The 144,179-nt window shown below is 36.2% G+C and overlaps 9 protein-coding genes and 1 long non-coding RNA gene across 15 annotated transcripts in view; 5 read left to right on the top strand and 5 right to left on the bottom strand.

Annotated features, from left to right (window-relative positions):
• LOC121729031 overlaps positions 1 to 38,658 on the bottom strand; it is a 43,371-nt gene extending 4,713 nt beyond the window's left edge. Inside the window, exons 1-6 of one of the 2 annotated variants that reach the window (XM_042117415.1) lie at positions 38,261 to 38,658; positions 7,542 to 7,754; positions 5,797 to 5,954; positions 5,463 to 5,627; positions 4,391 to 4,508; positions 3,755 to 3,877 (exon numbers count right to left, since the gene is read on the bottom strand). In XM_042117415.1, the coding sequence (XP_041973349.1) occupies positions 3,755 to 3,877; positions 4,391 to 4,508; positions 5,463 to 5,627; positions 5,797 to 5,954; positions 7,542 to 7,754; positions 38,261 to 38,268 (785 nt within the window). In that variant the 5' untranslated portion in view covers positions 38,269 to 38,658. The remainder of the gene's footprint in view (positions 1 to 3,754; positions 3,878 to 4,390; positions 4,509 to 5,462; positions 5,628 to 5,796; positions 5,955 to 7,541; positions 7,755 to 38,260) is intronic. The other variant, XM_042117416.1, reaches the window with a different exon arrangement.
• Positions 38,659 to 40,763: 2,105 nt separating this feature from the next.
• LOC121729032 (transmembrane reductase CYB561D2-like) lies at positions 40,764 to 42,839 on the top strand. 2 transcript variants are annotated; one of them, XM_042117419.1, is made up of 3 exons: positions 40,764 to 41,059; positions 41,934 to 42,479; positions 42,565 to 42,838. In XM_042117419.1, exons 1-2 carry the CDS (start codon positions 40,874 to 40,876, stop codon positions 42,453 to 42,455), a joined length of 708 nt encoding a protein of 235 aa, XP_041973353.1. In that variant the 5' UTR covers positions 40,764 to 40,873; the 3' UTR covers positions 42,456 to 42,479; positions 42,565 to 42,838. The 2 variants fall into 2 exon arrangements, with proteins under 2 accessions (XP_041973353.1, XP_041973352.1); XM_042117418.1 differs by having other exon boundaries at positions 41,934 to 42,839.
• An 11,233-nt stretch (positions 42,840 to 54,072) lies between these two features.
• Positions 54,073 to 54,891, top strand: LOC121728713 (S-phase kinase-associated protein 1). Its single transcript, XM_042116953.1, has 2 exons — positions 54,073 to 54,237; positions 54,332 to 54,891. The coding sequence occupies exon 2, from the start codon at positions 54,332 to 54,334 to the stop codon at positions 54,818 to 54,820; it is 489 nt and encodes a 162-aa protein (XP_041972887.1). The 5' UTR covers positions 54,073 to 54,237; the 3' UTR covers positions 54,821 to 54,891.
• A 3,370-nt stretch (positions 54,892 to 58,261) lies between these two features.
• LOC121728712 lies at positions 58,262 to 60,073 on the top strand. Its single transcript, XM_042116952.1, has 2 exons — positions 58,262 to 58,565; positions 59,683 to 60,073. The coding sequence occupies exons 1-2, from the start codon at positions 58,279 to 58,281 to the stop codon at positions 59,909 to 59,911; spliced, it is 516 nt and encodes a 171-aa protein (XP_041972886.1). The 5' UTR covers positions 58,262 to 58,278; the 3' UTR covers positions 59,912 to 60,073.
• Positions 60,074 to 60,534: 461 nt separating this feature from the next.
• On the bottom strand, positions 60,535 to 79,421 carry LOC121728711 (mitochondrial ornithine transporter 1). 2 transcript variants are annotated; one of them, XM_042116950.1, is made up of 7 exons: positions 79,260 to 79,421; positions 78,937 to 79,015; positions 77,337 to 77,581; positions 75,772 to 75,918; positions 73,264 to 73,396; positions 71,927 to 72,124; positions 60,535 to 60,687 (listed from the first exon to the last, which is right to left on the bottom strand). In XM_042116950.1, the coding sequence occupies exons 2-7, from the start codon at positions 79,004 to 79,006 to the stop codon at positions 60,566 to 60,568; spliced, it is 915 nt and encodes a 304-aa protein (XP_041972884.1). In that variant the 5' UTR covers positions 79,007 to 79,015; positions 79,260 to 79,421; the 3' UTR covers positions 60,535 to 60,565. The 2 variants fall into 2 exon arrangements, with proteins under 2 accessions (XP_041972884.1, XP_041972885.1); XM_042116951.1 differs by having other exon boundaries at positions 79,256 to 79,274.
• Positions 79,422 to 82,642: 3,221 nt separating this feature from the next.
• On the top strand, positions 82,643 to 85,922 carry LOC121728613 (histone-lysine N-methyltransferase Suv4-20). Its single transcript, XM_042116793.1, has 3 exons — positions 82,643 to 82,878; positions 83,196 to 83,525; positions 83,601 to 85,922. Exons 2-3 carry the CDS (start codon positions 83,205 to 83,207, stop codon positions 85,368 to 85,370), a joined length of 2,091 nt encoding a protein of 696 aa, XP_041972727.1. The 5' UTR covers positions 82,643 to 82,878; positions 83,196 to 83,204; the 3' UTR covers positions 85,371 to 85,922.
• Positions 85,923 to 87,436: 1,514 nt separating this feature from the next.
• Positions 87,437 to 108,318, top strand: LOC121728617. The gene is made up of 3 exons (XR_006035848.1): positions 87,437 to 87,449; positions 92,138 to 92,140; positions 108,225 to 108,318. It is a non-coding gene; the product is annotated as an uncharacterized LOC121728617 (long non-coding RNA).
• On the bottom strand, positions 92,486 to 93,361 carry LOC121728616 (RING-box protein 1A). The gene is made up of 5 exons (XM_042116795.1): positions 93,174 to 93,361; positions 93,053 to 93,080; positions 92,821 to 92,942; positions 92,659 to 92,744; positions 92,486 to 92,515 (listed from the first exon to the last, which is right to left on the bottom strand). Exons 1-5 carry the CDS (start codon positions 93,264 to 93,266, stop codon positions 92,503 to 92,505), a joined length of 342 nt encoding a protein of 113 aa, XP_041972729.1. The 5' UTR covers positions 93,267 to 93,361; the 3' UTR covers positions 92,486 to 92,502.
• Positions 94,895 to 102,427, bottom strand: LOC121728615 (proton channel OtopLc-like). Its single transcript, XM_042116794.1, has 10 exons — positions 102,290 to 102,427; positions 101,468 to 101,581; positions 100,769 to 100,886; positions 100,165 to 100,252; positions 99,806 to 100,014; positions 98,482 to 98,907; positions 97,996 to 98,202; positions 97,013 to 97,236; positions 96,397 to 96,595; positions 94,895 to 95,075 (listed from the first exon to the last, which is right to left on the bottom strand). Exons 1-10 carry the CDS (start codon positions 102,370 to 102,372, stop codon positions 94,920 to 94,922), a joined length of 1,824 nt encoding a protein of 607 aa, XP_041972728.1. The 5' UTR covers positions 102,373 to 102,427; the 3' UTR covers positions 94,895 to 94,919.
• A 9,507-nt stretch (positions 108,319 to 117,825) lies between the features above and the next one.
• LOC121728812 (proton channel OtopLc-like) lies at positions 117,826 to 135,401 on the bottom strand. 3 transcript variants are annotated; one of them, XM_042117110.1, is made up of 14 exons: positions 135,334 to 135,401; positions 130,536 to 130,639; positions 128,472 to 128,633; positions 127,934 to 128,098; positions 126,675 to 126,789; positions 126,304 to 126,406; positions 125,885 to 126,007; positions 125,362 to 125,810; positions 125,185 to 125,287; positions 124,783 to 124,955; positions 122,016 to 122,130; positions 121,277 to 121,431; positions 118,977 to 119,123; positions 117,826 to 118,057 (listed from the first exon to the last, which is right to left on the bottom strand). In XM_042117110.1, the coding sequence occupies exons 2-14, from the start codon at positions 130,637 to 130,639 to the stop codon at positions 117,884 to 117,886; spliced, it is 2,088 nt and encodes a 695-aa protein (XP_041973044.1). In that variant the 5' UTR covers positions 135,334 to 135,401; the 3' UTR covers positions 117,826 to 117,883. The 3 variants fall into 3 exon arrangements, with proteins under 3 accessions (XP_041973044.1, XP_041973045.1, XP_041973043.1); XM_042117111.1 differs by lacking the exon at positions 135,334 to 135,401 and adding an exon at positions 132,352 to 132,440; XM_042117109.1 differs by lacking the exon at positions 135,334 to 135,401 and adding an exon at positions 131,444 to 131,628.
• Positions 135,402 to 144,179: the final 8,778 nt, after the last annotated feature.

Here is a 144,179-nt window from a genome sequence, read left to right as displayed (position 1 = left end):
GTCACATTTTCCATCTTTGATAATCAAATTAATACTTTTTGCCTTATACACTAGTAATACTTTATGATAATGTTTATTTATTGAAATCGAATAGGCTCTGAGCCTCTGACACTACTGGATCGATTCTGCTGTAGTTGTTACAAAAATATTATAACTTTATTTAATATAATCTACAGTCTGTCAATAAAGTGAAGAAATTAAAAAGCCACTTTTTAATCATCATGAAATCGAATAGGCTCTGAGCCTCTGACACTACTGGATCGATTCTGCTGTAGTTGTTACAAAAAGATTATAACTTTATTTAATATAATCTACAGTCTGTCAATAAAGTGAAGAAATTAAAAAGCCACTTTTTAATCATCGTAGTGTCATCCCTTTTTTCTTAGATTGATTTGAAAGAGATGACACTACGATGTTGCCACTTTTTAATTTCTTCACTTTCTTGACAGACTATACTAGCCACGTCTTCGTCCACGTCCGAATTTGGTTAGTTTTTGTGTGTGTGGTGATACCCACAATTCGCCTAACATTCCTGCATCGCGCTATCGAAGTTTTCTGAGCGCGTCGGTATATATACGACAGCTGAAATGTATCTCGTGGGCTTCGGCCTGACTGGGCATACCACCTCGCTCGGTCGGAAGATCTTCCTTTGACCACTACTCATTCCTACATGTGTATTTGCGTAAAATATATTAGCATTTGTCAGATTAAAATATACTAAATTCTCATGTTACAATGTTTGTAAGCGATCAACCGATTCAATGAAATTTTGCATACATACATTCGTTAGGCTTGAGGATAATTTTTTATCTGCTTTTTGATATAAGTAACATATTATTGATACTAAAAATAATTTATATGGCAGTTTGCCATATAAATTATTATACGTTTGCCGGGTCATCTAGTCAAATATGTACATAAAATTCTCGGGTCACAGTGTTTGTGCCCGAACTCATCCAAAACGGTTCAACCGATTATAATGCTATGTATATTCGTTAGGCCTGACAATAGGTTTTTATTTACTTTTTATATTGATACTATAAAAAAAATTTGGCAAAACAATGTTTTCCGGGTCAGCTAGTTTCCTCCGTTTAGCTCCCCTCGATTTCTCATGAATTGCACCATCAGATCACCACTTTTGTTAACATGTTACGAAATTCGGACTACATCTTATACAATAACAAAAGAATTTTGCAAATCCGTTAACTAACGGCGGAGTTATCTGCCATGGTATCACTAAAATCGTCTCTGATGCTGGTGCTGATAAAAAATCCAGGTCAAATTTCATCTCGATATACTAAAATCATGTGTTCGGGAATGTCAAAGATTTTGTGTAGTCTGCCGTCCAGCTGATATTTTCAAGAAGGGCATCCATACACTGCCACTGCGTTGGCAAAGGTGCATTGATTGAACGGGTGATTACTTTGAATAACAGAAATAAGTAAGTTCGAAATAATCAGCCAAGTGTGAGTCAGACTCGCGCACGAAGGGTTCCGTACCGTTAGGATATTGTAAAAATTTCAAGTGCCTAGCAATAGTAATTATTGATATCAAGCAAAAAATAGCAAAAAATCAGGTTTGTTATATTATTGTCCCCCTTAAATATTTATTTTATTTTGTTTTTAGTATTTGTTGTTAAAGCGGCAACAGATATTATACTTACACATTCTGTGAAAATTTCAGAAGTCTAGCAGACAGACGGACAGACAGACATTGAAGTCTTAGTAATACGTTTTTACCCTTTGGGTACGGAACCCTAAAAAGAACACTTTTCAAACAAAACGGCAATATCATAGGTATAAAAGGCCTTATAATATATTATGTAGTATATTATGTACTCTTCTAAATCCTTACATAAATGTGTCACCTTTGTTCATACTCTTATTATTATTTATTATGAAGCGAATGGCCGAAGTAGTGAATTTTGCATATAATATTATAATGTTATCACTGTTTGACAATTTCATCTTATCATTTCAAGACCGTAGCGTTGTTCCGAAGAATTTATAATATTTCCAGAGTATCGAGTACGACATTCATTGAAACCAAATCGATTTTCAAATCACTGTCATACACTAGTTGTTTTAAAGCCGATTTATTTTTTCAATCTCTATTGCCGCGGCCTATCGTCTATCGTGTCTATCGTCACGAAGCTTCGTGCTATGAGACGATACCATTGGACGATACCAATGAATAAGGAAACAGATGGAAGCGACATAAGTACCAAAAAGCGTGGCCGGCGCCATATTGCCAAGAACTAAACATGGCGGTCTATAGTGATGGGACACTCGGTTGATATTTGTCGAGGATATCGATAAGTAAGATGTTATAAGTGAGCTATTAAGGTTAAAATCTTTTAAATAAATGATCAGATTCTTCACCTTATATTTTTTAAATTCGATAAAAAAGTACATCACTAAACGTCAAATCTACTAATTTCTATGTTGATTAAATAATATCGAAAATCAAGCCATGTTATATTACTATTCTATCACAAATCTTATTTATTGTCTAATTATTAACTAAATTAGCACATACGAAGTCAAGCCGTCGGTAAAATAACAAACATTTTAGTAAAAATATAAACGTAACGATCCAAGGACAAACTTTTTTCAATTTCTTCACTTTTTTGACGGACTATAAATTAATTTAAAAAAAAGCAAATTGGTCGAAAATTTGATCGATATATGGATATTTTTTTCGCAATATATCGAGACCGATATTGATATTTTTTCAAATATCGATGTATCGATATATCGATATTTTCTTTCAATTTCGACATCCCTATAATACGACACTTTGACAGTTTATGGGTACATAAACTGTCAATCGGAGAACCGGAACATAAAATGGCGGACCGGCCACAGTATTTTGATTTGGTAGAGACCATTATGCCGCGTCCACTTATAAAAGTCAATGGACGATACACGCAGATCGTCCAATGGTATCATCTCAAGCACGATGCACTACGCATGTGCGGCCGCATATGGGTTTGACAAATTATTTGTCATGATAATATTATCATATTTGTAAACAAATAAACATATTTTATATTAAATTAAAAAGCCTTATACAATTGTTCATCGGCTCCCGTTTTCTACTGTAAAGGTTGCTTTTAGTGTGTCTATTTAATTTAATTCAAAAAATATAAAATTTGTTCCCCATGGTTTCGACTAAATATTTTCTCAATCCGGAGTACAGGAAAAAGAAGTACATCCTCTCCTCAGGCGCGCGCGAACGCGACTGTTGGCGACTGAGAGGTGAGACAAATCTAGCGGTGAAGCTCCAATGTGGGTTTTTCTTAAATATCTTAAAAAATATAAAGAATATTAAAAATCCGCTAGGTCGAACCCTCGGTGATAGAATTTTATATGATGTGTAAAAATATTAACTCAGTTTAATGCATGGTTTTGGCAATATATATAAAAAATCGTCAAAGTTAGATGCATTTTTGTGATTTTTTTCTATCGAGAAAATTTTACGATATCGTGTTTTCGCTCAGATCGAATTCTTAGAAATATAATGTAGTGTCTATGTTTAGAAAATTAAACAATTCGGGGCTTATTATCAAGTACAAAAATGATTTATAAAATCGACAATTTTGGATTAGTCGCCTTCTTAAAGCGTATCCGTCGCAAATGAACTGGTATTCCCTTTAAGAAAATAAATATATGGATGAAATCCCTAAAAACAGTTCACGCTGATTTGCGACGGGTCGAAAGTGGGCTACCGTCCTTAGGCCTCCGCTACTTACTTCCCGTTGGAGTCCCTGGTATCTCTGGAGTCCCTGATGTCTGTGGAGTCCCTCAGGTCCTCGGAATAGCTGAAGGTGGGAGTCTCAGTCAGGTCGCGCGCCGGTGACTCCTCGTGCTCATAGCTGAAATAAAAACTTTATGAGAATATGTATACTTGAAAATACTATGTGTCGCAATAGGACAATAAGTATATTAGAAAATGTATAGCGGGAAACAATATTTCGTAAGCGACCTTAGTAGTTAGCACCCAAGGATCAAAACTAATAGTCTCTAGGAAGGGATTCCCCTTGGATTTTGTGAGAGAAGAGATCACAACATTCTTGATTAATCCTCGATCATCACTATATCAATGTTGAACGCGCCAACATCCATCACAAAGGTGATAGATGTTGGCGCCAGCGAGTGCTTAGTCAAAATTCAAAATGCATACGCCACTTCTATAGCGAATTTTGATGTCAAAAATATACGGGTTTCGACGCATCGCTAAGTGTAATGGCGCTTGCGATGAGTTATGACTTATGTCAAATCACATACATTTTTGACATCTAATTTCGCTATCAAAACTGGCGAATGCATTTTGACTAGGGGCTCAGATTTTCAAACGATCATTACGTCATTAAAAACTAACAAGTTACCTGGGCGGGCGAACGTAGCTGGGGTAACCGTAGGGCCGCGCCGCCTGGTTGTCGTCCGACTCGCGAGCTCCGGTCGCGCGACCTTTCGTATCGCGGCTTATGAACGGGTGGATAGAATCTGCAACAAAAAATACGATACATATTAGATGCATGTGAAAGAAATCTTTTCATTTTCTAGTCAATAATGTTTTTGCCAAATTCACAGAATGCCAAAAAGCACACACAAACTGTATGAGACTATATTAAACACTAGCTCCGTGAAATTCCGTGAATTTCACGGAAACTGTACATTTTTCCGCAAAAATAGTCTATGTCCCTTCACGTGGTGTATTTTTCATGTGTGCCACATAACATAAAAATTGCTCCAGTAGTTCTTAAGATAATAAGCGATTTCAAATAATTTCCCCTGTTTTTTCCACATTTTCCCCTATTTCTTCGCTCCTATTAGTCTTAGCGAGATAAAATATAGCCTATAGCCTTCCTCGATAAATGGGCTAACTAACATTGAAAGAACTTTTTAAATCGGACCAGTAGTTCCTGAGATTAGCGTGTTCACACAAACAAACAACTCTTCCGCTTTATAATATTAGTATGTCTAAAGATAATGAATAATAATACAAAACATTGAAGTCCTTTTATTTCCGAGTGTTGTGCACTGTATAGTAGTGTATAGTGTATATTGTGCGGCATGACGCGCAATATGAAATACCGAAGGTCGACAAGATGTGTCATTGTATTTTGTTTCTTTTCTGCGTTAGTGGGTGGAGGTTAATTAGCTTCCATGTTGTACTTAAATAAAGCATTCGTGAAAACCGCGACCTTTATATAAATCAGAAATTCTAAGCAGCACCTAAAGTTAATGACGTAATCTCTCATTGAGCGTGTTATGAAGTTTATTTTTTTGTATTACCGTTATTTTGTGGTTTTATTTTTTTAAACATAAATAAAAACATAGAAAGTGCATGAAAAGATGTTAATAAATTTTCATGCCAAAATCGGTACCTATTAGGTGTATAGGAATAATTAATCAACTTTTTTATAAGCTGCAAATAAAAATGAACAGTGGAAATACCATCTTGCGGCACGTATGTCCCGGAGCTAGGCTGGGAGTCAGGGGCGTAGTCATCCCAGGGCCGCGGGGCGTACGGCGGTGGGAGCTCCTGCGGCGCCGACGCCGCGAACTGCTGGGGCTGCTGCACCGACGCGCTCGCGACTGGACACACATTCAGATATTCACCTAATGGCAACGGAATTGTGTTAGTCTCTAACCTAATTTAACAACTGCCCGGACCAATATTTTCGCCTGCTGGAACTGTCTCGAAAGATGTACTTTGATTGGTAAAGTTAAGTACACCCTGAAAACCGTAATACGGCAAAAATATGTTAATAAAAAAAATGCAACTTACACGCTCTAATCTTAAAATCGCCGAGATTGCGCACGGCGTACACGACGATGAACACGATGAGTGCGAGCAGCAGCAGCGCCACGAACACGGCGCCCCACACATAAGCGGGCGTCGCGCCCCCGGCAGCGGTGCCCATGCACTCGGGACTAACGTCGCCCCTGAAACAATATGGAAATGTTCATAACATAACGATTTTTTATTGAATTGACTTTTTCCGAAAAGTTTAAGGGCCTTCCCTACGGAGATTCCGTAATTTACCGTATTTAAAGCCTTATAAACTCATAATTTGAAAGCTACAAAGTTATAATAAAAATACAGTTATTATTGAATTTTAATATAAACAAAAATAGAAAATTTAAAACGGGGAAAGGAATGTTGATATACTGAAGATTATTGCTGTATTTTTATTATAACTTTGTAGCTTTCAAACTCATGATATCAGCTTCCAAAGTAAAACCAATTTATTAAAATTCAAGCATACATTCAGCATCTCCTTAGCATTTACAAATTACTTTTATTTGAAACACACGCCAATAAATTGACAATATCATAAACTACATTTATTATTCCCGTTTTAATTTTTTTAGGACAATTTTGAACTAAGATAAGTAAAATAATAGGATTTTGGTGCGACTCGGCAACGCGGCAAATGTATGGTCAAGGACGTTTGCTCGGGGGACGGCCTTAAGGTAAGTATCGGTACTGTATGGTCTCTAACAATTTAAATCTCAATATTGCCTATGATAAACCAACAGGGAAAAGCTCTGTACAAATCAGCAACGATACGTCCTATAACAAAACTAAAGTTTTTTTATTTGAGTATAGATAAGATGTGTCTCAATTCTCAAATAACAATGACATGTCACATGACCTATCTGATAAGAGATTTAAGGTTAAAACTGTAATTAAGTATTGTATGTAGCATATTTTCTTAGTAAAATGATGGCATGACGTTTATCAATTCGACGATCTTACTGCGACATACTCTAAAATTATGTGTTTTGTACATTTTTGTGAGTACCGTACATATTGTTTCCGAGAATTATTTATCTCTCGAGTATTACTCATCTCCCTGATTCTTATAAGCCATTTTATATAGCATAACATTTTCTATTTTGCTTTATTTCAAATATTGGTGACAGGAAGTTCCTCTTCAACATTTACTCCTTAATTTGCTATTTTTAACACATAGACCGGGAGATGGTGACACAAAATCCTATTTTTCTAAGAGTTCAGAGCTGCTACTGCCACACTCCACAGTGATATTCACGGAGACATACACGCCCTATATATATATATATATATATATATATACAAGAACTGCTCGTTTAAAGATATATATATATATATATATATATATATATATATATATATTAGGGCGATAAATCGATCTAGCTAGGAATCATTTCTAGAAAATGTCATTTTTATCGGATACCGAGCGAAGCTCGGTCAAACAGCTAGTAATAATATAATATTATTATCACTAAGTTTTGTTACACCCTGTTTATGTCGACCACGACCTCAGCATCATAAAGGTGCCGGTTGGCAGCAGACGACATGAAGCAACCGCAGACGACGTGTCTCGACGTTAATTTCTATGAATTTGTATAAGAACTTCATTTTATCTTTTATTCCCTCTGGATTTAGTCCAGAGGGAATTTCATACGACTCCATAGAAACCTGTAGTTTCGCTGCGACACGTCGCCTGAGGTTGCTTGTTGCATCTTCCGCCATTTGATACTCACTCCTCGACACAGGGTCCGCACTCGGTGATGGATCTGATGCAGGCGGTGGCTGCCTCGGGCGGCTTGCGGCGGTGCTCCTCGCAGACCAGGCACTTGGTGCACAGGTGCGCTTCCGTATCGCAGTACGAGCCCTCCGGGCAGTGCACGACGTCGCTGCACAGCGGCTGCGGCTGCGTCGACGACACCAGCACGCACGCCAGACAAACCAGCACACTGCAACGAGGATATGAGTAGTTTAGAGCACTGGTTCCCAACTAGTGATCCGTGGACCACCAGTGTTCCGCAGGAGCCAAAATATATTTTTTTAATTAAATAAGGGGGCAAACGTTCTCACAGAAAACCGGCGTGAAACAGCGCTAGCGCTGTGTTTCGCCGAGTGAGTGAGTTTACCGGAGGCCCAATCCCCTACCCTATTCTCTTCCCTACCCTCCCTAATTCCCTTCCCATCCCTACCCTCCCCTATTACCCTATGCCCTCTTACAAGGCCGGCAACGCACCTGCAGCTCTTCTGATGCTGCGAGTGTCCATTCACGCCGGTTTTCTTTGAGAACGTGGTATTTCTCCGGCCTAGCCGGCCCATTCGTGACGAAGCATGGCTATCCCACGTATAAATTATATATTGAGGATTATAAATTATAATTTAATAGTTAAAAATTTTAAGAAGAAATTTATTTTCTTCTTTTTAGACTAACCTTTTTTTTTAAGTTTTTTGTTGATAATTTATTTGTTATGTACTTAAGTATTTCCTATTGAGGTTTTATTCCCGCCGTAGTGGTCGCTGTTAACGAGAAAAATATAAAGGTGGTCCCTGAACAAGAAAAGGTTGGAAAACCCGGTTCAGAGGGAAGAACTTTAAGAAAACTAAAACAGACATACATTTCATTACATGCGAGAAGTAATCCTTATGCAAAATGCAGATAAATGAAGATAAAATTGGCTTCTTTTCCTCAATATATTTTTGAAATTATTGATCTTTCCCTGAAACGAGTTGTCTCAGCTCCGATAGAAAACAGCGCGTCGAGGCGTCAGTTACATTACCAAACAAGTTGATGACTCACCAAAAGATTCAAGGTTAATTTAAACATACAACTCAGTTTCTCATGTCAATAAAATATCGAAAAATAGCATACTGTGCCTAAACGGCCTAAACTTTTGTTTGCCTGTAGATATCTTAATCTACTAACTGTAGATATTAGAAGATTGAGAATGCAGACAAAGAAGATCATCAGCATAAACTTGTCATATATTTGCACCTGTCGAAGATGTAAACTAAAAAGTTACTAGTTTGCTTTAATGTAACAATTTACGTGTATGATTTACATTACTATATTTATTGTTATTTTTCTTTCTGATCACATAATAATAAATACTAATATTATGGTATACATTCGCAATCTCTATACTTATTCAAGACAGTTTCAAGGTGATTTCGCAGCTATTAAATTAGACAAAGCCGTTTTATTTTTAACCATATTTCGCGAATTTGAACCCCGCATTGAAAGAACAGACAGTTTCAAGGTTAGAATAATAAAGATGAGTGTGCCAAATGTTTATCCCAAAAACTGAATGTAGGTAATTTCCCATATTATTACACAATATGTATTTGATAACTACTAAGTTATCTATAAAAAAGTAATACGCCATTCCTCAGCCGGCCAAAAATAAAAGATTTGAGCTTAACTGGCTGGTGGCTGGCAGCTTTATGACGCAATAGTGTGCAACTCCCACATTATGTTGTTTTTAAGTGAAAATAAAATTACAAAGCTTTAGATCAGCTTGGTTCTCATTTTCTCATATTACAATTTATTAAATTTGTCATGTTTTGTTTCCACATAATTATTACTAAACAGAAAATATGGGGTTTTTTTGCATTGAATAGGCTTCTAAGGCCAAAACTTTTCTTTGAATTCTAGGCGCATGTGTAGAATCTACACCTGTTTTTATAAAATACTTAGGTAAATTTGATTCCCAAGGTCAATAGAAACATCAAGTACCTAGTTAGCAGTAGCACGCTTTCCTTCGGAAGAAATCCTTAGGCTCCAATATTATAGTAGATAGTTACTTGGATGATGCTTTCCAAAATGTAAGACCTAAATTGCATCACCTACCAAATACCAATAGATAGACAAATTACAATGCTATGGGCCTGTAACCTGTTTCACCACTATCTGATGAAGTGCCGAATAGACTATTCACAACTTTTTGACAGATTCTCCATACTTCATCTGTCAAGTTAAGTGGTGAATAGCCTATTCGGTACTTATCAGGAAGTGGTGAAACAGGCCCTAAGCGTTACGTATTGTAACTACCTCGATCGTGGGAATCGAAGACATAATAGATTTTCAATTGTTATGCGACAGCCGGGAGCCGCTTGGGGATTGATGGGTTACGTGATCACGTCTGGCAATTGTCATATCGCATGGTACGATATTAAAAACAAGAAATTTGCGGTATTTACGTAATTAGTCAATGAGTGTTTACATGACGTGTCGAGCACCTTGCTAGAAGGCTCGCGAGTGGCTAGCCAGCTAAACGATTACAATACAATATGGTATGATCTTCAATACCGGTCGCCTTATCTGTAAATTACACACGATCCACATGTGCGTAGTATGTAATTATTATTGTACTTAATGCATGTTGCGGTTCTTATTGTACTTACATTGTAATGTTGCTGCTGTAGTGTTGAAATGTGATACGTAGTGACTAGTGACATACGTTATAGCCGATATCTACAGACAGACTGTACCTATCTGACTGTAATTTATTGCAATCCTTACAAACGCTGATTGCCTGATATATGATGATTTAAATCTCAAAAACAAACGGCCAAACTTTCTAGCTAGAGAGCGAAATCGGTTTTTCTTTAGGCAGATTTGGTCTAGGACCTAGGTGAACATAGGTCACTCACTGGAGTCACTGGTCTTACTTTTTACGGATGAATGTTAGTGATTTCGCCAGATATCGAATTCAACTGAGCTCTTCTAAAATGACAGAGCTTCCATTTATTCAAAACTACAAGGATACATTAAGGATATTCAAGTATTAACTACATAATATTATAAATAAATTAAATTGACCGAACTTTACCACTTACAAAATATCATAATTTATTTCATACAGAGCACAGACGTCAATAAAAATAGTCATTTAGATGTTAAGAGGGCGACTAACTCCAAAAATCAAACATCGTCCTTCTCTCTTCACACTCACGCCCGTCTTTCATATGCCAGGTGAAAAAGAACGACTGGGATTTATCGCCAAATTAGTTTTTTCTCAATAACTCGATAAATATACAACATTTTAAAAATCCGCTAGGTCGATCTCTCAATGATAGAATTTTATACAATGTGTTAAAATATTAACTTAGTTCAATGCACGGGTTATGGCAATAAATGAAAAATTCGTGAAAATTAGATGCATCTTTGTGACTTTTTTCTATCGAGAAAATTTTAAGATCGTGTTTTTGCTCAGATCGAATTCTCGGAAATATAATGTAGTATCAAAATCAAAAATATTTTTATTCGGAGTAATTTTTTACAAAAACTTTACCGAACGTCGATACTACGGTGCCTACCACCGGTTCGGGAACTAACCCGGCGAGAAGAACCGGCGTAAGAAACTCGCACGGGGCCATCTTTTACTAAAAAGATGGAAAATTACAATTTAAAACATATAACAGTACAACACGGTCACATTCATGTACATTACATCCCGGGATGTATATCTTTACATTATATTAACCTGACGCACCACTGGAATGTACATGCAAGCATCGTAATGACGTCATCACCATGCGTCTAGTTAATTTGACTGTGTTATATAACAATATTATGACTTAGAGCTATTTACAATAGGAATTACTTATAAAAATATACTAGTAGCCTGTAAGAACCACCCTATTCCCAAGGTGTGTTGTCGTCGATGAAATCATTGATTTTATAATAAGCTTTAGTACACAAACGTTCTTTTACTAAGGACCCTGAGCCATGTAAGGCCATGTTCCTTTGAAGGCCAACTGTTAAAAATTCGTAGTTATCGTCATGTTAGCACATATTCTTTCTACTACACACTTAGATCCATCAAACTTATGGCCATAAACGGGGCGGCAACTCGATCGCGCCGCAATTGTGGCAGTGAGATCTCACTGTTTGTAGACTTTGGTTGTCGAGGTTACAATTGTAATTTCCGCACCCTGAAAAACTTTATTTTTTAGCTACATAACCTATATCTATCTCAAATTTAATTACAGAGCATTGTCGTATAGGTATATATGTATAGTACTAATAAAAGAAAATCTACTAATGCCTTGATTTAAGTTAAAATATTGGTAATGTTCCTAGGAAGGCCGGTGGTTCCTTATAAGGCCCAACCAAAGATTTGATAGTTGGCCTTGCTAGGGAACATGAACTTTACAAGGAACATCTAAAAATCATTAACATATAAACAGTTAGTTTTAGTTATAAAATATGCGTACCGTAAGAATTAAAATAATACTGTTTTTTATAACATCTTTACTTATTAAGATTATTAAACTTATACACGCATATTGAACATTTTGGCCTTATTAAGAACGGGCCCATAAGAAGGCCATTTAAGATTTAAAAAAAAATTGATTGCATTATAAAACGCATTGGTAATTAGTTATAAGATGTCAATGTGATACTCATTAATACTATTTTTTAAGAATTTCCATTAATATACTCTTAGTTAAAAGATGATGTTCAAGCAATGATGTGCCTGAAGTTCCGAACGTTCAAGTGAACGAATTAGTTACAAAACAAAAACAAATTATCTTGAGTATCAAAATATAATATGTATCATAGTGAGATAAGTGGACACTTTTAGAGGGTGCAAATGTTATTTCTAATTCAAAAAATAGTCACCCCTAAAACCCACCCTTATAATTCCAAGTCGATTTTCTTCCACCCCACAGTGATTGAAAATTCTAAAAAAATTCATGCTAGTATACTTATAGATCCTACATACGATGGTAATATTTTCAACTTGCGGACTCACCCCTAAAACTTACCCTTAAAATTCAAAGTCGATTTTCTCCCACACCACAGTGATTGAAAATTCTAAAAAAAATCATGCTAGTATACTTATAGATCCTACATACGATGGTAATATTTTCAACTTGCGGACTCACCCCTAAAACTTACCCTTAAAATTCAAAGTCGATTTTCTCCCACACCACAGTGATTGAAAATTCTGAAAAAATTCATGCTAGTATACTTATAGATCCTACATACGATGGTAATATTTTCAACTTGCGGACTCACCCCTGAAACTTACCCTTAAAATTCAAAGTCGATTTTCTCCCACACCACAGTGATTGAAAATTCTAAAAAAATTCATGCTAGTATACTTATAGATCCTACATACGATGGTAATATTTTCAACTTGCGGACTCACCCCTAAAACCCACCCTTAAAATTCAAAGTCGAATTTCTCCCACACCACAGTGATTGAAAATTCTAAGAAAATTCATGCTAGTATACTTATAGATCCTACATACGATGGTAATATTTTCAACTTGCGGACTCACCCCTAAAACTTACCCTTAAAATTCAAAGTCGATTTTCTCCCACACCACAGTGATTGAAAATTCTAAAAAAAATCATGCTAGTATACTTATAGATCCTACATACGATGGTAATATTTTCAACTTGCGGACTCACCCCTAAAACCCACCCTTAAAATTCAAAGTCGAATTTCTCCCACACCACAGTGATTGAAAATTCTAAAAAAATTAATGCTAGTATACTTATAGATCCTACATACGATGGTAATATTTTCAACTTGCGGACTCACCCCTAAAACCCACCCTTAAAATTCAAAGTCGAATTTCTCCCACACCACAGTGATTGAAAATTCTAAAAAAATTCATGCTAGTATACTTATAGATCCTACATACGATGGTAATATTTTCAACTTGCGGACTCACCCCTAAAACTTACCCTTAAAATTCAAAGTCGATTTTCTCCCACACCACAGTGATTGAAAATTCTAAAAAAAATCATGCTAGTATACTTATAGATTCTACATACGATGGTAATATTTTCAACTTGCGGACTCACCCCCAAAACTTACCCTTAAAATTCAAAGTCGATTTTCTCCCACACCACAGTGATTGAAAATTCTAAAAAAATTCATGCTAGTATACTTATAGATCCTACATACGATGGTAATATTTTCAACTTGCGGACTCACCCCTAAAACTTACCCTTAAAATTCAAAGTCGATTTTCTCCCACACCACAGTGATTGAAAATTCTAAAAAAAATCATGCTAGTATACTTATAGATCCTACATACGATGGTAATATTTTCAACTTGCGGACTCACCCCTAAAACTTACCCTTAAAATTCAAAGTTGATTTTCTCCCACACCACAGTGATTGAAAATTCTGAAAAAATTCATGCTAGTATACTTATAGATCCTACATACGATGGTAATATTTTCAACTTGCGGACTCACCCCTAAAACTTACCCTTAAAATTCAAAGTCGATTTTCTCCCACACCACAGTGATTGAAAATTCTAAAAAAAATCATGCTAGTATACTTATAGATCCTACATACGATGTTAATATTTTCAACTTGCGGACTCACCCCTAAAACCCACCCTTAAAATTCAAAGTCGAATTTCTCCCACACCACAGTGATTGAAAATTCTAAAAAAATTCATGCTAGTATACTTATAGATCCTACATACGATGGTAATATTTTCAACTTGCGGACTCACCCCTAAAACTTACCCTTAAAATTCAAAGTCGATTTTCTCCCACACCACAGTGATTTAAAATTCTAAAAAAAATCATGCTAGTATACTTATAGATTCTACATACGATGGTAATATTTTCAACTTGCGGACTCACCCCCAAAACTTACCCTTAAAATTCAAAGTCGATTTTCTCCCACACCACAGTGATTGAAAATTCTAAAAAAATTCATGCTAGTATACTTATAGATCCTACATACGATGGTAATATTTTCAACTTGCGGACTCACCCCCAAAACTTACCCTTAAAATTCAAAGTCGATTTTCTCCCACACCACAGTGATTGAAAATGCTAAAAAAATTCATGCTAGTTTACTTATAGATTCTACATACGATGGTAATATTTTCAACTTGCGGACTCACCCCTAAAACTTACCCTTAAAATTCAAAGTCGATTTTCTCCCACACCACAGTGATTGAAAATTCTAAAAAAAATCATGCTAGTATACTTATAGATCCTACATACGATGGTAATATTTTCAACTTGCGGACTCACCCCTAAAACTTACCCTTAAAATTCAAAGTTGATTTTCTCCCACACCACAGTGATTGAAAATTCTGAAAAAATTCATGCTAGTATACTTATAGATCCTACATACGATGGTAATATTTTCAACTTGCGGACTCACCCCTAAAACTTACCCTTAAAATTCAAAGCCGATTTTCTCCCACACCACAGTGATTGAAAATTCTAAAAAAATTCATGCTAGTATACTTATAGATCCTACATACGATGGTAATATTTTCAACTTGCGGACTCACCCCTAAAACCCACCCTTAAAATTCAAAGTCGAATTTCTCCCACACCACAGTGATTGAAAATTCTAAAAAAATTCATGCTAGTATACTTATAGATCCTACATACGATGGTAATATTTTCAACTTGCGGACTCACCCCTAAAACTCACCCTTAAAATTCAAAGTCGATTTTCTCCCACACCACAGTGATTGAAAATTCTATAAAAATTCATGCTAGTAAACTTATAGATCCTACATACTATGGTAATATTTTCAACTTGCGGACTCACCTCTAAAACTTAACCTCAAAATTCAAAATCGATTTTCTCCCATACCACAGTGATTGATAATTCTAAAAAAATTCATGCTAGTATATTTTAAGATCCTACACACGATGGTAATATTTTAAACCTGCGGACTCACCCCTAAAACCCACCCTTAAAATTCAAAGTCGATTTTCTCCCACAACACAGTGGTTGAAAATTCTATAAAAATTCATGCTAGTATACTTATAGATCCTACATACGGTACGGTAACTAGTGTATTACTTCTGCGAGAGACATTTTTTTTGCTGTGGGTTTATCCATTTTAAATAAATTAAACCAAGTAAAACACCACAATGTCTCGAAATATCTCAAAGCGTTACGTCACAGATGGTCGAGCTTGAATGTAGTCGTGGAAAGTTCCATAAATTTTGAATACAAATCATAAATTCGAAATTCAAAAATTCGATAACGGCCCGAACCAAGCGGCACGGCCTGTTAGTTCGATGGCACTTCCTAATAGTTTTCATGATATAGGTACAAGGGGCCGACGGCCGTCGGCCGTCCTTCAATCATATTGTGATGTTTTTGACATTTTTAGGGTTCCGTACCCAAAGTGTAAAAACGGAACCTATTACTAAGACTTCGATGTCTGTCTGTCTGTTCTTCCGTCCGTCTGTCTGTCTGTCTCCAGGCTGTAACTTAAGAACCGCTATAGGTAGACTTCTAAAATGTTCACAGATTATGTAATTCGATTGCCGCTATAACAACAAATACTAAAAATAAAATAACATTAATATTTAATGGTTGCCCCCATACAACAAACGTGATTTATTCGGCCTTTTTTGCTTTATATCAGTAATGGCAACAGGTAGGCACATTATATTTTCACAAAGGCCTTGATTGTGTGTCTACTTCAGTAATTAATAATAATAATATTGGAATAAAATTAAAATTTATGGGGGGGCTCCCATACAAAAAACACAATTTTTGGCCTTGTTGGACGTGGAGGCCACAAAGGAAGATCTTTCGACCGAGCTAGGTGGTATGCTCGGTCAGTCCGAAGCCCACTGACGTCATTTCAGACGTTGTATAATATATCTTGCCAGTTGTCGTTCTCCGAAACTTCAATAGCGCGATGTAGGATTGTTAGGCGAATTGTGGGAAGCGCCACAGCCTATTTTTGCTATTTGGCGAAATGGCTAAAAGGTTAAGAACCACTGCTTTAGACATTCTGTGTAAAAAATTTCAATACAATCGGTTCATAAGTTTTGACGTGTAAGCGAGACAAACAGACAGATAGACAGACAAAGTAAATTTCGCATTTATATATATAATAACAAAAAGTATATATTTTTTTTAAATAAGGGGGCAAACGAGCAAACGGGTCACCTGATGGAAAGCAACTTCCGTCGCCCATGGACACTCGCAGCATCAGAAGAGCTGCAAGTGAGTTACCGGCTTTTTAAGGAAGGGAAGGGAATAGGGGAGGGTAGGGAAGGGAATAGGGTAGGGGATTGGGCCTCCGGTAAACTCACTCACTCGGCGAAACACAGCACAAGCGCTGTTTCACGCCGGTTTTCTGTGAGAACGTGGTATTTCTCCGGTCGAGCCGGCCCATCCGTGCCGAAGCATGACTCTCCCACGTATAAAATTACAGATAGCTGTTACCCACGACTTTGTCTGCAGCTAATTCATTAATGCATTGCACATGTTACCATCCTATGTAGAATCTACAAGACGTATACTAGCATGATTTTTTTTAGAATTTTCAATCACTATGTTGTGGGAGAAAATTGACTTTGAATTTTAAGGGTGGGTTTTAGGGGTGAGTCCGCAAGTTTAAAATATTACCATCGTGTGTAGGATCTTTTAAAATATACTAGCATGAATTTTTTTAGAATTTTCAATCACTGTGGTATGGGAGAAAATCGACTTTGAATTTTAAGGGTAAGTTTTAGGGGTGAGTCCGCAAGTTGAAAATAATACCATCGTATGTAGGATCTATAAGTATACTAGCATTTTTTTTTTAGAATTTTCAATCACTGTGGTGTGGGAGAAAATCGACTTTGAATTTTAAGGGTAAGTTTTAGGGGTGAGCCCGCAAGTTGAAAATATTACCATCGTATGTAGGATCTATAAGTATACTAGCATGAATTTTTTTAGAATTTTCAATCACTGTGGTGTGGGAGAAAATCGACTTTGAATTTTAAGGGTAAGTTTTAGGGGTGAGTCCGCAAGTTGAAAATATTACCATCGTATGTAGGATCTATAAGTATACTAGCATGAATTTTTTCAGAATTTTCAATCACTGTGGTGTGGGAGAAAATCGACTTTGAATTTTAAGGGTAAGTTTTGGGGGTGAGTCCGCAAGTTGAAAGTATTACCATCGTATATAGGATCTATAAGTATACTAGCATGAATTTTTTTAGAATTTTCAATCACTGTGGTGTGGGAGAAAATCGACTTTGAATTTTAAGGGTAAGTTTTGGGGGTGAGTCCGCAAGTTGAAAATATTACCATCGTATGTAGAATCTATAAGTATACTAGCATGATTTTTTTTAGAATTTTCAATCACTGTGGTGTGGGAGATAAAATCGACTTTGAATTTTAAGGGTAAGTTTTAGGGGTGAGTCCGCAAGTTGAAAATATTACCATCGTATGTAGGATCTATAAGTATACTAGCATGAATTTTTTTAGAATTTTCAATCACTGTGGTGTGGGAGAAATTCGACTTTGAATTTTAAGGGTGGGTTTTAGGGGTGAGTCCGCAAGTTGAAAATATTACCATCGTATGTAGGATCTATAAGTATACTAGCATGAATTTTTTTAGAATTTTCAATCACTGTGGTGTGGGAGAAATTCGACTTTGAATTTTAAGGGTGGGTTTTAGGGGTGAGTCCGCAAGTTGAAAATATTACCATCGTATGTAGGATCTATAAGTATACTAGCATGAATTTTTTTAGAATTTTCAATCACTGTGGTGTGGGAGAAATTCGACTTTGAATTTTAAGGGTAAGTTTTAGGGGTGAGTCCGCAAGTTGAAAATATTACCATCGTATGTAGGATCTATAAGTATACTAGCATGAATTTTTTTAGAATTTTCAATCACTGTGGTGTGGGAGAAAATCGACTTTGAATTTTAAGGGTAAGTTTTAGGGGTGAGTCCGCAAGTTGAAAATATTACCATCGTATGTAGGATCTATAAGTATACTAGCATGAATTTTTTTAGAATTTTCAATCACTGTGGTGTGGGAGAAATTCGACTTTGAATTTTAAGGGTGGGTTTTAGGGGTGAGTCCGCAAGTTGAAAATATTACCATCGTATGTAGGATCTATAAGTATACTAGCATGAATTTTTTTAGAATTTTCAATCACTGTGGTGTGGGAGAAAATCGACTTTGAATTTTAAGGGTGGGTTTTAGGGGTGAGTCCGCAAGTTGAAAATATTACCATCGTATGTAGGATCTATAAGTATACTAGCATGAATTTTTTCAGAATTTTCAATCACTGTGGTGTGGGAGAAATTCGACTTTGAATTTTAAGGGTAAGTTTTAGGGGTGAGTCCGCAAGTTGAAAATATTACCATCGTATGTAGGATCTATAAGTATACTAGCATGAATTTTTTTAGAATTTTCAATCACTGTGGTGTGGGAGAAAATCGACTTTGAATTTTAAGGGTAAGTTTTAGGGGTGAGTCCGCAAGTTGAAAATATTACCATCGTATGTAGGATCTATAAGTATACTAGCATGAATTTTTTCAGAATTTTCAATCACTGTGGTGTGGGAGAAAATCGACTTTGAATTTTAAGGGTAAGTTTTAGGGGTGAGTCCGCAAGTTGAAAATATTACCATCGTATGTAGGATCTATAAGTATACTAGCATGATTTTTTTTAGAATTTTCAATCACTGTGGTGTGGTAGAAAATCGACTTTGAATTTTAAGGGTAAGTTTTAGGGGTGAGTCCGCAAGTTGAAAATATTACCATCGTATGTAGGATCTATAAGTATACTAGCATGAATTTTTTCAGAATTTTCAATCACTGTGGTGTGGGAGAAAATCAACTTTGAATTTTAAGGGTAAGTTTTAGGGGTGAGTCCGCAAGTTGAAAATATTACCATCGTATGTAGGATCTATAAGTATACTAGCATGAATTTTTTTAGAATTTTCAATCACTGTGGTGTGGGAGAAAATCGACTTTGAATTTTAAGGGTAAGTTTTAGGGGTGAGTCCGCAAGTTGAAAATATTACCATCGTATGTAGGATCTATAAGTATACTAGCATGAATTTTTTTAGAATTTTCAATCACTGTGGTGTGGGAGAAAATCGACTTTGAATTTTAAGGGTAAGTTTTAGGGGTGAGTCCGCAAGTTGAAAATATTACCATCGTATGTAGGATCTATAAGTATACTAGCATGAATTTTTTTAGAATTTTCAATCACTGTGGTGTGGGAGAAATTCGACTTTGAATTTTAAGGGTGGGTTTTAGGGGTGAGTCCGCAAGTTGAAAATATTAACATCGTATGTAGGATCTATAAGTATACTAGCATGATTTTTTTTAGAATTTTCAATCACTGTGGTGTGGGAGAAAATCGACTTTGAATTTTAAGGGTAAGTTTTAGGGGTGAGTCCGCAAGTTGAAAATATTACCATCGTATGTAGGATCTATAAGTATACTAGCATGAATTTTTTTAGAATTTTCAATCACTGTGGTGTGGGAGAAAATCAACTTTGAATTTTAAGGGTAAGTTTTAGGGGTGAGTCCGCAAGTTGAAAATATTACCATCGTATGTAGGATCTATAAGTATACTAGCATGATTTTTTTTAGAATTTTCAATCACTGTGGTGTGGGAGAAAATCGACTTTGAATTTTAAGGGTAAGTTTTAGGGGTGAGTCCGCAAGTTGAAAATATTACCATCGTATGTAGGATCTATAAGTATACTAGCATGAATTTTTTTAGAATTTTCAATCACTGTGGTGTGGGAGAAAATCGACTTTGAATTTTAAGGGTAAGTTTTGGGGGTGAGTCCGCAAGTTGAAAATATTACCATCGTATGTAGAATCTATAAGTATACTAGCATGATTTTTTTTAGAATTTTCAATCACTGTGGTGTGGGAGATAAAATCGACTTTGAATTTTAAGGGTAAGTTTTAGGGGTGAGTCCGCAAGTTGAAAATATTACCATCGTATGTAGGATCTATAAGTATACTAGCATGAATTTTTTTAGAATTTTCAATCACTGTGGTGTGGGAGAAATTCGACTTTGAATTTTAAGGGTGGGTTTTAGGGGTGAGTCCGCAAGTTGAAAATATTACCATCGTATGTAGGATCTATAAGTATACTAGCATGAATTTTTTTAGAATTTTCAATCACTGTGGTGTGGGAGAAATTCGACTTTGAATTTTAAGGGTGGGTTTTAGGGGTGAGTCCGCAAGTTGAAAATATTACCATCGTATGTAGGATCTATAAGTATACTAGCATGAATTTTTTTAGAATTTTCAATCACTGTGGTGTGGGAGAAATTCGACTTTGAATTTTAAGGGTAAGTTTTAGGGGTGAGTCCGCAAGTTGAAAATATTACCATCGTATGTAGGATCTATAAGTATACTAGCATGAATTTTTTTAGAATTTTCAATCACTGTGGTGTGGGAGAAAATCGACTTTGAATTTTAAGGGTAAGTTTTAGGGGTGAGTCCGCAAGTTGAAAATATTACCATCGTATGTAGGATCTATAAGTATACTAGCATGAATTTTTTCAGAATTTTCAATCACTGTGGTGTGGGAGAAAATCGACTTTGAATTTTAAGGGTAAGTTTTAGGGGTGAGTCCGCAAGTTGAAAATATTACCATCGTATGTAGGATCTATAAGTATACTAGCATGATTTTTTTCAGAATTTTCAATCACTGTGGTGTGGTAGAAAATCGACTTTGAATTTTAAGGGTAAGTTTTAGGGGTGAGTCCGCAAGTTGAAAATATTACCATCGTATGTAGGATCTATAAGTATACTAGCATGAATTTTTTCAGAATTTTCAATCACTGTGGTGTGGGAGAAAATCAACTTTGAATTTTAAGGGTAAGTTTTAGGGGTGAGTCCGCAAGTTGAAAATATTACCATCGTATGTAGGATCTATAAGTATACTAGCATGATTTTTTTTAGAATTTTCAATCACTGTGGTGTGGGAGAAAATCGACTTTGAATTTTAAGGGTAAGTTTTAGGGGTGAGTCCGCAAGTTGAAAATATTACCATCGTATGTAGGATCTATAAGTATACTAGCATGAATTTTTTTAGAATTTTCAATCACTGTGGTGTGGGAGAAAATCGACTTTGAATTTTAAGGGTAAGTTTTAGGGGTGAGTCCGCAAGTTGAAAATATTACCATCGTATGTAGGATCTATAAGTATACTAGCATGAATTTTTTTAGAATTTTCAATCACTGTGGTGTGGGAGAAATTCGACTTTGAATTTTAAGGGTGGGTTTTAGGGGTGAGTCCGCAAGTTGAAAATATTACCATCGTATGTAGGATCTATAAGTATACTAGCATGAATTTTTTTAGAATTTTCAATCACTGTGGTGTGGGAGAAAATCGACTTTGAATTTTAAGGGTAAGTTTCAGGGGTGAGTCCGCAAGTTGAAAATATTACCATCGTATGTAGGATCTATAAGTATACTAGCATGAATTTTTTCAGAATTTTCAATCACTGTGGTGTGGGAGAAAATCGACTTTGAATTTTAAGGGTAAGTTTTAGGGGTGAGTCCGCAAGTTGAAAATATTACCATCGTATGTAGGATCTATAAGTATACTAGCATGATTTTTTTTAGAATTTTCAATCACTGTGGTGTGGTAGAAAATCGACTTTGAATTTTAAGGGTAAGTTTTAGGGGTGAGTCCGCAAGTTGAAAATATTACCATCGTATGTAGGATCTATAAGTATACTAGCATGAATTTTTTCAGAATTTTCAATCACTGTGGTGTGGGAGAAAATCAACTTTGAATTTTAAGGGTAAGTTTTAGGGGTGAGTCCGCAAGTTGAAAATATTACCATCGTATGTAGGATCTATAAGTATACTAGCATGATTTTTTTTAGAATTTTCAATCACTGTGGTGTGGGAGAAAATCGACTTTGAATTTTAAGGGTAAGTTTTAGGGGTGAGTCCGCAAGTTGAAAATATTACCATCGTATGTAGGATCTATAAGTATACTAGCATGAATTTTTTTAGAATTTTCAATCACTGTGGTGTGGGAGAAAATCGACTTTGAATTTTAAGGGTAAGTTTTAGGGGTGAGTCCGCAAGTTGAAAATATTACCATCGTATGTAGGATCTATAAGTATACTAGCATGAATTTTTTTAGAATTTTCAATCACTGTGGTGTGGGAGAAATTCGACTTTGAATTTTAAGGGTGGGTTTTAGGGGTGAGTCCGCAAGTTGAAAATATTAACATCGTATGTAGGATCTATAAGTATACTAGCATGATTTTTTTTAGAATTTTCAATCACTGTGGTGTGGGAGAAAATCGACTTTGAATTTTAAGGGTAAGTTTTAGGGGTGAGTCCGCAAGTTGAAAATATTACCATCGTATGTAGGATCTATAAGTATACTAGCATGAATTTTTTCAGAATTTTCAATCACTGTGGTGTGGGAGAAAATCAACTTTGAATTTTAAGGGTAAGTTTTAGGGGTGAGTCCGCAAGTTGAAAATATTACCATCGTATGTAGGATCTATAAGTATACTAGCATGATTTTTTTTAGAATTTTCAATCACTGTGGTGTGGGAGAAAATCGACTTTGAATTTTAAGGGTAAGTTTTAGGGGTGAGTCCGCAAGTTGAAAATATTATCATCGTATCTAGGATCTATAAGTATACTAGCATGAATTTTTTTAGAATTTTCAATCACTGTGGTGTGGGAGAAAATCGACTTTGAATTTTAAGGGTAAGTTTTGGGGGTGAGTCCGCAAGTTGAAAATATTACCATCGTATGTAGAATCTATAAGTATACTAGCATGATTTTTTTTAGAATTTTCAATCACTGTGGTGTGGGAGAAAATCGACTTTGAATTTTAAGGGTAAGTTTTAGGGGTGAGTCCGCAAGTTGAAAATATTACCATCGTATGTAGGATCTATAAGTATACTAGCATGAATTTTTTTAGAATTTTCAATCACTGTGGTGTGGGAGAAATTCGACTTTGAATTTTAAGGGTGGGTTTTAGGGGTGAGTCCGCAAGTTGAAAATATTACCATCGTATGTAGGATCTATAAGTATACTAGCATTAATTTTTTTAGAATTTTCAATCACTGTGGTGTGGGAGAAATTCGACTTTGAATTTTAAGGGTGGGTTTTAGGGGTGAGTCCGCAAGTTGAAAATATTACCATCGTATGTAGGATCTATAAGTATACTAGCATGATTTTTTTTAGAATTTTCAATCACTGTGGTGTGGGAGAAAATCGACTTTGAATTTTAAGGGTAAGTTTTAGGGGTGAGTCCGCAAGTTGAAAATATTACCATCGTATGTAGGATCTATAAGTATACTAGCATGAATTTTCTTAGAATTTTCAATCACTGTGGTGTGGGAGAAATTCGACTTTGAATTTTAAGGGTGGGTTTTAGGGGTGAGTCCGCAAGTTGAAAATATTACCATCGTATGTAGGATCTATAAGTATACTAGCATGAATTTTTTTAGAATTTTCAATCACTGTGGTGTGGGAGAAAATCGACTTTGAATTTTAAGGGTAAGTTTCAGGGGTGAGTCCGCAAGTTGAAAATATTACCATCGTATGTAGGATCTATAAGTATACTAGCATGAATTTTTTTAGAATTTTCAATCACTGTGGGGTGGAAGAAAATCGACTTGGAATTATAAGGGTGGGTTTTAGGGGTGACTATTTTTTGAATTAGAAATAACATTTGCACCCTCTAAAAGTGTCCACTTATCTCACTATGATACATATTATATTTTGATACTCAAGATAATTTGTTTTTGTTTTGTAACTAATTCGTTCACTTGAACGTTCGGAACTTCAGGCACATAAGCAATGTTTGTTATAGTTTTTTTAAATGATACAAATATGTTGAACATTTAATGTGTTGCTTAATTGAAAGAAATTATAATGTCGTTTTAGTAAAAGCAAATAAATAAATACTTGTAACTCTATTTTCAAGTTAAACGACTGATGTATAATATTGGCCTTGTTTGGAGCTGTGTTCCTTGCAAGGCCATTTGGAAGAGCTTTACAAAACTTAAGTTTATTAAATGGCTATTGAAGCTAGGTTAAAAAGAGATTTATAACATGATACCTTATTAAACAGAGCATTACTTGATAATTTGTTTTCTTAATTTATTTAGTTAATAAACTTATAACAATCATTTTCCCGTTAGAGTGGCCTTACATGGCTCAGGGTCCTTACATTTTTAAATTTATTGATAGAGAGATTTTGAACGTTTTCTGGGATTCTATTGTACAGGCGTATACACTGGCCTTTAAAAGATTTGCTGACTTTGCTAAGTCTGATCACTGGTATTTCTAATTTGTTCTTATTCCTAGTGTTAAAACAATGATTGTCGCCTTTCTTTTTGAAACTATTTAAGTTCTTTCTGACATACAGTACGTTATCCAAAACATATTGAGATGCGACGGTCAGAATATTTATTTCCTTAAACTTTTCTCTTAAGGCTTCACACGATGACATCTTATAAATAGAACGTATGGCTCGCTTCTGCAGCACGAATATTGAATTAATGTCCGCTGCATTTCCCCATAGAAGGATTCCATAGGACATAATGCTGTGGAAGTAACTAAAGTAAACAAGTCGCGCTGTTTCTACATCAGTTATTTCACTGATTTTTTTAACAGCATATGCTGCAGAACTGAGCCTATCCGCCAGATTTGCAATATGCGGACCCCACTGTAATTTACTGTCTAAAGTTATACCTAGGAAAACAGTGGTGTGGTGTGGTGGTATCTAATTTTAGAAAACGAAACAATTCGGGGCCTATTTTCAAGTATAAAAATAAATTATAAAATCGACACTTTAGGGTTAGTCGCCCCCTTAATTAGATACTAATGCGAACACTTCAAGCCTAAATATGATATTTTTGTGCAAAATTAAATTTACTACATAATATTTTAATGGATATACTCCAATGCTAAGTAGCTAGTGCCGCGTGAGTATGTTAAATTCAGATAAAACAAGACAAACGAACCAAATATAGGCAAGCGGTTGGCAAAACATGACTAACAGAAGCAGGCAAGAAGTGCACAAAAAGACGAAAGGATAATAGAGCAAGGAATATATCGGTACGTTCTGCCCGTTCAAAGTTATTTCACCCCTGACAGAGCCTTAGTGTCCACAACATAAGAGCTACGCTCGCAGTAACTACAAGGGTAACTGAACGGTGCCGCGGTGTGCAAGTGAGGAGCTGCGCCAACCGATCTGCTTATTCACTGGACTATTTTAATTTACACTAAATCCACACGTGTCCTTTATTCGAGAATCGAGTTGGGCCAAAACGGGCGGTGATGCAACACATAACGGGGAAAGTTAATCGACTTGCATCTCAATATTTCTTAGAACTCAGGATCTGAGATAAAACCACTTATATAAAAGTGCTTAGGGGTTTTACCATAGAATATTATTTTTAGGACCCGGAACCGGCGAGCTTGTATGAATAAGAATGGATTAAGGAACTAACGAGGCAGGTGGACAGGACAATTTGGACGAAGCTCAGTATTCCGTATCATCGAGGCAAACCCACAGTCTGCGTAGGCGCGGTCCCGGAATGAAGTTTAGGGGATGAATACGAGATTTGGGGGAGGGGGATAATATAACATCGAAATAAAAGACTTACGTAGTTAGTAATTACCGAGCTTTTGGGGAGGTTCTTGTCCCCTGTGCTGTGGTCTGTGACCACTGAACTGTGATCCCTGTCCATTGGTTAGCGCATGAATGTAAAGGACTCATAGTTTGATGTCTCAATTTTCAGAGATTTTGCCCATTTTACGATTTATTAATGAAACGTTTTTACTGCAACAGAAATTTAGAGAATTTGCTGTAGATTACTACAGAGTACAGAGTCGGCACCGGCACTGTCTATAATATTCTATATTATAATATTCTTATCAAATACATAGCTTATCAAATAGTAAATTAGTACTAAATACTAATGCGACAACTATGAATGTTAGGTTTCTTATAAAAATATAACGATTAATTTTATAAGGTAAGTAAATATCTACAAAAACTAGCAAGCGTTAGTTGAAGTTAATTTTACTACGGTGTTTAGTGATCCGTTTTTAGGGTTCCGTAGTCAACAAGGAACCGATAGTTTCCGCCTGTCCGTCCGTCTGTCTGTCCGCGGTTTTGCTCAAAGACTATAGACCTACAAAGCTGTAATTTGGCATGAATGCACGTATTAATGATGCCGACTAAAGGTTACATGAAATCTTTAAAAAAATATGTTTTTATTGTACCTTCCCTACACATCAAGCGGGGATGATTTGCCCGTACCTCGCTACGCCCATGTAGTAGTGTAAAACACGTTATAAATGTACATAATGTACATTCATTGCCCATACAAAAAATATCAAAAACTAGCGGTACTACGGAACCCAATATTGCGCGACACGCACTTTACCGGTTTTTATGGTAGAGGAGCGGGCAGCGGCCATCATGGGCGATAGTGTGACTCACCCTGTACCGGCAGCTCGACATTCTAGTGCCTGGCACCAGAATACACCACGCAAAAAGTAAAAAACATTCTCTTTCAACAAACATAATATTATTAACCGACAACAGATTAGCCGCGTTAAGAGCGCGTATTAAGAGGAGTCCACACCGCCGTTTTTCCATACAAACGTCGTCCCCTGTTTCCTCCCTGGATAATGCCGGTAGAGTTATGATTTTTTCCTGAATATCTATGGCTACTATTAGCATGTCCCTATATTTTCTTTTTTTTCATAATTTTATTATTAAAAATGATAAGAACGTCCAAAAACCCAAAAAAATGGGCAGATTTTCCTCTGTGTTCAAACACCCAGAAAACAAAACTGGCTAAAATATACAAAAAAATAAAACATAGGAACACAGCTCAAGCCTTGCTTTAATTCTTAATGAAAAAAAGTACTTAAATCGGTTAAGTTTTGGAGACGGAATCAGCGGATAAAATATAGCCTTATAGCCTTCCTCGATAAATGGGCTATCTAACACTGAAATAATTTTTCAAATCGGACCAGTAGTTCCTGAGATTAGCGCGTTCAAACAAACAAACAAACAAACTCTTCCCAATTATAATATTAGTATAGATTTTGTATCTTAAGATACCGAGCGATATGGAAATATATATTTCGTATCTTAATAGTTTATCTTAAGATACGAAATCTACGAATAATAAACGAAATATATATTTCGTATCTTAATATGTTATCTTAAGATGCGAAATATATTCATCTTTTAAATAAATACAGGGTGTTTTTGTATCGGGCAGCGGGCTCATCGGTGATAGGACGCACTAGTGGATGCATTGTTGCCAGTGCTGTATGTTCGAAAGTTACATACTGTCATTCGAAAAGTAACATTTTGAGGGAAAAAGGAACTTTTCGGATAATTTTAAATAAAATTGACTTATAATTTATGGCTAGCTTAAAAAGCTCATGAATCATAATGAATGTTTCTCTTGAATTTCTAAAATACTCCTGAAACTTCTTCGTTGACAGATCTTGATAAAGGTTAAATTCGCCGCATGTTTTTCTCTTTTTTATGTAAGGCTCTATCCAAATGTTTCTCCTTTTGAAATGTACTACTGCAATCTGCATTTCACATTCTATATCAGAATAATAGTCTGAGGAGCTCTCTAACAAATCAAGAAGTAAGGCAGTATCACTCATAGTCCATCACCCTGTATATAGAACTCTAACAAGGAATACGTGTGGCACCAACGCACACTCGTAAGGAAATGAACAGATTTTTAATAATATCGTATCTTAGCCGTGTGTGATAGTTTAAAATCTTTAAGATACTATAATATTTTATATTTGGGCATCTTAAGATAAAATATTATAGTATCTTCACCGTCTGTGATGCGCTTTATAAAGGTATGGGTGTGGGAGGTAGACGGGTGGATTTTCTTTGGCTACTTTTGCTATTTATTGTCACGTAAACGTTATTTTAACGCAAATAAAAAGATAAAAATTTAAAAAAAACTTTTGATTTTATACCTTTTTTTTTACTTTGTCCCGCTTTTGGCTGAAGAATCCCGCTTTTTTACTCAAAAAGTTCCAAAGTCCCGACTTGGCACAAAAAAAAACTGGCAACACTGTTAATGTGACATCACTCTAAATCCAATATGGCCGACCATCCATGATGGCGAAATAGTTATTTTCTATGCAGTCCTACAATATGGATATTAAATGAAAGGGCTTTTTGAGAGTAACTCGAAAACGAATGTAATGTCATTCTACATACAAAATGGCGGCGCATTCAAGATAGAGGAATAGTTATTTTTAATGCACTTCTGAAATATGAGTATCAAATGAAAGGACTCATTGAGAGTAACTTGGAAACGAATGTAATGTCTTTCTACATACAAAATGGACGCTCATCCAAGATAGGAGAATAGTTGTTCTTAAAGCACTTCTGCAATAATATGGGTATCAAATAAAAGGGCTCATTGAGCGCCGTTGTGTCGTGCCGTGACGTGACGTGACGTGTCGTGTCGTGTCTTGTCGAGTTGTGTCGTGTCGTGACGTGACGTGACCTGACGTGGGGTGACGTGACTTGTCGTGACGTGACGTGTCGTATCGTGTCATGACTGATGTCATGTTATGTCAAGTCAAATCCAGACTCTGGTTTTAGACAATTTTGTTAGGTGAAATTTTAATTTTTAGTGATGTAGAAATAAACGGAATATTTAACCCGGCAAGAATGTAGCAGGGTATTTTACACCCTGCCTATCACTTAAACGCGCGTAGTTTTTTATTTCGCGCTTAGTAACAACGGGACTTTCAGTAGCTGCAGACAAGGGAGTGTGGAGGGTATTAGTGTAAAAAACTGTAAAAAACCAATATTGTAAGGAACATGCAACATTTTTTGGCTAAATTGTAGCACAATCTTCAAGACTAAAAATAAATAAATTAAGACTGATTAATATTATTTTATTAATCAGATTTAATTATTTTTATAAGAAGACTTCATTAATCATTACTTATACGTGAAAAGCGATATTACCTAAAATCTATACTAATATTATAAATGCGAAAGTATATCTGTCTGTCTGTCTGTCTCGCTTTCACGCCAAAACTACTATACCGATTGTAATGAAATTTTGTACACAGATAGTCTAAATCCTGAGAAAGGACATAGGCTACTTTTTAACTGGAAAAGGGGGTTGTAAGGGGGTGAAAATGCGTAAAATTGGTCAAATTAAGTTAGTTCCAAAAACTCAAAATAGATGGCGCCAAGAGTCCCCTAGATCGCGCTATTGCTTGCTCATGCGTATTTCTATAAGAGGTGGTACCATGTTAAGCTTAATTTTTCGATTCTTTCGATTGTTATACACATTCTATACTAATATATTATTATTATAAATGCGAAAGTATCTCTGTCTGTCTGTCTGTCTCGCTTTCACGCCAAAACTACTGAACCGATTGTAATGAAATTTTGTACACAGATAGTCTAAAGCCTGAGAAAGGACATAGGCTACTTCTTACTGGAAAAAAGGGTTGTAAGGGGGTGTTTATGCGTAAATTTGTTCAAATTAAGTTAGTTCCAAAAACTGGAACAGATGGCGCCAAGAGTCGCCTAGATCGCGCTATCGCTTGCTCATATGTATTGCTATAAGAGGTGGTACCATGTTGAGTTAATATTTCGATTCTTTCGATTGTTATACATGTTATTAAATAACTCACGCACCAACATAGAAATCAGAAACAACAGTCTACCAATAATAAATACTAAATAGTTTATGGCCTATGGGTATTGGCTATTGGGCAAAGCTAAAGTTGTGTAATGCATTATGCAGCTAAGTTGTGTACCGCTAAATAAGCTTTAAAAGGTACTTATAAAAAAGTTTAATTTAAAAAAAATCATATTATGTGCACACTACACGGCTGTTTTGGGTAATTTGATTTAAGGGGTACCAGGGTTTTAAAAAGCTTTTGATACCAATTTTATTGACACCGCGCGCTATAAACTGAAGTCCACGCGGACGAAGTCGCGGGCAACAGCTAGTAATAATATAATTGGAAAAGCGATATTACCTAAAATAAAAAAATATATAATTGGAATCTCGGAATCGGCTCGAAAGATTTTCATGAAATTTAGTACCTATATGTATAGCGGTTGCCGGGGGCGATAAATCGATCTAGCTAGGAAACATTTTTAGAAAATCTCATTTTATTCGTGTTTTATCGAATACCGAGAATCTCGAAATCGGCTCCAACGATTTTCATGAAAGAGGTTTGGGTAATGTTGGCGTCATTTTTGCAGTTCGCAGCCACTCATCAAACCGACATAATATGAAAGAACATTTAATCAAGGGGAATAAACTTTAATATGAAGGACATATAGCTAAACTATATCGGGGCCGAGATATATGGCATTTCAAGTTTTTATTTTAACTAAAAATGTAATATCCAATCTTAACACGAATGCTAAGAAAAATATAAAAAAACGGTATTATTTATTAGCCTAAAGTCATCCTCGATAAATGGACTATCTAGCACAAAAATAATTTTTCAAATCGAACCTGTAGCTCCTGAGGTAAGCGCATTCGAAAAGAAACTCTTCAGCTTTATAATAATGGTAATGGACTAATGGATAAAAGTTCTTACATTAATTTCATTTATTACTTATATTTATTTGAGTTACACTTAAATATTTGCCGTGGTAAAATATTTGCCATGTTTCGGCACAAATGGGCCGGCTCGACCAGAGAAATACCACAGGCTCACAGAAAACTGGGGTGAAACAGCGCTTGCGCTGAATTTCGCCGAGTGAGTGTATTTACCGGAGACCCAATCTCCATTTCAACTGCGGCATTTCTAGGGGGTACCCTAGGGGGGTAGCAATTACTGCGTTGGAGAATCCCTCTCTGGACGTCCATGCTTCGGAGCCCCTGGAACTAATCGTGGACGTCCAAGCTGCCCCTGTGTCTATTCTGGGTAGGGCAAAACTGCGCTCCAATCTGCTCGGGATAGAGCAAACACTCAAAGGCACCCACCCCCCTCGATGTCAAACATGGGCTTCTGTAATATCTGGGGATTACACTCCAACTTTAATATTGTCTATCTTAATACCTTTAGCCGGCAAAACCGGCTTTGCTCTTCTTACCGAGACATAGATATCATCTCCGAGTATAGAAAGTCTCGTTATACCTTTCCCGGCCTTATTATATCGACGTATCGTACCCGTATTATCTCGAGCACTCCCTTCTGCCCAAAGCTTTAATACCAGCTCTCACCACCTCAGCAATCTTGAAGTCTTCTAAACCTTATGGCTCCACATTGATTACGACGACCACCGTCGCGTCTAGGCGTGTCTTTATTTGCGACTCTTTGAGCATCTGCAAGCTGGTTCAGATTTAGTGCACCAGTAGATCCCATCGGCAGATATCATACTACTTGGCGACTTTAACGCCCACCACACCGAATGGCTTAGTTCCAGTAAAACTGATCATGCGGGGAGATATATCTGCAACTTTGCCCTTGCGAACGACCTATCACCTAACACAACTGGTTGCTACGCTTACGCGAATCCCAGATGTGGACGGTCAGAATCCTTCACAGTTGGATCTTCTGCTGACTTCAAATCCGGATGGCTACCAGGTATCCGTGACCACACCACTTAGTTCATCGGATTATTGCCTTATTAGGAGTTCTGTGCCACTTACGAGTGTATTGCGACAACGCGCTGTTAAATACCGTCGTGTGTGGTACTACAAGTTAGTAGACTGGGATGGGATGCGGTTGTTTTCTGCATCCTATCCTTGGGGATACTTGTGCTTCTTGCCGGATGATCCTGACAACAGTGCTGCCAACTCTTGTAGTACCAACTGGCGGCAGGTTTTGTCCCTGGTTTGGTTCATCCTCAAAAAAAGCTTCTCGCCGGAAGCAGGAGGCAACCAATCCTGGGCCAATGCAGTGTCTGCTCGGGATTTAAATACCAGGACATATAAAATGTACTCCCTTTAAATGTGCTGGTATTTAAAAACCTTGTCTCTATTGTTATGCTATTATTTTTGTAATTATTTTTCTTTTATTTTTCTTTATGTATTGTAATGTGTATTGTCTTATAATAGTGTAATGTGATGTTTTATCTATACTAATATTATTATAAATGCGAAAGTATCTCTGTCTGTCTGTCTGTCTCGCTTTCACGCCAAAACTACTGAACCGATTGCAATGAAATTTTGTACAGTTATTCTAGAGTCTGAGAAAGGACATAGGCTACATTTTGATGTGGGAAAATATCTTATTTCCATGAAAATATCGATGAAAATTTATTCGACCTGCGCGTGACCAGCGCTCATCCCGGGGGTCCTGGGTTCGAGTCCCGCAGGCGGAACAAAAAGTTTTTTATGTTCCTGGGTCTTGGATGTGTATTAAAATAATATTTCAAAAATCTTAAATATATTTTATGTATAATATTATAAAAAATCCAGAAATATATTGATGCAATGAACATTTTAGTTCTAATACGATTCAACAGATGGCGTTTTATTTTTTACTTCATTGTACATAGAACTAATCATACTTATTAGTTATTATGTTTTTGTTTATAGTTTTTAATACGTTAGAATATTATGTTTAATAATATTATCACTTGCTATAATAATAATCAATCTATCTTATCTTATAGAACTCCTACTGCAATTCTAAGGAGTTCGAGTGTACCGTGTTGGCCTATATTCCATCCAGAAAATATATCAATGCAATCAACATTTTAATTCTAATATATGAAAACAGATGGCGCTTTATTTTCACTTCATTATTGTAACAGAACTAATTATACCTATTTTATTATATATTATTGTTTTTATTCATAACTAGCTGTTGCCCGCGACTTCGTCCGCGTGGACTTTAGTTTATAGCGCACGGTGTCAACAAAATTTGTGTCTTTAAAAACTTTTTAAAACCCTGGTAAGTGCGCGGCCCTAAGAGGGGTACCTCTTAGGGCCGCGCAGCGCGCTACACCGGAATGGCAGCGCTGAAAGTGCTCGCCTCGCCGCTGCCATTCCGGTGTAGCGCGGCCCTTAATTAATCAAAATACCCAAAAACAGCTGTGCAGTGTGCACATAATCTATACTAATATTATAAATGCGAAAGTATCTCTGTCTGTCAGTCTCGCTTTCACGCCAAACGCCAAAACTACCGAACCGATTGTAATTAAATTTTGTATACAGATAGTCTAAAGCCTGAGAAAGGACATAGGCTACTTTTTTAATGGAAAAAAGGGTTGTAAGGGTCGTAAATTTGTTCAAAAAATTCATAATAGATGGCGCCGTGCGTCTTCTACATCGCGCTGACGCTTGCTCAAAAGTCTTTCTATAAGAGGTGGTATCATCTTACATTTAAGTCTCGATTTTTTTCGATTGTTATATCTATTCTACGGTATTAAATAACTCAGTACTTTATCTGTGCAGGCAGTGACGTAACCTTAAGACCAAATTTCACCAACGACTGTTAAAGTTAAGGCTCGAATTAGTATCACGTTAGCTGTTTCGTTTTTCATATGAATGAAAGAGAAGACAGGACATTTTAACAAGCTGTTAACACCAACAGACGTTGGTGAAATTGGGGCTAAACCTATCAATGATAAATAGTTTATGGGTAAAGTTGTGTAATTGGAGGGCTAAATAAGCTTTAAAATTTGGCATAAAATATAAAGTTTAATATACAAAAATGAAGTACTTATTATGTGCACACTGCACAGCTGTATTGATTTAAGGAGTACCAGGGTTTTTTTATAAAAGCTTTTGACACCAATTTTGTTGACATCGCGCGCTATAAACTGAAGCCCACGCGGACGAAGTCGCGGGCAACAGCTAGTGTTAAATAATTTTTATTACTATTATTATTGGATTGTGCATTCTAGTCTGTGGCCAGAGCTATTGAAGGGAATCCAGCATCCAATCTAATCTGCAAGCCAGCCATACCATTGTAGTAATGGTAAAACGTAGGAAATGGATCGTTGGCCCATGACGGCCATGACGCAAAAGATAAAGCCGATCTTCTGGGCAAGCTATTTGCGTTGAACTTGGCCCTAGATGACGGGGGACATAAACCGCCGACCATAACGACGATGCACGAGCATCATGTCGGATATTCGGTTTCATCAGCGCTCAGTGCGAATGGCCCGCCGCTCCCTTGATATCCAAACGTCGACTTGGCCTGACGGAATCCCTCCTATTGTGTTGAACAAGTGTGCTCCAGTGTTAGCTACGGTCTTCACGCATCTTTTTCGGCTCTCCTACTCTTCTGGTATTATCCCGACTTCTTGGAAGACAGCCTTGGTGTACCCGATCTCCAATAAAGGTGACCGCTCAGATCCTTCCAATTACATACCAATCGCTATAACCTTCCTCTTCTCGAAAATAATGGAATCCATTATCAATAGCCAGCTCCTTCGATACTTTGACGCCCAGGGATTACTAAGTGACAAACAGAACCGGTTTCATAAGGGTCGCTCGGCTGGTGATCTCTTGGCGTAGCTAACTTATTGTTGGAATCAGGCGATTGAGTCGAAGGGATAGGCATTGGCTGTTAGTTTGTATATTACGAATACCTTTGATAGGGTTTGGCACAAAGCGCTGCTATCAAAGCTTCTATCATATGGGCTCCCCGAAAAATTATGCAAGTGGGTCACAAGTTATGTAGCAGGCAGAAGAAAAAAGGTCATAGTTGACGATAAATGCTTTGGTACTCAGTCTGCTGGCTCCCTCAGGGCTGTATATAGGCGAAAGTCGTCAAGTTTTTCAGGAAAAATCACTCGCGCTTCGCGCTCGTGATTTTTTAACCTGAAAAACTTGACTCCTTCATTTGTTTGCAACGAACCTATCGGGAAATACCCGATAATTTTGAAGCTCTTGTGGTATTATAAGTGATAAACACGTAATGCAGTGATTTAGTAAAAGAAAAAATATGTTGTAGTACGCGTGGTAATTCAAATATAATCTTCCATACCTATGGACGATTAATCAATCAAGAACAAATCAAGAAAAACGAATAGCATTTATCAGCCACAACACGAATTTCGCGTTTTAAATTTCGGCAAATACAAACATATTAATTGTTATATATATTTTTTTTATTAATTATTTATAAAGTTATGAGCCCCAGAATGATCAAAATAAAAAATCTAAAAGTTATCAATATCATCTTTAGACAACCAAAAATTTTAATATTAAGAAATTGGGTGAATCAACTATTCTTTGAACGCGATCAAGTTTTTTTCAAAAAATTTAAACATGCGCTTTATACTAATTACTATAGGGAATCATCTTAATTATACATTTAATTTTATATCAGTAGTTTCAGCACCGATTTTCGTTGGCTTTTTGAGCGTTTTTTGTAAAAAATACGTCATGTTTAATAAGTAACTGCACAGCGGTGTACGTTTTTTAATGCGACAAAAAAACGTACACCGCTGTGCAGTTTTTACTAATTTTAGTAATTTTAAAAGGTACTTTTAATTGTTCAATTGTTGTAATGCTGACGTTATTGAGAGTGGGTGTGATGCTATGTAGAGTGTACCATTGTATGGTAAACAACCTAAACCAACCAAAGTCAATTGATTTCGACGCTTTAGAGAGTTTGTCGTTAAATAGAGTGACGTTACATGGAGTTTACACTGTATTTTATTTTTTGTAGATGAATATAATAAATCGTGAAATTCCAACTATACCCAGGAAAACTAAGACATAATATCCATATATTACCACAAAAATTTATTGAAATACTTCATATACTTACCTTAATTTCAATGCTACCCTGCAGCTTCACAATAAAACATGTTGCCTCACTCAGAGTCTCGGATGAAATTGCCGATCAATCAGCGAAAATAAAGTGGCGTGACGAGTATCAGATGAAACCCAAAAAGGTTTCCTACTAGTCAAGCTATTTCAAGGCTGTGTCTGTCTCACTTACCCCACCTTATGGCGGCTCTCGACATAGGCAAACGCGTTGGCCAACGCGTCTGCAGACGCGTTGGCCAACGCGTTCGCCTATGTCGAGAGCCGCCATTAGGTGTCGTTAGACAGCAGAACAGCATATTTTAGTTCTGGTAGGGACAAATTTGTTAAAGTCAATTTACCAAACAGAACAGCCTTCGCTTTGGAATTTTTTGTCATAATATCAAATTCAATACATCAATTCGTCAAAAAGAACAACAGAAATTTGTATGAAACTGAATTTTCATCGGCGGGGACATGTAAGTTATTATATTTTTCAACAGAAAATGTCTAGTAATCTGTAAGTTAATATGACGGCAGCAGTTCTGATATACATATAAAATCAGTTAATTATTGTTATTGCAAATAGTTTTGTGACCAGAGCATTCTTACTGTGAGGGACAGGTTTTGGCAGAGAAAAGTTGATCCACCCAATTGCTTGAGAGCTTCCAAAATTTTTATTTTAAAATAAAATAAAAGTCGGAACTTAAAAAAATGTTTTGATTATTATCACCTGTAGACAATTCAGCGACAAACAATTCCCATTTTGTTAAATTTGAAAAGAATAATTTAGCTCGTATAGTCCAAAAAGAAAGTGAAGAAATTAAAAAGTGGCAACATCGTAGTGTCATCTAAAATTAGGTTAAAAGCGTCTAGTGCCATAGCCATTATAGAAAGAATAAATAAAATATGTATTATGAATAAATGAAAAGAATAAATAAATAAAATAATATAAATAATAATATGAAAACAGAAAAATAATACAAAATATTATAGGCAATAATATTATGTATATATACTAAAATAGAATAATAATATGGATAACTAGAAAGCAAACAGAAAAAACAACGCAACTAACAACAAAGATCTCAAAGCAAGGCAAATCGAAATTTGAGTAAGTTAATTTTGTTTGCAACAGAATCGCTTAAGTAAAGTCGCGGGGGAGAAGGGCGCGGGGAAGTAAAATTCGGCAGCCGAGTTTGGGCGGTGCGGTATCGTGCGCGCGGCACGGGCACGATGGACGGACGTCTCCAGGAATTTTCATACAAAAATTATTTTTTATTTTTTTTGCTCTGGGTATACACAATTTTTAAATACAAATATGTTCAGCTAGCTATACTGTACACAAGAATCATAAAAATATTTTTTTTGTGTTTCATTTGCTATTTTTTACAGGACTCTTAAATATTTACATTGCAATTACTGCTAAACCAATGACCGCAGAAAAAAAATTCACTGACTATTTTAGTCTTATTTTAAGGTCCTTTACACAATTGAAATAAAAAGAGAGCCCCTTATAAGATTTTAATTTTTCATGAAAAATTATGAGCCTAGGAGTAATATATTTTTGGCTAAAGAACGATTCTCGAAAACTTATCCCTATGGTGAGTTCGACACGATGCGCGAAAAAAAATACAGGGTTTTTACGAGATTTTTTGTCGAAAAATTTTCTAAATATTTTTGACAACTTTTAAACGGTGCCTCTAAAATAAAAAAAATATAATAATATAAAATGTCAGTAATGACTGTCGCTACATATTTAAACTAAAAAAATATAGGGTTTATTATACCACAAAAAAATCGAAAATTTTTCTAAGTCTTTTTTTCCATAGTGCCCCTAAGGCTACACCTCAACCGTCATGTTATTAATAAAACAATTATTTACTATTATGACAATATAATATTACATTTTTTAGTAAACAACATACAATTTTTTAGCGGAATTACAAGAAGAATACCGGCTTGAAATTACTTAGTTATGCTTACCTCAACATCTTAAGTTTTTCTTGCTCCTGAATCCAATAAAACACTGTAGCTGCTCACTGACAACGTTTAAAAACTCACTGATAGTCACATTACACAAAAGATAGTTTTATAAAATCGTGTAGAACTTGTACAACTTGCAACTGATCAGTGACCACTGACCAGCAATCACTTTATCACTTATTCACTTGCTACGACTTTACAAAAAATGCAACGACAAGCTTTTTTACTCTTTGTTTTATTGTGAAAGCATGAGCGGTAGGTAAAATATTTATCGTTATCTATAATAAAATTCATTCCGTCAAATTAGGAAACAAACCCAATACAACAACAACACAAGGTGACTGACAAGTTTCGACAAGTTCGTACTTCGTTCCAACAGCAGCTTCCACCACAGATTACTACAAGGGCCAAGGCTTTGAAAGTGTCAATCATAGATAATACATATATATGTGTCAATGTCAGTCAATGTGCGCCTGCGCTTCTGGCATAAACCTATAATGCTACGACAGTATAAATGGTATATAATAAGTCTATGGCTTCTGGTAGGAAAACTGTCAAAAATGACGTTTTTGTATGATAGAAGCATAGAATAAGGATATAGGTATTCGACAAGGCGATACGTAGCGTGGGCGACGTTGACGGGAGCGCTGCTGGTAAAGGAGAACTGTCAGACACATGTCAAAAATGACGTTTTTCTATGATAGAAGCAGTGTTGCCAACTATGGGGATTTCCCACTAAATTTAGTGGGAAAAAAAAAAAATTGTGGGTTTTTTAGGGGGTAAAATATTTTGGGGATATTTTTGGGGATAAAAATGTTGAAGAATGGAATATTTTTTTAATAACAACCTTAAAGTGGCTCGGAACTTTGCCGCGAGCGACCGCGACGGACGAAAATTCAAACGAAATGCCACTTTATGACATAGGTTTCCCGTTTCATTTTACTCAACCACTTGCTTTTACGCCGCCGCCGGCGGCAGCATGGGTCGCCATGTAAATGTCAGTATAAAAAGATATTTATACTCTATGTCATAAAGTAGCATTTTATTTGAATTTTTACCGGTCGCGGTCGCTCGCGGCATAGACCTGCCGCACAAAGCACATAGTCTTTTGAGTCGTACCAGCTGACAGTAGGCTGACAGTCGACAGATTATTATATTTGTTATCGTTGTATGTAATGAAAAAAAAAGATTGAAGTATGTATTTAAAAACTGCTGGCCTGTTTGTTTGTTTGGCCTGTTGAAGGTGTATTTCAGCGTTTTGAGCGCTTAGTAGAACACACCCCAAGTAATTTTAAATATTTTGATTTTTTGGGGAGTTTTGGTTGAAATTTAGTGGGTTTTGAAGTTGCTTTAGGGGGAAAACGTTTTGAATAGTTGGCAACACTGATATTAATCTGTGTATTATACAGTGATGCCAGATTGGGGGGAATCCCCCCCAAATTTGGGGTTTTTTTTAGGTGATGGGGGGAAAATTGGGGGGAACAATTTTTTGGAGGGATTGTTGGAGGAAAAAAATCTGGGAACAGACGGCGAAATCTAAGTACTATGGTCCCGTTTTTACCCTTTGGTTACGATTTACGGAACCATAAAAATGATCAAGGAGCTCGCGAAGATGCTGATTCTGTAAATATTGGACGCTATTGCAGAAATGGTGTACGTTCATCGTATCCATTTGTGAAATTCCCATTCATAATGAACAAAAATTTTCTTTTATAATTTGTGGGGGGATTTTTCTTGAAATCCCGAATTTTGGGGGGATTTCGGGGAAGAATTGGGGAGAAACCGAGTTGGCCATCTGGCAACACTGGGATTATATTCTCTTTGCGGAAAATTCATATCAATAATAACAAGGATGAGATTTGGACATTGCTTGGTCCCCTCCCACCTCCATAAATTAAGAATTTTAGATGATGCAAAATGCCCCAAATGCTTAGAAAATGATGCTGACCTCAAACATATAATCTTTGATTGCAAAGCACTAGGTCTGGACAGAATTTTACTCTGCTCTGAAATAGATAAAATTTGTAAAGATGAAGATATATTAAGTGTACCCCGCCGCCCAGAAGATTTACTGTCTAATTACAATTTCTTCAAATGTTTATACCGTTATATAATATGCTCAACCATGGAAAAAGTTTAAAAATAATTGTAAATAGGTACCGTAGTGTTTTGTTTTTTTTTTTTTTGTAAATAGTGCTTAGTGTGAACATTGGTGAGAGCCTGTGGTGAGAACCAACATAGAAGAAAGACATTCCTTTTTTTTAATTTTAATCTGTTGTATTTTGTATTATTCATAGACATAATATATATATTATGTCTATGGTATTATTCATGTATTAATATTGTATTTTTTTTGGAGCAAAGGACTCGTTTCCAGCTCCCAATAAATTAAAAAAAAAATCTCTTTGCGTTTTACTCAAAAGATACCTACGTTACGTAGTACGTAGTATCCCTAAGTAGTCTGTGCCAAATATATACTAGTAATCTGTGGTCTGTGCTCAAAAGCTTCAAAAGACAAAAGTTGTGAATTTCTACACAAATTATTTTAATATTGATAAAAATACAGTGCATTAAGAAATAACTACAAATATCCACTTGAATAAATTAACAAGCATGCCAGGAGCCGAAAGAAACTCTGAAAGGGCGCAATTGATCTCGCCAAATGATGAAACAAAACCTAGCTTTATGAATTTAATCAGTAATATTAGTGCGTTCGTGTTCATTTTAATAATAACTTACTGTTGTTTTAAAAATGGGATATCCTTGTTTTCGTTCCATCCTATTCTTATGTCCGTTGGGGTAAGAACCTTAATTATTAAAATCACAATACATATCAGTATCCATAGATTCATAATAATATAATCCCTGAGTAATTTATACATTAATTGCGTTATTTGCGTTAAAATTAAATCATATAAGTACAGTACTATTAAACCTAAACATATTGGCCCATAAACAGACCTTCTATAACTCGGGCGAATTAACATGACACCTGGTTCAATTGACGTTTCTCATAAGTACTGAGTGCAAAAAAAGTTTTTTTATTTTAAGTTATTTAAAAAAAAAAATTACGTTACCGGAACTAGTTATTTTTATAGGGCTACACTAACCACAGTATTAACCAAGTACGAGTTGGACTCGTCCAAGGGTTCCCCAGCAGGAATACGAGGTTTATGGATGCGTCCGATAATTTGTATCTAGCTTCATATTAATATATTACGTGAGTAGCTAATTCATACCACAGACGCACGGCAATGTTCAAACGTTAATACGAATAACAAAAACTTAACAAATTTAACGTTCAAACGTAACAACTAACAAATAACACAACAAAACTCAACAAAAATCCAAAAACAATAACCATTAACTACTAACAAATAACTCCGAAACGCAAACTCAATAACACACGTGTAACGGTAACAGATATAATATGCTAACGCTACTGGACGCGTACGACGAGAGCGGGGTGCTGCGCGGGGAAGCGAGGGAGGGGTAAAATTTAAGCCAGGTGTCAAGTTAACTCGCCCGAGTTGTACATACTAATATTTTAATTACCTTTAAATTACACTTTTATCTTGTTAAAGCTTTAACTATTAACTTCATATATTTGAATTATGTCATACAGATAAATACAAATTTTAAAATAAATAAATTTAAATTGTTATATTTTCAGTGGCTCATTTTGATGACATCTGCCATAAATGCTATTACACCGGGAGACTTGGCTACGGAGTGGATGCCGATTCGATTGAGGAGTGCAAGGCACTGGGTCATTCAAGTATTTGCTATAATTATTATTCTTGTAGGTTTTCTTGTAATACTTTCAAATAAAATAATAAATGGCAAAGATCATTTTGTTACCTTACATGGAAAATTTGGACTAGCTTCTTTTATATTTATGATCATCACAAGTTTCGGAGGCCTCGGAGCTTTGTACAGCTTAAAACTGAAACACTACATAGCTCCCCTTTACACCAAAATACTGCATTCTTCAATAGGGCTACTTACATTCTCGTTGGGAATAATTACAATAACTTTGGGTTGTTTCTCAAATTGGTGGAATGCATCTGGAAATGGAGATGTTTTGCGTTATATTAGTTTAGTTCTGGTTCTCATCACTATGATACTTACTATACTGCGTCCAAGTCTAAAAGTGTATTTCCGCATTAAAGAAAGACTCGGATGTTCTAATTAATCAAAGTTACAATGAAATATGAGCTTAATTCATGAAGCCCTAAGCGGCCGCATCCGGCCGCGATAACAATAGATAATCCATTGTGTCTCATTATTCCACGATTGATGGGTTAATCAATAACCTGAAAGATGCAACTTATAATTCTATTTTTGTTATAATAATTCCATAAAACCAAAGCTATAGTACTAATGATTTTGTTTTGGCTTAATTTACTTTTTCGGTATAGTTAAATACTAAAGTTATGTTTATTAAAATATTAGTTTACAATGTTATAACAAAGCTTAGTGTAGTAAATTTAATGTTATTTAATTATTGCGTAACTTTAAAATGTAATCAAACATTATTAAAGAGTTTACTCTCGCTTACTAGAAAATTAAATTTAGTACAACATAATATTACACTACATATTTAGTGTATAATACTAACATATTTAGAAAAGAAATTTATTATGTAAATATAGAAAAATTATTTAATCGATATAATAATAAACTGTACCAATTTGCATTATAATAAATTGCATAGTAGCTGTTTTAAAATATTATTTTAGACTGATCAGTGATCACACATCACATCACACACTAAGTACTAACCGACATATCCAATATCAATGATCTTCCTACCAAAACATATTATAATTATTACTATCACAAAATTTTTGATGTATTGTATTTTAAAAATATTTCTAAAACTATATACTATTTATAAGAAATAGTTTTCTGTATTAAGTATATAGTATAAATTTTTTATGCTGACAAGCACATTGAAATTTTTAAATATTTACAACTTTTTTCACCATGTAAAAAATATTATTTAAAATCTTATAGCTGTTGTAAAAATCGTGTGAACTAATTTATCTATCTATATCTATCTATCTATCTATACTCTATACTTATAATAAAATCGTAGAGGTAAAATTTTTGTACATTGAAAATAAACTTGAAAAAACGAGTCAAGTGCAGAGTAGAAGAGTAATAGAACACATTTTAACTGTTTTTGAAATTTTTGTTTCTCTGTCTGTTTGTCTGTTTGTCGGTTTGTCTGTTTGTACAGGCTAATCGCTGAATCCGCTGGACCGATTTCAATGAAATTTGGCATGATGATACCTTACATCCCTGGTCAACATCTTAGATACTTTTTTTAACCGACTTTAAAAAAAGGAGGAGTTAATGTTTACTTTGCTGTTTGTGGTCAGATTTTCAAAATTCTTTTTTGTTGTATAGATTGCCCGAATTTGATACCATGTTTACAATAAAATTGGTCAAGTGCGAGTCGGACTCGCGCACGAAGTTCCATACAGTTATAGAGAAAAAATAGGCCAAAAGTTGTGTTTTTGTATGGGATCCCCCCTTAAATTTTTATTATATTCTAATTTTATTAATAATTATTAAAGTACACATATAATTAAGGATTCTGTGAAAATTTCAACTGCCTGCCTATTGTCATTATTGATATCGAGCAAAAAAGGCCAAAAAAAATCATGTTTGTTGTATGGGAGCCCCCCCTATAATTTTGATTTTTTTTGTGTTCAGTATTTGTTGTTTTAGCGGCAACAGATATTATACACAATCTGTAAAAATTTCAGAACTCTAGCTATAAATTTTCTTGAGATTCAGCCTAGAGACAGACAGACGGACAGACAACGAAGTTTTAGTAATAGGGTCCCGGCCGTTTTTACCCTTTGGGTACGGAACCTTAAAAACGGTGACTTGATAAGTAATGAAATTGAGGAAACTCCACGAAATTGTTGTTTAATTGTAGATTATGAGTCTGAGAATAAGAGGTAGGTTAAAGAGGGATAGATGCCTACATTAAATCCCGTCTTCTGAAGTCTATCCTCTACCTCCGTCACATGTTCCTTTCCCCTGTCCTGTGGCTGCCATTTCCTGTCCACGCCAAGCGGTCTTCGAAGAAAGGATTTTTCAAAACGATAAGTATCTGAGGTTCAAATTTCCTAGGTCTTTGATGTAAATTAAAAATTTCGTGTGTAATCAAAATCCAAACAAAATAGTCGTAGATGGGTGTTCAATTTTCTAAATCTCGATTTTAGTAACATACATTCACGCAGACGAAGTTGCGGGCAACAGCTAGTGATAGTATAAATTAGTTCACACGATTTTTATGTATTTCATGGAAGAGTTTGTAACATATTAATATTGATATCCTTTAAATAATATACTTACATATTATTATGGACTCAAGATTCAAGTCACATAAACCATCTACATAATATTATTATAATAGGTGGAATTTTGTTGTCTAATATTTTTAAGACAATTACTTACGTAAATTTTTTTCATTCTGAATAAGTTTAAAATTAAAAAAAAACTATTTTATAATTTATTAACTTTTTATTGTTTTTATTTTATGTAGAACCTAATAAAAAGTTTATTACCTACATATTATTAAATTTTTCATGTAACATCAATATGCTTTTGAACCACTTAATACATCTATAAGTATACCTACTATATAAAACTCAAAGGTGACTGACTGATTGACATAGTGATCTATCAACGCACAGCCCAAACCACTGGACGGATCGGGCTGAAATTTGGCATGCAGGTAGATGTTATGACGTAGGCATCCGCTAAGAAAGGATTTTGATAAATTCCAACCCCAAGGGGTTCAAATAGGGGATGAAAGTTTGTATATAATAATACTTTTTAACGCGAGCGAAGCTGCGGGCAACAGCTCGTCTTGTATATAAAAATGGATTTCCAAATGTGTTAGTCGCGTTAAAACTCGAAAACGGCTGAACGGATTGGGCTGATTTTAGTCTTTAAATATTCGTAGAAGTCCAGGGAAGGTTTTAAAGTGACACGAAGTTCACCAGGACAGCTAGTTATTTAATAGATTTTAGATATTATGTAATGTACATCTCCATAAGTGTGTTACTTATGTAAAATGATAGATGGCTCATGGCATCACATAAATACACCATAGGTACTATGTACCGTTTACCATCTTCATCTTCAATACCAATTCTTTGCAACCAAACAAGTAGACTACAAAACAATATGATGTCTATTTATAGACTTTAAAATGTAATAATTAATGATAATACATATTTTATTGACATTTTTATAAATTGATCTGATATTTTTATAAAATATTTTATTGTTATAAAAATATTTTTATTTTCTAAATATGAATAATATTATATTATGGTGCTTTTTATCAGAAAGTAAAGACTATGATTTGATAAATTTTAAGATACAATATAGTATACCTATTGTTATGTTATATATGTAAAAACATTATTTACTTATATTGTATTATTATTAAGCTGTAACAAAATCGAATTATTCCTATCTAGATCTCACATATTAATTATAATTATAACTATGTCTCAATAAATATAAAACATAGAAATTATATCTTATTTAAAAAATATATTTTACAACAGTGTTTCCCAAACTTTGTTCTGCAATGGCTCATGGCCAAATATAACATTGTCTCTTTATGACCACTCTGAAGTTTTAAACCCAAGCATAAAAATAATACACATTAAATGTTAGAAGAAAAATTAAGTACCTAATTCTACTATGTAGATATTTTTAATATCACCATATCCTTCGATTTGGATTTCGATTCACATCCTTGGGATTTTGACCGCTTGGGAGTTGAAGCATTAAACAAGGGAATGTTATGATACGGAATTTTTTTAATGGTACCAGTATAAGTACCGTGCCACAATCCGGCAATTGCGAAACACTGTTTCAGAATAATGTGTATACTACTTATTAAAAATATCCACACTGTGTAATGTGTGTACTAAAATTTATATAACTATTAACTATAATGTGCATATTTTTGCGTAGGCGGAGAGTATATTAAGGGAAGACAATGTGCCAAAAATGCGTGCTTATAGCTATTATATGTATATGGCTGAAAAATGTAACAACAATCATGTTAAATAAGACGATGTGAGTTATTTTTACCATAGAAATGAAAAGGAATGAAAGTCCTGTCTTTATTAATGAACAGTAATGATCAGAATAGTAATTAAAAGAACTCTGAACAGACTATCTTCAGCGTAGTATGTAAATTGTAATATTATGTTAGTTAAGAAAGTCGCTGCAATTTTTTTATTCAAGATTGTCCAGCATCCATAGAAGGACAACGCTTTATGCCTTTACTTAATTAATATTATTAATTCATATTTTGTCTATTTGTACTATAAAGTAAGAAGTTGCAGTGTTGTCTCTTTATGTATAATAGTTGTATGCAGATGATAATATAAGAATCTTATGGCGGCTCTCGACATAGGCGAACGCGTTGGCCAACGCGTCTGCAGACGCGTTGGCCCAATGTGTAGAACGGGCGTTCGCGCGTTGGCCAACGTCTAAATACCTACGGCCAACGCGCGAACGCCCGTTCTACACATTGGGCCAACGCGTCTGCAGACGCGTTGGCCAACGCGTTCGCCTATGTCGAGAGCCGCCATTAGATGAATGATTGGGCGAGCGCGCGCGCGAGACCAATCATTTATCTAAGATAAGAATATATTTTTTAAGTATATGGGTGCAAATTGCAATTTGTATTTTAATAGTGTACTGGGTGCGATTTATATTGTTTAATGCAATGATGTTGTACTTATACAGATATGTTACGTCCATACTATTTTCCGGCTTAAATTTCTTCCGAACAATTTTCAAATTCAAAATTGCAGACATTGACAAATTTGACAGATGAGTGAAACAAAAGATACGAAAAGCCATTTACGTAAAAGAGACAGTTCTATTTTTAAACGTCGAATTGTATCGCTGTCTCTTTCTTCGCCTGAGCTATGACGAAAATTCGATTTTTTCCAGATTGTTCGAAAAAATAATTGAAAATGTAAATAATCGAGGTATTTATTGCAATCAAGACATGTGGTAAGAGATTCCATGTGTTTTGTTTACTTTCGAGTCATAATTGGTACATTTGCGATACACGTACGACGTCATTTGCAATTTATTTAGGTAAGACAAGACGCGGCACATTCGTGACTGCGCTCGATGCAGACTAAACAACAGACGGCCCAATTGGGCCGTATTTGAAGCTTCACAACGCGCGCGGTAGTAACATATCTGGTTTGAGTATTTCATCATTGGTTTAATGTTTATTATCAGGTTTTGTTATACCTATTGATTAGACATTACAATTTACAACATTTTTAGTAAGTTTGTTGGAATGCAGTTAATTGCACTCAGTGGGATAAGTTCTTATAAAATTTAGATCTTTGCCTATTCTTACTTATTTTATTTGAGAATTTTATACCGTGCCCCCAGATACACTGCAACATAATATTATATTAAGATAATAATTGATGTGCAAAAAGAAGTTTATTATGTATAACATTTTACGTGTTTAGCCAAATTATAATAAATTATATTATGTGTTACATAGCATTTCAAGTTTTATTTATTAAACTTATAAAGGGCGACACCCTGATTTTTTAGCTTGGCTTATCCTGGCCACTGCCTCGCTAGAGTATATTGTTCTGTGGCCACTGCAGAAGTTCGTCAAATTCAGAACAAAGTGGGGTGACATATGATTAATTTCTTCCTTGATCATAGATTTTTGACATTTGCTGAGAGATTGGATCCAATCATAGACATAATATATACTGTGATCCAATACGGTCATTTTTTTTAATTTATTGGGAGCTGGAAACGAGTCCTTTGCTCCCAATACGGTCATAGAAATAGGTGTTGCCAGTTATTTAATATAAAAAAGAGTTTTTAATTTCTTGTTCGTTAATATGTTTCAAATAATGTAATGTGATTATTTTTCTAATTATATACTTGAATAATCTTGCTGAAATAACAAAAAACAAGCCATATTAAAAATGACGATGTCTTTTGACAAATCGAATTCTCTGAGATCTAGTAACCCTGACGTCAATAGCGCTCTCCATTGGCTATTGAAACCACATATGACGTAAAATAGGATCAATGAAATATGATAATGTAATATACAGATATGATCAAATGATCATATATATTGGATCCTATATATGATCATAGAAATGATCCAATATAAATGATAATGTAATACCCCCCTAACAGCTTAAATCAGTGTTTTTCAACCTTTCTAAACGACTATAAAAAGGAGATTATGAATTCGACCCGTATTATCTATTCTAATATTATAATTAAGAAGAGTTTGTTTGTTTGTTTGAACGCGCTAATCTCAGGAACTGCTGGTCCGATTTGAAAAATTCTTTCAGTGTTAGATAGCCTACTTATCGATAAAGGCTATAGGCTATATTTTATCACGCTAAGACTAATAGGAGCGAAGAAATAGAGGAAAATGTGGAAAAAACGGGGGAAATTATTTGAAAGGGCTTATCTCACGAACTACTAGAGGATTTTTTCTAACACTGGAATAATTTTTTAAATCGAATCAGTAGTTCCTGAGATTAGCGCGTTCAAACAAACAAACTAACTAACAAACTCTTCCGCTTTATAATATTATAAGTATAGATTATAATATTAGTATTAGTGACCGACCGAACTTTCGGTTTCGGTTTCGGCCAGTTTCGGCCAAAAAATCTAGTTTCGGCCATAGTTTCGGTTTCGGCCAAAATATAGCCGAAACTTTCGGCCCCGCCGAAACTCATGCGTCGTTTGGTAAACTTCGCAGTAACTCGTACTGCTTCGCACTTCGCACTGCTTGCTTGCCAGCGAGGCCCCGGCTCAGTTCGCCACATCTATTTAATCGTAATTTAAGATTATGTTTTCGAGATTAGTCCTAAATCAAAAATTAGCACTTCGTTTTATTTTTATTAAATTGTCTAAACTTATTGTTATCGAAATTATATTATTCAATTTTATTACTAGGTACGACAAACGCAGGCTTATTTAATACGCATAACTATTGGCAAATTACGTGCTATTTTGACAATGTTTCCCAAACAAACGATTTAGTAAATGCTATGATAAATTGATTATAATATTGTGTATGAACTTTATTTACTTAAGAATTTTGTTTGACTGTGGATATATTAGGATATATCTTGCGAGATTTAGTGACGCCTACTGGAAGTTTGCTTAGTAATTTCATTTTGAACTTCAACCGCGGTCGTGTCCATGTTTCCCATGAAAATAATATACTGCAATTGATTTTGTTGTCAGTAGTACGTCGTTAATGTCTTAGGGGGGATTTCACCAATCGCACAACTTTGTTTTATAAAACTTAGTTCTCATTTAACGCGTACCTACGGGAATGTAAATCTCGTTTTGTTTCAAATGGATTTCATAATCTTAATCACGATTAATAAATCAAAGGTTATGTGACGTCATGCGATGATTTTACATGGTTTTATCATTTTGGAGTCTAGTAAATTTATTTTTTCAACAAAAAAGCAAGAAACGATACATAAGCTACCCAAACGCATCTATCAAACCTGTCATCTTGACATTTTTTCGTCTATGATTTTCGATTTGCCATGACACTACACCTTAATATCACTTCAACGGCTTTTATGAAGTTTAACTGTACAACATTGGACATTCTGAAGATAAAACTCGGTTTGCTGTGAACGTTGTTGGTGAAATGCAATTTGGTGCTATAAACGCGTTTAAATACGTTTAGAACCGATTTAGTGTACACTAAGCGCATCCTATTTCTTAGGTGAAATTGCACCTAAATAAAATTACTTGAAATAATGTCTGCTCTTGTTTCTTAAGGTAATCCTTCGTTGTAATACATTAAGGGGAATTTCATCAATCACACTTCGTTTTATTAAACTGAGTTCTCATTGAACAATGAAAGTGTTTATATGGCGACGTAAATCTCGTTTTGTTTCAAATAGATTTCACATTCTTCTTTTAATCTCGATTAATAAATCTACGTTTACGTAACATCACACGATGATTTTCATATGTTTTTATCATCTTGGAGCCTTGTCATGTTGTTTTATTAACAAAATAGCAAAAACGATAAATATGTTCCCCAAACGCATCTGTGAAAATTGTCATCTTAACAAGTGTTTCGTCTATGTTTTTCGATCCGTCATGACACTACACTGACAGGACTTAAGTGTGTTTTATGAAGATAAAACTCGAATATTGGGTGTTCAGTAGATAAAAATCGGATTTGCTGTAAACGAGTTTAGGTTATGTTGGTGAAATGCAATTGAGTGTTACAAACGTGTTTATAATATGTTTAGAGCCGGTTTAGTGTGTGCTAAGCGAGTTCAATTTCTTTGGTGAAATTGCACCTACTTGGAATCGTATAAAAACGGAATATAGTACAAAAAATTCTAGGGAATATATTAGAGTCTAAGATTAAGTAGATTAAAAAGATAATATTTCAGAAATGTCGCAAAAAGTAAAAAATTCAATGCGGTACTTTTTCTTTAGTTTAAAAAGTTGTAAATTTATGTCAAAAATCAATAAATTTCAGTAAATAATCGTAATTTTAAATGTTTTACCAAGTTTCGGTTTCGGCCGAAACTGAGAGTAAGGCCAAAAGTTCGGTTTCGGTTTCGGCTAAAAAACCAGTTTCGGTCGGACACAAATTACGTACATACAAAACCTGTTGGTTTAGGTTCTGGAAGTTAACAGGTTAGGGACAAAACAAAATACTTCTTTAATTATTATTGTACTTTACCTAGAACTAAATGACACTGCACTCTTCTTTATCAACATGTAAATGACAGTAATTTATAACAACAATAAACAAATCACTCTTCACTCTATAAGCACCGGCGCTAAGTAATGAAATGATAAAACGAAACAAATATCTTCTTCTTCTCACTCGCACGCGCCTGAAAATGTATCTAGTACTTCGATCACTTATTCTAGTATTGTTTTTGTTTCACTCGCGCTGCCGTGCCGCGGTGCCATGCTGCCCGCCCGCCCTGCACTTGTCGTTTCATACTAACTGTCTGAACCTGTTTTTCGCTAAATAGTAGGCATTGGATTAACGATTAACGGACTTCTGCATATTAACGGAAGTTAACGACTCCGTTAATATTTTTAAAAGTTAACTAAGACTGGATTGCACAAACTTTAACTGTAACTTTAACTTTGACTACAGTGCAAAATGTCAAATCTTTGGGTAAAGTTAAAAATGGACGCCATCAAAACGCCATATTTAACTATATCCATAGAGCTCGACAAGGTTTTAAATGCATGAGGCTACAAAAGGAACTAACGCTGTCATCATACAAAAACCGCCATTATTGACAGTTCTCCTTTACCAGCAGCGCTCCCGCCCACGCGCATTTATAACCTTGCTGGGTCAGCTGTCATCTGTCAATTTCTCCGGGTAAAGTTAAGGGTAAAGTTAAAGTTAAATTTACCTTAACTATAATGCCCCAGCTATGTTTAGAGCTAACAAACTAACGACCCAAATTGGACCCAAAGGTCTAAACTCTAAAGTCTACGTGTTACTCAACATTTTTAGGCTTCCATACCCAAAGGGTAAAACCCTATTACTGAGACTGCGATGTATGTCCGTCAGCTGTCTGTCTGGCATTTAGAACTACCCCGGCCCCCGGGGCAGGGCCCGGCAGGCCGAATGGATTTGATTTAAACTTCGGCTATCTTCGTATCCGTTCGACCTGCCCTGCCTACGCTGCCCCGGGGCAGTTCTAGATGCCGAAAACGCTAAAATTTTGTTTTCCCGCCATTTTACTTCTGCTTTGACACTGCTGATTGCATTAATACTGGAATAATATTATGGTTTATTTTAGCCGTATCGTAATACAAAAAATAAAATCGGCCAAAAAATAATAAAAACCACACCAACAATAAAAAGTAGAAGAAGTTTGAAAGTGACATGCCCGCAAAAACTCTTTCAGTTGTCAGTTTTCAGTTTGACGTGTCAGCGTGTTTCTAAACTGTTACCAGTATACTGGCCTAATAGCTTAGGCCAATGAACGCTTAGGTTTAGGATATTTTGATTTATGTCACACTTGACAGTACACTGATATTTTTTGGAAACACAACCCATATGTAGTCAGTGGTGCCAACCTGCAGATAATTTCAGATCGGTGAGGAACCAATAGAAAATCTAGTAGTAGTATTGTTAAAAATAAAATTAAAAAATATAAATGAAAATCCCTCATTATATTTTGTTTTCAGTATTTGTCGTTATAGCGGCAATCGGCAACACTATACACAATCTTTGAAAATTTCAGAAGTCTTAGCTATAGCGGTTCTTGAGATACAGCCTGGAGACAGACAGACGGACAGACAACGAAGTCTTAGTAATAGGGTCCCGTTTTTAACCTTTGGGTACCGTACCCTAAAAAGTAAAATGTCAACTGTCAAACTATAGTCGTGTTCGTTTCGTTTTTCAATGCACACTGCGCATGCGCAAAGTTAAAAATTAGTGTCAGTGTGAGTGTCATGAGCCGCGTTCGTTTCATAGATAGACTTATAGGTTTATGGTTCGTTTCATTTTTTCGCAGTTTGGCAGCTGACTGTCAACTTCATAATTGAGTGTCATGTTCAATAAAATCCTAACAATTTCTGTCAGAACTGTTAGGATGTTTTTGAACATGACACTTAATTATGAAGTTGACAGTCAGCTGCCAAACTGCGAAAAAATGAAACGAACACGGCTATATTCTATAATCCGACAGTATATATTAAGTCTATGCTATAATCTGACCATTGACTTTATATGACTTTTATGAAAACGAACACGGCTATTCAATAGAATACAGATTGTAATTTATATACTCTGTAGTCTGTGGTCTGTGCACTCTGTGATTGCGGCTCTTCACGATGGGCCAGCGTAGTGGGCCATCACGATGGCCCAGCGTGTGTAGGACGTAGTGGCGTAGGATAGCCGATGGCGCCAGCGCTGGCCGTGGAATGGCGGCGGTGTCGGTTTTTCGGCCGCACATCAAAGGATGATAGCCCAGCGATGGCGGTACGCCTCTACACGTTGGCGATACTACAGTCGATGCCCGACCGCGGTCGAGTGAGGACGTCGTAATTCGTATTACAATTTACGAATTTTATTCAAAATGATGAGTACGTGATCTCATAATGAATGAAGTTTTAATAATAATATGATAAAGGCGAAAGTTTGTATGGATGTTTGTTACTCTTTTACTCAAAAACTACTGAACGGATATTAATGAAACTTTATAATAATAGCTATAGCTTTTACATTATATACATAACTCCCGACTTTTTAAAGATACAAGTTCGGGAGTTTCAGCGTTGTTTTAAGAACGGAAAGCATATTATTATTATGCTATTATTACATTCATCATTGTCATCATCATCACTACCATAAACCATTATTTTAATTTTAGTTTCGAAATAATTATTCCTAGAATTCAAGAGAAGGTTCATATTAGGAGGGAGGTGATACGAAGTTCACCGGGTCATCTGGTGAAGTCATAAATTATTAAAAATGCACGTTTTGCATTGCCGCAATGGCTAATGCTTACACGTCCATCTTGAACGACGTTTAGATCACAACTGAACACGGCCATCATGTAGAGGCGTTGCGACCATTGCATAGCCATCGCATGCGCCATTCGATCGGCCAGCGCTGGCCCATCTTGTAGAGGGGCAATGAACTGTGAACTGTGAAGTGTCACTAGTCTACAAATATATACTAGTAATCTGTGGTCACTAGTGACTAGTGTGATGGTTCTTGTCACTTGTCAACTGGAATTTGGAAATGTGAATTGCATCTTCGTTGTTGTTCAAACGAAGTTCAAACAGAATTTTGTTATATTTTTATCTTCAAAATACACAGTTTTAAAATCTTCAAGCAGCAAGACTATTTTCATCTGCTCATTATCCTCAATTACAATTTAAAGGTAAGTTTCCATCAATGGTAACATCCTATTTATAAGTTACCTCGAAAATGGCGTCGGCTTTGACTTGGTTTATTAATTTGTTTCTTTTGTTTAGATGCCTAATATAAAATTACAATCATCTGATATGGAAATATTCGACGTCGACGTAGAAATAGCAAAATGCTCAGTTACTATAAAGACAATGTTAGAAGACTTGGGCATGGATGACGACGAGGAAGAAGTAGTACCTTTACCCAACGTGAATTCTGCGATCTTAAAAAAAGTCATTCAATGGGCTACATATCACAAAGACGATCCCCCGTTACCCGAAGACGATGAAAATAAAGAAAAGAGAACAGATGATATTTCATCTTGGGATGCAGATTTTCTTAAAGTAGATCAAGGAACATTGTTTGAATTAATTTTGGCAGCTAATTATTTGGACATTAAAGGGCTTTTGGATGTTACTTGTAAAACAGTGGCAAACATGATCAAAGGCAAGACACCAGAAGAGATACGAAAAACCTTCAACATTAAAAATGATTTTACAGCTGCTGAAGAGGAGCAAGTGCGCAAGGAAAATGAGTGGTGTGAGGAAAAGTGATTTACATGCTTAATGATCCCCCGATGTCACCTTTATTGTCTTACAATGTAGTATTAAATAATTACAACTAATTTATTTTAATTATATTAATACTAATTTTTCAGACTAGCTCATCTTTACTTTTCCGGCAAAGACATTTTATTTACTAACTCAATTATTCATAGACTGCAGTCTGCTAACATTCAGATTTTATTTATTTGCTGGTTGTGAAAATTTATCTCCTGATCCTTTTTAGGGTTCCATACCCAAAGGGTAAAAACGGGACCCTATTGCTAAGACTTTGTTGTCTGTCTGTCTGTCCATCTGTCTTTCAGCAGGCTGTATCTCAAAAACCGCTATAGGTAGACTTCTGAAATTTTCACAGATTGTGTATTTCTGTTGCCGCTATAACAAAAAATACTAAAAATAAAATAAAATTATTAATGTAGGGGGTCTTCCATACAACAAATGTGATTTTTTTGGCCTTTTTTGCTTGATTTCAATAATGGTAACAATTAGACACTTAAAATTTTTATAAAATCCTTTATTATAATATTATGTGTACTTTAATAATAACTAGCTCTTTGAGCGAGCTTTGCTCAGTATCTGATAAAAAGGACATTTTCTAGAAATGATTCCTAGCTAGATCGATTTATCGCCCCCGAAACCCCCTATATACTAAATTTCATGAAAATCGTTGGAGCAGATTCCGAGATTCCAATTATATATACGATGTGTCCCGACACTAGTGTCAGATCCTTTAATGTCATGATCTATTGCATATTTTATCACCTTTGACGACCTCTGTGGCTCAGTGGTGAGCGCGTTGGTAGCTCAAGCCGGGGGTCGCGGGTTCGAATCCCGCCGACGGAACAAAAAAGGTTTCAATGTTCCCGGGTCTGGATGTGTATTACATATGTGTATGATATAATAAAAATCTTAAATATATGTATAGTATAAAAGTATTAAATATATTTCCGTAGTCTGGTACCTGTAACACAAGTCCTTTAGGTACTTAGCACGGGGCCAGACTGACGTGGTGTGAAGCGTCCATAGATATTATTATTATATTATTATTATTATTTTATCGACAAATTGGCCCTCAAATTTTATCTTTCTCTCACGGTTGTAAAATGGCAGCCATTTTAGTATTTCTCGGGCTTTCACACTAATCTGACTGGTACTTCTCATGTAAATATCCTATGAAGATAAAAAAGGACTCATTTGATAGCTAAACTTGTGGACTACGCTTACACAGGCAATCCATACTAATATTATAAATGCGAAAGAATCTCTGTCTGTCTGTCTGTCTCGCTTTCACGCCAAATCTACTGAACCGATTGCAATGAAATTTTGTACACAGTTATTCTAGAGTCTGAGAAAGGACATAGGCTACATTTTGATGTGGGAAAATATCTTATTTCCATGAAAATATCGATGAAAATTAATTCGCATTGCGCGTGGCCAGCGCTCATCCCGGGGGTCCTGGGTTCAAGTCCCGCAGGCGGAACAAAAAGTTTTCAATGTTCCTGGGTCTTGGATGTGTATTAAAATAATATTTCAAAAATCTTAAATATATTTTATGTATATTATTATAAAAAATCCAGAAATATATCGATGCAATGAACATTTTAGTTCTAATACGATTTAACAGATGGCGTTTTATTTTTTACTTCATTGTAACAGAACTAATCATACTTATTAGTTATTATGTTTTTGTTTATAGTTTTTAATAGGTACGTTAGAATATTATGTTTTAAATATTATCACTTGGTATAATAACAATAATCAATCTATCTTATCTTATAGAACTCCTACTGCATTTCTAATATATGTGACAAGTTGACAAGAGAAGGCGCTCTGAAATAAAGGAGTTCGAGTGTACCGTGTTGGCCTATATTCCATCCAGAAAATATATCAATGCAATCAACATTTTAATTCTAATATGTGAAAACAGATGGCGTTTTATTTTTTACTTCATTATTGTAACAGAACTAATCATACCTACTTTATTATATATTACTAGCTGTTGCCCGCGACTTCGTCCGCGTTAGCATAGTAGATCACAACCCAAGTATTATTTATGGTACAAAAATATTCAATGTACAGAATTGACTTTCCTACGATTTTATTATATATAGATGTTCCGCGTGGCTTTGCTCGCGTAATTTAGGAATTTCACGCAACCGTAAATTTTTCTGCAAAAAATAGCCTCTGTCCCTTCACGTGGTCTATTCTTCATGTTTGTCAAATAACATAAAAATTTCTCCAGTAGTTCTTAAGATAATAAACAATTTCAAATAATTTCCCTCCGTTTTTTCAACATTTTTTCCACATTCCACAAACAAACAAACAAACAAACTCTGCAGAATTATAATATTAGTATAGATTTTGGGAAATAATAAAACGAGCGAATAAAAAATTACTTTGCGACTGATGATGAACATACTGTTTTAATAACATGAGCGGTATTAATTTGACTAAGCGAAAAATAAACTAAACTAACGACTAATATGGATTGCGATTAATCTATTTCAGATATTAAAATTCTATCCGAGTGACTGTATTACTAACGGCCGTTCCCAATATTTGATCTATCTCTGGTTTTGCCCTACTAGAGATAGGAATAGCTCACAATTGACATAAAATATATGTCTCTAATGTCTAATGTGAGAAAAAAAAAAAAAGAAATAAAATAAAAAAATGAGGGGGGCTCCCATACGTAAAACCACAATTTGTGGCTTACTTTTGCTCTATAACGGTACGGAACCCTTCTTGCGCGAGTCCGACTCGCACTTGGCCGATTTTTTATTTTCTGTCCAAAGAGAATATAATCACTATGTTTCTGTCTTGTAACAACAGCTGTTTTAAAGGAACACCAACATTTAAGCTATAACAATAAAAACTATAAAGTGATTTTTGTTTTTATTGAGCCATATGTGACTTATTTTAACAACTCCATCATGGGTATCGCAGTCACAATAGATTTTCAAATGTTATGTGGCAGCCAGCTGCCTTAGGGGGATTGATGGGTTAAGGCTATTATTAGTTGAAGCACTGATCTATAATTGATATGAGTCAGCCCTATATTAATTATTAAGCTTGCGCGCCGACCTTATGAAGGTAAGCCGTACACGCTACGGTCTACCGGAGAGGTCATCTGTGCAATTATGCCTGCGCAGGAGTCACTCGAAAGAATTGATTTTCGATTTTGCTCCGGTCGCATACGCAGGCTCAAAGAACTGCACAGGCCTATTCCCACACACATTCTGGTGTACCTGCACAGGTGGACCTCTCCGATAGACCGTAGCATGTATGGCAACTAGCTTACATCTTCATGTATCTATTATAATGCCTATTAAATCATAAAGTAAAATAATCTTAAATCCTCTATGTTCAAAGACTATGCTGATTGATTAGTGAATGACAATAATTGTCAATTACTGAGACACGATTGTGACCCAAATAGTTCTGCGTCAATGTCGTCCGATGAGTATTGCGTGAGAAACATTTATAGTTATTCAAGAAAATCATATAAAAATGACGCCAACAGCTCTATAGAAGCTTTTACTGAAAGGAGAGGCGTTGAAGTACCAGATAACGGTGCCGCTCTCATACCCGTGTGTAGTTGCGATATGGATTCTAAGGGAATAATTGAAGATATGCTCCATAAAAAATGTCCTATCAAAGCACTAGCTTACCAGCAACGTCAACGAGTCGTAGATGAGACTGACAAGATTTTGTATGAAAACACTACGTATAGCAGGTTAATTTTTGTACCACGATCTACCAAATTCGTTATTTCAGATTGGTGGGTCGCCAAACTCGCCAACGATTCGACATCAATTCTCCCATACTTATCTACTATTAATAATATTATAAATGCGAACGTGTGTCTGTCTGTTACCTTTTCACACCTAAACCGCTGAACCGACTTTGATGAAATTTGGTATGGAGATACTTTGAGTCCCAGGAAAGGAAAAATGTACAGTTCCCACGCGATAAACTAATTTCGGCGCTCTTCATCTAGTGACTAATATTATTATCTATTAAGGAAACTTATGTAAGTACCTACGTTTAACGTTCGGAACCCATCGCTTCTTGCGTCTCCTTCGTGTATTGTATACAAATATAGAGTTATTAACTGTTATATATTCCGTGTAATTAACTAATTCGAGTAAAGAGAAAAACCGGATAGAAAAGAATTTAGAATACATAAATCCTTTTTAATTTCATATGTAATCAATATTTTTGTGCGCGTGTAACATTATTAACAAGACGTACCTAATAGTCGATATGAATATCTCCATCTGCTCCACGACCCGAATATAGTGAGTGAAGCTTTATCGTAGCGTTTGGAGTCTTCAATATTAATCCTCAGACACTTTTATCAAGCATCAATAATGAAGTAGGTACTATGAACATTGAGGCCTTTCATACAGATTAACTGCAGTGTCTGCAGACTCTGCAGTCGACGGCGACGTCATCGATGATTGCGGTGGAGCGCTGTTCGTTAGCACTGACCATAATACAAACAGGGCCCCCGTAAGGGCCACTATCGCGTGTGTGCAAAAAAAGGATTTTGGCGCCCCTTTAGGCAAATTTTTTGGCCTGTGCGCGCTGAACTACTTCAATTAGACGGCGGCTTTTGAATCAGCTGTAGTGTTGAACGTTATAAGCGACTAAAATATTCAATCTAAAAGCTAGACGTATGATTGAATGGCGTTGTTCAGTCAAAGGGCTAGCTGTTTGATTGAACGGCTATTTAAACCAGTCGGCTGCGACATATATATAACGAGTAGAAACGTTGCCCATAATATGGTCCATCGTTCCTACTATAACTTTTTAATCCATAGCATTGTTATACAGGTTTTTTGTTTTAGGTCATTATACGACTTCCTGATTTTCTTCGGAGATGTCGTGATCGGTGAGAACAGGCGAGTCTGTGCCCTGTTTCTTCTCATTGCTATTGCTTTTGTTATCGGAATCCTTTTTGGCTCGGCAACCTGTGGAACTCATTTAAGGAAATTCAACAGCCCAGTGTTCGCTTGCATTGATCACTTATTAGCTATTGACTCTAGAAAAACTAGTGACGACACTGCAATCTATTGACTTAAGTATATAAAAAACAATTATTATAGAACAAGATTTGGTTGCAGAAATGCTTTAAGAAAATAAAGTATAAGTAAGAGCCACAAGAACAAACGCTAACTAAAATTAGGTTCTACTTGGAAAACTGTGAAGACTTAAGGGGGCGACTAACCCTAAAATGTCGATTTTATAATTCATTTTTATACTTGAAAATAAGCCCCGAATTGTTTCATTTTCTAAAATTAGATACTACATTATATTTCCAAGAATTCGATCTGAGCAAAAACACGATATCTTAAAATTTTCTCGATAGAAAAAAATCACAAAGATGCATCTATTTTTCACGAATTTTTCATTTATTGCCATAACCGTGCATTGAACTAAGTTAATATTTTAACACATTCTATAAAATTCTATCATTGAGAGATCGACCTAGCGGATTTTTTAAATGTTATATATTTATCGAGTTATTGAGAAAAAACTAATTTGGCGATGAATCCGCGTCGTTCTTTTTCACCTAGCATATGAAAGACGGGCGTGAGTGTGAAGAGAGAAGGACGATGTTTGATTTTTGGGGTTAGTCGCCCTCTTAAGTACCAATCTATGTAGGTTGTGTTTGGTTAAGAATTGAAATAAAGTTTTAAAATATTTACAGATTGATTTATTGATAACAGTTCAGTCTCCAAACGATTGATGCATAAACTTCTTAGAATATTCGTAGACGACGAACAGAGCCGCAGTGGCGGGTATAGTTCGCACGAGAGTGGGCTTCAGTCCGTTGTATAACGCTGATACACCTGAAATACATTGTATGGTTATGGTTATAACTTATAACCCTTTTCAAACTAGGTAATATAAAATAGATAAGAAACTATTTTCAATGTTCTGTAAACCGTGGTATTTATATTGTATCAAGCGAAATAAGGCGGGCCATGCCAATGCGACATTACCTACACGGCAGCGACTTGACGCTACACTTAAGTGTATTTAATTTTAATTGTATGTAACGTAGAATTTTCCGTCGCGAAGGGTCGCTGCCGCGTAGTGTGGCTTCCTTCATAATCTATATATTAATACGTGAGAGAAAAACTTTGTAGGGCATTTTCAAAAAAACGTGTACCCTTGCAAAAATATGTCTATATTTTTTAAGGTCATTTATTTACCTTTATTTGAATGTCATATACAAGGAAAAATATTGAACGTATGGAATAAGTTAAAAAGAACGCTGAAAACGTTATATTATTCTGATATTATTGAAACAAAATCGAATTTTCGACGAAACAGATTCCGTTGTGCGACTAAATGTAAAATATAATTTAATACAAAAAAATACAGCAATAAATGGATTTCTTCGTTTATTTAATCTAGTGAAATGCATATTTAATTGTTTATTAAAAAAAATTTGATAATTTCAAGGATCAACAAGAGTAGGAATTATTTTTAATCCATAGTGTGACTATGTGATCTACCCACTAGGTTATTTTTAATTTTTTTACATGAGTAAGTAATATTTAACATATTTAAAGAAGTTTTTATAACACAAACACCTTTTATTTAAACATTTTTATTGTTGCACTACTTATAAAAGTAAAAAATTCTTTGATTTCATAGATTTAACTTCATTAATTAGAGGGACGAACATCTCATAATCATAAAGATGTGTTCACATGTCTACGAATTCCTAAGTTATTAATGACATCGGATTATATGCACGATCAAAGTGCCGAAATATCCATGCAAATATGCACGAAAAATGGTCGAAATATGCACAAAATATGCACAATCAAAAGTCACTTAATATTAAAATTTATTATTTTTTGAAGACTTTTCCGGTAGTGACATTACTAAAAGCGCCAATTTTTATAATTTCATAAAATCCAGGATTTTTAATTTCTTGAAATAAATACTTTTTATTTATTTATTATACGCCAATAATAATTTTCTACCAACATTTTCCGATTGCAATCTTAATGCCCATGGAAGTTAAACTACGGAAATATGCAAAATTGCCAAAATATGCACTATCGCCTAAAAAGTGACATTATAATATGCATTTGCATATGCAAGTATGCAAATGCATATAATCCGATGTCTAGTTATTATAAATCTAAAAATATCAATGACACAAAATGATTTTCAACTTTACTGATAGAAAAGTAGTGGAAATAAAATCAAAATTATTTAAAAAATAAAACTTTTAGGTACTTAAATTTTAAATATTTGTTATTGTTAAGTAAAGGCGACGCCTTGATAATTTGGCTGTAGCGATATCAATTTTCCAATGTCTTTGTCTTTGATTTACCCATAGCATAACACGATTGGTTAACTTTTATAACACAGAATAATCAATCAAATAGACCTGCGTAAAAAAAAGGATTCCTATTTTTCCAACAGAGGAGAGTGAGTGGAAGCTTCCAAAAATGTACATGGATTGGTTCAAGCATACACTTTAATTTGCCCATAGCTTATATGAAATATATTTATGGTTTTTAAATTACGCGACAAAACTATTTTGTCGCTTACGCCCTTTCCATTTTTTGCTGTTCCATTGCTTGTTTTCTGTGAGAGGCCGGGCCGGCCTTTCATAGAAAACTAGCAATCTAAAACATATCCAAAACGGTTTTTTACTTTAACGCGACGTCACCTTAACACATAAGTAATAAAAAATATATTTGTACGTTAATCGTGCCAGTTTAAAAATCTCCAATTTTCTTAATAAAATCTGTGAATAAAAAAATAATTTATTTAAAATGTGAACTAAGCCTTATGCTTTCCGCCTGTTGTGACTTGTCCGTTCCATTATATGTGACCATACCAAAAATCACAAGTCGGAAGTCACGTAATATTACTTTCTTTTACTTTTAAAGTGTTTGTAAATAACCGATAATAGTTATCACAATTTCATTTTTTATACTAAATACTAAGCTAATTTTGCAACGTGTCAACAGTAAAAACAGTTGGAGAAAGTATAATAATGCTTACAAAATATGGTCACTTATCTGAACAAATAAACCGTTCCTGAAGAACCATCCAACCTGCGTCCGCGTCTTGTAGCAGATTTTTAACTACTAAATTCAAATTGAAGTGTCTCGATGTACAATGAAATATAGTGCTATCATTTAGTGCCGAAAATATTTTTGTAGTATGTTTATAAAACTAAAAAAAACGGTCACTAAACCGAACATTCCGGTCGGGTTGTTTTTTCATGATTATAATTTTAATTAATTTGTAGTTAAATTAAGTTAGATTTTTCAATAACAAGACACTCAATTGATACATTAAGTATTTAGGAATCTAACATATGTTTTTTAAATAACTTACTTTAAGAAAAAAAATAGTTATTAAAGATTTTGTTACAACTTCTGGGAAGGGGACAGGTGAATTTAATAGGTTTCGGTACTTAAAAACCCTTATAAATCTCATACTAAATAAAATTTTATACAAACGTGAATGTATTTTATTAAAAGAAAACTTGTTTTTGCTCCTACTATAGCGCGAAGCACTAAGCAGGCGCCTCGCGCCACCCCTCGCACCACATCACCGGGGCCAATCATACCGCTGAGACGCTCGGGTCGCGATCGACGACCAATAACACGCTCCGAGTATGAGTATTATCTGCGCGCGCATGTTTAAACTGGAAGCGCGCGCGTCGGTGATCGCGTCACGACAATCGCGTTCGCGCCGTGCTATGTGCAACACGTACAAGTCTCTCGCAGCCCGAAGCCGGTCATATGTAATAATAATAGTTTGTATAGTTTTCATCAGTGTTGAACTCATTGTAAATGTTCAATAAACTATTTCGAACTATAAGTGGCAGCCCAACGTTTGGCCGAAAAGTTTCCGAAAAGTTTAAGACCTAGGTTTCCGAAAAGACCTAATAGTGTAACGGTTTTTTCTCCGCGAACTAAACAGTAGGTGTGGCCTATATAGTTTTCTGTTTAGTTTTGTTCCGCGAACTGTTAACACTACGTGTGAAATAATGACTTTCTGGAAGACCTAAGACTGTTTCGGGTATTCTCCGCGAACTAAACAGTGTGCATCTCCGCAACGGTGTAGTTTTGTTCCGCGTTCTGTAATAACAATAAGTACGTGTGTACAGTGTATGTACATAGACTCTTCTAGAATACCTAAGTTTTGTCACCGGTATTCTCCGCGAACTAAACAGTGTGCATCTCAACAACTGTGTTAGTTTTGTTTTCGCGAACTGTATTAATGACAATACGAGTGTTAAATGTTAATAGACTTTTCTAGAATATCTTTGTTCTAGTACCTATTCCGCGAACTAAGCAGCCGCGCGTGTGTCGACTGCTGTGTTAGTTTTGTTTTCGCGCGCTAATAATAATAATAGTCTAAAACATTTCGTTCTATACTTTCCGCGAGCTAAACAGTAGGTGTGCTGTGTTACTTTGTTCCGCGAACGGATATAGTAATAATAGTGGAATTAGTGACTTATAGAATACCGAATACGTAAGGGGGCGTCCACAAGTTACGTAAGCCTCGGTGCTGTGTGGAAGCCTGGACTATAAGACTTTATTTCGGTTCTGTTCCGCGTACGTGGTGACTTATCAAGATGAACACCAGATCAGCCCATGCGAAACAAGCGAGTTCGTCGGCTGTCCTCGAATCGTCCGTGGACGGGACGCCGACGCCGCCGCCGGTTTCGGCGGACACGTCTCCATGCGCTGCCGGCGCTGACGCCGCCCAGGTGCCCGCGGAGGACCCGCAGCCAGCTGGTGGTGCGGCTGCGGCCCCGGTCACCATGACAACGGATCAACTTCTATTACTCATAGACAGGTTGAGTCGCGGCGAGCCTGTAAGTACATTACCAATTTCTACTGGCAATTTCGCCAAGTGCACGGCTCGTTTTAACGGAGAGAATAACAGTAACGTTGAGGCGTTTATCGATGCAGTGGAAACTTATAAAGAGTGTCTCCGTATTGACGACCACAATGCCCTACGTGGGTTGTCAATGTTGCTGACGGGATTGGCCGCTACTTGGTGGCAAGGAGTCAAGGACACTACGTTGTCGTGGCAAGCTGCTTTAGAGGCTCTAAAGCAAACTTTTGGACCTCGCTTGCCTCCTCACAAACTGTATAGGAAAATTTTTGAACGAGAGCAACGTGTAGACGAGTCTACAGATTTGTTTATTTGTCACGTTCGAGCACTTTTCGCCCAGCTCCCGCAGTTTACACTGACGGAAACGGTACAGCTGGATATGGCCTATGGATTGATGCACCGTCGAATTAGAGAGAAAGTCCCGCGTGCTAACTTTACTAGTTTCGCCGAGTTATTGGCTCAAGCACGGCGGGGGGAAGATATTATAGACGAGAGTAGGCCGCGTGTCAATATGGATACGAAACCAGCGCCGTATACTTCGGCGACGGCTCAGGCGGAGCCTATTATTACTACGAGGAAGTTTCGGCCTCAATGCAAGTACTGTAAACAGTACGGCCACCTCAAGGAGGATTGTCAGCGAATTGCCAAGCAGGCAAAGACTAGAGATGGTCCAGTTGAAGGAGCTTCGCGTTCCCCTGCGGTCACGTGTTTCGGGTGTGGGACACCCGGAGTTATACGCTCGAACTGTCCAACGTGTAAGGAGAAAAAATCGAGCGCGCCGCCCGTGCCATCTAAGAGTACATTTCAATCGGTTTCCGCGAGTTGCGCTAATATTGATTCGCGTGTCCGTCCGGTGTTGCGTGTACAAATCTGTGGTGAATTCGGTAATTTAATAGTAGACACTGGAGCTAAACATTCCGTAGGAAGTGTTAGTCTAAGAGCCCACTTATTTAAGCATGGTTGTCAGTTCCAAAATGTATTTACTGAATTAAAATATGCGGACGGTCGGACCTCTGCGCAAAATGTTGAAATAGCGCATGTTAATGTAACGGTGCGAGGCGTAGCGCGAGCGGTCGATTTTATTATGTTGCCGGATGCAACCGAGAGCCTGTTAGGTATGAATTTTATAGAGGACATTGGTATGGTACTAGACTTCGATCGTGGTGTATGGTATGTGAGACACGATAGGTCGCCGGAGTCGATTATTTTTGAAACCAAGCCTTTACGGCCCCTTACCTGTTCGTCTGTGGGTCTTCGCGATGACGAGGGATCCCATCTTTGTCTGGACGAAAGGGAACGTCTGTCGGACCTTCTGAATATCCACGAGAATATTTTTACTCCAGGGGGAGGACCGAGTGATTTTGCCGTACATCGTATAGATACGGGAGATGCGGCGCCAATTGCTAGTCCGCCGTATCGCGTTTCTCCCGCTAAGAAAGACATTATTCGTGAAGAAATAGATAAGATGCTGGAAGATGACATCATCGAAGACGCTGAGTCGGAGTGGGCCTCTCCTGTGGTTTTAATACCGAAGAAAAATGGCGAAACCCGGTTCTGTGTAGACTACAGAAAGCTTAATAGCGTCACACGGACTGATAAGTATCCACTTCCGGTTATCGACGAATTACTGCAGAACACAAAAGCAGACTGCGTCATGTCAACGATCGACTTAAAAGCTGGGTATTGGCAAATTAGTGTCGCCCCGGAAGATCGACATAAGACGGCGTTCACAACGCCCTTTGGAACGTTCCAGTTTCGCCGCATGCCGTTCGGCTTAAAAAATGCACCGGCGACGTTCCAGCGGTTAATAGACCGGGTGAGGTCTGGTCTCAAGGCCGTCTGCGTCCTGGCATACTTGGATGATATCCTCGTTATATCACCAAATCTGGAGCAGCACCTGAAGGATCTTCAGCAGGTCTTCGAGCGCCTTCGCCTGTTCAACCTGAAAGCAAACAGAAAAAAGTGTTATTTTGCTAGAAATGAGGTTACTTACCTGGGACACGTCGTTTCTTCAAAAGGAATCGAGCCGGATCCTACGAAGGTGGAAGCTGTGATGAATATGAAGCCTCCTACGAACCTGAAAGAGTTAAAAACGTTTTTACAAACCTGCTCCTGGTTTCGGAAGTTCATACCCCAGTTTTCTGATCTAGCTCGTCCGTTGACGGAACTTACTAAGAAAGATCGACGTTGGCTGTGGGGCGAGGACCAGCAAAGAGCCTTTGATGAGCTAAAGGTGCGCCTTTCAAAAAGTCCCATTCTTCGACAAGCAAGTTTTGATGAGCCGTTTGTTTTGCGGACAGACGCCAGTGCCTACGCTCTAGGAGCAGTATTATTGCAAGGCCCATCTCATCATGAAGAGAGACCAATTGAGTATGCCAGCCGGCTGCTCACTGCGGCTGAACGAAATTATCATACCACCGAGCGAGAAGCCTTGGCGGTCGTTTGGGCTTTGGATAAATTCCGAGGGTACCTCGAAGGAGCCCAAGTTCATGTGGCTACCGACCACCAACCATTAAGATGGCTTTTGTCATTAAAGACACCCAGTGGTAGATTGGCCCGTTGGGCGATGAAAATTCAATCGTTTGATCTCCAAATCAATTATACACCTGGTAGAGTTAATCTGGTCGCCGACACTCTCAGTCGTCCAGTGACCAATTTAGCTGAAGAAGCTATTACGGGATCTTGTGGTATTTGTCCCGTAGTCGTCGATTTGCCTCAATGTAGTCCAGAAGACATTCGAAAAGCTCAATTGAATGATTCTGAGGTGAGCAAAGTTATAGAAGATTTTGAAAATTCGGATGACCCTGCAGCAGCTGTACGCTGGACTGACCGGGGCTATTATATTGAACGAGGAGTCCTGTATCGATGTGATCCGGACGGAGTGTCCGAGGAACCACAACTGGTAGTCCCAGAGTCGTTAAAGGCAGAGATCATGAAAGAACTCCATGATGCGCCCACTGCTGGACACTTAGGCTTGGAGCGTACGTTGCGAAAAATTAAAGAAAAATATTATTTTAGAAATATGAGGACTTATGTAGCTCAATACCTTAAATCCTGTGACTTGTGCCAAAAGTACAAAGCGACGAATTTAAAACCTGCTGGTCTGCTTCAGACACCCGTGCTCCAGCAGCGATTCGAAGTGCTTGCGATGGATCTTTTCGGACCCCTTCCTGAAGCCGAAGGCGGAGAAAAGTGGGTTTTTCTCATTGAAGATACGGCGAGTCGGTGGATTGAACTATTTGCACTGTGTGATGCTACAGCTGAGTCGTGTGCAAAGGTTTTGATAGAAGAAGTCTTCCTGCGTTATGGTTTACCTCGTCGAGTTATCTCGGATAATGGTAGTCAGTTTGTCTCGGCAGTAATGCAAAAGGCTATGTTTGTGCTTGGAGTCCAACAGGCCCTAATTCCTGTGTATCATCCGGAAGCAAACCCGGCGGAACGTAAGAATCGAGAGCTGAAGCAGTTACTTGGTATTCTGGTGGGACCAGAACATCGCCAGTGGCCCACTGTACTACCGAAGGTTCGTTTTGCACTCAATAGTGCCTATAATCAAGGAACGGGTCAGACTGCTGCATATCTTACCTTTGCTAGGGAGATGCGCTCCCCTATAACAGTCCACACGGACCTACGAGATATTGTGTCCCAACAAAATTTCGTTCCCCAGATTACGCCTTACCTGAAGGAGTTTGCACGAATTTTGCTTGATGTTAAGCACCGGGTTGAAGAGCAACAAGATCTTCGAAAGGCCAGTGGTGATAGTAAGAGACGAGATAGTCCTTCGTTTGCAGAAGGGGACCTGGTCCTCGTGGATGCCCATTTGATGAGCAATGCAGCCAAGGGGTTTACCAGTAAATTTGCCCCAAAACGGGAAGGTCCCTATCGTGTCGCTCAATTAGTGAGTCCCACGTCATTCATTGTTGAGGATGCGAACGGAGTTGTACGAGGCAAGTACCATGCCAGCGCCCTCACACCGTATGTTGGTCCATCCACTGTCGTTGTACATCAGCGCCGCCGTGGTCGTCCAGCCAAGTCACAGACGGGTCGTGCTTGTGACTTGGAGGGGGAGGCTATAGCGCGAAGCACTAAGCAGGCGCCTCGCGCCACCCCTCGCACCACATCACCGGGGCCAATCATACCGCTGAGACGCTCGGGTCGCGATCGACGACCAATAACACGCTCCGAGTATGAGTATTATCTGCGCGCGCATGTTTAAACTGGAAGCGCGCGCGTCGGTGATCGCGTCACGACAATCGCGTTCGCGCCGTGCTATGTGCAACACGTACAAGTCTCTCGCAGCCCGAAGCCGGTCATATGTAATAATAATAGTTTGTATAGTTTTCATCAGTGTTGAACTCATTGTAAATGTTCAATAAACTATTTCGAACTATACTACATTAAAATTACAAAATGTTAGCATGTAATTTTTTACAAATAATCTGTAGCGAAGTCAAGGGACAAGGTAAAAACCAGGGGTACACATTTTTTTGAAAATGCCCTGTAACCCTTTTTCCGAAAAACGGGGAAACGTAGGTGCATGAAATTTCTCACACATATAGTTTACTAGAGATCGCCCAATGGTCGAAATTCGACCTTAGTTTCAACGACATAAGGACTACTTATTTTGTAAAAAATATTGACTATCTTTTTTTTCAACTATTGTCACTGGGACTTAGCTGATCTCAGACTGGCCGTGTAAGCATTGTCTAATAGTATCTTAAGGCCCGTATTCACATTCATTAGTAGTAAGTGCAAGTTATTAGGGCAGGTAATTAGTGATTAGGAGAAAGTAAGTGTGGACAGCCACTGATCAGTGCAAATGATTAGTCGGCTGCGTAGTAACGTTTCAAAGCGTGTTCTATTTTTTGCAAGCGCAAGTGCGAGTACCCACGTCCCGCGCGCCCTTCCTCCCTTCACTCGCAGCGTGCCTGCCAGCTATGATATTGAGCTTTATTTTTTCTCAAAGATCAGACGTTCAGATAAACAAAAAAAAAAAAATTAACATTGTTTTATTTCTGAATTTTGAAGCAAATGTTTTCAGAATGTTGAAATACAGCTTTCCGAAACTGAGGAAGGCCTGGCCGTCACAGGCTCTTGGTCCAGTAAATAAGATGGATCATTTTTGAATTTTTTGATCAATTTTGAATTCATTCCGGGGACAATGGAAATAGTGGGGGCTAATTAATTATAATTATCACTATACCTAATTTATTTTTTCTTTCAATTTAAAGAAAGTTAGTAATTTATCAAAATAAAGAGACGACCTCTGTGGCTCAATTGGTTGAGTGCATAAAGCTAATACAAAGGTGTGGCAGCTCAAGCCGTGGGTCGCGGGTTCGAATCCCGCCGACGGAACAAAAAGTTTTCAATGGTCCCGGGTCTGGAGACTGGATGTGTATAAAAATATATTAAGTGTATACTATAGTATAATAAAAATCTTAAACAATATAATAATATGTATATTGTATACCTATCCATACTAATATTATAAATGCGAAAGTGTGTCTGTCTATATCAGAATATAGACAGACACACTTTCGCATTTATAATATTGGTTTAACGGTTGGGGCGTGAAGTGGTAACAGACAGACATACAGATAGACAGATCTATCTGTATGTCTGTCTGTTACCACTTCACGCCCCAACCGTTAAACTAATTTTGCTCAAATTTAGTATAGATATACTTTGAGCCCCGGGAAAGGACATTGGATACTTTTTATCCCGGGAAAATGTACGGTACACGCGCAATAAACGATTTTTGGCGCAACGGAGTTGCGGGCGTCATCTAGTCTAGTATAAAATAATTAAATATTATATTTCCGTTGTCTGGTACCCGTAACAAAAGTCCTTCAGGTACTTAGCACGGGGCCAGACTGACGTGGTGTGAAGCGTCCATAGATATGATATTATTATTAAGTATATTATATTAAAAGTACAAAAGAACACCTTTTCAATTACTTCCATACTAATCTATACTTACTAATATTATAAATGCGAATGTGTGTGTCTGTTTGTCTGTTACCTCTGCACGCTCAAACCACATAACCGATTTTGCTGAAATTTGATATGGAGATAGTTTGAGTCCCGGGAAAGGACATAAAATATTTTTATATCCCGAAAAATCGCACGGTTTCCTCGTGATAAACTAATTTTTGCCGCAACTTCGTTGCGGACGATAGCTAGTTTTATCATAAATACTTTATGGTTAAATAGTTTTAAATAAAACGAATATTAATAAAAATGAAGGACATGTCAAAATGGCAGTTGTATTTTTGCAAAGAATAGCAGTCTTCTATTGATCCAATATTTTTCTTGGTCTTGCAAATTCAGCTTCCAAAAGAGTTCCCGTTTCAGACAGCACCGCATTTAATACTTCTTGCAATTGCAAGCTCGCTTCTCGATGTTCGGCCGTACTCGCATGGTTGACAAAAAAACAATCGCTGGTTGACAGCTACTACTGAATTTACTAAATAGAGCCACTTATCGATCTTACGAAATCTTACTTTTTACGAAAAATGGGGAAACGTAGGTGCATGAAATTTTGCACAGTTATAGTTTATATGGTGAAGGAGTGCATCGAACTAATTTTGAAATTATGCTTTTATCATACATTTTTTTAACAAATAAAACGTTACACACACTACGACACTACTACTAGGAAAAATGACAGATTTTTGAGTGACAAGCCTATACATACGAATTATACTCTTTTATTTATGGTTGACAACAATTTGACAAATTGAAAATGGATTATTGTTTTTTTTTATTTCATTTTAGATACTATTAGACAATGATTAAATGGCCAGTCTGAGATCAGCTGAGTCCCAGAGACAAGAATTGAAAAAAACTATGATGAAGTCAATATTTTTTACAAAATATAATCCTAAAGTGGTCTTAATGTCGTTGCAAGTAAGGTCGAATTTCGACCATTGGGCGATCTCTAGTAATAATAATATTATGACTTCATGCAAAGAATATTTATGTGTCTACTCCAACTTATAGCGTTTTCGGCATCTCGAACTGCCCTGGGGCAGGACAGGCAGGGCGGGCCGAACGGATACGAAAATAGCCAAAGCAAAGCCGAAGATTAAATTAAGAACATAAACTACGTATTGTAATTTGCACTAGTACTAAATCCACGTCTTCGTGGATCATCGCTTTTGCTCGGCTATGTCCGCCGGAAACGCTTTTTTTTAAACATACCTTCTTTTTTCACTATCTCCATTCCAACTGTAAGGAACTTTTGGCTTTTGTTCGATATTTGAACCCGGGACTTGATGACGTCAGACGGGAATATGACCGTCCACAGGACGAGACCGCCGACGGCGCCAGCTACCATTGTCCTGAAGAAACCTATGTCGTCCTTCGATTGGCCTGGCTTTGCTAGGAGCTCTCTTGTACCTGGAATAGTGATTTTTACAGACATGTTTGCACCTTTATAGATATGTTTATGCCCTTAATAATTTCACAGTAATCTGTGTGATGAGCGCATGAGCTGCGTAAGAAAGAGAAAAAGACAAGAGTAAGAGCGTTTTTATATCATGTGGTCTATTGTCTAATATCGGACCGATACTATGAAAGATACTTAGGTGCAATCATCTTCTGCCCCAACGAAGATAAAATGAACGTAAATTTTCCTGGCAAGTGGGAATTATTAAAAACGTGTTACCTACCCTGCGCAAAATGAAGTGTTGGAAACAAAATATCTTTTCAGTCAGATTGTCATAATTTTCGGTTTCATTATACCTACTAGACCGACCATCTTCTCGAAACAGGTATGCTGCCTCCCCTTGCCACCCCAATGACAGACAAAGAAGGTGGACCTTGAATAGTTACATGTCTTCTATATTTGTTAGTAAAGTGATTATACATAATATTTGTTTTCGTTAACGATATCGTTTATTGGATGGAATAATGTTTCGGCTGGTTTTAATTTTAACTCCGAATGGCGCTGATGGCCCGAGATGTATGAAATTCTAGGAAACAACTTTGAATAACGCGTAGCGTTAAGTGCTGATGTTCCATGCATTTTGGTGTCGGCGCCGACGATTAGGGAGCGGTCAGCGCGACAGTAAATTCAGCCAGTGTCTAAAAACACTAGGCCGATAAAACGCGGCCAAAGTTCGGCATGATTACGCCTGCAATGTATTTTAAGTTGCTGATAAGTGATAACACACTATGCCGAAATTACGTCGCATAGCGCATTGCAAGAGTAATCATGCCGAACTTCAGCCGCATATTTTCGGTCTAGTGTGACAATCTCAATTCCAGTTAGGTCCCCGCTACCATATGTGCAATGTGTGCAATGCACACGGGCGCCATCCTCTAGGGGCGCCAAATTGCTATATTTAGGGGCGCCAAAACCAAGGTCTCAAAAAATTTGCCTAAAGGGTTGCCAAAATCTTTTTTTTGCACACAGGCGCCAGTAGCCCTTACGGGGGCCCTGATTCCAGTGTACCTCTGCATTTCACACTGATGTTTTTTACCTACGAAACTATTTATTCGATGATTAAAACCTAGCCTAGCTTAAGTTAGTTTACCTTCATATCCACCGAAAAAGAAGAAATACCCCGGCATTTCCCTCATAATGGTCGGCACCAGACCTCGAAACAGACCTTGTATGCCGTACTGTTTAAAAATTTGCTGGGTGAGCTGAAGTGGAGTGATTTTCACCTGGAAATGATAATTTAAACTTGTGAGAAATTAAATAATGCTAATGTTACCAGTTACATTAGACAAACAATGGGTTGGTTAAAAAGCTTACTTTATAATATGCATAGTTTAGAGTTTAGTGCGATAGAAGTCTACATGAGTGGATTTGGTTGGCCGTAATATAACTCTCAAAAGAACCTTCTGTCTACCTTCAAGATCGGAAGAAGAAATGGGACACTGTTCAGGAAGAATAAAAAATTTAGGATAGGGTCAGCTATATATAATACTAGATGACGCCCGCAACTCCGTTGCGCCAAAACTAGCTTATCGCGCGGGAACCGTACATTTTTCCGGGGTAAAAATATCCTATGTCCTTTCCCGGGACTCAAAGTATCTCCATGCCAAATTTCAGCAAAATCGGTCCAGTGGTTTGGGCGTGAAGAGGTAACAGACAGAAAAACAGGCAGACACACTTTCGCATTTATAATATTAGTATGGAAGTATGGACTAGCTGTCCCGGCAAACGTTTCAATTTTCAATGGCAAGGTCCAGGGCCCCCGTAAGGGCTCCTGGCGCCTGTGTGCAAATAATGGATTTTGGTGCCCCTTTAGGCAAATTTTTTTGGTCCTGGGTTTTGGCGCCCCTAGAGGATGGCGCCCGTGTGCATTGCACACATTGCATATATGGTAGCGGGGGCCCTGGCAAGGTCCATCGCTATCCCGTCGCACAAACAATGGTCGCCGTCAGTCTCGAGTTGTGATAATTTACTATTATTTATTCAACAAATGCACTTATCAATATAAAAAGTACCCAGTAACCGATTCTCAGACCCGCTGATTATGCATTATGCATATAAAATTTGATTAAAATCAGTAAAGCCGTTTCAGAGGAGTACGCTATCTAACATTGTGACACGAGAATTTTATATATTAGATTTTAATTGAATGTATTATGTATATTATGTCATAGCTATAGCAAAGTAATTTAAGCTGTATTCACATTTTTACTCTATTAGGATTTAGGACTGGTAATCTCGATCAAAATTGATAAATTAAATTAATTTATAAGTTCTAGATAGCAACGGGGGCCTGGCAATTAGTAATTAGCTGTTATTGAAAAGATAATAATTTTCAATGTTATGATGTCATTGATAAGATAACAGACGCTATTTACTTTGCTTTCAAGGAACGCCTGATGCAAACTATTTTGATATATCTTATATCTTTAAACGAGCAATTCTTGTATACTTATAATTATATATAATTGGAATCTCGGAATCGGCTCCAACGATTTTCATGAAATTTAGTATATATAGTATATTTTTCGTGTTTTATCGATAATCGATAAACTGAAAAATATGACTCTCCCTGACATCAATTGGCGAATAATAACACTATTTTGTAAGCAACTAATTGCTTTAATGACACAACAACAGCTAAAGCTATTCCAGCAGATGGCGTTGTTAAGTAACACGAAGTCAATAAGTGTTTGCTATAATACCGAGCTTTGGTCGGTCATTCAGGTACTTGCTATTTATCATTAAAAACAAGGCAATCTAAAAAATATATAAGTAACTAGCTGTCCCGACTCCCGGCAAACGTTTCTTTCCCATATAAAGTATTTCGCCCGTATTATTTTATTGAAGTGACTAAATAAGTAGATAGGTATGTCACCATGGCAACGTCCATCGCTATCCTGTCGCACAAACAATGGTCGCCGTCAGTCTCGAGTTGTAATAATTTACTATTATTTATTCAACAAATGCACTTATGAATATAAAAAGTACCCAGTAGCCGATTCTCAGACCCACTGAATATGCATATAAAATTTGGTTAAAATCAGTAAAGCCGTTTCGGAGGAGTACGCGACCTAACACTGTGATTTGTGACACGAGAATTTTATATATAAGAGATAGGAAGAAGATAAGAAGAAGATGACAAACGATATAACCCTTAAAATATTATGTATCTGAAACTATGTTAAAAAAAATATTTATGTTTTTAATGTTACACAACACATGTACAAAAGCAGAATGATAATAAATTTTTCCATAAACTGGCTTTCAGTAGCTGACGAGGACGTAAGAACAAGGACACAATAATATAGGGTTTTTAAGAGTGTCTATGGGCCGTGGGCAGAGCTCGTAGAAATTCATGCAATAGATCTATTGCAACTTGTCTCTTTTACTCGCACACGAAAACTACTATAGCGCTTTTATTATGTACTCCTGGATATTGTTGAAAACTGAAAAACCGAGCGACGCAATGGTCCCTAGACCCTATCCGAATATAAACGTACTTCGAGACCGTACTTGGTGTATGCAGTATGTATGAAGATACAACAGCAGAAGCAGAAACACAAACGATAAATGTTCGAAGAATACCCAAGATTCATACAGCTGATTGAGAGCCCTGGACATTGACTTCTCTCATCGCCTGCAGCTGACACTTGATAAGCTCCGTGGGGCAGAGCGTGAACGACGAAAAAAACGACGCCAGGAACCCGGCGGACGCGTTGCCCAGCGCTGATAGCTTATCGACGCTCTGAAATGATAAACACATTATTTGTTTGTGGACGTAAAATATGTCGCCAAGTGCGTAAAATCGCTGTAGTTCCGTGAGTGTGAGGGAGGGACCTAAGGGACCGCTAACGTAATAATTGAAGACATGATTGGATAAAGTGGACAACTTACATTTTAACACAAGGGCAAATACTCATTTTTCATGATTTTTCCAAAGAAAACTTGTAACATACCGATTTTATCATCCGGCTAGTGTCCGGCTAATTACATCTGATTTATATGCAAAAAAAAAAAAGAACATTTACAAATTGTTTTGTTACCCACTTCATCCACTCATGTTTTCAATTATTAGGAGTAGGTACACGAAATTTTTGTGCGCAATATGACGCGGGACGCCTTCTTGGTAGATTGTGAATTGTGATCTGACGGTGACACTGGACACATATTATTATTTGTAGATGTTCATAATATCGTCAATTACCGCCTCCAGGAACACAGTCGTTCGCTAAATTAAGCGCGCGCCCGGCGCGGTCACCCGCGAGGGGTGCTTGTTTCATGTCATTCTATAGAGCAGCCTCAGGAGCAGCGCTACAATAAGGTGACGCCGCGTTAAAGTAAAAAACCGTGTTGGATATGTTTTAGATTGCTTGTTTTCTACGAGAGGCCGGGCCGGCCATAGAAAACAAGCAATGGAATTATGGAACAGCAAAAAATGGAAAGGGCGTAAGCGACAAATGGTTTTTGTCGCGTAATTTACAAACCATAAATACATTTCATATAAGCTATGGCCTATGGGCAAATTAAAGTGTATGCTTAAACCAATCTATGTACTTGGAAGCTTAAATCACTCTCCTCTGTTGACAAAATAGGAATCCCTTTTTTTACAGAGGCCTTTTTGATTGATTATTCTGTGTTATATAAGTTGACCAATCGTGTTATGCTATGGGTAATTCAAAGACAAAGACATGATGAATACTGACAATGAACTTTAATTTCTTAGCTTGAGTCATTGCTGAGAACAATCGATATCGCTACAGCCAAATTATCAAGGCGTCGCCATAAGGCGGGTTAACCGTCTCACGAACTATGGCGAGCGCACGGCGCGGGCGTCCGCGCCGGTCACACGCTCAACGCAGCGAACGCCCTTAAAGTCAAAAATTGTTCACCAAGGATTCAATGCCCTAGAGTTGTCTCCAGAGCTTTTTTATTATAAAGAGCCTTAGGAGTTAGGACATTGGCGGTTTCCCGGCCGATTAGTTGCGTGGCGTCATAGGAAGTTTGAAGCGACACAAACACAGTGGATTCGCGAAGGATCCACAATGTTTGCTAGATGCGTGTCTGCTCCGCAACGGTACAGACCGGCAAATCGCTATTAATGTTATACGACCCCAATAAACAATTGATACCTATAGAAGGAAAGTAAGTATTAGAAATTATTACCTCGGTGCCAGTCATGTGGCACACTAGTTTTTGACAATATCCATAAGCAGCAAAAAGTACTGAGTTCTCAGCAACATTTGCCATAATTGCAGGTGTAGTGCCAGCATAGAGCCCTCGAATAACACCGTCATTCTTTAAAGTTGTCCTCAAGCAATCATACATTCCTTTGTAAAGATGTGGAAAAGTCTGCATTTTTACTTTGACTGTGTCTAATGGTTGGCCAACATAAACAACAGCAACTCCACCTATGGTAACATAATAATTAGAACATGTTGTTGTTGTGCCTGCCAAATCCTGTATGACTTTTTAGTCAAATTTTCAGGGGTAGACAATAAACTATTTTATTGAAGGATTGATGGATTGATCAATAAATTAAAGGTCTTAGTTCATACATAACAAGATTAATTTATTGATAAGTCCAACCATCATTCAATAAAATAGTTTATTGTTTACCCCTTAAAAATTTGACTCAAAACACATACTTACAGGATTTGGCAGGTGCAACAATGATTTATTCCTTAAGACTGGGTTGCACCAACTAACTTTGACTTTAACCTTAACTATAACCGGAAAAATTGACAGATGTCATATGAGAATATGGGGTGTTTGGACGCCATATTTAACTTTAACTATAACCACGCCTCTGGTGCAACCCAACCTTACAGTTATATCTATCCATATTATAAAAGTATTACAATTATTTTTATAATTTTACAAAAAGCTGCATTTTTACCAAAAAAATAGTGACTTTTAAAACAGCAAATGACAAGTATGTTTTTAATGAAACCAACCTCCATCACACAAATTAGTGTGGAAGGCAAATGAGAAGCATTATTACTATAAACCAGTGGTTCTTAACCGGTGGTCCGCGGACCACTGGTGGTCCCTGGAGTCATTCTAAGTAGTTCGCGAAGCTATCCTAAATCCCAATAACATGATGTAATGAGTTGAGCCGAAACGACAATGCTTAGTCGGAAGGCGAAACAATTAATTTATTGCTATATGGTACCTAACTTTATTTTCATCAACGCAACATATTCTATGGGAATTGCGAGCAGGGCTTTTCAACACTTCTGATTATTGAAAACAAGCATCGAAATCGATTGGATGCCACTGCCGACATGCGTTTTTGAGTAGCACTGAACCAAGAATTCAGAAGTAAAGCCTAAACTCTAAAGGGTAGTTACAAAAATCACATTAAATTAAATGTGTATTTTGTAAATATAATTTAAATGTAACTTTTAGATTTTGGATAAATAAAAAATAAAAGAGGACTAATTATTAAGTTGTGCATATTTTCTTTATCAAACAACCCTTAATTTGATAAACCAACTGTGTGGTCCCCGGCATGACAAAAATTTGGTAAAATGGTCCCTCATGACTAAAAGGTTAAGAACCACTGCTATAAACTATTACTGTAGGTACAGTGTGCACACAAAATTGTTATTATAATAGGTATCTATTAACCTAACCATTAAGTTCTAGCAGTAATAAGGGTTGATAATATAATTTTAATAAGATAAATATATTATACATTCTTCGAAGGTTACTTAAATATTATTTCCTTAGCTTTGGAAGTAAAAAATTAAGGATAACATACCTAATGATCCAGCAACAAAATCAATCACACCACTTTTTAAATTGCCACTACTCTCTGATGAATGTGCCATCTTGCTTATCTAAAATGTTTAAATAGTTAGGTTACAGTTTAATTTATTTATTCTTTTTTGCTGCAAAAACTAGCTAGAATGTCAAAAAAGTTTTATGATATGGTAAAACTCTAGTAAAGGCATAGAGTAACGGCTTAGGAGTTTAGGTATAAAAATGAACCAAAGAAGTTAGTTTTACCCTGTTGCAATACGATTAAGCTCAGATATTCTGCTATGTTAAAGTCACGTTAAAGTATTCAACTTTTTTACTTACATAAATTTTAAAATGTAGACCGCTCAAAGTTGTGCACAAATAAAAATTATATAAGTTTTAGATTTAACTTCATAAACTACGACTCATTTATGTCTTAAAATTATTGCAACCGTGCTTATGAGGGCTTATCTTTACAGAGTGACTCTAAAGATAACCTAAAAATGTCTTTACAACAATCTGTTTTGAGATTTTTTGAAATGTTTACAAAATGTTTGACAATTTAACAATGAACTAAGGAAACACAATTTAATCTGTCATGTTAAATGTCACTTTTTTTTCTTAATATGGCACTTCGGCTATTTAACCATGGCCAGTGTCGAGTATATTGGCGGGAAAACAATATTCTAAACAATGATATTCTACATATACAGATCTGCGGGGCTAAAATGGTCACATTTAGCAATTCCTCTCAATCAATTCAGCAAATGAATTTTCAAAACTGTCAAACTGACAAATGTCAAATCAGTACAAAAATACAGAAATGAATTGCAAGCAGAGTTGCATTTTGCGATTTTAGAAAAATGAATCATATTATGATTCATATCATGATTCTTCAAAGCGACCATTTTAGCCCCGCTGTTACGTCCATACTATTTTCCGCCTTAAATCTCTTCCGAACAATTTTCAAATTTAAAATTGCAAACATTGACAAATTTGACACAAAATTGAAACAAAAGATAAGAAAAACCATTTACATAACAAATCAGACAGACAGACAGACAGTTCTATTTTTAAACGTCGAATCGTATCGCTTTCTCTTTCTTCGCCTGAGCTATGACGAAAATTAGTTTTTTTCCAGATTGTTCGAAAAAATAATTGAAAATGTACATAATCGAGGTATTTATTGCAATCAAGACATGTGGTAAGAGATTCCATGTGTTTTGTTTTCTTTTGAGTCATAATTGGTACATTTTCGAAACGCGCACGACGTCATTTTCAATTTATTTAGGTAAGACAAGACGCGGCACGTTCGTGACTGCGTTCGATGCAGACTAAACAATTACAGACGGCCCAATTGGGCCGTATATAATTCTTCACAACGCGCGCAGTAGTAACATATCTGCTTCGAGTTTTTCATCATTGATTCTAAATTATACAATTTTCAGCATCGTGACTCGTGAGTTTTGGAGGGAACACAAAATAGCACGTTTAAGGATATTGCATTTATTCACTTTCCTACACTTGTACACTATAACAAATATCTAATGGTTAATGTCCTACCAATATTACACATTAAAAACCCAGTTAACACAATTTTAGGAAAATAATACAAAAACACAACATCACTCTTTCACATCCCCTGACACTTTTTTAAATGGCTTTTTTACTAAGGTTCCCTCGGCGTAACTTGGTGTAGCTGTCATTGACTCCCTGTCAAAAACTTGTCATTTTCTATACAAAGCAGCGATTGACAACATCTGAAACCTTATTGTCAATTGCGGTTTATATAGAAAATGACAAGTTTTTGACAGGTAGTCAATGACCGCTTACGCCCAGTGAGGCTGCGTTCCAGATGACGTTAATTTTGACCAAAACGCTCAAAACGTCCCCTTCTGCCGTTCCCTTTGGCGACCGGGGTCGTTTTGATCGCGGCTATGACGTCACTCATGACGTCATCATTTTCGCTCAAAACGACCCTTGACGAAAAAAAACTAGAAAAAAAAAACTAGAACGCCCACTTTGACCCATCTGGGTCAAAGTGGGCGTTCTAGTTTTTTTTTTAATTTTAACGTAACTATATCGCGAAAGCCATGTTCGGAAAGTTTTCAGGAGAGAGTAGAGACAAAAAAACTTTATATTATTTCATTACAAATATGTAATATTTAAATTACTTAAATAAATTAAATAACATTTAATGAAATATTTTGATTGGAAAATAAATTGTTTTAAATGAAAGGTCAAATGATTTCTTATAAAATATAATAATTAATACTACTTACTCGTACTTGACTAAGCATTTATGCGGTATTGTTACCTAACGTTTATATGTATATTGTGACAATAGTCAATATTCAAAGTATGTGGTTTTGTTATTAAAATATGATTCAATGTGAAAACTCAAATAAGTATAATAAAAGTTTAACTATATTAAAATATGATTACTTAAGTAAAAAATGTAATACTAAAAACGAAACAAATATAATATTATGTAAGTATTTTATTTGTAAAATAAATGTAACTATAAACAATAAAATTACTTTTATTTACGACTTGAAGAAAAGGATAATATCCAAGTTCGGTTCAATTTACCTATGTATAAAAAAATTATAGTTCTTTTTTTAAACTTTTCTCAAAACGCTCAAAACGATCCATAATCCGTTCCACTTGGGTTTGTATCACTGACGCTCACATGCTAGTGGAACGGGAAAAACTACGGTCTTGAGCGTGAGTGTTACTAACGTCATCTGGAACGCGGGGTGAACCTTATGCTTTTTTACGAACCCGCACAGAAGTCCAGAACCATTGGGTCGTTACGGCTCTGACATGCGACAACCGACAAGTGATACCAACCAGACTATTTGATGCCTTATGCAAGCCATGCCTGTGGGCCCCTCTATTCATACGGTATATCAACTAGAATCCAGCACCCGATCCAGCTATTTCGCCGCTCCGGGCAAAATAATGGGCCGCCCCAAAAACCGGCCAAGTGCGAGTTAGACTCGCGTACGAAGGCCACCGACGCGACACCGCGCCGCTCTCAACTTGCCGCCACTCATTGTTGCCGCCTCGGGCAATTGCCCGGTTTGCCCCCCCCCCCTAGATCGGGCCCTGCTAGAATCGGTCAATGAACCTTCTGCAGGCCCACTACTGACTTACCATAGCTAGGCTAGGTGACGCCCCTCTAGCCGCTAGGGGGGCGTCACGCTTGAGGGGGCACCATTACTAGTGGAGCCGGGAGCCCAGAGATGCCCAGACTGCTATTCACAGAACACTACACCTACCGGAGCTATTTCTACTCTCGAGCGGGCCGAGCGTCAGACTACTTAGGGATACGTATATCTTTACGATCTTTCATCAGCGCTTACTCCACTTATTATCCTAGTTAAGAAGTCCTAGCTAGGATCCTAAAAAATTTTGTCAAGTTGAATAACATAGAAAGCTAGGATTTTACTTCCTAGCTAGGTTAACTGATAACAAAAAAAAATTCAATATTATTTATTACACATTTACGAAGAAAGTTTTTAAATATACTTTTATAAAAATATTTATTTAATTTTAAAATATTAAGCGATTAACAAATATTCCAAAATGATAATAAATATCCATTTGCTATTATTAGTATAGTTTTTAGTTTTTGGCCCTATTTCGTTTAGAAATAATAATCAAACCCAAGGTTTCTACCTTCCTCGTAAATGTTTGACGATATATGAAATGAAGTGCACGAAAACATGGTTGTTTTTCAGCGTTTCTTTGAATTTTTCAGAATTATATTATTGTTTATTTTCTAACATAATACAATGAATCTAAAATTGGGTTTTATGTGTCGACAGTAATTATTTGTTTTATTATATGTTTTGAAAATAAATAACCTTTTGTGAGCGTCAGTCTTGTGAGCGATAGGCGTTAATGGCTTGTTACATTGAATAAAGATGATTTTTATGGACATTCAATGATTTAAAGTAAGTTGTTTGCAATGTTTATAAGTTTATATATTTATTACTAGTGTTTCTTATCCTTCGTCTGATTCTAATTTGCTTTATTTTGCGTTTAAATTTGACGTGTCGTTTTTTCGATATTCGTTTTCGTCCGCCATGTTTGTCCTTTTATAATTCAGTGATGTAAAATAAATGTAAATAATTGTTTTGGACCGGATCCTCCTTATCAAAAAATTGTGATATATAATTATTAAAGCAATCTTTACGACGTCGTCAGTTTTTAAAGATTTAAGATATAATTGTTCTGTGCTGATACTATCCCGATTTTCCCTTTGTTTAGGCGTCCAGAATGGTTGTTGGATCAAATACTTATCCAGGGAGGCAAGCACTCCACAAAATGCAGCCCATGGGTATGACTCCTCGTGAGCTGTCAGAATACGACGACTTGGCGACCGCCCTGATAGTGGATCCGTATCTCGACATTACAACACACAAAATGAACATTCGATACAGGCCTCTCAAAACAAACAAAGAAGAATTAAAAAATATTATCAAGGAGTTTATTCAAACACAAGACTACAATAAAGCTTACACCAAGTTAGCAGGTGGAGAATGGATGCCTAGACACTTTAGTAAAAATAAACATCAACAAAACAAACTGAGGGATCATGTAAGTAACAAAGTTGCCATCAATGTTTAAATTAAACACACAATCCATATTTATTTTGTTATTATTCCCTTTCAGATTTATAGATACCTTCGGGTGTTTGACAAGAAAGCTGGATTTGTTATTGAACCATGCTACAGGTACTCCTTGGAAGGAAGAGTGGGGGCTAAAATTTCCACAACAAAAAAGTTTTTTAAACATGAGAGAATTGACTTCCTAGTTGGATGTATAGCAGAAATGACCGAAGAAGAGGAGAAACAACTGCTGCATCCAGGTAAAAATGACTTTTCAGTGATGTATAGCTGCAGAAAAAATTGTGCACAATTATGGCTGGGTCCAGCGGCTTACATTAACCATGACTGCAGACCGACATGCACATTTGAAGCTACTGACCGGGGCAAAGCTTTTGTCCGTGTACTGCGAGACATTGAAGTCGGTGAGGAAATTACTTGTTTTTATGGTGAAGATTTTTTTGGTAATGGCAATTGTTATTGTGAATGTGAAACTTGTGAAAGAAGAGGTAAAGGTGCATTCTCTGTACAGAGCTCATCTAATAATGAGGAAGTTTCCAGATATAGATTTAGAGAAACTGACAATAGAATCAATAGGACTAAAGCTAAGCAAACTCAGAAACAGGTGAATGGTAAGAATTCAGAGAAAACTCGAATATCAAACAGACAGGTGTCAACTAATATAGTGTCACCGCTTAGTATGAAGGAAATGAAGCAAAAGGGGCTCACGCGATATGATGCTGAACTACTGATAGCTCAGGGTTGTATAGCCGACGTTATAGATGGGCCAGTTAAAGAGAGTCAGGGAAGTAGGGAGTCATCAGCTTCAAGTAGGAGTGAGAGATTACGAAGACGGACTGATAGTAATAAAGTAGTTAATGGCAATACAACAAGTACTACTGTAACACAGACAAAAACACCTTCCTCACGCTGTTGTAGCATCACCAGCTCACGAAGCAGTCGAGATTCACATTCTGGCATAGTTTTGAGAAGCCATAAAAAACTGAATGATGGCGTACAGTCTTCTAGTACTAAAAGTAAAAATAGTGTAAAGTCAAACTCTGAAACAAAAGTAAGTAAAAATAATAGTAGTTCCATAAAAATAGAACCAGAAGTGTGTGAAGTTGATGGTAATAAATTATTATCAAAAGATGACCAGGAAATGAATCCGACTCCTGAAAGCTCCAGTTCAGACATGCTTTCATCCAATGATGCAGAGAAATGTGATACTAAAGAATCTCTGACAAAATGTGAAAAAATGTCAACCGATTCAGATGGCACAAAGACAAATACTTCAAAGATTGAAAGAAATGAGCAAAATTCAATAGAGAATGTTAAGTGTGTGAGTGAAGTTGAATGTTTGAAAAGTGAAATAAGTGACTTTAGAGAAAATGTAAACCCAAGTGAATGTAATGATAGTAGTAATAAAATAAATAATAAGCAACATAAGGGTGATATTTCAAGTAGGACTGAGGAAGTTAAGAAAGAATCTGACACTGCACCTCCTTGGTTAGTTGACAATTCAAATAAAAGTAGTGAGTGTCCATGTACACCTCCTAGAAGAGGCTTGAAGCTAACTTTGAGAGTTAAAAGAAGTCCAGTAGTCGAGGAAGTAATGGATTGTGGTGGCGTATCTGAAGTGCAGGAATATGAGGTGCTCCGACTTGAGGGAGTAGACCCAGAAACGGCACGACGTCTCAAAAAGAGACGCAGGTCGAAGGAGCGTCACCGCAAACATAGTCCTATCCGTCCCCTGCCTCCAATGAAACGCTTACGATTAATTTTCGGCAACGAAAGCCGAACTATAGATTTACCCACTGCCATGTCAGCAGACTGACAGCCGCAACCACCTTACGGTTATGTTTCCACCGTTATTATTCAATTATTAGTTTAATATTATTGTAACTGACTAGGATTATTATACTATCTGGTATTTATTATTGTGACGTGAGGTTCAGGTTAAGTATTGTGTGATAGGTTACATATTTAATTAAATGAATTTATTCCATTCATATTTATGACTTTTCATAATATTTTGTTTTACTAGCACAAAATTATGCAAATCGATTGGAATGTAATATGATCTTGACATGAAAGTGTTACAATATTATGTATCACAAGACAATTACAAGTCTTTAAAGTTTAAAGCTTTATTTAGTGTACTCAACATGTATCAAAACATTATTTTTAGCATAAAATGTTAACTTATTTCAAACTACTGTTAATAATATCTTGGCATATTAACATTATATTATCTTATGATCAGTTACTTTAGTTCAGAGTTCAGACATAATATGTAGAGGCATAGAATGTGAAATGTTAATAATGGTTTAGCCAAAATTTTGTAAAATGCAAAGTATTATATTAAATTAAATGTATTTTAGGATTTCTGCTGGAATTACATAGTATTACCCAATTGAGACAAACCCTTTTGCTACAGCTCAGAAGACATGTTCGAAAAAAATGCTTTTATTTCTTGTTATTTTTATTGCACCACATATTATATAGTAATAATTATATCATTTTTAAATTAAAACTTAAGCTTGTATGCTTAGGCTGCCGCGCGGCTCGTTTTAGTATAGAAGTCGCGTGGCTGCCGCACTACCCTCGACTTAAGGGGCGACTAACCCAAAATTTTCGATTTTATAATTCATTTTTATACTTGAAAATAAGATCCGAATTATTTCATTTTCTAAACTTAGATACTACATTATATTTCCAAGAATCCGATCTTAGCAAAAACACGATATCTTAAAATTTTCTCGACAGACGAATTTTTCATTTATTGCCATAACCGTGCATTGAACTAAGTTAATATTTTAACACATTGTATAAAATTCTATCATAAAGAAACCGACCTAGCCGATTTTTAAAATGTATATTTATCGAGTTATTGAGAAAAAACTAATTTGGCGACGAATCCGCGTCGCTTTTTCATCTGGCATATGAAAGACGGGCGTGAGTGTGAAGAGAGAAGGACGATGTTTGATTTTTGGGTTAGTCACCCTCTTAATGTGAAGGCAGCCTTAAGCAGACATTAATGTAGGTACATATATTTGATTAGGGTTACTTCTGTGTTTTATGGCAATGATAAAACAATTATTTGTGATGATTTTGTTAAACATACTGGCTACTGTGTGAAGTAAAATCTTTGGTTAAATGTAACTTTAGGTATTCTTTCCTATTGAATATTTTTATATATAAAAATATTCAATAGGAAAGAATACCTAAAGTTACATTCAACTAAAGATTTTACACACTGTATAAAAATAATTAGATATTACAGTGTTACATCTCAGATCAAATAAAAAACCTAGATAGTTTGCAGCCTTTGTTTTTACTGATCGAAATCTTGTAAATAGTAAATGAATTTTCTTTGCTTAATTTTTGACCCACACATAGGTGACAGCGATGAAACAAAGGCTCACTTTGGATTACTCGGACCAAACGACTCGGGAACTGTGTGGCTTACAGTACTGTTTCATACTACATCTGCATTTAGTTCACACCTAACTGACTATAATATTCAAAATTGAAATTCAAAATATGTAAGTCTTTATATAAGTATTTTATTTGGTCTGAGTGTTAAACAAAAACCTTATTTTATCGTCAATTGCCAAATCCTTTAACCCAGTACCACTTTATTTTATATTAAAAATATTGAATTGAAAAAATATATTTTTAGAATAACTAGTTTTTTTGTGTGGTTGTATGATTATAATACGTAGTACCATGTAGTACGTACATTATTTGAACATAAATTCAGTCGTTTTAAAATTGTTTATAAGTATTTTTTATAATTTAATGTTTACCCATAAATAGGTAATGCTAAAATATATTTTTCAGCTATACTTATTATGTATTTCTTTTTAAGAAGCAATCTAGGGTTATTTGTATGATTTGTCCAAACCATTTAGTCCACGAATTCTGCTTAATACTATGATGACTATTGACTAGGATGATAAAATGTAATTCCGGCCTATTACTATAATAATAATTGTCGCAAAATACGTTCTGTGAATGTGTACAGATCACTCTGCATCTTATAATTAATTTTTGTACTTGTGAAATAAATGATGCGCATGTTGTTTAACAAAAAACATTATCATGTAGGTGAATTGACTCAAGCTTCATAGTTTGCTATGAGAATAAAGTCAAAGCAAAAAAATAATTTACTCCATGTGGATCAAACCAGTGTAGTATTTTGGTTTGTTAAGAGTTTGTAAGTCACAATCTTAATGAAAAATCTCCCTTACTAACAAAAACATCCCCAGTCTGTATTCACTATACATACAAGCTTACCAAAAATTCACAAAAATACCTAAGATACTGTTTAAATCCCAAAGTTTTATTTGGAAAGGGCTGTGTCATGTTTCAAAGTCGTGGATTATTATGGTCATTGAGGCAACTCAATATAAGACAGTCTTATAAGATTTTTTGTGATCTATTGTATACCTTATGACTTATGAGTTATGGCGCAATTTCACTGGTTGATAGGGTCCGCATGCGGGGTGCGGGAGATTTCTGAAGCGCATGCCACAGGACCCGCATTCGGGGAACCGTTTTCATTAGTCGATATGTCTTAACTACAACAAGCACTTGTGAATCGAATCTCACATCGCACACATGACGGATAGCAGCCCCCGAGACGAAGACGAGTTAAGACTGCTTCGTAATAACGCTGTGATGTCGCAGCGCCGCACCCGTGTGGCCGGCTGTGCGTCAAATGGTAGCGTTGCGTCGACGCAACGCTGACGCAACACGCCGTGTGGACTGGCTCTTAGTATGATTTACTTACTATAATCGAAATGATCTCAATTTCATATTTTTTGCTAGGGCAAAACCTCAAAGAACTTTTAAAGGTTTCTTTGAATCATAAAATAATGCGCATCATTTGTTGCACAATATGTAGGTATGATTATTGTAATGTATAGATACATTGTTAATAATGTAAATATATCGCCTATTTGTAAAAATGCTAGAACACTAGCTTAAATATGATGCAAAGATAGTGTATGTAAAATCAAATTAGTTAAAACATTGCATCTTGTTATCAGGTTAGCCATTATGAAATATTTTCATTTAAATCAAAATCAGAAATAAATGCCTCCACTCTTTTCATACAGCATTTTATGCTTTAAATATTTTTCCATCTTACCCTTTTACTTCCATCCATCTTTGCCAAACCATCATAAAGTTAAGGCCCAATTTCACAAACGTCTGTTAGTGTTAACAGCTTGTTAAAATGTCATACCTTCTCTTTCATTCATTTGAAAAACGAAAGAGGTAACGTGATACTAATTCGAGCATTAACATTAACAGTCGTTGGTGAAATTGGGTCTTAGACCCAGTTTCATCAAGCAATGTTAAATAAATAATGGCTTGTTAAATCAGTTAATGGCCTGTTAGAGTTATCGAGCGTTCCACCATGCCCTAATGTCATGTTAAATCACCTAACACGGCATTAAATTTAATTCCTGCTATGGAGGTCCATTAAATATTTAACAGGCTGTTATATGAGTCAAAATAACAACTTTCAAAGACAATAATATGCAATATCAATAAAAGAATCTGTTTTGACTTTTGAGTCTTTCTACCATGTTTCTGCTACGTCCTTATTATTAATTATTTTCATAGTTATGAATAATTATTTATTTTCACTTTGCCAAAAATTCAGCCTTCGGATTTTCCTTGACATTGCAAATATACTAACGTGTATCAAAATTACCAAACCGAAATATGTAAATAAAAGTTTGTATTGTGATTCATGTTTTCAGCTTTGACAGATAATAATAATTAACCAGGTAAATTAAGAACTATTATAACGTAACAAATGTATGCGATCAGTGATATTTTAATTCGCATTATCTACTATTATACTACTATGGAAGAAAGTGACACATTGCAGCAAACATGTCGTATTAATCTTGTACTGCAATTTCGTCGCCTTATAATAAGAATGAACGAATTGATAGTTGTTCACTCGTTGTTTACTTAACATTGCATTTACTAATCCGCTGTTACATTTTTACTGTGGGACATAAGTATGTTAACAGTCTGTTTAATTTTCCAAGGTCCGTTAAGTAATGCCTGTTAGGATTTAACAAACAGAGGTTGGTGAAATTGGGTCTTAGTCTTTGGGTTTTAGAGCGCTTACAGACGAACGGCACGTGTCGTTGGCCCGCGTCGGCGGCAGTCGACGGCAGCCGTCGACAGTTTATCACGCTTGATGCGAGACGTCCGTTGCGTACGATGCCGACCTGTGGACGCTTACCTTTATGCGGTACGTTCACAAGTCACAACTGACTTGTGAACGTACCGCATAAAGGTAAGCGACCACAGGTCGGCATCGTACGCAACGGACGTCTCGCATCAAAAGGATATTCTTTTAAAGCTGCGCGTGCACTGGATCGGAATCGGAGCGTACGGATTTGTTGCTTTGTATTGATTTGTATGGTACTGCGTGCACTGGATCGGCATTTCTGCGCCTGAGACCGGAATTTATGCCGATGACATCATCCGCAGCCGCGTCTATGGGTCTATTTATATATTTAGTACAGAGTCAAAGCGCATCGAAACAAAGTATCAAAACTGAACATAGCAAATCCAACCTTAACTCAGAAGCGTTAACGCACACATTTCATATTTACATTAATAACTAAATTGCCGATGCGGAATCCGAATGCAGTGGACGCACCCCATCGGCATTTCGTAAATGACGACGCTCCGTACGCTCCGATTCGAATCCGAATCGGCATGGCAGCGCGCAGCGTTCTGATTACCGACTAGCTAGTATGTTTATCTTCAAATTAGTCCAAACAAAGTTCCTAAGTCAAAATTTCTTCTTTCGAGTTTTCCATCCACCCCCCCCTTTTGAGCATTCATTTACTAGTAGGCTCGATTGTTTTTTTTCGATTGACGATATTTTTTAATCGATTGTAAGGGTTTCGATTAATAAAAAAATCGATTCTCACAAAAAATGGGTTAAAAATTTAATCGATTGTAAGGGTTTCGATTAATTATAAAAATCGATATTTTAAAAATCGATTTTCATAAAAAACGGGTTAAAATTTAATCGATTGTAAGGGTTTCGATAAATTAAAAAAAACGATTTTTTAAAAATTGATTTTCATAAAAAATGGGTTAAAAAAATAATGCACAACGTTAAATCAAGTTTTCACTTCTGCCGGCACTCCCGGAGTGCAACCCGTCTTTTTTTTTAAATATATCCACTACTTTATTCGCATCAATTTCTATCCTTATGGGGGATATTAGATTATCATATATATTGGATCCGAGATCATTGAGTCAATGATATTGGATAATGTAATATAGACATATGATTCATTTCTTCCTTGATCATAGATTTTTGACATTTGCTGAGAGATTGGATCCAATACGGTCATAGAAATAGGTGTTGCCAGTTATTTAATATAAAAAAGAGTTTTTAATTTCTTGTTCGTTAATATGTTTCAAATAATGTAATGTAATTATTTTTCTAATTATATACTTCGATAATCTTGCTGAAATAACAAAAAACAAGCCATATTAAAAATGACGATGTCTTTTGACAAATCGAATTCTCTGAGATCTAGTAACCCTGACGTCAATACCAGTCAGCGTTAGCACTCTCCATTGGCTATTGAAACCACATATGACGTAAAATAGGATCATATACTAGTAATCTGTGAATAGGATCAATGAAATATGATAATGTAATACGCAGATATGATCAAATGATCATATATATTGGATCCTATATATGATCATAGAAATGATCCAATATATATGATAATGTAATACCCCCCATAGTGAATGTTCATGAGTGTTTTAGTCCTTATTTGAATTTTATCTTACGACACATATACTTACTACATTTTTGTTTTTTCTAGAAAGTGTGTAATTTAGCCATAAAATGATTTAATTATGAAAAATAGCGTTATAATGGTCATCTTTGAGATTTTTTTCTATCGAGCAGAATTTTTCAAATTGTGTACTGATATACCTTTGCGTATAGCAAATTTTCTCAATTTTAAAACGGTACTTAGTTATTTTATACTTAAATAATGACATTTCCTTTATTAAAAACGTGTTTTAAAAAACCCATTTTACATAGTTGCAACAACCACAGCGCCCTAAGTTTCAGTAACCCTAACATAAATTGATTGCTGTAACATCCCCTTTCTATAACCTGCCCCAGCCTCTAGGTAATATTATTTAAATAGCACATTTTCTTTTCATTTTTTAAATAGAATTTAGAAATACTTTATAAAATAGTCCATTTAGAGTTCAGGTAAGACTCGCATGGTGTTACCTATTTGGTTATTGATGTCCTATATGATATGAGGGACAAACTAATTATTTGTATTGTATACCTTCCTTTCGGTATGATTATTCTACGATAAAGTCCTTTCTTTTCTAGATAAAAAAAATATATACAGAGTGTAACAAAAATAAGTGATAATACTTTAGGGCGTGTACGTGTTCCTTGTAGAGAGTTCACTGTGAAAGTAGCAGCGCTGAAAGACCAACAATTTTTTTTACTTTTGTATGGGGAAACTCGTGACGCTCGGGCCCTTACTCATTACAAAAGTGAAAAAAAAGTACGTCTTTAGACTTTGCTACTTTCACAGTGAACTCTCTACAAGAAATATGTACACACCCTGAAGTATTTTCACTTATTTTTGTGACACACTGTATATGAGCATGGGCGCATAATATATTTGACGACCTCTGTGCCCCCCCCCTCCTTATGTACGCCCATGTATATGAGGGACAACTAATAATTACTCATGAATTGGTTTTACAAATTTTTTTCATTATTTTCACAAAATTAAGATTAATTTTTATAAAGTAATCAAATTAATAAAAACTTAGATGGTAAATATTTAATGAAAAAGTATGCTGTGACATTACTGTACTCATTATAATATTATCTTGATCCTCGTTTTACCAAGATATTGAGAGACTTAATGTCCATACCTGAAAAATAAAGTTTTAAATATACATTTGCATCAAGTATTCTTTCTCAGAAGCTAATTTAGTCATAAATTTTCTATTTTGAATAAGTCTTATGGACAATCACTGGTCAAAAGGTAGTTTCTTAATGTTATCAAAATACTTACTTCTGGAACTCCCATTCTCTATTGTCTAAGGGACAAACTTGACGAGTTTTTAGCCAACGTGATATACAATGGAAATGGAAAGCATGCTGAAAGAAAAAGTAAGTGATTAGTAATAATTGATGGATGTAAGAATATAATAAACAAAATAACTAAAACACTAACATTACAAACACCCCATGCTACTGTGCATTCCTCACTCGTAGCTGAAGCTTGGTTTGCTTGACATTCTATGCACAAGTCCATGATATGATTGCGACAAATAGCACAGTTGTCCACAACAATGTCTGAAATATAACATTAATAATTAAATAACTCATACAAGTAGGTTTTTTTATTGTAGTGCAAAATTTACAAGAAAGTTATGAGGACTGAAGTTCTCAAAACTTTTACCTACCCCAAGCCCATAGAGCAACGGCATTCCACTGAAAATAATAATAATTGATTGCATTAGTTATTTATTTTTATGAACCCAATGCGTTAGACAATGATGAAGCAAAACTTTTCATTCTCGATACCTTTTTAACTTCAAATCTTTTCTTGTCTCCTTTACTGCTACTAGATGATGCTAATTCGATTTCTTCTTCGTCAACATCCATGGCAGAAGCCATTTTTTAAATATAAGTTTATTGAGGAGAAATTGCTAAAAAACTGCAATTTTAGTTATTTCGCCTGCTTTGTTCTGGTTTACTTGCGACGTTTGACAAATGACAAGTGTGTGACAGTTGACATAAAAAGTAGTTTTTTTTTTAATATGGCTTTCTGCTAAACAGCTTCAGGTTAAAGACGCCATCACATTTTTCCACAAATATTGACAGCGATTTTCAGGTACCGTACCATTTTAAGAGCGTTTTCACACGAGACACGACACGACACGACAAAATGCGATGACGACTTCGGGCGCCATACATTTCTATGTACCGTTTTCACACGGAACGACACTGCACAGCACGACACACGATTTTTAGACGACTATTCACACAGACGACAAACAAATATATAAATAAATTCTATATTGAAAAATCGTTAAATAAATAATAAATCATAATCTAACAGCCTGCCAAACTGCATAGTGGTTTTCTGGCGAGTATTACGCCGCCATATTACATTTACATCATACCTAGTATTATAATAATATAATGTATTATATTATAATAATTAATATAATATGACCATATTAAAAATAAAACTATACATAAATATTATAATATGACTACGTTTTATAATAAGCTTATCAGCTATCTTAGGACCCCAACAATAGATGACATATTTTTAAGAAGTAATGGCTGGTTTACACGTATATAATTGCTTATCAAGCCTCAAGCAAGTTCAAATTTAAGTTAAAATTTAGTTGACTACTTATCTACTTAATACGTGTAAACCAGCCATAAGTGAATACGGTGTCGTCGCAGAAATCGTCGCTCGTGTGAAAACGTTCAAACGACAGCCTGTGTGACGTCTGTCGTGCAGTTTTAAATCGTGTCGTGTCGTGTCTCGTGGGAAATCGCCCTAAGGATGTATTTATAAGGTCAAATTCCGTAGTAAGTAGATATCTGCATAGTTAGCATAAGCACGTAGACAAACGAAAGAAACTAAATTTTGTCAGTTTTACCGGAAAAACATTGGAGTAAAAGTTTCTTTCGTATCTCGATATCTTTCGCTTTTGAAAATCTATAAGTCAAGCATGACGATCCGCTTTTGACATTTAGTTTCTTGATTCTGTTTTTATTTTTATTATGGCACTTGGCTATAAAACCATAGCCAGTGTCGAGTAAATGGCGGCAAATTAAAAAAATCGATGTATAGCAACCCTGTCTATAGCCGGAATTATAATTTTGATCTACAAACTACGAATAATAAAGTTCCTTAGTTTTTATTATTCGTATTTCGTAGATCAAAACTATAATTCCGGCTATAGACAAGGTTGCTACACGTCGATTTTTTGAATTTGCCGCCATTTATTCGACACTGGCCATGGTTTTATAGCCGAGGTGCCATAATAAAAAAAAAGAACCAAGAAACTAAATGTCAAAAAAATAATTGCCGTTGCTATAATGGTTGCTATGGAATGAGTTTCTTGTCTTTGTCCACTGAAACTCAAGTCGATGGGTGGTGCCATGCTCGGGAAAAAGATATGTAGACATGGGAAAGAAACTGCCATTACTTTCTTCCGAAGAATCGACTGGGAAACCCCGTGCTAGCTATGCTGTAGTTCAGAAATATAATTAAAACAAAAGAATTTATGCAACGTGATAATTTTTTAATTAAATTTCGTGTAACTCATATACATCTTTTCTTGTTTTGTATGAGTTTTTCCAGATTTCATAGAAACAGACGGTTGCTTGGAATCTGTAGCAAACCAGCAGCGGCACCGACACATGCGTTATCAGAGTCCAGGCCCAAACGCCAAAGAACTCCATCTGAATACAATAATCAAAAACAATTTTTTTAAAGTTTTTTGAGCCTAATTAATAAATAGTCAGGGTTCCCTAGAACATTTTTTGTTTTAGGGAACCCTGACTAAAATGTTGTAATAATACTAGCTGTCCCGGCAAACGTTGTTTTTCCATATAAATAATTTTTGGTATGAAAAATAGATGTTGGCCGATTCTCAGACCTACTCAATATGCACACAAAATTTAATAATTTTAGTCGATAAACTGAAAAATATGACTCTTCCTGATATCTATTGGCGAATAATAATACTGTTTTGTGAGCAACTAATTGTTTTAACGACCAGCAGATGGCGTTATTAAGTAACACGAAGTCAATGAGTGTTTGCTATACCGAGCAAAGCTCGGTCATCCAGGTACTGTTACATTAAAAATGTAGAGTACTTACCCATTTTTAACAATATAGGTTAAAATATAGTAGCCATAAAACCATTTGTTTTATTACTATCAAGCTAATTTTTGGTGAGTAGCTTCATTTTGATAAAACAAACAACATTTTTATTTACGAAAAATCTTGAAAGTGGTAGCTAACAGAGATAGAAAGGATTTCATACTTTGATTTGATGGTCCTAAAATATGGATTGCTCTTTTTGTAGGACAATGTTACTCTTAAATTATATAACTATTAACCTACCAATACACAAAAAATCTGCTGGTTAGGGTTCCGTTTTAGGGTTCTGTAATCAAAAAAACTTAGTTGACTACGGTACCCTAAAACGGAACCCTACGGTGTCTTATCAAAATGAAGCCACTCACAAAAATTAGCTTGATAGTAATAAAAAAAAAATGTTCTAGGGGTCCCTGACTATAGGCAATTAATGTCACTTCTCACTAGTCACAACCGCAAACCTACTTTTTAGGCATGCGTATTATCTACGTGTTTGTGTGTGAACTCCTTCAAAACGGCTTAACCGATTTTAATGAAATTTTGTATGTACCATCGAGGAAATTGAATCCTATGCAGTTGACAGACCAACGTCAATTGGTCGAATCATGTCAATTCAATGTTAATTGTGATCTGTCGGCCGGGTTTGACGTAACGCGACCAAACTACGTTGATCACCCATCTGCCTAGGTATCAACTTCTCTGATAGTACATTTCGTTCGGCCTGAATAGGTTTTTATCTACTTTTTATATTGATATTGAAAATAATTTATATGGCAAAACAACGTCGCCGGGACAGCTAGTATAGCAATAAAAAACAATGATGCTTTGACCAGACGTACCTATTTTTGTATACCTAACACCTATTTTTCTACATATAAATAAAGGGTATCAGAACCAAACCTGTGAAGGATGAAACTCCGCCCGGGCATTTTTGACCCTATTCAGCAGCCAGAGGGCGAAATTGCCCACGAGTAGGAACGTGACTAGCTGCCGGCCCGGGCGCTCCCTGCCACCGGGGCTGCGCCGCCGGGTCCATGCGTCGAACACCAGCAACGTCTGACACGAACTTTGTACCACGGCGCATAGAGGCGATATTATTCTAGAAGGGTATGCAGAAGTTAGGGAGAGCAATGGTCAATTATTTTGTATGAAGACCTTTGGGACCTGAATCTGACATAATGAATTTCAAAATAGGAACATAATTATGTGGCTACTGGCTAGTGTTTAATAAAGTAATATGTCTGATTCTTTGACTCTATATTAATCTCTTAGTTCTGTCTACTCTGCTCCTTAGTTCTGTCTATTCTGCTAATCTAATCTCTGTCTGTCTTTCTAATCTTTTGTTTGACACAGAGTCTCAAAACAAAATTATATTAGGTACGGGACCTAGAACAATAATTTTTTTTATTGCTATCAAGCTATTTTTTTGTGAGTAGCTTCATTTTGAAAATGAAGCTATTCACAAAACCCACTAGGGCCTTTACATATACTTAGGTGATATTTCTCTTAGGTATACCTCGTTATTCGTCTCCCTTCCGGATGTGTTTGTATGAGGAAGCAGGCGCCGATGATTTGAAACAGGTAGTACAGGTAGACGCCGCACTGCGTGACGAGCAGTAGCGCGTGTTCCATCGGCATCCCGCACGAGGCCTGCCGCACCGTCAGCGCCCGCATACGCTGGATACATGCAGCCGAACCCAGCGTCATCATGATGAACAATATCGTCTCCCAAATGTTAATCTAGAATTTGCAAAGAATATAATGTTCCGGAAAATTACCAGGATAATATTCTGTGTTCCGTGGACTACGTCGTATGTCTTTTTCTGGGACTCAGTATCTGTTTAATCTTCATAGTAAGTAACAGCTGTCTGTGTGCTACTTTCTTCCGGGGAAATATGTACGGACACACTTATGCTTTGCAAGTTGCAACAAGTTAAGGCGACGCCTTGATAATTTGGCTGTAGCGATATCGATTTTTCTCAGCAATGACTAAAGCTAAGAAATTAAAGTTCATTGTAGTCATCATGTCTTTGTCTTTGAATTACCCATAGCATAACACGATTGGTCAACTTTTATAACACAGAATAATCAATCAAAAAGGCCTCTGTAAAAAAGGGATTCTAATTTTGCCAACTGAGGAGAGTGATTTAAGCTTCCAAATTTGTACATAGATTGGTTCAAGCATACCCTTAAATTTGCTCATAGCTTATATTATGAAATATATTTATGGTTTTTAAATTACGCGACAAACTATTTTGTAGCTTACGCCCTTTTCATTTTTTGCAGTTCCATTTCTTGTTTTCTACTTTAACGCGGCGTCACCTTAATCCGTAAGACGTATAATGATGTAAAAAAATTATAAGTAACATCCCTTTGCGTCGAAGATATCTAATAAATAAATACTAAAGGTGTATTATTAAAAAAAGAATACAAATACTTAGGTTGCACAACCTTCCTACTCTCTATATCTTTATGAAAAAATATGAATAAGCATCTCACCTGCAGCAGCGCAATTTCCACGTGTTTATCGTTTTGAAATAGGCCATTAAATAACATTAGACTGACGATGGTTCCCGCCAACATGGCAATACCCATAAACAAGCCTTTGTGGGCGCTACCGCAGTCTATTGAGAAATGATTACTGGACTTGGTCTGGCCGCAGCACTGTCTTTCCTCCGGTTTATTCGACCGATGGCTCTTGGACTTCTGTAACATAATCAAAATTATCATTAAATAGGGCCTATAAACATGTTCGTTTTGAACCTAAAAACAAGTAGTAGACATTATACTGAAGAAGTCTGGATTGTCTTTCATATACCTACTTAATTGCTGTATTTTGCCTGCATTTTCTATCCAACCACCTAATATCATTGGGATTGATTTACATGTGTATAATATATAACATTCATTTAATGATCGCTACAAGGCTAGTTAGTGGCAACAATAAGGCCGGCTGTAATAAAGAAATTAAGTAATAACATTTACCGTTCCCGGCACGGTGCATATATCGTTCCATATCACAACAATTATTATGGAGCACAGCAGACTGTATTCGACGCCGCACGGTCTCAGGTACGGGTTCATGGAGCGAATTAGGGGGGTGATCATGTTTGAAACATTACAGGTCCACGGTACTATAGTTGCTGAAAAATCCCCGTGGAATCCCGTTGAGTTATCTCCTGAGAGATCTGTAGCGTTCAGAGAAGTATTGCTCGGGGCATCTGTGAAGATGACTTTGGCCGGTCCAGTAATGTTGGTGTATCTCAGCAAGGCAGGCCTGTCGTAGGCCACGGCTATAATGTCGTCTCTCGTCTCCTGGATCACGACGTTAAGCCACTCGCACACGTTCGTAGCGATGAGATGCATCAGTCCGAACCTGTCTATCACTACTCCTCGCATTGGATCCAGGATCTGTGGAACAATTAGGGAATATTGCTGGCAACATTATTGCGCTATTATTTAAAGGTGCACATCCACCGGATCGGAATCGGAGCGTACGCAGATTCATTGCTTTGTATTGATTTCTATGGTACTCGTACTGCGTGCATTGGAAGATCATTTCTGCGCCTGGCAAAATATAAATGACGACGCTCCGTCCGCACCGTATGCTCCGATTCCGACCCGGTGGACGCACAGCTTTATCCTATGGCCTTTCCCAGAACTCAAAGTAACAGTTTAGTTTAAAAAAGTCAACAGATAAGTGCACTTTAAAGTTTATATTATTAGTATGGATAAATCTCCAGAGTGATTGAATATGCTAAATAAAATCGCTAATTCTCATCAGTCATCACATAATGATAAATACTGATTTACAAAATTTGTGATAAGAATTCGTAATGACTTTGAATATGCATTAAAGACGCGTCGATGTGATAATGAATTCAGCACATGCACAATGCATAATATAAGCTCGGCTACACGCGTAACGATAACACTGCACAGTTCGGTCACAGAGCAGATATAGTCTAAGGTTTGCGTCTGACAAGCACAAAAATTAGGATATAATCCAGTCAAAAGTTAGTTCAGTTTAAATTATTTTTAATTCAAATGTAATATTAACATCCTGTATGACGTATGTAATGCGATGCTAAAATGCTTCCAATTTAAATGTCGAGATTTACCCGAAAGAAGTAACACTAGTTCACTAATTTGGTCATCTTTCAAGTATTAAAATTTCGTTTAAAATAATCAGGAACGGAGTAAATGGAAATTATAATAGTAGTCACATTATATGTTTACTGCTACCGAACTGTGCAGTTATATCTTTGCGAGTGTATCTAGCTAAACACATTAACGAGTTACGTCTTACATCGGTGTAGGAGAAGATGAAAATAGTTTGTGCAACCAGAAACAGTATTCGGAACGTCGGTTTAAGTACGACGATGATCAATTGGCAGTCTCCGGAGAGGTCGAAGTATTCGCTGAACTGCAGGCAGGAATATATGATGGTCCCCACACCGAAACCCGCGACGCCCATGTGCAAGTAGAAGCTTCCGTAGCGCGTCCTTTTAATATTTTCTGTGAAAACATTTTATGATTAAAAGTAGGTACCAACGTAATGAAATGACAATAACGGTTGTGTTTTTAATATTTGTTCACATGTTTTTGCTTGGATTTGGTAGAAATATACTTTAAAATCATTAATGAATAACGTCATGATTTACTTACCGTCTGCATCACGTTTTGCTATTCGTAAGTGGAAAAACGTGTACGCCAGAAAAATCATGCTCACTATGTACAGATACAGTGTAAATACCTGTAAAATAATAATTTTAGTTACATCTTACAAGAAAATAATACACAAAAATATGTAACTACCAATATTATAAATTCAAACAAGCAAATCATCTAATAAAAACTATCGCTTTTGTGTAGTTTTAGAAAGCATTTTTAAATTTCTTTTTCTCGTAGCACCTGCGTAGTACTTACGTAGCACAGCGTCTACGGAACCAAAAGCCGTAGAATATTAGCCAAAATCTTAAATAATTGAATCTCTCTCTGTTCTCAATCACTCTCACAATCTTAAAGCATATTGTGATAATATTAATTATCATGAAATGTTTTGATTTTGAAACTTATTGTTTATTATGTTTATGACTGTTTAGAAGAACAGTCATAAACATAATAAACAATAAGTTTAGAAGAACAGTCTTTTTTGCTACACATGAAGTCGCTTAAAAAACCTTAAAAGTATCTAATAAAGTGGCGGACACTTTCATAGTTTAGCACTACATTATTTATTCACACAATACGAAATAACAATAATACTCACGTCCGAAGTAATATTAGTGTAGAGTTCATTTTGTATGGTGCTGGTAACTGGTAGAGCGAGGCCCAACACTATGAGCAATTTAGCGTAAAACGCTGACAACACCACCGTCATAGATTCACTGTAATGAGATATTATTCATTAACAAATTAATCTAATCCAGCCGGTATTCGTTACTAATTAATTTAATAAATTGTATGTCACCTGAGCTAGCGTTATCGTTGGCCATAATAACCGTTTTGGTTAGCTAAGGTTTTGTTTTACTAATGTTTAGCCTATGTTATTAGGTATGATACTTTGTCTAAGTTACATTGGTAAGGTCGAATTCTAAATTAAAATAAACGTTAATACTCGCAATACTGACGTTAAATTGCAAGGCCATTTTAAGCTATTGTTATGGCTAAGTGCCATTTACTAAAACACCATTTTCGGTTATATATCTACAAAAACAAGCTAATCTTTATTATTTTTATGTACAATCATTTTTGGTACCCTACAAGTAACTTGAGATATTTTATAGCATGTAAATTTTATGATTCATCAGGTGACCCCAAAACTAGTTGTCCTAAATAACCGTACAATTTTTTCAAAAGAAAAACCGTATATTCTTTCTGGGAATTAAAAAATCTCTTTGCCAAAGTGTACGCTTGGAAAGGTAATAGACAGACAAAATTTATAATATTAGAATGGGTGTCAACTTACTCGCCATGAGAGAGCACTTTCCTCTGCGGCTGTACATATACTCTTTCGGCACTGGAGCTGGAGCTGGCCGGCAGCACAACACTCAGTCGGGGCAGCGAGTGCGGCGGGTGTTCTCTGATAACATAATAATAAAAAAAAATATACTGTCTATTGTATTATACTCCATAACCCCACTTACGAAAATATGTATGGTATCTTTCATAGATGTTTTAGTTGGCAATTAAAGAGTTTACTTCAATCAGCAGAATGGAATAACTAATTATAGTTATTCCATTCTGCTGAATGCTGATGTGCGATAAGTGCGTTATATTATATCTATTAAGCTATAATATGGCGCACTTGCCGGGTAGGTTCGCTTTGCCACACTCACTATACTTTTTATATTACAGAAATGAACAGGTTAACAGAGCTAGCACGCTTGTACGAAATTGACCCTTGAATAAAAAGGATGTGAGCGGAGTAAAACTTAATGTCTTGAATGTTCATATTCATTTAAATACACGAAAGACTGCATCTGAACAACGTTTTAGTTAATTAACTTTTACATGTTTACATTGGAAACGACTGCGACGTTGAAATTATGTTTAAGTAATACATTACTCGTGAAATACAATGTTTAACCCTCAAAGAAGATAACATACTAAATTTCACCAAAATCGGTTCATCGGCTCAAGCTTATAGATGTTACGATAGATACTTCAGCTGTTATTATAATGGATTTACTTGTAAACAGAAATTTCACAAGGTAAAAGCGTTTATATTGGAAGCGGTTATAACCGCTTACACGGTATTTATTGAGTACATTTAATGAAGCTCTCAGACCTTTCATCCTCAGGCACAGCGACCAGCGGCTCAAATCTCTCTTTTTCCTTAGCGTTCGGACTCGATTTTTCCTTATTTTTCATAACTTTCCTACTTATTGCACGATGACACCACTGCGAGTCACATGTGTGTGGTCGCAACGCAAATATTGTACTGAAGGTGTCATGACTAACTTACACATAAGCGTGTAGTTAATAATAATTGTTAATTTTACACAAGGTTGTTAGGATTAGTAATATAAGTGTTTATTTTAGTAAGCTCCGGAGATCAGTAAAGTAAAGATAGTAGAGAGAAAAGTAAAGAAAAGATAGTAGAGAGAAGTAATAGAAAAAATTTGTCATCCTCAGCGGTCAGTAGCATAGTCCGCAAGGTGGACTCGCAGCTGCAAATTCCACCGAGAGACATTTTTTAATTTATAATCAATGCCGTAAATAGGGCGATGCCACTGGTGCCCAGGCACAGGGCGTAGACTCTGGGGGGGCGCAAGAATGGCAAGACCGGGCAGAATCTTATTGTTTCGAATTGCTCCCGATAAATACTTCCCGCTGCGCCCCAGAGATGTTTTTCAATGTAGTAAAAAAAATCTACAGGCAAACATATAACCTCCTTTTTGGAAGCCAGTTGAAAAACAAGGGTGCAGTTATAAGTTTTTAACGTTGTTAGTGGCGGCCGAAAAGGAAGATCTTCCGACCGAGCGAGATAGCATGCTCGGTCAGGCCGAAGCCCACTGACGTCATTTCAGACGTTGTATATATCTTGCCGTTCTCCGAAACTTCGATAGCGCGATGCAGGAATGTTAGGCGAATTGTGGGTACCGCCACATCACTCGCCCCCGAAGACATGTGGTATTCTTCGATGCGCTTGTGTTGTCAGGTGTGGGCCGAAGCTACGCGTGCAATGACCAGGAGAGGGACCCCGTGCTCTGCTTGTTGACCGGTCGTTGTAGCCTATGGCTGCCCCGTTCAAGCCAGACACGGGTTCGACCGGCGCGGACCTCCAACGCGGCTTATGGTCGAGGCGACCCGGTTATGCTTGATGTCTGCTGACGTGGTGCGGAGGGGCGGGGAGTGCTGATGATGATTGATGTCCAGAAGGATGCGTGTTCTTGTCGGTGGTCACCAATTTAACGTTGTTGGTGGCGGCCGAAAAGGAAGATCTTCCGACCGAGCGAGATAGCATGCTCGGTCAGGCCGAAGCCCACTGACGTCATTTCAGACGTTGTATATATCTTGCCGTTCTCCGAAACTTCGATAGCGCGATGCAGGAATGTTAGGCGAATTGTGGGTACCGCCACAAGTTTATAAGCTCGCACAGGGCGCAAAAAAGGCTATTTACGGCACTGTTGATAATGTTTTAAATTTTAATGCACGCTGCGCAATCTTATGCATCTTAAGTCATTACTCAAAACCTCTCAAAACATATAAGTCTAGAAGAAATCAATTATTAATTAATTTAATCTTACAATTTTAGATAAGAAAGATATCTATCCCAATTCTTATATGTATTCTCAAACCTCCGACCTTAGTATCCTTAAGCGAACGAGTTAAAATAATACAAGATGATATCCGTGGATTACGAGATGTCCTCACGGGTACATAATTAGCGCCGCCGGTGTCACTTTCAGACGGCCCTCCTAACGAGGTACATGCCCCCCCCCACCTCCCCCTCCGTCTTACCTCCGCGGATTAATTAGATGTCTACCTCTAAATGATCCGATACCGGCGATCGGCAAAAAGCTATTTACCATTAAATCATCAGGCTTCGCCATACAGATTGAGGTAAGGCGAAAAAGGGTTATAAAAAAAGTTGAAAGTTTCTTGGCGGGTTTACTAGCTATAGGTAATAATAATTGTTAATATCCTAAGATCCGACCGTAAAATTCTGCATGAATCGTTTTTTTCGATCAAATATATTATTTTAAAATAATCTTTAGAACGTATAGAATGGATTAATGTTGGGTTGCCTTGTTAAAAGTAGCCGCAAATGCCTCTAATTGAGCAAAATGAAAGCCCGTAATACAAACTTGTGATAAGAAACTGCATGATGACTTTCAAATACATTTATTCTACAATATTATACAGTGGTACACTTTCGGGCAGAGATTCCTCTTACAATTGTTCTTCCGTCAAAATTCGCATCATACTGCGCTCTTGGGGTATTTATACACAATTTTTACCCGTCAACCCCCACTCCAAGTGAAGCGAACGTAGCCTTGGGATTGCACGTTGTCAGTGTGGCCAGATTTAAATATTAAAACTACCATCTAATTTAGTCTAAAATAGTTAAGTTACAATAATTTAGTATTCTAAAAACAATAAACTAAGTACTGAATTACGTAAATCATAACATTCGGCCATCCGACAACGTGCAGCGTCCCGATGCACTCTTAAAACAATCATCAATGGTGCAATACATATAACATATTTTTAGTTATCTATACATTTTCACTATAAACTAACCTATTGTTATTTATATCAAATTAAATTTTACATTTAGAAAAACAATTCATTTGTTTTGTTACAAACCGTGTAGAATGATAAAATATAATATAATAATTAATATTACAATATACAAACATTAATAAAACTAATATAACTTATAAGATTTTTGTACAATAATTGCTTTGCAATTATATCAACCAACATTGTTGAAACAATAAAAACACAAATGTGGTAATTACAGTATTATAGAAGTACAACTATCTAAAATTTTAGTTACTTATGCTGAATTTGTGAACTACACAAAAGCGCATTAGAATAATTATCTTTGCGATTCATTTAATAGAAATTACATAACTCGAGTGTCAAGAAAATAAAATTATATATCACAAAAAACTTAATAGAAACAAACGGCAATATTAAAAATAAGCTTAAATACTTAATAACATCTCACACAAGAAACAAAACAAAATAAAATTACCTATCTTAGGTACTTTATCAAATATCGCTGGTGATATAAACCTCTGGAAGTTTTAACAATTATTGGCCTTCCAATTTTACTTTTAAAGCTACTAGTATGGAACTTCACTTCAGCCGATTCTAATTTTATTTATCATTTGCATCTGTATAGATCTGTGATCATCTGATATTCCCAGAAAAAAACTAACTGTATAATAAATTATCTATATAGAACTTCAAATAGTAATCATCATATTCCCAGGAAAGTATATACTGAATTACATTTTGAAATATCAAGTAATTTAAAATTTATTTTATGTGGAGATGGGAATATATTTTATACACTTTATTAACTTACAAGACTACCCAAAATTAACAAATTTGTTTAAACCATGACATCTTCATGTTAAGCTTTTCTGCAGTAAAGAGCATACTTATTTATGTAATGCCTTTATCACATTTTTCGAAACAATTGTTATAGTACAGCATTTTATAAACTATGCTTCTTTCTAAAATAAAATCTTGTTCAACATAAACTTATGGTAATCAAAAGGCAAAGGTTCAAGGGCAAATACTAAGATTCACTGCAAAAATATAACTTAACTATTAATAATCATAAAAACACAGACTGCATTGATACATTTTTAAATAATACCAAGAAATTACCGGAATTATTAATGAGTAATTTAATTATCATTTTAAATGACTTTCTTCTAATCATCTAAACCAGAGATAGTGTGATACATGCCTAATTTTCTATCGGTTCTCGAATAATTCGGGATTAACTTGGTTATATTTCTAAACATATAGTTTTAAATCTAGATTCCACGAGCTCCAGATCAGGCATAAAACTATAATGTTGAGTCATTTCTATGTTTTTGCTTCGTCTTTAATCTAAATCTCACATGACCCTTAAATACTTTAGGCCAGTTTAGTAATACTAAGTAGTTTAAATAAGTAACTTGTCAGAAATAATAATAATAATAGTTGTTTGGCTACAAGCCCGCAACTTTGGAACAAACTCTTACAAAGGAGAATAGAAAACTACAATACCAACAATAATAATAATAATTAAGTAAAGGAGTTTTGACCTTAAACTTAAAAGTATTTTTTACCTTTAGAATTGTGATACCTATCGCTATCGTTTTTATTTCGTAACATTAGTAGAATATTAACCATTTAACATGAAGGAAGTCGGTTAAAAATAGATATCGTCCTGATGTGTAGGCAAAATTTTGCCATAACCAAATTTTGAAAAGCGTCCGAGTGTCGAATGAACGTTTAATACAATTCAAATAAAGTATGCTGATTGCCGGTCTTCCCCAAGTTGACCTTAACTATTTTCTACATATTCATTAAAAATTTAAAATATAAATGCGTCTAGTTTTACATTTGGGATCATCGATTGTTGTCTACCAAATACTCAATCTAGCGACCACGTGGAACTTTAACTTGACGAATTAAAAGAAAAACATCCCATTGACAAATCATATTAAATTCTACTTCGATAGCAGCTTTGCTAATTCTATTTCAACGAATAATAACCAAAATACTATACGACAGACTGTTATAAAAAATCTATATTTAATCAAAGATAAATGCAGTAGAATTTGACAATTTTAAAAGTAAAATACTAATGCAGTAGAATTTGACAATTTTAAAAGTAAAATACTAAAAGTGTGGACCAGAAATATAAGCCAACCCCTTTAAACTTCTCAATATGTACTTATAGTCCGAAGTAGATTTAAGGAAATATAATTAAACGGATCGAATCTTCACTTAGTAATTGTTTACATCAGTAACAGTAGATAGAATTGTCTCATCTCTTTGTTACCGTATTATTCGTAATCGTAACAATTTGAAGTTTTTTTATTTTTTTTAAAATAGGTATCTTAAAATTATTGATTAGGTATACGATTTTTATATACCACCGAATAGAAGCGAACAGTTTGTTTTATAAGAACAGAAATACAACATTACAGTGCTTTGATCTATCGATGATAGGAATCTTGTGGTAGCCTTTTTTCTGGATATGACAAAAAAACGTTTGATTTTGTAGATCGCAAAACTGATTGCTTTCAATGACACTACCGTTTACGAGGTAAAGCAAAAAGTTCGCTTAAAAATTGTTCATCCAATTGTCTACAAATTACAATATGTAAAAATAATAAATATCTAAAACACAAAAATGTTCCAGTAGAGTTACATTATAATTCTTAATCGTTATAGCTTAATGAGTTTAGCTTACCTCAAAGAAGTTTCTTAGTCTCTTTCAGCTTTTACTTTATATAACTACTAGCTGACCCGGCGAACGTTTTGCCGTATAAATTATTTCTAGTATCAATATTTAAAAAGCAGATAAAAACCTATTCTCAGGTCCAACGAATGTACATACAAAATTTCATTAAAATCGGTTGAGGCGCTCTGGAGGAGCTTGCGAGCAAACACCGACACGAGAAAGTTTCACATAATAATTAATAATAATATATTAGATTCACTCACTCCTAACGCTATCAATCACAAAGAAGTGTTATTTGCAGTTGACATAACTTTGGCAATTATAATAGGGGCGAGCGAAGCGAGCCCAATAATAGTACCTAACACCTATATTCTACAATCTTTACATTTTGTGATACATGGAGAAACTGTCACGCCCATTGCTTTGTATGTTTAACATAGTAAGTGCTTTAACATAGTAATTTTTATTTATACCTATGTACCTAGATGCATTATTATCTAGTCTAGTCAAGGAGTGACGATGCGACACGAATATTGACATGGTGAATGTTGAACTTTCAGGATTAATATTGGATATTCACTGCAGCGTTTCTTAATTTCTAACAAAAACATTCTGAATACTAATTTTTAGTAGGAGCAAATGCACGAACCATTCTTTCAGGAAATAAATTCAAATTATTTAAGCCCCAGTAAAGACTTGACATCTATTTAAAACGAATTTAAGAACCTTAACATGGTCCAGTAGCCAAGAATGTTAAGAAACACGTGTCGAATTTCAAAAACTATCACCGCTTCGAAAGTTTTGTACGCCTCTAGAAAGGCAGAATGTATAGACACTTTTTTCCATTTCAGTCAACTCCAGTCTAAAATCTCAATTCAATCCATTTCACTCAATTTCACTTAATTGAATTCACTAAATTTTACTTAATCAAATTCAATAAATTTCACTTAATCAAATTCAATAATTTCCATTTAACAATTCAATAATTTCCATTTAACAATTCAATAAATTCCATTTAACAATTCAATAAATTCCATTTAACAATTCAATAAATTCCATTTAACAATTCAATAAATTCCATTTAACAATTCCATAAATTCCATTTAACAATTCCATAAATTCCATTTAACAATTCAATAAATTCCATTTAATAATTCAATAAATTTCATTTAATAATTCAATAAATTTCATTAATAATTCAATAAATTTCATTTAATCTAATTCACTAAATTTTGTTTAACCCATCTAAATCCAAATTTATATTATTTTAATTCAAATTTCATTTTATTCAAATTTCATTTTATTCAAATTTCATTTTATTCAAATTTCATTTTATTCAAATTTCATTTTATTCAAATTTCATTTTATTCAAATTTCATTTTATTCAAATTTCATTTTATTCAAATTTCATTTTATTCAAATTTCATTTTATTCAAATTTCATTTTATTCAAATTTCATTTTATTCAAATTTCATACAATCCAAATTTCATGCAATTCAAATTTCATTTAATTCAAATTTCATTTAATTCAAATTTCATTTAGTTCAAATTTCATTTAATTCAAATTTCATTTAATTCAAATTTCATTTAATTCAAATTTCATTTTATTCAAATTTCATTTTATTCAAATTTCATTTTATTCAAATTTCATTTTATTCAAATTTCGTTTAATTCAAATTTCGTTTAATTCAAATTTCGTTTAATTCAAATTTCGTTTAATTCAAATTTCGTTTCATTCAAATTTCATTTAATTCAAATTTCGTTTAATTCAAATTTCATTTTATCCAAATTTCATTTCATCCAAATTTTATTTAATCCAAATTTCATTTCATCCAAATTTCATTTATTGCAAATTTCATTTTTTCCAAATTTCATTTATTCCAAATTTCATTTATTCCAAATTTCATTTAAAACAAAACTTTTAATAGAAACTTTATTACTTTAATCAGTGGTTCACTCCACAGTTCTTAATAAGAAAATGATACTGTTGAAATTGGGTTTAAAATTTTCAGTGCACATACCTTTGGGTTTTCTGAATCGTTCATTCTATTAACTTTGATCAGTGGTTCACTCCACAGCGACTTTGATCAGTGGTTCACTCCACAGCGACTTTGATCAGTGGTTCACTCCACAGCAACTTTGATCAGTGGTCCACTCCATAGCAACTTTAATCAATATTGCACTCCATAGCAACTTTAATCAATGGTTCACTCCACAGCATTCATGAAAACAAAAATGATCTAGTTATTGAATCGACCCCTTGAAATTGACAATAAAAAGGATAAACTGCAATAAACAGATCTCATACTATCATATTAGCATAAACCATTTCGATTTCATAGAATTAGAATGTTAGAAAAGGCATTCCATACAATCGTTAGCGCGAAAATGTATCACTCTCGAAAAGAGTGAGCTCACTCATCTGAGAGCAGTGTGCCTTAGGACGCATTAGTATTTTGATATCGTTGTTCGATTTATCTATATTACTTGTTTGGTTATCTTTCTAAGCAAAATACTTGATCATGTCCAACCATTCAGGTCATTATTAATTATTTCATTTCTTTTATTGAACAAACAATAAGTTAAGTAATTCTATACCAAATATTTACATAATACATCATAGATAATATATATTAGCTAAAATCTTGCACATCACTAAAAAAATACTAGTTATGAATATTCTTTTTGGCGTTTTGAAATCTTGTAATAAAAAGGATATTTTATCAACTTCCATATTATGTAGGCTCTTTGCTATTCATAAAAATAAGTTATATTGGAGTAGTGTAATGCGAATTGTGTATAATTGCAGCTATAAGCAGTCCAAATGTGAACTACATGTGGTGTGCACTGTCGAAGAGTAGCCTCGACCAAGTGACATGTATAATGAATGATGCATGTTAAAATGTAATCTTAACTCACTGTCGAAGAGTTGCCTCGACCAAGTGAAATTTATAGTGATGTTAAAATGTAATGTTAAATTCACTGTCGAAGAGTTGCCTCGACCAAGTGAAATGTGTAATGATGCATGTTAAAATGTAATCTTAACTCACTGTCGAAGAGTTGCCTCGACCAAGTGAAATGTGTAATGATGTCAAAATGTTATGTTAAATTCACTGTCGAAGAGTTGCCTCGACCAAGTGAAATGTGTAATGATGCATGTTAAAATGTAATCTTAACTCACTGTCGAAGAGTTGCCTCGACCAAGTGAAATGTGTAATGATGTCAAAATGTTATGTTAAATTCACTGTCGAAGAGTTGCCTCGACCAAGTGAAATGTGTAATGTTAAATTCACTGTCGAAGAGTAGCCTCGACCAAGTGGAAGGTATTATGTGTGTGGTGCGTGATTGTTACGTGTATCGAGTTCTTTCTACTCCGCAACGTATTTTTCAAATACCTCTTGTTGCAAAGTAATAATGACTGAATTAAATAATTTTATATTACTTGTAAAAATCTCAGATACTCTAATACTCAAGTAAATTAAAACATCTCATCTTCATTATAAGATATAACTCTCGAATGCACAAATTAATTTTTCATATAAAAATTTCACATTTGATAATCTAAAATTATCGAAAACAAAATTATTTCATTACAGTAAAAATCATTTCATAATAACTGTCGGCTCAATTTAAATAAACACACTTTACAAAGAAACATCAACTACACAAAAGAAAAATAGATAGGACATACCAATTATACTCACCGCGTACTAATTACTATTGTTAAAGAAGTTTGTTATACGAAGATGCTGCACTTTAAAACGATTTACCTCAATGTACGCAACATCTACATCGACTTTCAGAACACAGCTAATAATATATATTTGTATGGCGATTGCACCTTCATGACACTTTCAGCTGTTAACATACTTTTGAAAAATATTTTAAAAGTACCCTACTTTCTTTTCATATTAATTGTATGTGAATATTTCAAATCATTGTATGCTATCATTAGATAACTCTTTTACTACTATTACTTTTCAGATTTCTTATCTGGGAGCATCGTTACACTTATGAGAAATAAAGATATTTAATCCCAGTTAAGAAATTTAATAATAAGTGAATATAAAGTGAGCGTACCTGGATTTTTCTCCCTCTTCTGAGAAGATAAGAAACTGCATGATGACTTTCAAATACATTTATTCTACAATATTATACAGTGGTACACTTTCGGGCAGAGATTCCTCTTACAATTGTTCTTCCGTCAAAATTCGCATCATACTGCGCTCTTGGGGTATTTATACACAATTTTTACCCGTCAACCCCCACTCCAAGTGAAGCGAACGTAGCCTTGGGATTGCACGTTGTCAGTGTGGCCAGATTTAAATATTAAAACTACCATCTAATTTAGTCTAAAATAGTTAAGTTACAATAATTTAGTATTCTAAAAACAATAAACTAAGTACTGAATTACGTAAATCATAACACTTGCGTGTATTCAATAGAACAGTAAGAGAATTAAGAAGGAATGACATTGAGGAATGACAGGACAATACACATAAAAATAAAAACGCCTGTTAAATAAAAATAGCAATCTTGCGAGATCTCGACGTCCTCAAATAATGCCAGGCATAATAATTGTAGGCATGAACATTTGTTATATACAAAAGTGATGGCAACCCCAGTTTGCGGCTATCGTGCAACTGGCAACCATGGATATTCATGTACAAAATGCATAAAACTTTAATTTGGTATCAAAATTATTAAAAAAAATCGATGCTTCAATTTTGATGAAGAACTTTGTCTGTTTACGGGCTGGCAACCCTAGAGCTGGCTGACTTAGAGCTGGCAACCATTTATACCTTATTTTCTCACGTCATTTTCTTTCAAATGGTGTAAAATTTACTGAAAAAAAATATACATGCAAATTATGCATTTATCTCAAAAACATTCAACTTAATTAGAGGTACTTGCGGCTACTTTTGACAAGGCAACCCAACATTAATCCATTCTATACGTTCTAAAGATTATTTTAAAATATATTTGATCGAAAAAAACGATTCCTGCAGGATTTTACGGTCGGATCCAATACTATTACTTTCTCCTTCTTTTCATTTTAATTCGAAACCGCATAAATATAGGTTGAAATGCATTTTGAACTGATAGATTTGAAAATATGTAGACGGTTCTGAACTGACTACAAAATATAAAAGTTTTTCTTTACCGGCTATGTCGTATTTTCCTCTCCAAACTGGTAGTTGTTTGTCTCAAGGGATGGTACTGATGAGAGTGGTGGTCGAAACCACAAAGAGAGTGTGATTCTCTTCTCTCTTTGATTTTGCATATCCTGAAATAAAATAATTATGATAATTTTGAAATGACGAAGTTTATAATATTATATGCTGTTTTATCTTTCCTTTAAAATGCATTACAAAATTAAAGTTACAAATAATAAAACTTCACAATGTTGCTGATTTCCATGTTGGAATAAAAAAATGGGGATTCCAAGATCGATTACGACAAAGCAGGCTGATCACCATAATATTGTCTGACAAGAAAGGTAAAAGTCTGAATAAAAATCATAGGATTGTATGTAACACGTCAGCCCTGACTCCTGACTCCTGCACCTTATTTCTTCCCAGTCGTGAAGGTCTTACTAAGTTAGTACTACACTCCAGTGTTCTGAGTTCTGACGTATCCGGTCACTGCCACCGAAAGTACAACACTTTTATGGCTCTAGAGGTGTATAGGTCAGTTTTCACGTAAATTTTCCGCAATAACTATATTTTAAGTATTTATTACCATAAAATTTGAGTTATTTTAACAATATACATACCATTCTGTGTCTTCTAAAATAACGTCCGCGTCGTCCATTTATCTACAAAAGACGCCGAACGCGAATTTGGATACTTACAAGTGCTCCACCTGTCATAGTGAGGCTATCGTATATATTTGTTATCTTCTGGTACAGGTATTAAAAGATTTGAGATAATCGTTGAGATAAACTTAAGAGAAGAATTACTTTCGTTGTTCTTAATGTAGTTTACCAATTACTTATTTTAATTGTAATCAAAATTTTAGATTTTAAATTAATTTTAAATTTTAAATTAATTAATAGTATACTATTATACTACTAATTAATTTACTTTTAAATTTTTGAAACTATTATATCGTGTTTATAATTACAGAGCGAAAAGAAGGAATGAAATAATATTTTTCAATATAAACTAAAAAATATTTGGAACATAATGTATGCAATATGAATAATTGAATAGGGTTGCCATCACCTTTATTGCCGTCGCCGCTCAGCATGACAAAAATCCCGGACATTTGGCCGAAATATGGCTATTTCCCCGGACACCCATTAATGACTATGTATTTACTATTACGTCCCAATTTTTTCAACAAAAATTTTTAAAAATTTGATCAACTTAAGTCCTTGAAATCGTACTTGATTTTGATCAAAGAAGGAGGAAAGTGTTATTATGCTTAGCGAGTTTTTATCTTTTGTTTATTGTTGCCTGGTTAAAAAGTTGGATTTCTCTCAACAAAAGTCTCCGGATTGCACCCGGACACTTTTTAAAAACCCGGCCGGACAGTCCCCGGACGCCCTTCAAACTAGGATAAATCCGGGGAAATCCGGACTGATGGCAACCCTAAATATACATGTATGCGTTCTTGGAAAAGTTTGATAAGTGAATACTGTTTGTAATGTCAGCAAAAGCTGTGAGCAAGGTTTGAACAATATAATCTCCTAAGTCCTAGATGATTCATAATGTAAGACTCATATCATAAATAATAAATTATTATATGATAAGGATCGCCATTTCAACGACATGTACAGAGTACATTGTACCATAAGCCATTACTTATATATTTAGGAAAACATCTATCAAATTATTAGTTCGTGCAAAATGGTACCTTTATAAAATGGGCAACAATGTTCAATAATCTCTAGTCAGTATAAAAGAAATGGTTTTACTGAAACCCCCATGCTACTCCGCGCGTCCACAAACAAAAGTATCTCTCGATCCAAAAACAAAAGTATCTTAACCCTCGCATTAAATTTTAACTTCCTAATAATTCTGTTAACATAGTTAATGCTTATTTCTAGGTCTTGTGACATAAACCTAGTGCATACTCGTTACGTAGCTACATTGAAAAAGTATATTGAACCAATTTATAGTACAAGAGCTAACGTAAACAATTAGCGCGTATTGTTGTTAGCGGTGGCGTCACAAAGGGCAGAATTCGATGCGTTAAATGCCTCATCACGCTGCGCGGAAATTTGACTAAACAATTTAAAACTTTAGCTCCCGTTGATTTTGTTCTACTGCCGCTGAAACAGTCGACTCTACGATAGTTTAGTCGGCTTTTGTGTTCTTTTATGTTTTTCATTGACCCATTTCAATGTTTAGAAAAGACAAAAGCTATCTTTATCCAAATGTTGGGCATGGTTCGTATTCGTATTCAGCATACGTATTCAGTTACAGCTTTAAACGTTTTCGTAGAACAGGTGTCAGATTGTGGACTATATTGAATAAAAATAAATAAATAAAAAATAAAAAATGTTTTATTTCTGAGTAAATTTGAATCAAATTTTTTCAGAATGTCTACCTGATGCCTACCACCGGTTCGGGAACTACCCCGGCGAGAAGAACCGGCGTAAGAAACTCGCACGGGTTCCACTTTTTACCAAAAAAGTGAGAGAAAAATTATTCTTTTAAAATAAAGTTTACAATTTTGTAACTTAATATTATATACAATGTCAACATACATAATTGTAAGTCATAATATAATAATGTAGAAGTAGCCTTGCAAGAAGCCATCCTACTCCCAAGATGTGCCATCTTCTATGAAATCATTGACCTTATAATAAGCTTTGGCACACAAACGCTCTTTGACTACTTTTTTAAATTTATTAATGGAAAGATTTTGAACGTTTTCTGGGATTTTATTGTAAAGGCGTATACATTGACCTTTAAAAGATTTACTGACTTTACTAAGTCTGATCACTGGCATGTCCAGCTTGTGCTTATTTCTAGTATTTCTACAGTGAATGTCACTTTTAACTTTAAATTTATTTATATTTTTTCTAACATATATTACATTATCCAAAATGTATTGAGAAGCAACAGTTAGAATACCAATTTCTTTAAATTTATCTCTCAGAGATTCTAAAGCAGACATTTTATAAATAGAACGTATGGCTCGCTTCTGCAGCACAAATATTGTATTAATGTCGGCAGCGTTTCCCCATAAAAGGATTCCATATGACATCCTACTATGAAAATAACTAAAATATACTAATCGTGCCGTGTCTTCGTCAGAAATTTCTCTAATTTTTCTGACTGCATATGCTGCAGAACTGAGCCTACCTGCTAGATTAGCAATGTGAGGACCCCACTGTAATTTACTATCAAGTGTAATACCTAGGAATACAGTGTTATCTACCAAATTCATCTTCTCATCATTTAATAGCACATTGGTTTGGACTTGCCTAACATTGGGCAAAGTAAACTTTATACATTTAGTTTTACTAGAATTTAAAAGTAAGTTATTAACATTAAACCAATGTACTATTTTTGAGAGAGCACTGTTTACCTCGTCGTAGTTCGACTGTTGTCGCTTCACTTTAAAAATAAGTGAAGTGTCATCAGCAAAAAGCACTATCTCATTATTATTATCCTTTACTAGATAAGGTAAGTCATTTATATAGATGAGAAAAAGAAATGGGCCTAAGATAGATCCCTGTGGGACACCTAATTCTATTTTGGTTCCATTGGACCTTTTACTATTTACCTCAACCCTTTGAGTCCTATTTTTAAGGTAAGAAGTCAAAAGGCTGAGAGCAGAGTCCTTTATGCCGTAGTGGCGCAGTTTCCTGATCAATGTAGCATGCTCAACACAATCGAAGGCTTTGGAGAGATCGCAAAACACACCTAAGGCATCCTGCGACTCCTCCCAAGCTTCAAAAATACTACAAAGAAGTCCTATACCAGCATCCGTTGTGGATCGACCCTTAGTAAATCCGTATTGGTTATCGTGCAGCAAATTATTTGAATTAAAATGCACTAGTAATTGTTTTAAAATAATTTTTTCAAATATTTTACTAAAGGTCGGTAGAATCGATATAGGCCTGAAATTAGTGGGATCCGATTTAGTCCCGGCTTTAAATAAAGGAACAATCTTGCTATGCTTCATCAAGTCAGGAAAAACACAATTTTTTATGCAGTTATTAAAAATCATTGCTAGATGAGGAGCTACGATATCAATTATTGATTTAATAATTTTTGTAGACATGCCCCAGAGATCTGCAGTATTTTTAATATTCAACAATTTAAAGGTATCAATAATATCTCTGGGGTTAATTTCTCTAAACTTAAAATTGACATCACACTCCTTTACATTGTCTCTGAGTAGCTTTTCGGCAGCTTCAGGTGAAGAATTTAAATTTTTTTAAATTTAAATTTAAATTCGTTGAGACCGGAATGTCAGCAAAAAACTTTTCAAAGACCGTCGCAACTTCTTGATCATTAGTAATCTTTTTATTTTCAAAGTATAGTTCAAAATCAGAGCTGCGACAGGATACATTTCCAGTCTCACCAGCTATAACCTGCCATGTTGTTTTTATTTTATTTTTAGAGTGTTTAATTTTGTTTTTTATGTACAGGGCTTTAGCAGCTTTGCAAACTTTTCTAAAGGTTTTTGAGTAGTTTTTAACATATGCTTTAAGTACTTCACTATTGTTATTTGAATGGAAAATCTACTCTATTTTGAGGGTCGAGGGTTGCTTGGAATCTCTGAATTTCTGCATAAAGTGAAGATTAGCTCCCTTGTGGTGAGATTTCGCATCATCTACAAACTTTAGAGGAGGAGTTCTTATAGACTTCTATTTATTTATTTATAATAGACGACTCCAATCTTGCTGTTTGGAGTCTACTGATGAATTCGAGGGCGTTTCCCAAACATATCAAATTGTGGCGTGTCCCTCGTCGTGTTCAGTGTTACCTTCAGTTTTAGGTATAAAATATATTATGAAGCCTAAAATGAATGTTACACTAATTATTCTAATGTATTCTATTTTTTTCCAGCTATCTATGTCATAGGAATACTATGATTTATTAACCATAGACTTTATTCACAATTGCAATTCCCAGTAATTTATCCTTTTGCCGCGTGGAATTCTGAGAACGACATAATTTCAGGAATAAAACATAAGTTTTTATACATAAAATATAGTCTACGTCACGCACACACCAGCTTTCTATCGGTGTTATAATTTTTGCAATCGGACCAGGAGTTTTAGAGATTACCTCCTACAAACAAAAAAAACTTTTTTTAAATATTAGTGTACATAATATTTTACTCGTAACTAGTAGACTAATGAAATATGATGAATAAAAATTATTAAATGTACTTAATAAAATGCAGCAGCAACGCAAATGGATACACGAGCGGATATTTAACAAAACTTTATTATATAAAGGATAAATCACATGTTATTCCTTTTATTCATCACACATTTAAGTAAATCGGTTTATTCTTGAAGCTGTTTTTCCAGATTTCGAACAGGCATATAGTGGAGTGGAATCGGTAGAAGATGGCCAGGGGCATTGATACGTGCGTGATGATGGTCCAAGCCCAGGGGCCGTAGAACGCCAGGTGAGCTGGCCTGAACTCCGCTCTGTTCTGTAAAAAAAGTACATTTTAATGATTGCTAGTTGGGCGTCCTCGTAGAGTTCACGTTGGTAAAAATCCGGCTCAGATTCGAGGTGGAGAATTGGTCTTTTGGTTTGTTGGTATAACCACAGACAAAGATTCTGCAATACGGGATGAGTTTGATATTTGTTGCTTTGGGATTACATTTTTTATGCAAATAGTTTTCAACAGATTACATTCACTTACATCTCAAATATTGTCTCCTACTTGGTACTACTAATATATATTCTGTGCTCCTAACAGCACTCTGTATAAGCAGTATAACTGATATAGATATTATGGAATACAGCACCGGCAATATAATATCACGCTGTATATACAAAACTCTCACCACAATTCAAGCACATTCAAGTTGCGATTTCCCCAAGATCTGTGCACGAGAAAACCATTGAATAAAACAAACATTTGCGTACGCTTTCAATTCTTTAGTCGACTTTATAACGAAATACGAGAATATTTTCGATTTATATTAGGTTCATTGTGGGGTTTAGATGAATTGTGAGCGGAATACGCTCCACGTCTGTAACAGACACGGTTTTCAACTGTAATTCGAACGAGGAAGTTGAGATTTTTTGAGAATTAATCGTGTTTGCAATCAAGTAAATACATAAAATGTTAGGCACAACGTGAAAATTGAGTTTGTTTGATTTACAATTTTGTTAGCGGTAAAACTATTATCTAGATTACTAAACATCAAACGCCTACGTGCCCTAGTTGGCTCTTGACTCGGAGCGCAACACAGTTACGAGAACAAAAAGAAGAGAGAACGATTAGAGATTCTCTGTGTTAGAAGGTCACATTTGGGCAATATTCCATTAAAATTTAAAGATCTCGTTTCAATTAAAACGATCACCGTCACCGAATCTAGTGTGGTAGGTATAATACTTACTTTTTCCAAGGTGTTAATAGCCCACATAGCCATGTTGGCGACGAGCAGGAACGTGACGAGCTGCCTGCCGGGCTTGTTCCGCCGGTGTTCAGAGCTGCTGCTGCGCCGCCACCACGCGTCGATTATGAACAGAGTTTGGAGAATAGTCTGGAAATAACATACTCGTAGGAGCATGGTACTTTCTTTGCTTAGGATACACGTTGTAACCAAAAAGTGATAATACTTTAGGATGTGTATGTGTCTCATATGTTATGGAGTTCACTGTGAAATTACTGAAAGAGTTTTATTTTTCTATTATTGTATGGACATATTTATGACGTTGGGGCATTTATCGTAGAAACATAGAAATCCAAAGTCATTCCTTTAGCGACGCTAAAAGAGTGATTTTTGACTTCACAGTGAACTATTATATAAGGGCACAATACAATTTGGTGGTATATTTAGTCCACATGTAAGCTAAGGAATCTACTATCGGAAAATACCTCGCACTTCCAATAAACATAGATATGAAAATAAAGATCAGTTAGATTCGACTTTACGCAATGCTAACTGTAAAAGGATTACAGAGTATTTTAGTGACTAAAATCTAGTTTTGCAATAAAAATATTCTATCAATATTTGAATGAATTCATGCACGGAATCTAATTCAGGCCGAACTTTTCAAGTGGGTAGGGTAGCCGAAATCCGAGACTATAAGGAATACCGAAAAATGATGAAAGAGGTTCGGATCCGCGGTTTTGATAGAAACTGGTACTGCATTGTTATATTTCTAATAAAACCATATTTAAGTTAGGAATCGAGTTCTAGGACAGACTCTACTTTACTAATCGCTTTGCAAGACAAGAAGTATTGTTTTTATGTTGGCCTATTTTGACTGGAAAAAGTCATATTTCATTAAGTCTGCCATTATTTGTATGAAGTATTTAATTAAATCCACCTTATCTGGCGCGGGTGTCCATCAAGCGAGATTAAATATTATGTAACAATAGGTACTAGCTGAGCAAACAAACATTGTTTTGCAATATTCGCTATTCGGGTATGAAAAAGTAATGTCGGCACTCGGCTGATTCTCAGCCGCACCCATGGAGAAAAATAAACATAATATACTGGCCCCACCCAATAAATTCAGAAAAAAATTGTGTCAGTGGAGTTTAGCGAAAAAAACTCCACTGACATAATTTTTTAGTGGAGTTAGTTAGGCATACAAGCAAACGAGTCACATCATGGAAATCAACTACCGTTGCCCATGGGCACTCGCAACATTAGAAGAGCTGCAGGTGCGTTGCCGGACTTTTAAGAGGGAATATACTCTCTTGAATCGTATAAGACAGGGGTTACCAATCTTTTTCAGCCTGCGGCGCACTTACAAGTCAATATTTTGTCTCGGCGCCCTACTTTACCTAGCTATTACAAAAATATACATAAATAGACACCTTTAATGATTATTACAGTTAGGTTAAGCAAAGTAAATAATAATATACAAATATTTAATCATCTGCCTGCTTGGTATAATTCATATTATACTTTTAGTTTATAATATTTGTGGTTTAAATGGATAATGATGGAGGATCAACTCACGGCGCTCCTCTTGCATTTCCACGGCGCACAGTTTGGGAACCCCTGGTATAAGAACTATAGAATATGGTGTGGCGGTACCCACAATTCGCCTAACATTCCTGCATCGCGCTATCGAAGTTTCGGAGAACGGCAAGATATATACAACGTCTGAAATGACGTCAGTGGGCTTCGGCCTGACCGAGCATGCTATCTCGCTCGGTCGGAAGATCTTCCTTTTCGGCGCCACTAACAACGTTAAATTGGTGACCACCGACAAGAACACGCATCCTTCTGGACATCAATCATCATCAACACTCCCCGCCCCTCCGCACCACGTCAGCAGACATCAAGCATAACCGGGTCGCCTCGACCATAAGCCGCGTTAGGCTTCCGCGCCGGTCGAACCCGTGTCTGGCTTGAACGGGGCAGCCATAGGCTACAACGACCGGTCAACAAGCAGAGCACGGGGTCCCTCTCCTGGTCATTGCACGCGTAGCTTCGGCCCACACCTGACAACACAAGCGCATTGAAGAATACCACAGGTCTTCGGGGGGGAGTGGTGTGGCGGTACCCACAATTCGCCTAACATTCCTGCATCGCGCTATCGAAGTTTCGGAGAACGGCAAGATATATACAACGTCTGAAATGACGTCAGTGGGCTTCGGCCTGACCGAGCATGCTATCTCGCTCGGTCGGAAGATCTTCCTTTTCGGCCGCCACTAACAACGTGAAAATAGAAATACCTGAATCAAGGAGAGGAACTCCGAGAAGAAGCCAGTAAGGTCAGTCCCCTGGGTGAGGTACAGCGAGTGGTGGCAGCCGATGAGGCTGAACATGCAGTATACGAACATGCCCGACTGCGCCAGGATCAGCAGCGACGTGTCCAGGCCTAGCACGGCTGTACCAAAGTTCATGTTATCTTTCTTATTTTTAAGAAACACTACTTGAAAATACAAGGATAAAATCTACGAATGATAAAAATAATTAGCTTTTGCTTTAAATATATATATTAATAATTTATAAAATAATTATTCCTTTATAATTATATGGCATTATAATCGGTACGGTCGAAAAAACATACAGAGGCACACTGTCGAAGCCATTACAAAGTTTTAGGCTTTGCCGGTGAAGAGGCTACGCGGACGGACTCCACTGTATGTCAGCCACAGTATGTCCTACGCCCTGTAGGACATACTGTGGCTGACATACAGTGGAGTCCGTCCGCGTAGCCTCTTCACCTTTAGATCGCTAATCATCTTATAACTGAAAATGAATGGTTCCCCCGAATTTCTTTTGGTGGCGGATCCGCGCGGAACGTCTAGTATTATAATAATATAATATAGGTGGAGAAATAAGATTTAAATTATAAAAGCTGGCATATAGAGTAGAGACAGTAGTAGATTTTTGCGCGTATAGTCCTCGGTTATCAACTTATCACATTGTAATTTATACTACCGTTAATATTAATCTTGCCTCACTTACCTTGTGTTTTTCTTTTATACGGTAGAACTCTCATTTGTTTCAGGGCTGCCAGTGACGCCATTATTGACAGTGAATACAAAATCAATTCGCATATGTTCACTTCGAAAATCGCGTCCTGGAAAAGAAATAAGAATAAATCCCAATACATAATATTCTTTCTATACAGGCGATAAATGAAAAAGGTATTCCTATAGAACGATTTGTATTCAATAACCAAGATAATTAATTAGGAACTTGACAAAATATATTTTTGGAAAGAGAGAGAGAGTTCACACGCGGCGCTCTGGCTGGCACAAGTACCAGCCAGAGCGCGGAAACGAAAAGGTCAATGTCAAAATGCAAGACACAGATGATGGCGCCTACGCCGGGCGGAAGCGCGGTGTTGCCACTTCACATATTATTTTATTTTAACTTAAGTTTGCTGCTACTTCACATGCTGGCCCCGTTGGAAGCGAAGATTCCAAAACAGGTAGCGGGCAGAGCCGGTTGTAGGCGCGCCGTAGAGTCCCTGAGGTCGTCTGGATGTCTGCTACTCGCGCGATGCCATCTGAGCCAGGGTAGAGGTGGACCACACGTCCAAGCAGCCAGCGGTTCGGAGGCAATCGATCGTCCTTGACCAACACCATCTCGCCTAGATGAAGTTGACTGTGATCACCTTTCCATTTTTGGCGGCATTGCAGCTCAGCAAAGTATTCTTTGTAGAATCGTTTCCAGAAGTGGCCCTTTAATGTGCTTATTCTTTCATATCTAGTCTGTAGGTGTAATGGCCTCTGATCATCTATTTGCTCTGGAATATTGGTCATTGTTCTTCCGATCAGGAAATGGGACGGTGTAAGTGGGATTAGGTCAGTGGGATCGGAAGAAAGAGGAGTTATGGGCCTAGAATTGAGTATACCTTCTATCCCTACTAATAGAGTATACATTTCTTCGTATGTTAAATTGGTAAGTGTTAAAACTCTTTTTAGATGATGCTTAATCGACTTTACTGCTGCTTCTGCTAAGCCGTTAAAGTGTGGTGAATACGCGGGAGAAAATTTAAAATTAATCGCTAACTCTGATGCCGAGACACCTATCTCCTCACCACTCGCCTTCAAGAACCTAGCCAGATCCCTGCTAGCCGCGTCCCTTTAAATTAGAATGTAGAACCAATATGTGCTTAGTGCATAAACTAGGCACAAAATATGCAACGTGTTTATCAGTATTTAAATCCAAAACTGAACCAATCTAGTACTCAGTTCTAGGTGTTAGGATTGGAATATGTATATGGAATGGATAAGTGAATGAACATCGGAATAAATGGAACAAACTGACCAAATTAACTGCGTGATGGGCCTCCGCCGCTTGTTGCCACGCGGTGTATCAGTGTCCTGGTGCCTCCGAGTCGTATGTTGTAGATGTGCGCCTGCACAGCGTGGTGGGCCTCCGCCGCTTGTTGCCACGCGGTGTCTCAGCGTCCCGGTGCCTCCGAGTCGTGCGTTGTGGATGTGGATATGCGCCTGCACAGCGTGGTGGGCCTCCGCCGCTTGTTGCCACGCGGTGTCTCAGCGTCCCGGTGCCTCCGAGTCGTGCGTTGTGGATGTGGATATGCGCCTGCACAGCGTGGTGGGCCTCCGCCGCTTGTTGCCACGCGGTGTCTCAGCGTCCCGGTGCCTCCGAGTCGTGCGTTGTGGATGTGGATATGCGCCTGCACAGCGTGGTGGGCCTCCGCCGCTTGTTGCCACGCGGTGTCTCAGCGTCCCGGTGCCTCCGAGTCGTGCGTTGTGGATGTGGATATGCGCCTGCACAGCGTGGTGGGCCTCCGCCGCTTGTTGCCACGCGGTGTCTCAGCGTCCCGGTGCACCTCTTTTCTTCACGCCACTTTATTCCATTTAGCTGGACTGGTGCGGTTGTGATCGTCGGCAACGTGATGGGCCTCCGCCGCTTGTTGCCCGTCGCCTCCACGCCCTCGAAGTAGATAGTGGAATTTGAACAAAATGGCGTGCTTGCTTCCGCCACGCCGCGCCTTCGTGTATAACTCGCGTGTGAAACCTTGTACAGGCGATAAATGAAAAAGGTATTCCTATAGAACGATTTGTATTCAATAACCAAGATAATTAATTAGGAACTTGACAAAATATATTTTTGGAAAGAGAGAGAGAGTTCACACGCGGCGCTCTGGCTGGCACAAGTACCAGCCAGAGCGCGGAAACGAAAAGGTCAATGTCAAAATGCAAGACACAGATGATGGCGCCTACGCCGGGCGGAAGCGCGGTGTTGCCACTTCACATATTATTTTATTTTAACTTAAGTTTGCTGCTACTTCACACTTTCCCATATTACGCCTATTTGAAGAAAGGTACTCCCATAAAGTGTCAAACCAACGTTTAAATTTGTTTCAAAAATAAGAGAATACTGTTTTACTGCGTAAAGCTTCGGCCAAACCTACGCGACGAAAGCGACTGTGTAGCGGGAGCGTCTGCAACGCGGGCTGTCGCGTAGGCAGAGCGTGAATTATTCTACGGTACATTCTACGGTTTCGCACCATAGTCGCGCAGGTTTCAGTTTAGCGTTGCAGACGCTCCCGTCCCGCGTCCCTCGTTGGCCGTTGCTGACGCATAGGTTTGGCCGAAACCTAATAGGAAATATACCGAATTGTACAAGAACCAAAGTTGCATAGTTGCATAATTAAGTAGAATCTTGAACAGGTCCAGTTTTTATAATTAAAAAAGTAAAAGTTTTGCTTTGTGCATTGTATGATCTTGAAAAAACAGACAAAAGAAAAACTTACGTTAATAGTACTCTTGTTGTTCGCTAGCACAAAGAACATGATGAGCGATATGATGGTAAGCACTATGAGCAGTATGCCGGCGATCAGTCCCCTGTGTGCGTGCGAGCAGTCCACTGAGAAGTGGTGCAGCGTGTTCCGACTGCCCAGGGGAGAGTTCACTCCTAGCATGCCCGCTACACAAATAAAAAAAATATGTAAAAAATAGAATTTTAGGTATATTAGAAAATTATTCAAAAAATACTTAGAATAATCACATATATATTGTATTGTATTCACAATTCACATATTATGCAATTAATGCTATACCACGTATAAATACTTATAATATTGTATCCAATAATTATTGTAGTATAATGGCACTACGACATAAAAAGTTCGATACGTAATTTAAACGATGTTTACCGAACTGTTGTAAAATTTTCTCAGGAGTCACCGAGTTGTTTCGTGACTTGTTTTTCACCCCGTAGTTAAACTTCTTTTCAAAATCTTCGGGAGTACATTTAACCTAAAAATGAAAGTCGCTAATATACCAACAAATTACTTGTACACGATACAATAGAGTGAAAGAAAAAAATATACCTCTTTCCACATTTCATACAGGATGACAGCACAAATAAGCGAATATTCAATCGTGCAGGGGAAAAGGAACGGAGAGGCGTTCTGTATGAGCGAGCCCATAATGTTGGACCTCCGACACGGCTCCGCCGGCATAGTGTGGTTCCCGCCCTCCTCCAGCAGCATAGAGTGCTCCAGATGATGTATCTCGTGCTTCGTCTCCTGAACCAGGACGAACAACCACTCGCACAGGTTCGTAGCTATCATGTGCATGAATCCGAACCGTTGGATCAGCTTGAACTTCCCGACTTCGATGTCCTTGTTAGTAAGGAATATGAACTGCATCTGAGCGAGAGTGAGAGTCATTCGCAGAGCCGGAGTCAGCGCAGCCAGCACGGATCGGCAGCGGTCCCTCTTCTCGAAATATTCCCCGAAAACCAGTCCACTGTACACCATCGATCCGATGCCGAATGCTGGAAATTAACAGCAGCATTGTTTGTCCGTATCTATCACGGTATAAGCCAATAAGCCAATATTGATAACGTACCTATGGCTCCGAGCCTCAAATAAAAACTGCCGTAGCGGGAAATAACTTCTTTTCGTTTTGTTTTCTCGTTGGGTGTTGCTTTCTCGGTGCTTGTGCCATTTTTATCTTCTTTTTCCTGCTGGCCTGAAATTAATAATGTTAAAACTACGGGGTAAAATAATATTCTTAAAATAATTTTTGACGTTAACGGAGGTTAAAAATTCGTCTAATACTAATGTGACCTGTCTATTCGTGGCAATTAAACAAATGGCTGAGAATGTTAGTGGAATACAAAGAAAAGACGATATTCTTCGCTGCAGTAATTATGCAAACGAGATGCGATTTTAATGTCGTATTTTGTAACGCAAATGCGACTAATTAGGTACAGTTTACATACAAACGAATTCCAGTGAGGCCAGACGTAGTTTGGGATATATTACCTTGATTGCTTATAATTAGGTTGAACGCCTTCTCTCGCATCAGGTTCGCGTATTGAAATATCACGAATAGTAGAGACACCAGATATAGATACAGGTAAAATCCCTGGAAATATGTTACAACGTTCAGTTAACAGTCACGATTGGAGATACACGAAAATTAACATTATGTAAGTTATTGAGCAACCTTTAGTTCAATTTCATTAGATTAATTTAGAGCAAAGCTAGAAATAAAAAAAAATGGTCTATCAAATATCACATAATATGATTTCGCTAAAGTCGTTTTGTCCAATCTCATTTTTGCTTTCGAACATTGCCGTCGAAATTATTTGATGTATTAAAACTAAAGGGCCAGGAAGGCGGAAGTTCAGTACCTGGTAGTAGGCTTCGGGAACGCCATTAGCTATTACTTCAGTGACGGGGAAAGCTAGCCCGAGCACTACCAACAATTTCGCGTATAGAGCGGATAGTGCCTTGCTTAGGGCTTCGCTGAAAATAAAAATGTTGGTACATTTCTTATTTCGTCGTGGAGACCTAATCCTCAGATTATGCTCTCGTACCTTAAAATATGACGTTTCCTAGTTTAATCATAGCGAAGCCTCTAAAGTCTCTGCGACTCTAATTAATTTTAGGTTTGTGTTACGACTTAGCTAGATACAACTACCGTACCATAGTTTCTAATGTTAAATTATAAACTTACTACCGTTTGCGAGCGGCACAGCCGTAGGCAACACCTAGTTATAGCGTGTGTTAATTCAGTGCTTTTCTGAGCAGAAATTGATCCAAATCCGATAGTTAGTACGTACGTACACATGCCCCGCAACATTAATATATATTTCGCGTCAAAAAGTGACAAATCATACCCACTCACACAAAGTATCATCTTTATAGTAGTGATTAGCATAGTAAATAATAAAAAAAAAGTTGGTTATAAACGTCGATACGCTGCAGTTACTACCTACTCAATACTCATACGAGAAACATATTTAATTGAAATCGAGGCTTCGCTGATAAGAAGCATAATATTCCGATAAGAAATATATTATTGAAATCGAGGCATCGCCGAGGCAATGGCGACCTGTCAGTCTGTAGCCTGTTCCTGCAACATTTCTGAAAACCGATATTCTGAATTCCGAAAACTACAATTCAGTAACAAACGAGGCCGCTTTCACATAATATTCTGTTTGCTTAAGTCTTTGAAAAACACTTTTAACTCATAAATGGAAAGGTTTTAAGAGAAGGGTTTTAGTATTTTAATTGCGAGAGTGTGTCTGAATTGATTATTATGGTATGGAGATGCTTTGAGTCCCGAAAAGGACAAACGAATGATGCAGAAAATAAGCTATCGACACTGGCGAATAGCTATGTCCACACTATGCAATTTCATCTTCAATTTTCGTCATCTTCTTTTTATTCAACTTTTGTTTGGCATACTCAATAATTGAATGCGTCAAAATCCACCCCCGTTGAAAGAAAAGTGTCATAGCGAGCTCTACGATTTCAACGCGCGTCACGGGCATGCCTCACGTTCGCTGTTGACTGCGCTATAACGCATGCCCTTGATGAACAGAAAAGTGACACAAACGACACACAGACAAAGCTAATGCGTTTTAACTAGATGGCCTAGACTTACTGTCCCAAGATCTCTGCGGCAGACGGTGGGGGCTCGTGTGCGGTTGAGGCGACGGATGCGCGGGAGTTGGGCGATAGCTCCGACAGGAAGCGTCGCTGCGTCGCGGCGCACAACGCCAGCGCCTGCGACGGCCGACGGAACGCTGCGATTATCGCCGACGGCCGTCTAAAACAGTCCTTATTGTTAAAGTCAAGAAGATGTAGTTATTTTCCGAAATGGACGTTGTTTAGTGCTTACTAGCTTAGTTTTGTCTACTCTGTTACTAGGATGGCAGAATCAATAACTATTTAGTTTCTTAAGGGTAGTCTATGTTATCTATGTATAGGCTTTTTACAGTTGATAAGTTTTTTAAGTTGTACTAAAATACTATTTCAGATATTAAATATATAAGTCAAAAAGGATCTATAATGGGGGTAAGGTTCATTTTGTTTCATTCTTATGAAGTTTATTTTATGAAATAGCATATTTTTTAAATAAATCTGAACTAATAAATCTTCATACATTTCTCTATTAAAGGATCTGACGTAGATAAGTTTACCTGGTGTTGAGGTTGGCGGCGAGTTTCGCCTCTATGTCGCTGGACACACGGCGGCTATTCGGCTGCGAGTGCGAGTTTTGTATTAGGGGCTCAACTGCAGGGCCCAGCATCGCTCTAGTCCTCTCTCTTAGGTGTCCTAGGTCCGAGTACGAGGACTCGATACTGCAAAAAGTTATTGATTACACTTAACATTGTTTCAAGCACAAAATTAATAGAGACGTGAAGGTAGACACAAAATTAAGAAGAGCTGCGATTTTATTACAAATTGGAAAGCTTCTATAGTCTTTGTTATTGTTTTAAAGTAAAAAATTAATCAACTTGTAGAACAATGCAATTACAGAAAAGGCAATCTAAAAGTAGGAACTTATTCTTAAAAAACTATGGTAGGGAATCATCCATTACTGCAAATGCGACCAGCTCGAATAATATTCATTATGTAATATATCGGAGGCAGGCAGGAGTCGTATTAAGGGACACAAAGCGGTATATCAAACGTCATAAATATTTTCGCAGCTCGTGCACCGTTCGCGTGAATCCCTTTATATCTGCGACGCATTCTCCGACTATACGGCGTGATAAAAAATATTCAACAGAAAATCCCCTTTTATATCGAGTGCAGAATGTATTTATTTAAGAGTTTTAATATAATTGGCAGCACCAGTTTTGATTTTTATGATTGGGTTGTGGGGCTTAAAATATCTTATATTACATAAAATTCTCGTGTCACAATGTTAGGCCGCCTACTTCTCCGAAACGGCTTTACTGATTTTAACCAAATTTTATATGCATATTCAGTAGGTTTGAGAATCGGCTACTGGGTACTCATTATATTGATAAGTGCATTTGTTGAATAAATAATAGAAAATTATTACAAACTGATGACGACCATTGTTTGCATGCTACGGAATAGCGATGTACGTTGCCATGTCTTATTAGTTCCTTACTTAGTCACTTCAATAAAATATGGGCGAAATACTTTATATGGCAAAAAAACGTTTGCCGGGACAGCTAGTTTTTCATATAAAAAAATCTGATACCGGTATTCCCAGAATTCCAATGGACGCTATTCAACCATTTGGACTCAAAGACTGAGCGCAAAATCTCCAAAATGTGTATTTCTTCTCGGAGGTATAAGCGGAAATATCCTTAAGCTTTGTGTAGCTCAGCGTCCGAGATATTTCAAAATGTATTATTTTATTTACAATTCTACTATTTTGTTCCAAGAAATATTTATTAGTGATTAATAAATGGTCAAACTTTTTTTAAAAACAACTACTTATATAGATAACGCCCGCAACTCCTTTGCGCCAAAATTTGTTTATCACGCGGGAACCGTACCTTTTTGGGGATAAAAAGTATCCTATGTCCTTTTCCGGGACTCAAGGTATCCTCATACCAAATTTCAGCAGAATCGCTTCAGCCGTTTGGGTGTGAAGAGGTAACAGACAGACAAACAGACACACTTTCGCTTTTATAATGATATTATTAAGTATGGATGTCTGCTCTTCTGTTTTTCTAAGTTGCGTTACCCTAGTTAAAATTGTCACGAATGCTTCAAAAATGCATTTGAAGGCGTTATTGTTAATAAAAAATAAAACTTGTTATGGAACAACATAATATTATTATGACTCGATGTTTTTAAAACGTTTTTATGAAAAGCGTAGCGGCGATCGTTTACGAGATAAAACAACAAAGGTAGAGTCAACAACAAAAATCATATTTAAAAGAAACTTTAATTAAACTCTAGCATGTATTTCTTATGCCGCTTTGAGAGCAGTTTTATAGTTCTAGTATAATTTAGTTTAAGAATGTCTGAAAACAGTCTGTTCTAGAATTGTTTTATATTAATCTAATATCAAAATCAACACTAAAGTACGATTCAAATATGTAATCGTCTCGACATAGTATGCTTTAAATACTGTAAACAATCGTAACTTTTAATGCTAATAGCTAATTTAACTGCTACTTTTTAAAAGTCGCTACAATATTTCTTTGTCATCGCACCGACAATTAAAAAAAAACTTTATTCCACATTTGAATCTATCGATACAATAGTGTTGTCACCTGTCATTGTCATTTTCTTCCTGTACCGTGTCCATGTCGGTAACTGTGACGCCCGGACGCGCGTCGCTCGCCTCGCACAGAGTGCTTCGCTTGCCCGGACTCATCTGGAAACATAATATTCAATTTCACTATAACGTGGTCTTGTTCGTAGCTGCTTTGTAAAGTCGTTTTTTGTCTATTTACTTCAATAGAGTATGACGTGGTCTGACTTTGAGGAAACGGTAGCCATTAACTGAGGAGTTTCGTTATTTATCTGTGGAGACATAATGTTCGTAAAATAGTTTGGGATAACCTTTGTCATAAGGTGTCTAATATAAGGGCCTAATGGCGGTGCGCTCCGATATAAATTTCATACGTGTCAGTTCGCTATCCCACGGGAGCATCGGGAACACATTTTATATTTTACCAGGGTCCTAAAAATAAAATCTAACATAGACCTTTCACTGACATAGGGCTAAAGTCAGCAGACTGGAAATTAGGAATTTCTAAAAGAGTCTCCAACACGCTTAGGATATTTTTTTTTCATATTTCTACCTCGTTGCTTGTAAGCTAAATATAAATCACAATTTTTATTTTACAAATAGCCGCAAACGTTTTTATGTAACGATTTTTTTAATCAATAGATTTTAAATAATATCCAAATATCTGAGATTCGTATTTCTGCAACAATATTAAGTATTATTGTAAAATGTTATGTTGCATTTAGTGCATAAAATATGAAAAAGTTCTTCTGAAACTAAATCATATTATATTATAATATATTCTTTTCGCGTAAAATCAAATGCTTAGCATGAATATAATAACTATCGTAAATTGAATTGTCTTAACGGCAAATGAAAAGAAAAGCTATAAGAAAATCCTCCGTTTTATGAACACTTAAGCCGCGAACTAAACGTACACAAACATACCTGTCTATTAAATGTTTTCTAGATTTTTCCCTGCAATATTTTTTCATTGCCCTAATCTTCACAGAGATATTGGAGCGCTCAGCGTTCGTAATTGAATTGACACGGCACATCCAAATTGCTTCCAGCAATTTTACTTTTACATTTTTTTCAACCTAAGACTAACTAGGTTGTCGCGCGTTTCATCGCAGCGCCTATGCTCCACTGTGACGTTGCCATCAGCCTCGGATCTAGATAATGGTAATCCTATAACATCCCGCATCGAGAAGCTAATACGAAAGTACTTCAGTTTACAAACATTGCACATTAAGATAAGATACGTGTTGAGTGTTTGCAAAGTAGAAGAAAACTTGCCGAGGTGCTGAGATGGATCAGGAGATGACGAACGGCATTACGCTTCATGCTAACATTTCGAACTCGCCGAAAACTCAGTAATTCACTCGTAAAAAACGTTTTCGCGTTTAAGTTTATTTTAATAAAGACAAAGATTAAAGAGTAAGTTTGTTTGTCCTGCGTCCGCCGGGCGGTCCGCTCTAAGGTTGTTAGGTTGTTGAATAAGTTTCTGAATTAAGAGAACTGAAAGTTTTCTCATCTCGAGATTACAGCAAAGTGTTTACCGTTCGGCTGGAGGATGCCGCCGCGACGCCCGCCACGCGACACCCCTCTAGTAATGTATATTAAAATCGCACTCGATACTGAAAAAAAAAAACTCATTACACTTCAAAGTGCACTCTGTTTCGTTTTAATGGGTGTCCATTATGATTCGTGATCGTCGTCTTGCGAGTCGTAATTAAGTCAATCAGCGGATGCACGAGGTGTAGCCGGGCACATCGTGTGTGCGTATCGATAGAGGGGACGTCCCTACTCCGTCGTCTGTATTTTCATAAAATATTTGCGTGAGTGTACCGCACCTGGGCCCGAGATGTCGCTGCACTCTAAACTCGCTTTGATTTACGCAAACAAAAAGCCGCTAACAAATACCGAAGGTAACTGCGTCTTGCGGCGGGAGGGAAACACGATATATCTCCGTGTGTACACACGCCTTTTCGCGCGGTTTCGTCTGCGACGTCTACGCGGATTCAAGTAAGATTTGAAAACAATATTCCAGCTTTAAAGGTTTTGAGGTGCATGATTCTCCAATCAATTTTAAGGGATTGCATTGCGATCTATTCCATGATATTAATAAATAATATGTATACGATATTTGAAAAAACGTGGGTTTATTAAAACTAAAATACTCAAATATAATCCTCATTCGGTATTATTTCTTCAAGCACCTAGCTTTTATTATCGGTATATTTTTATTTTTTCTTGCCTAGACAAAATAATACTGAATTCTTATTCTAAAGAAGCGTCGGTGTAGGTGTAGAAATGTCTGCTCTCGTTAATTATATTAGTGTTAGTTCGACAAATAATGAGTACGACAATATAAATAGTACAAAATATATTTTTACCGCAGTTTTTAGCAGTAAATATACATTATACAATGCCAGTTGCAAATGCGGGAAATCTCGCGGCTTAAGTTTTTGTTATTTATGCGCAATTCTGTGCTTTTTTGTGAAGCGGCGGACTGAGGACTTGAATTTATAAAGTGCGATTTTTATTCTAACACTTTGCGATTTAGGGTTAATTATTATTTACGTTAAGTACTAATTTTTATAAACTCTAGCATTCTAAGTTAGCAATGATTCTGCAAAGAGTTCAAGGGTAATAAATAATTTTACCTACATAATTACTTTATTTTTTATGTATTTCGATTGCAAATTAATAAAATCTATATAAATAAAAATGAATCCATATATTATTATCCCTTGCTCACGACATCACGCGTAAACGGCTGGACCGATTTTGCTGAAATTTGGTATAGAGATACTTTGAGTCCCGTAAAAGAACATAGGATAAATGTACAGTTACTGCACAATATACTTTTATGATTTGCGTGTAAACTATTCAATCGATTTTGATGAATTTTGGTATGGAGATACTTTGAGTCTCGGGAATGGACAAGGGATACTTTTTGTCCCGGAAAATGTATGGTTCCCACACAATAAACTTTTATGATTTTCGCCTTAACTATTCTCTATTATGATGGTATGGAGATACTTTGAGTCTCAGGAAATAACAAGGGATACTTTTTGTCCCGAAAAAACGTACGGTTACTTTTATGATTTGCGCGTAAACTATTTAATCGATGTACGGGAACAACTATAAACTAAAGTCCACACGGACGAAGTCACGGGCAACAGCTAGTACAGAATATATTTTTAAAATAATTTTTTTCGTCGCCGCCCTAATAACTGGATTTAATTATTTTCTTCTTATCAACCGTTTGCCAAATTTAATATTATAGTGTAGTTTAGGATAACCTTATATTATAAGGTAGTTGAGGACAAAGATTTGTATTTATTTGCACGAAATAGTCATGAAGTGGTGTAGTGCATCCGACTACTTTTAGCACATTAGCGCTCCGCGGCGTGACCGACATCAATTTACAATAATTTATTAGTAAATCACAAGTAAATAACGTTTTTGTGTGAACAGGTTGACGTGAGAATTGAGTTTTGTTACTGATTTTAATCGAAATTAAGAAACTAGTTTTATCTAACCATAGTAGGGAAAATTGAATAGTACAATTTTCATATGTCTAATAATTTGACAGATTTTTGCTTTTGTTTTTCATTCCATAAATACGTTCAAATAACGATAAAAATAATTAATTAATGTTGATAGCCAATTGGTAGCCATATTTGAAGACATAAGAGGACGAAGTTAGCAATAAAGTAACTAACAAGCTAAAAAATGCTATTTTTTGAATTGTTATAAATGGAGGGTTTAGAACCGGGAAAATGATTTAATATCAAATAAACGTGGATTCTATGTATAGCTAGAGATATTTTAGATGGATGATTAAGCAGGTAAATTACAAGGTTTGTTCAAATTATTTAAAGGGAGTGAACTACGAAAAAATTAGTAAATGCTCATATTATGTTGTAAAACGTTAGTTACTTCATCCACCCATGTTTTCAATAATTACTAGCTATTTGACCGAGCTTTGCTCGGTATTCGATAAAACACGAAGAAAATGACATTTTCTAAAAGTGATTCGTAGCTAGATCGGTTTATCGCCCCCGAAACCCCCTATATACTAAATTTCATGAAAATCTTTGGAGCCGATTCCGAGATTCCAATTATATATAATATATATACAAGACTAAAAGCCGAGCTTTGTGAGGGCTCACGTCGTTTTGCTGCGTGGTAATAATCTTTAAGGCAGTTTTTTAAATAGTAACCAAACCTTGACTCACCGATGATAATACATCTACATATAAATAAAAATAACTATGTTAAAGCACAAATCAATTATAGGCGTGATAGTTTTTCCCCCAAAGTGTGACACAAAAGTGTTCAGGTTGTGGGATACACTAGGGCTCGCTTCACTCGCCCTGATAATATTATCCTGTATATTTTAGTTCAAATAATACCTCGTATAGAAATAACAGTCACAACGTTTATGAGCTTACCGTAGTTATTAAACTTGCTTTGAAATTTTCACGTGATATTAATTTTATCATTTTATTAATGTCGGGTTTCGTTTAACCACGCTCATTCAAATTTTAATAGCATGCGGTAATTTTGTAAAGTACTTACTGATATTATTATAGTTTAGTTAGATTAGGTACCCGGTACAGTCACAACCACAGCATAAACTAATCAAATATCAAATTTTCTCATAAAAATATGTTGGGTTTATATTGATATATTGGCTATACAGCTTTTAATTTATCACATATAGTTTATTATTTTGTAATTTTGAATGTAATATTATGAGTTTGTTGCACCTTACAAGTTACAACCGGCCATCATAAAAAAAAGCAAAGAAAAGTTTTACTCACTTTGTCTATGTTCGTAGCACCGGCCGCTACAGCAACATCCTACCCGCTCTACTTCTCACTGATTTTTGACGACAACTCTACTACTTTGTCCGCTATGCTAATTAAAAAATAAATTTATATTTCACGATTCTAGTCGAGTCGAACGTACGTTCGTATATAAATATACGTTAAGTCGTCGTCACGATATGCTAAAAAGTCTTTTAAATTTAGTCGTGTAAAAGTAATTTTGATTACAAAGTCGGGCGATTAAAAAAAAAACCTAAAAGATTGATTCGGAAAATAGTTGTCGAGCTCTAAGTTCTGTGAAGCCGGGGCCTACAAAGCTGGGTTTTCCGACGCGTTCTGTGGACGCGCTCAAAGAGCTTTGCTGTCTCGCCCAGCGCCCGCGCGTCAATTTTTTACCTACTTTTCGTGGTCCAAATATTTATTTTTTCTAAATATTCTTTTACGCGAGTAAAATTGCTTCCGGCTTTTCCTTACAATATTTTTATTCACAAAAAAGTAAGATGTTGCGTCGCTGTCGCTTCATAATATTAGCTTAATTTTATTTAATGCTAAGTAACGGGCACAGAAAACAACGGCGGTTTTCTTAAAATCTGGCCCGTAATGTGCGGGACACAGCGCCAACGTCACAATCGCTTTGACATTAATGAATTAATTACGGCCTCCCTTCGGTGGTAACTCGAGGCAGGGCTTCGGCGAACAGTGCGGCGACAAAGGCCCAGCACGCTCGCATTTATTCCAAAAATCGTGGCGAAATTGTTGCTTCTTTGACGTTCATGGTTAAGTAATTCAATTTGCCGGCTCTTTTAAAACGAAACTCGGGCGTAATGCTATTTGTGGGTTAAGTTAAGTTACGTTTGTTGATATTTTCCATGCGCGGAGGCGCAGCAGCGCGCCGTGATTCGATACACGCTCAATATGTTTCATTAGGGAAGCACCGTGCCCACTTATTCAATCACATGGGAAGCGAGCGCGCAGCCTATCCGAGTGCCTCACTCTATTCTTACATAATCAGTTTTGCTCGCTCAAAATGTTATTTTATACCCGACATTGTCTGATGCTATTATATTTTGTTTATTTCTAAAACCCTCGAGTTTCGCTAAGAAAATACAAGCTGATAGGATTCAATAAAACGTACACTCCACAGACTCCACAAGATGCATTACGTCAATGAAATACTTATAATTTTAAAAATAAATGCAAATTCTTTTCCGCCTATATCCTAAAATGCTTCTGAGAATTACAATCAAAAAGAAATAGTAGTAGTAACAATCGTCAATACTACAATAAATCCGCGTTCCAGATCTTATCCCACGGTGCGTTTCTGCGACTTTTCTGAGACGGCGTCTGCGTCGTGCGCCGCCGGAAATGGTAATTACCGCCTAATCTCGCCCCGAGCGCAGGGCGGGCGGCGCCCGGATATGAACTTCCGTTATGAACAATTTAGCGCGCGAAATTGGACGGCGGTACGGCCGTGACGCCTGCACCCTGCACCGTCCTGTACAGGCCCCGTCTCATCCACGACGATCTTTGAATAATTTTAGTGACCACTCTAGTGATCTCAGACCAAATAAAAAGTCTTTTTATTTGGTCTGAGCAATTGATATGGAGTATCTAGGATTCTAGAATGAAAGTAAATTCTAGAATTCCTAGATATTCTCGGATGTCATCTCAAGGAACACGACTGCGGCACTGAGTGTTAAACACACCTGAAGAGTCAAGACGGTGCAGTTGTTTCAATTGCCGGCGAGGCGGATTGATGAGTGGCCTAGTCTTCCACCGTACGTTTTTCACGTATCTTTCTGCCGCGCACTGTAAAACTCTGGAATGAACTAGGTCACCAGCAGCATTTTCGGACCAATACGACCCGTAAACTTTCAAGAAGAGAGTATTCCCTCTTAACAGGCTGGCAACGTACCTGCACCTGCAGCTCTTCTAATGTTGCGAGTGTCCATGCGCGACGGCAGTTACTTTCCAGCAGGTGACCCGTTTGCTCGTTTGCCCCCTTATTTTATAAAAAAAAGGCTGATTGCACTTTCAGAGAAAATAGGTTTGGTGACTAGTCGACTATGTCTATGTTTTGGACGGCTAGGCTAGACTAGAAAATCCGCAAAGTAAGTAATTGGTTATAGTTTAGTTCTTAAATTAGTTTGCGAAATTCTTTCTATTTCATTTTTAGGGTTCCGTACCCAAAGTGTAACCTAGTAACTAATAGGGGACCCTATTACTAAGACTTCAATGTCTGTCCGTCTGTCCGTCTGTCTGTCTGTGTGTCTCCAGGCTGTAACTCAAGAACCGCTATAGCTAGATTTTTGAAATTTTCACAGATTGTATATATCTGTTGCCGCTATAACAACAAATGCTAACAACAAAATAAAATTAATATTTAAGGGAGGCCCCCAAACAACAAACGTGATTTTTTTGCTATTTTTTGCTCGAATAACTTCAATACTTGGCACTTGAAATATTCATGAAATACTCAGTTATATTTTTTCTTTAATAATAAAATAGCTATTTGACCGAGCTTTGTTCGGTATTCGATAGAACACGAATAAAATGACATTTTCTAAAAAAGATTCCTAGGGAGATCGATTTATAGCCGAAACCCAAACAAACAAAAGATTTTCATGAAATTTTAATTTCATGAAAATCATTGGAGCCGATTCCGAGATTTCAATTATAAATATATATATATACAAGAATTGCTCGTTTATAGATATAAGATAATGAAATTTAAATAAATTAAATAATTAAAAAACTATTTTCAGCTTCTTTTTGCTCGATTGAGGTACGGAACTCTTCGTGCGCGAGTTTAACTCGCACTTGGCCGATTTTTTTATAGGTATGATGTGAGTATTAAAAACACGCATATTGTAATTTTTGATATCGGAGCCAGTATGTCACACAGAGGAAAATATTTTCAGTTACATTTGTTTAGTTCCAATTTAACGTGAAGCCGAGCGTCGTGTCCATGCAAATGATGATCGCGGCCTAATGACGTCCATTCATCGTGATCTGCGCTGATATGGAGCTATTATTACCTCTACAAGCCTCCATTTGTCCACGTGGAGCAATAGACCGACTAAAGCCGGTGTTACACATCAATCAAATTGAAATTATATAAAACTAGCTAAAAGCCGAGCTTTGTGAGGGCTCGCGTCGTTTTTCTGCGTGGTAATAATCTTTAAGGCAGTTTTTTTTATATTTTAATAGTAATCAAACTTTGACTGACCGATGATAACACATCTACATATAAATAAAAATTACTACGCTACAGCACAATTAATAATAGGCGTGATAGTTTTTCCGTAAAGTGTACCACAAAAGTGCTGGTTGTGGGATATACTACCTTGCAGCTATGCACCTCTGTCACCCGCGGTTTTTTAGTGAAAGTCAATTGCGTATTATGATTTTATGCGAATTAATTATTAATTATTTTCCCATAGGAATAACATATTTTTGAGAAGTAAAATATAGCCTATGTGCTAATCCAGGATGTCAATTAACTCCATGCTAAATATTATAGAAATCGCGTTTATTGCGTGACGAAGTAACAAACATACAAACTCACATACTTTTGGCTTTATAATATTCGTATGATTCTCGTCTCGACGAGTTCGTTGATAAACTCTTCCAAAAGTGTTGCACAGATCTGAAAATCGGCCGACATCTATTTTTCATGCTAAATATAACGTTGTAGATGAACAAACGATGCACAATCCTGAATCGCGCCTGTCAAAGTTTCTGAGATCTTCGTAACATAACAAACGTCCCCATAATAGCGTCTGAAATCATTTCAGCAAGCGAAAGCATATTCCCGGTATTTGGCAAAAAATGTATGTCAGATCAGCCAATTGATGGTATATAATGATGGATATAGGATGGTGGATATAGGTCTACCAGAATCTGATGGCAAAAAGTGAGAAAATAAATTGACTCTAGCAATACCCCTGGACCCTGGTATTGCTAGAGTCTGTTATTATTGTTATTATTGTAGAGTCTGAGTAATTGGAATAAAATATTTTGATCCTTTTTTTCTTATACCGGCTAATTCTGTGTGTTAAACATGCAAATATAAAAATTTATCCAATGATCAAGGATAATTTTTGAAAATCTGCTGTCAAAAATTGCCATCAGATTCTGGTAGACCTATAATTGTAATCACAGCCAGTATTTTCATCTAAATAACGATGTTATCCAGTACTAATAAAAATTGCCTTCAAATTAGTAAAATTGGTATACATCAAATTAAAATTGAACCGTGTGATATCGACTTACGGCCGTTCCCAATATTTGATCTATCTCTGGTTTTGCCCTACTAGAGATAGGAATAGCTCACATTAGACATTAGAGACATATATTTTATGTCAATTGTGAGCTATTCCTATCTCTAGTAAGGAAAAACCAGAGATAGATCAAATATTGGGAACGGCCGTTAATCAGTCAATCGTGCTATTGATACATCAGAATTTATTATTCAATTACAAATGTTAATTGATAGCTGATACACGTACTGTAGTTGCCTAATTGTGTTAAGTGTTGGAGGATCATCCAAACGTGTTTATTGACCAATATCATCATTGAGGACTGAATTTTCCCGATGATTTTTATTTTATTTTAAAAAGCTTTTAGTATATAAGCAACATTTCACATCATACATGAAAATGAAATGAAATACAGACGAAAATGAAACTTTTTCTGTTTATACAAAAATTTACAATACAAACATTTTCATTTGCAAATAATTATTTTATTTTATAAAATAAAATTATCAGAAGCTTTCGCTTACGTTAAAGTTTTATTTTTTTGCATCAAGCCGCAGGTGTTTCACGTTCACTTGTCATTTTGGCTCTCTTGTAATTTAAAACGGCCTATAAGTTTCTTCGATAAAATCGACAGCATATCATTTTAGTTTTTAACCGACTTCATGTCCTTTTTTATAGTCTTACTTACTTTATAATAGGAGGTGCTACTTATCAAAGTATAACACGACACATAAAAACTTTCAAGCGCAATCGACGTGTTAAGGCCTAAAGAACATAATATTCGAAATAGCCCTGAAGCTACACTACTATTATAAAGAGGAAAGATTTGATTGTTTGTTTGTCTTGAATAGGCTCCGAAACTACTGGACCGATTTGAAAGATTCTTTTACCATTGGAATTCTACATTAATTCTGCTGAACATAGGCTAAATTTTATTTTGGAAAAAAATAGGGTTCCGTAAGATATTTGGGATTTTCGGACGCAAGGTGTAAAAAATCAACCAGAAATGTAACTTTTTTCGCGTACGCTGCCTAATTATTTCATTACTAAGTACAGTTAATGTAGATAATATTTGGTCTTTGAATGATTAAAATTGGACGTTTGGTTTTAATGTTATGGCGAAATTAAAATATTACGATTTCTGCTGCACGTTGCGAATTGGGCGTCGTCAAGATTGGGCGTCGTCAAGGCGCGCCGCGCGGGTGTGCTCGCCCGGAGAGTCCACGTAAATATTAATTATTATCACCTCGATCATGGGAATCGCAGACACAATAGATTTATAATATAATAGTTATGCGACAGACGGGTGCCGCTTCATTGATGGGATAATATTATAGTGCTTCATTAATTCATTAAGTTTTAAATGACTATTATTTTTGATTGCTATTATAATTAATTTCTATAACTATAAATCAAACATAACACTTAAAATATAAAAAAAATACAATAAAAATGTGTACTTATAATAATTATAATAAAGTAGTTACAGGCTAAATAGTATAAACCATTTTTATGTTCTGCTTAACATAAAGATTGACTAAGAAATAAAGATTGAAAAAAAAATATTTAAAAATCAATGTCCACCCGTGCGAAGCCGGGGCGGGCCGCTAGTTTCAATACAAAGACACACAATTCCAGCAAAGTGAAATATGAAATGCTCGGTCCAATTCCCATTCATTACGGCGAGTAAAACGGCGGCGTGTGTAATTAACTTATCGCGGCGACATGATAAAAATCAACGCAAAATTGTCAACGGTTAAATGTAATTCCGAGGGAACGGTTGATATTCAGAGAGCTCGTATTGTCGGCGCTAACTCGGAATGGACCCGTCGCCCGCCGCCCGTCGACCAATTCCGATACTTTACAACACAATGGCGACGTAAGGCGTACTCACTCACCTGTCAAATTAAAAAAAAGCTCGTACATTCAAAATAACTCGGTAAAAGGTGCGCGGAGATACAGTTTTAATTTGTGCAGAGGTAATTGAATTCTCTTTCCCGTTGTAAAGCAGGAGCTGAAACTGATATCGAACCCATTAAGCTATTGAAAACATTTAAAACAAAGGATTGTATTTTCGATTTTAATAGAACAATGCTCTGCGGGCATAGAAATAACAATAGTGCTGTGTGCGTTTGTTTTTACTTTCAGCGCTGTCTGTTAATTCTTTTAGGACTAAGATACATACATTATTCCCTTAGTAAGCTAATGCATCTTTGATCTTTATCTATCTATATATCTATATACATATTATAACGCCTCCGTGGTCCAGTAGTATAGAGCGCGGCTCTTGACTCTGAGGTCGTGGGTTCGATTCCCGCATTGAAAACATGTTATTTCCATGTTTGGTTAGGACAATGCAGGCTGATAACCTGATTGTCTGACAAGTAAGATGATCCATGCGTCGGATGGGCATGTAAAAAGTCGATCCTGCACCTGATCTCTCGCCGGTCGTGTCGGTCTTCCGTCCCACTGGGTTATGAGAGTAAAGCTAAAAAGCTCTTGTGTGCTGCGCACACACTTAGGCACTATAAAATTACTCCTGCGTAGCTGGCCTGGTTTCAATGAAACCGGCCACCGTCACCGAAATTGATCACTGCGTATCTCAATCCGTTACCGGCCATGGAAACTTTAAAGTCAAACTTTACTGATCTAAATTACTAGCATCGGTCGAGCACATAGGGTAGAATATGTGCTCGACCGAAGGCAGTATGTTTGAATAAGCCACTCATCATGTTCTCTGGGAGAGTTTTTTCTGCCAAGACGAAAGAACCGTTGCGGGTCCCAAACCTGTTTAAGCATGTCCTTCGGGCATGCTCGAACTCCCCTGAGATCATTCCCTGAGATCATAATTATCAAAGAGTTTTCGTGGTTGCATACCGCTGTCGATTCTGGTGACACAGGAGATACAGTGGTGGGAATGTGTGGTGGCCGGTGGGCCCATAAAGAAAATAAAGAAATTACCCTTTGGGTAAGTAAGTAAACAACTTAAAGCGTTTTTTTATTCTGGTTTAATTGTAGGTTAGGAATCTGAGAGTAAGATGTAGGTTAAAGAGGGATAGATGCCTACATTAAATCCCGTCTTCTGTAGTCCATCCTCTATCTCCGTCACATGTTCCTTTCCCCTGTCCTATGGCCTCGATCTCCTGTCCACGCCAAACGGTCTTCGAAAAAAGGATTTTTTAAAACGTATCTGTGGTTCAAGTTTCCTGTGTAGTGTGTAATATAGATCCAAATAAAATAGTCGTCGATGGGGTGTTCGCTTTTCTAAATCTCTATTATAATAACGTACATTCACGCGGACGAAGTTGCGGGCAATAGCTAGTCTATATATATAAAAATGGATTTTCAATTGTGTTAGTAACGCTAAAACTCGAAAACGGCTGAACGGATTGGGCTAATTTTAGTCTTAAAATATTTGTTTATTCCAGGGAAGGTTTTAAAGTGACACAAAGTTCACCGGGACAGCTAGTATTCTATAAAAGTGATTTAATCTGATTCCGTACTCCTGTCCGATTAAAAATATAGTTCACAGAATGTTAATTATGTATTCGCCTTACAGAGAAAGAAATATATTATTATGTTAATGGGCAATTATAGCCTAGTAAACGAATGATTCTGGTTGGAAAATCAATGATTTTTTCTTAGAGACAAGAAAATCCAGAAAAGCTTTTTTGTTTTATAAAAGATCATAAAATAAGCTATCTTTCATCTATTTACTGTCTTTAAAAATTCCTGATATTTCAGAAAATACAAATGTCCTTAGGTCGTATTGATGTGTGTGTTTGAAAATCTACCAGATTTAGAAACTCATAACTAGGCAACGATTAGAGATAGATACAAAGTGTAAGGACAAATTTGTAGAGAATTATATTAGCTTTTCTTATGTAGTACAATAAAATTTCGTACGAAGCACCGTTTTCGAAAATTTGTCAAAAAACCAAAGAAAGGGTCTTTCTTTTCCCCTCCTCCCCTCCGGCTCACCTCGGAGGGGTCAGGACTTTTAGTATGTTTATCTCCTAACTAGTCCAAACAAAGTTCCGTAGTCATAAGTTCTGCTTTCGACTTTTCCAACCACACCCCCATTTTGAACATTTATTTACTAGGCTACAACTAATCTTTTATGTTAATAGCTTGTTATGGCAATACTTAGAGTCTTAATAACAGTAGTACTACTGTTATTAATACTCAATATATATAATGAAATATTCCTGAAAATTAGATGCATCTTTGAGATTTTTTTCTATCTAGATAAGATATCATGTTTTCGCCCAGATCAAATTTTCGGGGTCGCCCCCTTAAACTTCTTTTTAACTGACTTCCAAAATGGAGGAGGTTATAATATGTTCGGCTGTGGATATTTTTTTTGTATGTTCAAAGATTACTCCGCCGTTTGTGAACCGATTTCCAAAATTTTTGTTTTGTTATAATATTAGGTTTCACTCCAATTTGGTTCCGTTTTTACAAAAGTGGTAATCTGATGATGGGATCCATGAGTTATCGAGGAAACTCCTCAAAATTTATATGGAAACATATGGTGATTTGGGTTTTATAAGAAGTATCCTAAGTATATGCTACCAA

This window comes from Aricia agestis, chromosome 7 (genome assembly GCF_905147365.1).
Source record: "Aricia agestis chromosome 7, ilAriAges1.1, whole genome shotgun sequence".
Classification (NCBI taxonomy): domain Eukaryota; kingdom Metazoa; phylum Arthropoda; class Insecta; order Lepidoptera; family Lycaenidae; genus Aricia; species Aricia agestis.
This window is presented reverse-complemented; position numbering and strand designations above follow the sequence as displayed.

Coding starts and splice junctions, on each gene's coding strand:
- LOC121728713 (XM_042116953.1), top strand. CDS start 54,332: ATGCCTAATATAAAATTACAATCATCTGATATGGAAATATTCGACGTC.
- LOC121728616 (XM_042116795.1), bottom strand. CDS start 93,266: ATGGCTTCTGCCATGGATGTTGACGAAGAAGAAATCGAATTAGCATCA. Junction 93,081..93,173: donor AAAGATTTGAAGTTAAAAAG/GTATCGAGAATG, acceptor TATTATTTTCAG/TGGAATGCCGTTGCTCTATG. Junction 92,745..92,820: donor TAGCATGGGGTGTTTGTAAT/GTTAGTGTTTTA, acceptor TTTTTCTTTCAG/CATGCTTTCCATTTCCATTG.
- LOC121728712 (XM_042116952.1), top strand. CDS start 58,279: ATGTCGTCCGATGAGTATTGCGTGAGAAACATTTATAGTTATTCAAGA. Junction 58,566..59,682: donor GAAAACACTACGTATAGCAG/GTTAATTTTTGT, acceptor TTTTTGTTTTAG/GTCATTATACGACTTCCTGA.
- LOC121728615 (XM_042116794.1), bottom strand. CDS start 102,372: ATGAAAAATAAGGAAAAATCGAGTCCGAACGCTAAGGAAAAAGAGAGA. Junction 100,253..100,768: donor ACACTAATATTACTTCGGAC/GTGAGTATTATT, acceptor ATTATTTTACAG/GTATTTACACTGTATCTGTA. Junction 96,596..97,012: donor GAAGGGAGACGAATAACGAG/GTATACCTAAGA, acceptor ATACCCTTCTAG/AATAATATCGCCTCTATGCG.
- LOC121728711 (XM_042116950.1), bottom strand. CDS start 79,006: ATGGCACATTCATCAGAGAGTAGTGGCAATTTAAAAAGTGGTGTGATT. Junction 77,582..78,936: donor TTTTGTTGCTGGATCATTAG/GTATGTTATCCT, acceptor ATGTTACCATAG/GTGGAGTTGCTGTTGTTTAT. Junction 75,919..77,336: donor GCCACATGACTGGCACCGAG/GTAATAATTTCT, acceptor TTATCATTTCAG/AGCGTCGATAAGCTATCAGC.
- LOC121728812 (XM_042117110.1), bottom strand. CDS start 130,639: ATGAGTCCGGGCAAGCGAAGCACTCTGTGCGAGGCGAGCGACGCGCGT. Junction 126,407..126,674: donor TTCCCGAAGCCTACTACCAG/GTACTGAACTTC, acceptor ACATATTTCCAG/GGATTTTACCTGTATCTATA. Junction 125,811..125,884: donor TTTGAGGCTCGGAGCCATAG/GTACGTTATCAA, acceptor GTTAATTTCCAG/CATTCGGCATCGGATCGATG.
- LOC121729032 (XM_042117418.1), top strand. CDS start 40,874: ATGCCAGGAGCCGAAAGAAACTCTGAAAGGGCGCAATTGATCTCGCCA. Junction 41,060..41,933: donor CTATTCTTATGTCCGTTGGG/GTAAGAACCTTA, acceptor TTATATTTTCAG/TGGCTCATTTTGATGACATC.
- LOC121728613 (XM_042116793.1), top strand. CDS start 83,205: ATGGTTGTTGGATCAAATACTTATCCAGGGAGGCAAGCACTCCACAAA. Junction 83,526..83,600: donor AAAACAAACTGAGGGATCAT/GTAAGTAACAAA, acceptor ATTCCCTTTCAG/ATTTATAGATACCTTCGGGT.